The sequence below is a fragment of the Balearica regulorum genome, chromosome 6, assembly GCF_011004875.1.
Source record: "Balearica regulorum gibbericeps isolate bBalReg1 chromosome 6, bBalReg1.pri, whole genome shotgun sequence".
Lineage (NCBI taxonomy): Eukaryota > Metazoa > Chordata > Aves > Gruiformes > Gruidae > Balearica > Balearica regulorum.
Genome location: NC_046189.1, coordinates 18,720,244 through 18,864,422, shown reverse-complemented (window position 1 = coordinate 18,864,422; position 144,179 = coordinate 18,720,244). Strand labels below are relative to the sequence as shown.

The following is a 144,179-nucleotide window of genomic DNA, read 5'->3' as shown; positions in this document are numbered from 1 at the left end:
GAATACCCATAAATACCTGCTTCTGGCAAATTCATAAATAACTCTGGACTGTAAAGTACAATCTGGCCTGAAGTACTTCCGTGCATGCACACTGTGTGGCTTTTGGGACATGGAAGAAGAAAGGGCTACAAAAGAAAGGAGACTAAGAGGTACCCACAGAAACACACAGCAGAGCAGCAACTGAATTGCAGGATGCGGCACTCGCCAGGAGCAGATGCAAAGAGGGAGAATGGTAAGAAAAACTACAATACATGAAAATACATGGGCTGAAGAGAGGTTACTACAAACCTAGGAAAATAATTTCGCAAAGAGAATAGTGGTAAGAAAGCATCTCAGAAGGAAACCCTTGGAGACATGTAAAAACAACAATAGTTTCTCCCTAGAGATAATATTAGCTTAAAACCAGCTCTAGCTTCTAGATATTAAAAGGTACAAGTAAGCTGAGGGCATACCAGCTGGTAATTTTCTACATTTTTCTCCCTTTCACTTGTAGAAATCCATTTAGATTTGGCCTTCCTGGCTTACAGTGTGTCTATCCATGATAGGAAAGTTTTAGACTAATACAAAAGCATTTATATGCCAGTGAGTTAAATTAGGACAGTACAAATATGCTTATATTTCTGCAACAAAATGTGTTGTCCTAGTGCAGACTACAACTTACAATCTGCATCTGAACAAGGCTTCCCATATTCCATGAGTAAAATTGAAAGTTAATTCATTTCAGAAAGTGAATACTTGCAGAAATGATTCTAGTGTTTGTTCAGATCTCCCTCACGGCTCCTCCACAACACATACAGCAGCATCTCCCAGTGCTTAAGAGGTTGGAAGTGCCATGCGAGGCTGGTAGATACGCAGCAGCTTAGTACTTCATCATTGGTTTGTTAATGGTGTTGAAATTTTAAATAACTTGAGCATATCAGGTAGCCAGTTGCTGCATGTAAGCCATCAGGTTAATGAACGCTTTGACAGGCTGAGAGAGTGGGGATTGTTCAGCCTGGAGAAAAGGCAGCTCCGGGGAGATCTAATTGCGGCTTTCCAGTACCTGAAGGGGCCTACAGGAAAGATGGTCAGGGACTGTTTATCAGGGAGTGTAGTGACAGGACAAGGGGTAATGGGTTCAAGCTGAAGGACGGTTGATTTAGATTAGATGTTAGAAAGAAATTCTTTACTGTTGGAGTGGTGAGGCACTGGAACAGGTTGCCCAGAGAGGTTCTGGAGGCCCCATCCCTGGAAGTGTTCAAGGCCAGGTTGGATGGGGCTTTGGGCAACAAGGTCTAGTGGAGGGTGTCCCTGCCCGCAGCAGGGGGTTGGAACTAGATGATCTTTAAGGTCCCTTCCAACCCAAACCATTCTGTGATTCTATGACAGGCTGCACAATACCTCCCTGCATGTCCAGCTCCAGTCAAATCTAACGCCACAGCGACACTTTCATCAGCAACGCAGGAGCGTGATGGAGCACTCCGCGCAGCACTGAAGAACACACAGCCATAGTTAACTGTGCTTCAAACCCCTCAGCCTACATATAAGCTGGTAGTAATTTACACACATGTTTTTGGAAGATTTTTTCCTTTTGTTGAGGGGCAATTCTGCAATGACACACAGGAAAACAGAGCAGATCAAGATCCAGAACCTGGCTGCCCTTATCACTTTCACACCATCCCTACTTCTGTGGAATCCTGTGTTTATCACAGTAGATGAGCCCAGAACAGACCAGTGATGTTTTTTTTATCAAATTTTGCAGAATTTCTTTCAAATTCAGAATGTTGCACATTGATTTATAAGGCAATTACTTTTATTTTAAAACAAAACACTTAAGGCTCTTATTGACTGAGTATTAGCAGTGCATCAGAAGGCAGAATTTGTCCCTTAGGTTTTTCTTCAGGCCACTCTAACATATACTAGTATACTGTACATATGTAAAAAGAGAAATATAATAGTGGCAATAAAAAACTGCAGTAGCTAAGAGTAAACTGAAGAGATGCGCTCTGCAGGAAGGCTTAAGAGGCTCCTCCATTTCAAAGTACTACACAGACTACTTGCTAGATACAGACTTTGCATTCCTATAGATGAATGATAGGAAGTACTGAACAACAGTTCCACATTTTAAGTGCAACATTTGCTCAGCTCCTTCTGTATTTTCACTCAAAATGAGAAAGAGAAGGGATATTCTGGTAGAAATTAAGTATAAAGAAAAATATAAGAAATTCAGACTACCTTTTCCAGCACACACAGAGACTCTTCTGATCATATTTCTTCTATAAGTAACACTAACTCCTCTGGCTCGGAATAAAGGCCTTGTCAATGATTGGTACTATTTTCCCTCCCTTCGCCTTTACTATAGTGCTCTGAATTCATTTCTCTTAGAGGGGACATATGTAACAACTGTAAGATCCTTGGCTTTTGAAGAACCGCTATACTAACACGGTCATTTTAGTTTGCTATCTAAACCCAAGCATTTTTCTACTCATTTCATCTACTATTGCACAGAAACTATTAGAATTTTTTGTTTTAGCTCCCTTCAGTGAGCTTAAGGCAATTATAGATTTTGTATAGTCTCCCTCAGAGTTGCTGTTTGCCAGGCTGATGGTGATTAAATCCTTCAGAGTGCTTCCATGTTGGAATAATGAAACGTCTAAAAAAGTGACCATGCTTGACATCTCTTTCTACTACATTACTTCAAAGGCTGTATCCTGCTTTCCTTCATCCAAGTACCTTTGCCATATCCCATTTGATCCAGTATGCCTTCAAGACACTGACATGAGTGATGTCTCTAGCTTATTCTAGGTTTCCTGTGTGGACTCTCTCTATCCCTTCTATCAGCAGACTCCCAAAAGCGAGCAGTCCCAGTGGAAGAGTTGCCACTGTCACCTGTACAAAATACGTCCAGTGCCCTTACTCACACTCTCTTGCAGTGAATTACTGGGATGCCTGCAGTTGGTTACAGTAACTCGCACTGCCAAATGAGATCACAATAAAGAAGGACACTACTCAAACCTCATGTACAAGTTAGACAAGTTGGCTAGACTTAAGCAGCCTGGTGCTGTAACTTCTCCAGTCCGTCCATATGAAAACACATAGCTTTATTAGAGTTAAGTACAAGTAGCATTCCCTCATACCACTACAAATACTCCCAAGCTGCTCCCCGTTACATAAGGTGAAAAATATCCTTCACAATACACAGCCACATGAACCACCCTGATATTTTAGTAAATACACTCCCCACTAGAATGCACATGACATGCTAAGCTGCTTGGGACATTCTTATATCCATTTTCCAGGTTTCATTTATTTTCCTTGATTTCCTTTTTCTGACACTCCTCGATTTCCAAAATCCTTTGTATGTTTAACTGCATTGCTATTATTCCATCAACTTTAGTCATTGTCTCTCAACACCTCCACTTCTCTCTCTCTTTATTGTGACTCAAGCAATAAAGTCATAGCAGCTACATTTGTAAACCCTCTGAGCAGTCACTTCAAACAGCTGCAACCTGCTGACTGCTCCTTCTCCATTCTCAACCCCTTCCCCCCCCCCAAGAAGTTTGTCTGAAATGCCATTAATGTGTGGAATAAATTCTACTTCGAAGTGTGCAGGTCTTCTCTCACACTTTTGATCCCCACTGAATTTTAATAAGAGGTTTTAAAAAAAAAAAACCACAATGAAATCAGCATACGCCAGCTCCCTCTCCAAGTACTCACATCACTTTTCTACCATCATTTATCCACCTCAGAGCTGATAAATGCACTGTATGTGTTAGCATCTTAGCTCAGAGATGCACCAGCAAATTCTCTGCAAGTCCCATTACAGATTCACGAGGAAGTTATTTCCTTCTGATTTGTATTTGTTGAAGTTGATTTTGTCTATCTGTAACTGCTCCTGGCTGCCCAAGCTACCCATACCCTTCTTACCCCTTAATTCAAAGCAGAATTAGGCCAACCCAATAAGGTCACAGAGTTCAGAGAATGCCCAGGGATTTTCTGTCCCAGCATCATAGTCAAAAGAGAAACAGAGGTAGGACAGCTGAAGATGACTACAAAATGACTACAAAGAGTGCATGATAGGAAAGGGAACCCTCCAAGGCTACATATTCAAGATGCTCTTGATATGCTAATGGAAAGCACTGGTATTTCCTGGCTTTGGGACAGAATTATATTTTGAAACTAAAATCCTTCTAGAGTAGTGTCACTACTGCCTGCACCAGTTCCAGCTCTGATCAAAGCAGACAAAAAGTTCAATTTCTTCTATTTGAGCATATATTAGCAATGCTTTAGCAAAATTCGTAACAAACATATCAGAATTTCTGAGGAAAAAAATAGTATTTGCAGGCTTAATTACAAGGGGTCGTCTATCCATTTTCACTTAGGGCTCTTTTTTTAAATAGCACTCTAACAGTAGCATTAAAGACTGCTGTCAGAAAGACTAGGGAATGTAATGGACCACTAGTCAAACTCATAATAATTGTTCACATGTTCCTGTAACAGTATACGTTTATAACAATTTTATCACCTCAATGCAACTGTTTGACATCAGAGTATTGTGACTGGATATTCTGGGTGATCAGCCAGAAACCTGTTGTCAGTAAAAATAAAAATTGGATGAGAAATACAGCAAGTTGCCAATACAGAATAGAAACTGTTTTCACAGTATTCTCCAGAATGGCAGCTGGACGATAAATCTTGAAAGCATCTTTCACAATACTTGGCTTCTTTTCCTTATTATTTACACACACAAAAGTCCTTCAGGAACTAACTTTTGTCTTCCTCCTCCATCTCTTGATTCCCAAGTAGTACCAAGTGTTTCAGTCTCTGTATTAGCTTGTCCATTTTCTAAGCATTTCTCTTCTACTGATCTTTTTCATGTTTTATAACATCTTTATTAAGAAAGAATAGCATTTCTTAACATTTTCTCCTCCATAGTAATTTATCATCAGGATTAGGAAAAAAAATTGAAAGATTTTTGCTAGCATTCAGGGGGCAATTTAAATTGCAAAAAAAATCCTATTTGTTTCAATAAAATCATAAAACTCATCTCCCAGGGGAGTTTCAGTATACAGGCATATCATCTGGTTAGCTGTGATAGGATGCAGGAATCCAAAAAGCTGGCATTAATTCACTACAGGGTTTTTTTGACATCTTTCACTGGAAGGTATAGCATGAATATAGAACACCAAAGTTATTACAGTAGAAGTAGATGTAACTACGTAGCAGGAGGAAGCTATTAACAAAATCCATGATGCTAAGAGGTTGCAGTGAGAGTTTATTCCTCTTGTATCACAATGTTAAATTAGTTGAAAATTAAGATTAGTATTTTTAATTTAATATTAAACATTTGGCATTGTCCACAAACAATACATCTAACCAGATGAATTACTTGTCTTTTTCAATACGTAATTCCTATTTTCAAGGCTATATAAGAAGCTTAAAAATGAAAGTTACTTGTATCAGAAGTTCTCATTTTGGTGAGGATTGTTTTTGTGAGGATGACAAGCATTGCTGAATAGGCTACAGTGGAATACTGTCACTCGCAAAGGCTTCAAAGACTATTAAAATAAAAAAATGTTTGAGGAAGAATAGAAACATAATGTCGAAAGTATTGGTCTGAATGACATGGATGGTTTTTATTTCACATCTGATTATTATGAAGAAGATACAATAATACTACAAAGATGACCGCAATTTTTGTTGAAAAAGGAAACATTGATTTTCTTGGTTGGAGAACCTGAAAAATCAAAATGCTTCCAACTGATATAAACAGAGTTGTAGAGTTCACATATTTAAACATGGCCAGATCTCCACGATTGTAGGATTTTTTCTTTATTTTGAAACTCAGTGGTAGAGTTTTTTTGCCTTAATAATTAATCTTTGGAAACAAAGCTTTGAGGATGTTCAGAGCAGTAACAGAGGGGAGGGGATCTCCGCAATAGCCTGCTTACTCACAGGTACCAAACACAAATTCTTGTTCCTTTGAAAACAGCAAAGGGGAAAAGCAACAGCATAGTTTCCTATTTAGAAACTGTCAAATTCACCTAATGGCTTTGACACACAAGAAGTCATTCCTCTTTGCTGCTTGCCAGTTTTTGCTCTTGCATAGACACGCTTCTGCCCTTGGCTTTTCTCTCACCAGGTCTGTCCAAGCAGCCCAGCATCCAGCCCTCAGCAGCCCCTCTTCTCAATCATCTTGCTAGAGCAAAAGAGGTTTTTTGTTTCAACCTGAACAAGTCTTTCACATGACTTACAGGTTAATAACCCCATGATCATTTTTGGATCAAAGACCTTCTTGATATCAGACATGGGCACTTTGGAGTGTAATGATATTAAACGCTAAGACTAGTGACAGTTTTCTGCTGGACACCTAACAAAAAGGGTTTCCTTAATATTTTTTTTTTTTTACTATTAAATAGGTCATTCATTGACTATATTTAATCCCCTTCCCAAAAATATGGTGATAATCGCCATACAGCATCAGTTAAAATGTTTAGGCATTTATGGAGTTTACAATTTGTATACTGCTTTCACTAAGCATAAGTTGCCCACAATACACAAATTTCAAACAAATTCTAGACAGGTCACCTCTTTTTGCTATGCTCAACAGAAAGCTCGACGCTGCCATCCTGTAAATCGTATCTACAAAGTGCTTTAAGTGATATTCTCTCTGATCCCTTTCTAAGGATCTATCCTCTGGCTTTAACTAAAAAAGCTTACAAAACTGATTTATTGTCACAATTTGTTTTCGAGAGCTTTATTGCCTAACAATAGATTAACTTGGCTTGCTTTAGGCATTAACAACAGTACATTAGTAGGCCAATTATAACACTCTAAAAGTTTAATTTGTAAACTAGTACAAATCATTATTGTTTCACAAAATGAGGTTTCCATCCTATTACTAACATATATTAGCAATGCCAATTTTAGTCTAATTGTGGGTTTGATTTAAGATGTTTCAGTCAATTTTATTGATAAGCAGTGTCATCTACAATATATTACGGATTACCTGAAAGTTTACAGACACAAAGCTGAAGACACAGCCATCAGTACTTCTTGCTGTTCCCTACACCTTGATTAGTTTCAGGAACCAGACATAAATGGTGCCCGAGAAAACCTGGGGTGGGGGGTGGAATTACTGCCTGGTGATACAATTTATCATTTATTTTAATCCTCTACAAAAGTTTTCTTCTGCCAGCGGAAGGGGATGTAAGTGCTGGCTGTTGTATTCACACAGCTTCCCAGTAAAGCAGTAGAATCAGGGTGGTTCAGTAAAGGATCACTAAACTCAGACTCCAGGGTTTTTGCTTTCTTACATTCAAACCAAGTGACTGCAATGATCTGAAAACAGTATATTTCCAATTTTTCTTCCTTGCTGTATTTAACAGAGCTGTCTGGGTTATGGTTAGACCCCCATGGAAGCACTTGTTCCTGTCAAGCCAGAGGTAAAGATCTGCTTTTATTATGGTAGGAGTTTTACTCCTAGGCTTTTGAAGGGAGGTTTCTACTCTGCTAGAGGCCATGAAAGTGTATCAAGTTTGATTGGTTTAATCTCTGATTACACTTCTAAAGCATGCAGTCAGGCTCTCTTTGGTTTGTGTTTGCAGAGCAGTAAGATGAGATCCTGAGAAGCTACAAGAAGCACTTGAGAAAACAAATAATGTCCCTGTCGCGTTCCTGGGAGAGAGCTGTCAGCTCCATTAGTGGAGAAAGATGTAGGTCAGGCAATACGCAAGATGCTTAGTGCCTTCGTTTTCCATATTATAAAGAGAGCCATTATAGCTGACACACAGGCTTACAAGCAAATCTCAGAATAAGCGGCATAATGCCTGCTATTAACTGTGTGGGAGACACTTTAAATATCTCTATCAATACAAAACCTCATGCTTTCCTGTGGCTACTAGCTCTTCTAGCTTGAGCCCTTCCAAAAATCAGAAGAAAAGCAATGATGAAAGATGGATCAAGTGACAGAGGCAGGGACATGCTACATGTCATCTAAGGCTGCTTCTTTAATGGAAGCAGTATCATCACAAGGAGTTACAGCATTTGAAGGCAAGAGGATGGAACTAGTTTTACCTGTTTTCAAATATTTACAGTGTCATATTTAAGTATTATTATATTTGCATCCCAGTTAAGATATGTGGGAGTAGCTGAAAGATGGTGAAAAATTATGCAGGGCAAAACAGATAAAGGGAGAGGAAAGAGCTGAAGGAAATTCAAACCATAAAAAAAGTATAAGTAGTACTCTGATAAGAAGTAGACTATATATATGACATCTATTTAAGGTATTTAATTTTGGCAAGAGTTGGGGAGGTCATAATCCCTCAGGCAATACAGAAGTCTCCCGTCAGCTAGCAAAAGACACTTATGCTGTTGGTCCATCACATGGAGGCAGAACAGAGGTGGCAGGGGACGAGGCCGTGGCATGGAAGCACTGATACTACCATCGCTTGGTTCACCTGGCCAGGCTTCAGCTTAAGCCAGTGCTATCTGCAGGCCATTATGCTTCACCCATCAAGTGGCTTTGCAAAGTCTTTGCGGTAACTTGAAAATGTTGACAGTATCTTGATGGTACATTTAGACACCCAAGAAGTCAAAGATTTATGTAAGTTATTGTAAGAAGAGGGCTAATCTCTTACATAGGCACTGGAAGTCAGCAGTATCCAAAAAGTGCCTGGAGAACACCACAGCTTGGAGATGGACACACACTGGGGGTTACACATTAATTCAGCATCTTGAACTCAATCCCATGGTAAAATTAAGAAGTGAATTGGCTTGATCACATGCTCCTTTCACCTGAACTTTATCATTCCTTTCCAGGGTCTTGTGAAGCCTGTTGTCACAAAAAGCTGTAATTCATGGCTCCATCTGCCAGCAGTAGCAAGTCCAACTCTTTCAGTTCCCCCCCACACTTTGTTTAAAGAATGCCAATAACTTTAGGTTTTAATCAAGAGTTAAAGCAAGAAACATGTCACGACTGGAGTGGAGACATCTTTAAAGCAAGAAGTTTATTGGTCTAAACAGTACATAGCTTTGAGAAACTTTCTCCCCTTCATTTTAAAGCACCAAAATTGCTAGTGTGCATAGGAGCTTTCTTACCAAAGAAGGTCTCACAAAAATAGAAGTTTGCACTGTGTTTTGCTTATTAAGCAGCCTTATTGTTTTAAGCAGTAGTCAATTAATCATTGAAAAATGTTGCCCTGACTATAATTAATAACTACAGACAAAAGACTATAGGCAAAAAGACAAGGTAGATCTCAAGAAAAGCAAACACATCTCCAAGAATAGATTTTTTGCTCTCTTTATCACTCCTAGAGCTCACAGATCGCTCTAACAGTACCCTGTGGTTAAACTACTGAAAGTAAAAAGATAGAGAAAAAAGGGCTGTTAAAGCACAGTCACTTCTGACCCTTTACATGCAGAAATAGAGAACTGATCAGACAAGAAGGATTGAACAGTAATACTTGATAGATAAAAATGGATACCAAGAATATAAACCCAAGTCCTTTCATCCTTCATACAGAAGCATTAAAATATACAAACTTATAACTATATAAAGATGTGCAAATCTGAAAGCCAAATTTTGCATGAACACACACATTTTCTAATCGCTTTTCATAAACAGGTAATTTGCAGCTCTTGGCAAGCGAGGGTGCAGAGCAGAAGGAAAGAAGGGATAAATACTCAAACCAGTTCTCCAGATGCCATCAAATGTCCCAGCTACTCTAAAGCTGCAGCCTCCAAGACAGCTGAGCTGAGAGCTCCTTGGCACAAAAAGCAGGGAGGAGAACAGCCTCTTCCCTTTTGCTCCTGGCCAGGTGGTCCCGCTCCCTCCCCAGCACCACCCTGCCACTGCCCAGGTCCTTCCGTTCAAATTCCCACCACCCCTGCAGGCTTCAGCACCTCACATGGGGGCTCAGTGCTGCTAGAGCTGCTGCCAGGTGAGCAATACCCATGCCAGCATAAGACTGAAAGAAAGGGGAGGGAATGGAACTAGAACACCCTTGGCAGCAGCAGCGAGGCACGGCTATTTGTTTTCTCACACAACTGCCACCAAAGCCACCACCCACTGGTGTGTGCCAGCTGAGCTGCTCCAAGGGACTCATAAGCCAATAAGCCTTCACTGAATGGCACTGATTTCAAAAGCCTGGTCTACATCTAAGAGGCATGATGTAAGATAATATAATGTATTTGCAAAACCCTATATTGTTCCACAGCACTTTTTCCCCCAACACAGTTTATGACAGATTTTGTTCTGCAAAAGAGATCATAAACAAAAAGGTATGTACTCCTTTAATTCCAACTATATCAACAGAAGTTCTAGTGTAAATACATTGTATTTAAAACATATCACTAGCGAATATTGCTAAGCCTGCAAAAAAATTGTAACATAGAGCTTGCAAATGGATTTTTACGTAAGTAAAGATGACTGGCATAACCGAGACACTTGTTATTCACATTCATCAGGGGCTATCCCCACTACTTTCATTAAATCCAAGATGGTCTTGGTCTTTGAGGTTAAATTGAATACTTTTTTTCCCCCACACACAACATGCTTGCTGACTTAAAGTAGGCACTCTACATATGAAATAACTGACATGTATTTATGGTTTCCATTTTATGTATGAGAACATATACATCATGATATAATATATTCATTCCTAGCTTGTGTATGTACTAAGTAAATATAAAGACTAGGAATGTATGCATTATTCCTTGCTAATTTTGTCTTAAGAGCTATATATTTAACTCTAAACCCAATTTCCATTCTTTCCTTTGCAACAAATTTCATATCTTAAAATTATGAATGTGTAACACAGGATGTCATTTGGATGTCAAAGAAGCAATCAGCTGAAGAATGCTATCATTCAGAAGCCATTTAGAGGCAAACTGAAAACAAAATTTTTTTAACCTTTAAAAATGCTACAGTATATAAGGAATATAAGAATTGCTTCCATTACTGCCTGGAGTGCTGAATTTTTATTCATACTTAGGATTATTGCCTTTACAAAGTACTAAATTCAGCAAGCACATGTCATAATTTATGACAGTGATTTCTATGTAAAGAGACATGCTGCTGAACTCAAGAAGCGCAGAATAGAATACTTGGAGAAATAAAAATCCTTGCAAGCTGCACAACAGAGTCAAAACAGAGTCATCAAAGTCCACCCATCGAGCACAGTTTATATCCCAGACTAGCACCAGAAGCAGCCAGGTTTCTGCTCACTCCCTCTACAGCAACTCAAGATGGATGAGATGCTTCTCCCTCCACCCAAGCTATGACATCACTGTGAGCATGTAGGGGACCCAGTACAAAAATCTTTAACTGAGACCCAGAAAACTGCTCTCTGATGGACAAGGCATCCTTTAACACAAGATGAATGCTTAGAACATGCCCAGCTGCTGCCTCACACAGAGTCCAAGGCAGGTAACGGGAAGGATGACAACACCCACACGCAAAAGGTGTAGAAGGATAGAGGTGGCCCAGGAACAAGCAAGGTGGTGGTTCCAGAGAAGCATGGAAAAAGGCTTTTGCAAACCTCCCTAAGCAGCCAATACAGTGAGATCCAGGCAAAGGTATATACTCAGACATGTATGGACAGATACATCTGTTTCTGATTCTCAAACCCAATTATTCTGAAATTATACTTGGGTCAGTAATAACCATTTGTAGATGCTATGCATCCTGCATATGAAGCTGCCAGTAAGCCTCAGACACACTTATTTGAAACTTTTTTAATCATTAAAGCAGCAATACACAAGATTCAGTTTCAGTCACAGCTTTAGGACTAAGAAGTTACAAATGTAATATTAAAGAGAATAGTAAAATTTAAACTTACTGAGGGACAAGTCATGGTCATACAGGCTAGGAGAGACTGAGGGAAGGCACCAGACCCAGGTGGAGAGCCTGCCACCACTGCAGGGAATGGCAGCTGCCCTGGGCTGCAGCTTCAACAGCACCAAGAAAGGGAGAACAGCTTTACAGAAGTAGGAGGGAGCAGAAAGACAAAGGGAAATGAAGATAAGGGACATTGCAAAAGATTCAGAAAGCACTTTGACACTAAGCTTCTTCAACCACCTATCCAATTTTGACCAAAGTGCTTGAGACACTTATAAAAAGTATTTTTGCATTGCTTGCATTGTGCTGGGCATTTTCCAGCTTAATTCTACAGTTATAGAAATAGCGCTAGTCCTGGGACAGCTAAAGCCCACAACAGGTCTAGCATCTCTAGCAAACATCATCCTGAAATGTTATGAATAAGTTCCACTGAATTTTTAATGAAAACAGACACATAACAGTGGTACAAGGTATAGAGCAGGACCATCCAAAGCCAGAGTGAACACAGAGCTATAATCAGCTAACAATCATTTTCTAACAGGTTTAAACAGAAATTCTATGGATACAAACAGTATCCATAGTACAAAATTAAGTACAAAAGTATCCATAAGTACAAAATTATTTTAAAATTATATGAGCTGCTTCACATGCAGGAGTTTGTACTAAGCACCTCAGTGGCATTCACACAACTACTTTCACAGTCTGGTAAAGCACTGAAGTCTGCCGCATCAGACACTTCCTGCTACTAAAGGCAGATCCCAGTGTCACTGGCAAGTGGTATATTAAAAGCTCAAGGTGCTATAGAGCAAGGAACCGACCCTTCTAGCATTTTTATTTCTTAAATAAAAATATATTTGTTTTGATTAGAATATTGTTGATGCCTTCTTTTTGCATTGCTGTGGCATTCAAATGTGCCATTTGGGATCGTTAAACAAAAGGTTTTCTGAATTAACGTAGATGTTAACTTGCATTGCAGAGGCGCCTGCACACACACACTGCCCCAGCTCTTTCTCCCTGTTCCCCTCCTACTGCAAAGGACAAGCTTCTCCCATACGCACATCTTTGTTTGACAAAGCAAATTCTTACTCCATTTACACAGCTTCTAATTGCTCTCACACAAGCCCAAACATTTTTCTTCCCCTTTTTAAACCTCACCTGATGTACCTATTTTGCTTTCTGATTAGAGGTATAATGCTGGAGGTGAAAGACTGAAATAATCATGAAGATATTTTTGAAGACAAATTCATGGAAAAATCTAGATTTCAATATTCACACTGTGATGGCAGCCACAAGTTATGCTTATTAGAAGCTTTGCAGCATGCATTCGGCATGATTTAATCTCCTTTCACATTTTTGCCTCTTGTCAGTGGTACTCTGACTATTTCCTACAGACACCTATGATGAAGGCAGTATTGTTGATAAGAGCTGTATAAACAGTATATTTTATAGACTTGAGCTCCTCCCTGCCTATTGGATTTCTGTCACTGAGGGGAAAAAGCATTCATTAGAAAACCACACTAGGTGCAAGGAAACGGGGCTTGAGTTATCGGGCACATGGGTGGCAGAGCCACCATCCAGTTCATGGAATTCAGGGTCCATGACAAGTCCATGGCCACAAACCCTCTCCTGGAAGCAGCGATACAGCCAGAAGCAAGCAAGCCTTACACACAGGCACTGGGCACAGCATCTCAAAGGCCTGGGTAGAAGTCAGTATTGCTGTAAGACAGTTGCAATATGACACAGAGTCATGTAGGGGGGGTGTTGTCAAAGGCAAGCATGGGTTCAGGACAGAACAAGAGTTGCTACAAAAGCAATCCTGACCTCGGTAGGGAAGGGTGACACAGCAGAGGGTAACACTGGGAATTTAGACCTTGCAGCTAAAATAAATAGCTGCAACGCATGACACATCAAAACAGTTGATGCAGTTCCAGTGCTTAACAGTTATTGCACTTCCTGGGACAGTTAAGTAACTGCAAACAGAATGTCCAACAGCACTCATATATAGGAATTTCCAATACAAATTCATAGACTTCAGATCTGTACTGAAGCAGTGGACCTTTGGGGGAAGTGGTATTCACAGTATTACTCTGAGTAATAGTATGGGTAAATAAAAACTGTTTGGGAAGGATGGACTTGTATTGTCTGTGACAGTGAATTAACCATCAGGGACCAATTCCTGTCTTTTAGTAAGCATTTTCAGAGGGATGAAGGGAAATCCCATATTTAAGAGTAGAAAGTCTCCCTGCAGCTATTTTTCCGGCCCTAGACTGCAGCACCTGAAACTCATAGAGCTACAGTATCTGGGCACATGAAGAAAGTTTTGCTATTTTACAAGTGCAGGAGTACTTGATTTTAATTTTCTTCCTATAAGCATAAATTTGAACAGGAGAGGAACTATGAAACATTCAGAAAAACATTTGGAAGAACACCTTACTCCACCTTGCAGGTGGATCTGCACACAAACTCATTTCCAGCTGTGAAGCTCAGCCCCAGAACCTTAAGCAGACATTGAGTCAGGCAGCACAGCCAGTAGCTCCCTGCCCTTCTGGAAACAACTGGAAGAATCTGACTTATTCCCTCTAAAACAGGGCTTCAAACATTCAATTGCATGAGTAGTCCAGTGTTTTTCCTAAAGCTTTAGTATGGAAAAGTTTCATGATAAGTTTAACATTGTTGCTGTTATTCTAAACTTGAAACTTCATAATTTGGTTGAAGGGCAAAAAAACCTGACCCAAAAAGCACCTGAAAGACTCGGAAAACACCACCTTCAAGAAACCGAAATAAATTTATTTTTCCATTTCTTGACTAGGAAGACCTCATTTTGATGGTTAAATTCCAAATTGGCAATATTAGACAGGTATTTCTATTCAGTTCTACCATTTCAAAGCTATAATGGCATTAATTGGGGAGGGGGGGTGCAAAATTCTTTCCAATAATAAAAAAAGACAACTAGGCTAATCAAAGTATCCAGTTAACTCATTCTGATATCACAAACTTACATTGGAAAAATACTTAAATCACTGAAAAAAGGGAGGGTTTTGGCATTTAATGAACTACTTCCCTTTGTGAATAATTTGGAATAGTTTACTTCCAAAATCTTATTCAAAGTGGAAACAATAATAGTAATTTTTCCAAATGAGTTCAACATGTAAGTTTGTGGAAAGGTTGAACAACATTATTACCAGTTGAATCTAAAATGAAGGTCAGCATTTAAATTCCCAAAACCAAAAGACCATTGTTCACCTTGGTCTCTTTACAATCTTTTATTATTGAAGCAATAATACCACTTTGATGTCAGAGCCATAAAAGCATCTTAACAGTAAACATTTACTTTCAACCAAATTCAAGTTCAATTACTTTTCTTTAGTGTGGTAGCATTTCACATGTCCACAATTAGATTGGACAGTAATATCTGACACTTAAAGTTCAACCCATAAAGAGGGGTTTTTGCTCGCTATGACTCCAGATAACTGAAAAAAGTACAAAACAAGCATGCTGTTTTGCAAACATTTGCTAATGCCCAATTTTGCCACTTTTTATTTGGCAGGTCATATTTGACCTGCTCAACTTTCAATAACTCAGTAAAGGCACATTGGTCTAAACTAGTGTCTTGAAGATTTAAAATAATACTTTGTGGGGAAATCTCAAAATGACACTTACAAAGATTTTACAGTAATGGTAATGCGTAACACAGAACAGGAGGACTCGAATCACTCTGGATCAGGCCAGATGCAATGAGCACCAAACCAGCGTTCGATACGCCATGCGGTCCCATCACTGGTGCTTTCACTGCCGCCACTGAATTCAAACAGCAATACCACTTAATGCTGTCAGCGCGGTGCAAAGTGTCCCAGTCCTTGTGGAAAGTCATCACTAGGTCATACCCGGGTTGGTACAGAGCTGAACTTCCCAAGTGAGACCTATATACCTTGTGGGACAAACCACCTTGTTCTGCAGAGGGAGGCTGCAGTCATCTCACTCTCCCCAGCTGTAAGGGCCATCAACAGCAGCCAAATGGCCGTCAGAGGTGGGAGGCTGCCTCCTTCCCTTGACCGCATTACAGCACAGTAACCTCAGCCTGGTCCTCCAGCAAGGCTCAGCAGCAGAAAATGGCTTTTGGCCTTGTAAGTTATATCTGAGCCATAGAGCCAGCAGATTATTTTTAACCAGTAATGAGCAATAGCTAAATTCAACTTTAATCAAAACTATCAGTTGGCAAAACTTCTAGAATAGCTATACTGAAAGTCATCTAAACCTCTATTAAAAATTAGATTAATTACTAAGATACCAGAGAGAAATTCTGTTCAAAGCCCTGTTATTCTAATCTTCCCAAATGCACAGAACTCAGAGACAATGCTGAAGTCAGGATCTGTCATGCAGAACCAAGAATAGTACTTTCCCCTAAGTAGTCTATGTTATATGCTGCATTATATTGCTTGAAAACAAACTGTATTGATAGGAGGCAAGAATAATTTTACCTAATCTAAATATGTAGGATTCCAGAAAAAGAAGGGCAGACAGAAGGCCAAAAGCATGAATTATGCATACCGTATCGTCAAACTCCTATCCTACTTTAGAGCTGGAGCAGGTTTTGCATGGAAAAAGAAATTAGGAAGGAACATATATTGAACAATTTTCTCCATAACTGGTTCTTACTCACCTTAAATGTAAAATTTTATTTAGCTTATATCACAGGGAGACATCCTTGTTAAAGTAGCACATTTACATGGGTCCCTTTGAAAGGATTTAATGCAAACAAGTCTGAAATAATTGAAGGGAAGACATTTTCTGACTGTTCTCAAAAGAGCTTAGTGAAGAAGAAGATAGCAGGAAGGAATTACTTTATTATATCGATTTTCTTAGAAAAAAAATCACAGTAAAGTAGGTCAAATAAACCAATTCTCTTTTGTAAAAATCAATAGAAGCATGCAAAACATGAGTGGATTTACATGTCAAAAAGTGTTTGTAACCATTCTGCAAAACAAGATCTGCACATTATTACTCTAATAAGGCAGGTAATAAAAGAGACTAATTTGGTTCATTACTGCACACTGCTATTTTAAAATAGTTTAAAGTGCAATGTATATACATTTTTCCTAATTTAATCAAGCCATTAATCTGAAATATGACTGATTATATATTACATTACAGCTCACTAAAATATGTTGAATCATAGCACACGACTGGCCTGCAGCTCCTTAAAACATATCTATCTAAAACTGAAAAATAGTTCTACACAACATTGCAAAGAAAATTGTCTATTTAAATCTTTACCCAAGTCATGCATTCTTAATCCTTAAGACTTTTCTGCTCTGTGTCAAAAAAGTTTCAGCCATCACCTAAAAGTTAAACACACTGATTTCCAATACACCTTCTCACTATTTCACTGGATGTTCAACTTAAAAGTAGAAATTAATGTCTAGCAGTGTTTCAGTACTTAATAAAACCTAAAACTCTACTGGATTCTTTAATTTAATGTACTTTCAGATCAAATAGCTGAAAAGGAGTCCCTCCTTTACTTGATCAATACCCTCAAGGGGCTACCTGCAGTGCCAGAATGGCGAGTGGTTTGGAGCATTAACCTCAGCTCAGTGTTAGTAATTACTATCGTTAACATCAATCACAGGGAAATTAGCTGCAGGACCAACTCCCAGTTTCCAGGAGGACTCGAGCTGAGGGCATAACAGCTTCTGTTACATCCTGAACATACAACCTGGTATCCAGCTGCAAGACTCAAGGGACCCAGGTGTCCAGCTTGAGCCCCTTCACTGCAAAGATCCAGCCACCCCACTACACCCCCCCCCCCCGATGCACATCACTCCCTACATTTCTTCTATAGCTTCCCTACCTTGTTAAGACAGCAAAAAAACTCTGGATGGAAAAAATGTGTATGCATAAACATCTAAAGGGTTTCAGGCAACATCACCCAAAATACACCAGCAAGTAGTAGATAATCTACTGGAAATGAGGGCCTACAGATCAGTTTTGAAGTTTTGTAAGTGGTAGCACTTTATCGGGGTAGAATTAATGGGAAAGGAGCACAGAGTTTGAGGCATTTCTTGTTGATAAATCCTTTCAAGAAGAACAAAGAATGGGGGATCAAGACGTCTTCCATTTAAAAGCTGTGCATCACTCAGGTTCACACTGAGAACTTGATCCTGTTTTTCTGTCTCTCCCTCCCCTAGTACAGAGTCTAAGATTCAAACCCATTTCTTCACATTATTCAAGCCTCTTCTGAGATTATTCATTAAAGCAAATAAGAAAACCAAACAGCAACCTGCCTTCCTACTGTACAAGTAAACCTAGTACTGCCAGGATAGTCAAACCCTTGAAAAAGCTAACAAAAAATGTTCTAAAAGCAACAATTAAATCCTCTTCCCCCCAAAAAAACCCCAAAAGTAGTCTTAAGAAGTACTAAACATTTTCCTATTTCAAATGGGGAACCATGTGTTTACTTGGTTTCTAATCACATTCTAAAAAAAAGCTTTCCCATAACCAAATAATTTTACACTCCTGACAAACATAGCAATGTAATAACATAAGAACAAAGGTCAAAACAAGGCTGCACTCAGCCATGCACAGTGTCCATTATTTCCAGCAGAAATTAATGCAGTTTCCCCAGGTGTTCTACAAATACTGCCTTCTATTGTTTTCCTCATCTCCACTCTAACACACATCAATTAGCAAGAAGAAAATTTTTGCTTTAGATACACATTGCACAACAAGCTGCTACTTCAATTAAAAAAAAACCAACACCAAGCACTCCAGGCAGAACCTATTCCCACCAGCCAGACAGCACAGAGGGCTCAGAAAGCCTTTCCAAAACCCAACTTCAGTCCCCCTCACTGAGGGCAGAACCCTGCCAGCGCTTTTCATTTCTACCATCACAGTTTACTATGGGAAAAATCCAGACCCTTGCAAACATACTGTAATTCAGCGTTTGTTTATAGCAATAGTTAAGACACCTCTGGCTTTCATTTTCTTTTTGACTTTTATTCACTCTATGACTTCTGAGCCACAAAGGAAGGAAGCCAGGGTAGGGTGAAAGTCTGCTTCGCCTGTTGCTGCCACTACACCTGGCTCTCCAGCAGACATTCATACGAGCATGAACAAAGCACCAGGAGTAGCTGGGGAGGACAGCACGAGAAGGACAAGGCTGCTCAGAGGAGAAGCGCAGAATCAGGCGATGGACAGTCAGGCCACCCCTCCATGTGCACGGCTGGTGGCCTGCAGAGCTCCCGTGCCTGGGCAGCAGGAGGAGAAAAGTGACCACAACTCTTCTTTCTTATTTCCTGCTTTGTGCTCTGCTCTTTAAAGCTTTAACTTCCTGTGGTTACCCTATAAGTGTCCTTTTGAAGGCCATTTCTGTTCATTTCTTTCTCCTTTCCCATTCAGTTAATTTTCTTTTCCTACCTAGCTCTTTATTGCCTGCATATTTTCCCCTCTGCTACCTTCTCCATTTTCAAGTTTTTTCCCATTTGAAAGGGCCAGTTTGTTTTTACTGATGAAATCAAATGCCTCTGCAGGATGGCAGTTTTAACTTGGCTTTTGTTTTTCAAAAGAACACATACATAAACATTTATAGTCAGTGAATAATAAACATCAGAAGAGTTTCCTTGAGACAGTATATTTTTAATTATGCATTCATGCCTGGCAGATATATTTGACTTATTTTTGTATACTTTACTGCAGAAAGTCTTAGTAAATACAAGGTAGAAGAATTCAGACTATGTTACTCACCACATTCGTTTATCCTGGTAACCAGACGTGAGTTTTTTGTCACCCAACAGAGGCACTTCTCATTTTCCTTCTTCATGACTCTGTCTGCCGGATATTAAAAAAATAAATAAATATTCAAAGTAACAGCAGTGTGCAATAGCAGGGGGAAAGGACACACAGGCCTTTCACTTTCTGTGTAAAAGGAACTTCCTTCTTCAAAATAATGGACAAGACTTCAACCTCATCTGCTCAGGGATTTCTCCCCATCGTAACAAGTGGCAGTCAGTTACTGACATAGATAATTCAACACAAACTTGAAGCAAAAACAGAGGAAGCAACCATGGCCTTCAGCAGACTTTACCTCCTGCTCAAAACCACTCTGAGCTTCATGAGGAGAAGCTGCAGTTTCCCCTTGCCTGCAGTGCATGGCACAGGTGCACAGCTACTGACCTGGCAGATGATTCACCACAGACATAACTACAAAGGGAGAGTTTCAGCCCTCAGTAAATTTGAATTGGGCCTAGAGAAGCCAGAGAACTTAAACTGCTAAGAAAGCAGGCAGAGCTTGTTTGATAATGACCACCATTTAGAGCAGCTGTGTTTGTTTCCTCAGAGATAGTCTTATTTCATACAGTTGCATTGAGATTTCTTTACTGAGCTTTGTCAGTCAAACCTTACCCTAATTTCTTTGGCATACAAGCAATGCCTTGAGAGCTGGTCTCTACAATGAGGGTAACAGAATCATGATAGGGTTACACAGAGCAAAACAGAAGTACTGGTTTGATTCTGCAACTTTTCCACTCCCTGGGCAGAGGAGGGGTGGATTACACTAATCCCCCAGCAATGCTGCACTCAGTACCTACCTAACAGCACCCAACAAACATTAAAAACCACACTACAAAGCAACAGTTATGAGGTGCTCAAGACAGAAAACAAAGTGAAATATCTCCTGAGGGAAGAAGCAAAAACTCCTATTCTTCCTGCAGCAGCCCCAGAAAAGACACAGCTCAAGTCCTACAGGGACTAAAGCAGTCTCCACACTAAAACAAAAGTCTTTAGGAAAGCACCCCTCATGACTACCACCATATTGAACCTGTGAACAACGAATCAAATTGGAAGACTTAAAAATAAACAAATACCTGGAAACCAGCATAGAGACACAGCCCCATCACATCCAGAGCAGTGCCATGCCACACCAAGCCTGAGTAAGCTAGCCAGCCCCCCTGCCCCCTCCCCAGCCTTTACATGGCTCCTGATCAGGGTAACCCAATGCACCTGCTCCAACCCACCATGCCACAATCAGCTCCGCTCCTGCCTGCCCTCCGGGCTGCTGAGCCTCCCTGCCTGCACCTGGGGCCGGCCCAGCCTCACCGAGGTGCTGAGGCCTTTGGTTAGCACCGAGCATGGGAGGAGCTGTGCCAGCCACTTTCTCTTCTAGCACACTGCTGTTTGGTGGAGATGAGCAACTTGTTCAGTGTAACAGGGCTTGCACGAAGGTGTATAGGTGTATGTTTGCTTCCAAAGTAATGCTAAAGGGGGCTGAATGGCAAATTTGACCCTATAGCCTACCTGTAGTAATATGAGACCAGTGTTGGCCCAGAGTGTAAAGAAGCATTTCTGTGAGAAGGAAGTCTTGAAATATAGTCCATATTGTGCTGCATCCTCTTTGAGTAAGTCTTTGTCTTTTTACTGAAGTGTTATTGCTTTAGAAATGCAATTATTGCTGATAATCATTTAAATCAAGGACTAAAACAGTTCACTGCAGACCCCGTGAGACCATTGAATACAAAGAAAAAAAGCTTCTTGAATTCTAATAGGAATAGAAATGCTGTAATAAATGCAAGTCCCATTTGCCTGTGGGTATCCAAAGAGTTTTCTTACACATTTATCTGGAAATGTATCTCAATAGACAAATATCAGACACATTTGTGGTAAAATGTATTTATTGACAGGCAGAATTGGTGATATATAATGTAAAATTAGTGGCAAAGGAGAGCAGATGATTTGGTTATACTCCTTGGTACTTACTGAAATATATCTGGATCTTTTTATTTGCCTATTGTTAATGGTTAGAAGAGGTGATCAACATTAGCATGTGGTAATGAGCTGCGACTGGGCAGGACCTGTGCATAAGATTTTTCTTCCAGGAGCTGTCGAGAGCCTTTGGGTTGCAGTGAAGACCACAGGAGCAGAGGACAGCTACCTTGCTGCAGCTGACTTTGCAGCTGGAAGTTTCACGAGGACATCTTGCAGTAGTGTAGCACTCCTGCAGTCTTGCCTACAATCCTGAGGCATAAAGGCCAGCCTTTACCATGCTGGCTAAAGTGTTCCAGCTACCAGACTGGACTGGGAGGCTGGAATGATAGCAAGAAAAAAGGAAAGAAGAGTAGATTTCTTCCTTGTCTGACGTAGTACTACTATCCTTATGAAATACAAAATACAAACCTACTTAACGTGGTCCAAATGTATTTTACGTCTTGAAACTGGCACAGGCTGATGTAGAGGCAGGTATGGTTTTTTATAGCATGGAATTAAAGGGGAAGTTTTCTGTATGTCTACTGTTTCTCTCCTTTTATGACTGAAAATGGAGATAATTGGTTTATAGGGAAAAAAAAAGAAGAAAATAAACCAGGAGTAGTGTTCTGAATAGAAAGCAGGTATGAAAAACTATTTGCCACAAACTGGTAATTATTTGATTTACTTGACATGGCCAAAAAAAAAAAAAAAAAAAAACCACACCCCCCAAAAAAACCCAGGAAAAACCATCAGGACAGACTGTTGTGTTAGTAGTGACAATCATTTGGTTGGCAACTTCTCTTCTGTGATGTACTTTCTTTAGCTAACAGGAAGAGTTTGCTGCTCTCTTGAAGTTCTCCTTTTGAACAGTGAGATTCTGTCTTTAAATAGAATAAGAAAACACTTACCTCATTGCTGAATTATCTCTGGGATACAATACTGAATTCATAATGATTGCTACCTGAGTGGTAAGCTGCCAGAGACTGAATAGTGAAGACGACATTTTGCTCTCTTGACATACTGTCCTGTGATCACAGTAGACATAAAATGTCTTTATAGCTCACCTTGCTACAGCTTGCTCCCAGGAAAGCTTTCTGACCCCAAAGTCCTTATCTCCAAAATTCTCCAACTGTTCTGTTTTGCGTAAAGAGACAGAGTTAGGGCAACCCTACCCAAAACATTCTTTTATAAAAAGGTACTTTTGCAATATGACAGGGTTTAAAATCCCTGTTGTGGACAAAGAAACATTCTTGAGCAAGACAGTTGCACGGAAAATATGAAACTCGGTAGCTCTGTAACACGCTTCTCGGGAACCACGATGAAAAGTCTCCAAATTTGTTTTCATTTTTAATTTGAATTATTAATTTGTAATTATTTTGAATTCATATGCTACTTCCCATATACATAAGCATGTGAAAGAGTGGAAGAAGCAGCAGGGAGTGTTTTGCCACTGACCGTTTTGTAACAACAGAAGATTCCAGCTTTCAGACGCCGTACTGCTCGCACACATTACTGCAGTGCACGAGAGCGCTGCGCCCCCGCGTCCCCTCGGAGAGGTGGCCGGGGTGACTTCTCTCTTGCTTCCGCGAGGCTGTGAGAGATCTTGCACTGCAGAAATATGTCTATCAGTTCCCAGCTGTTACTGGCTTTGGCTACACTGCAGCCGTTTACTGTAATAGCATGGAGCCTCTCATCAAAGGAAATAGCTCTCCTATTGGAAAACTGTGCTGTAGTACATCTGTGAGAAATAAGGAAATCAAGTGTGCAAATAAACACATTAGAGTGAACCCCAACAAAGAAAAATGAACACTATTTAACAGCTTAAAGTATTTTCAATAAATATATCAACTGTCTCATCTTCAAGTATCAATTACATAAAATCAAGGAAATGGATATAAATACACAGTAAATTGTGTGCTGCTTCAGTACACATTTTTTTAAAAAAGAATGTATTGCATCACAGCATAACCTTAATTCTGACCTTAAATAAATACTATTACAAGAGAGCTCTCACATTCTAACCATATCAATGATAACTACTTCTGAAAAAGACAACCATAAAAAAAAAATTATATACACATTAATGACAGTTACTGACAAGCATCAAATGCCGGTCTGTTCCTATATGTTTTCCTAGAATAAGTGTAAAAATACTTTAGTAGACTATCTGGTAGAACTAACAGAAGTCACAGCAATTAAAAATACTTTAAAATTCTTCAGCCTGTTAATATATTAAACTATTAAAAATGTCTGTAAGAGTATCCATTAACACGTTGATTTAAAGAATCCCCAGCGTACTGTCCAGGGTCATGACTGTAGCACTGTCATGAAGTATGTATTTCTTTGTACTTGGATGAAAATGTGTTTATTAAGGGGTTGACAGCCCAGCTGCTATGTCCAGAAGTATTTATTTCTTTTGGTTTAAAAAGCCTGTTTTCTGGTGATTTGTTATTAACATTTGCCCCATGAATTAGATTTTTAGGTTGGGGTTTGGTTTTGGGTTTTTTCCTAGGAATTTCTATGTAATAAAGCTACAGTGTTATAAATCTCAGTGGGAAATGTGCATGTGGATCAGCTCAGCTGGGCTTTCTACAGCCAGAGCAGCCCCTTCGCAATCTCCTTTCAGCAGCACTTATGGACTTGTTACGAGCATCTTTCCAGAAGGCAACATGCAAAGAAGAGTTTGCATATATTTACCTCTATTTGGCACCCTTTTGCCCTGCCCTGGCTACAATTCTCCGTATAGCTCACAGAGAAATTCAGAAAATTGAACCTCAATGAGATTACCTCGATAATGCAGTGCTCCTTTGGAGGCCACCTTTGAGAACAAGGTACGATGCTGCAAATCTCCAAGCTGAGCAGGTGTGATAATGAATTCAAGAGCTGAGAATGTGTCACTGTGAATTCAGTTGTTCTCAAGGCTTAATACGCGCATGTTGCAATTTGATGATGCTTTATGCAATCGCAGGGTTGTTACTGTCAGAAACAATCTGTTTACTTTGCATATTTTCACATTTTTGTGAGCTGCCTAGATTCTATCTTCTGCAATTGGAATGGAGATTTACCAATTTATTTTATTTTTCAAGATGAGTAGCCTTGCAAAGGATCTAAAAAAGTCCCAGCATGCAGAATTTGGGAAAATTCTGGGGCATAATGATATTCATGAGGATTCAGATTCCACATTCATCTGACCTTGACAGCTGGAACAAGGCCGGACAATCTCAAAGACCAAGTTCCGTGGGTCAGAAAAGCCCAGGAACAGAGTAGGGGGGAAACCGCACCCTTGCTTTGCCATTCTAATACTCTGGCATTGGATGGAAAGGCTCTTACTGATGAAAAAAACATATAAACAGCCTGGCAGCAGCAATGATGCCTTTAATGGGTCCAAAATAAAGGGGGGAGGAGTAAAACATTTCTGCTGGTACCCTGTCCATGCAGCCTGCAGGGAGGGCAGGCGTCTGAAGAGAGGGCAGCGAGTCAGCCCTGAGATTGGTCACTGTACAACAGAGCCCAAGCTGCCATCTACCCACCTGCACGGCAGCAGGCTCATGGCCGGAGGACAGGCAAGGAGCAGAGGGTCCCACCTCCCTTCATCGCTTGGAGGAGCCATTTTGAGCTCCTCTGACCAGAAGACAACAATTTGAGTCTTTACCTGCAAGACCCACTCTCACCTACGCTTGTCTGCTGAGACAGAGGATGCTCATAGCTAGGATGCCAGTGGGCAGGTCTCATCATTTCTGCATCTGCTCCAGCGTGGATGCTGTCAGCCTGGTTTGACTCCTCTCTGCTGGCTTCAACGGGGCCCTGACTTGAGGGACTGGGACGAACCCGGCTTTAAAGCATTTGAAAATCCCAGCTGAGCAGCACGGTTGCTAACAACGCCTACCTCCACCTCTGTTCAATTGCTTGTACCCGGCCTCCTCTGTGTGACAGCATATCTTTGCAAACCTTTACTGGTTTTACTTTTTTTTAACATAGAAACTCACATCTAGCTTACTATACTCTTAGAAAACCTGTTCCCATGGAGTCTCTCTCAATAAAGGGATAGATAAAAAACTATGCTAGTAAAAGCTGTGGTTTATAAGTTGCTTATTTCTCTACTAGCATTTCTGTCATTAAAGATATTATATTTAATTTTGTGTAAAGCCTCAAAACCAAAAAAATAACACCAATAATGCTCTTATAGACTACTTCAAAAGTTAAGCTCCTTTTAAGTGACCTTTTACATTGCTAATTGAACCTCAATATCATATTTCACATACATTATATGTCTAACATATATATATATGTATAGACCATTTATTTGCAAATCTGTAAGTCCCACTGATGTCACTGGGAGTGACACAAGCACACCCTCTGGAAGGTGGCCAATGCACAGCATCTGGGTAGGTTCAATTAAAAGTCATTTTCTTGAAGATGTTAAAACTTTCATAGGGAGCTCTGTAAAGCAGAATCCTCCCGTGAGGTATCTGCATTATCAGGCTCCTGCTACAATTTGGATTATATCACATATGCAATATCTGCAGAAAATGCAGGACTTAATTACTTGCATCTAGATTGTGAACAGGATGGAAGTCAGGGTATTGCCTTCTCAATGGGTGGCATCCACCAGCTGGCCTTCAGGAAAAACACATTGGTTCTTCAGTTCACAGGCCAGATTTAACTGTACTAAGAGATTCCAACAAAAACTAAATTTGATTCTGAAGAAGGTGAGTTGCAGAAAATGAGTAAAGACAGTGGTTTATAATATAGTTTTGGAGCCTTAAGTCCAGCTACTGCTACTAATCTGACTGCAATTGCAGTTCTTAACAATTTCCAGACACTGAATATAATCCTTCACTGATATTTAAAGAAGTGCCACAGCTCTGAATTTAATTGATGTCATATAATACACACAGGCTTTTATTACCTGAGTATCTCGACCACCACATGTGCACTTTCCACAGTATTTGCTAAAAACGAAAACATCTTGATATATATTTCCCCCCCAACAGGAAAGCACCAGTACAGCTGGTGACATCCCCTTCTGCAGTTGTCAAGTCCCAGAGGCTTTCGGAAACAATATGTTTTGTTTCCTTTCCGTCATATGCTCATTTGAAAAATGCCTTCTTTGCATTATGAAATCGTAATGATTTCATAAACTTTAACATAAATTCAGTTAAACTTTGCAAGAAGCCCAGGTGGTGGGCATTCAGAGCATGGTACACTTCCAGAGCAGAGGGCTTCATGGACTAAGTATTTAAAGGAGCCAATGACCAATAGGTTTAAAAGTGAAACAAGATTGTGTATTTAAAAGTGGTTTTGCAAACTAGACTTCAAAAGCAAATCACTTTTGAAAATCTTCAGATCCACACTTTTCAAAAGTCTAAGCTTTACATTTGAAACCACCTAGAAAAATAAGCAAAAAATTTAAGTATACTTTTACAATTTGTCTACAGATTTTGTGATAACAAAAAACATTTTCCGGGCTTTTCAAGTGACATATCAATTAGGCAAGATCAACAGTTAGAGTTACAGAAAAGAATTCCAAAATGTCAAAAGACATAAGTTCTATTTAAAAGCAATAAATTAACATCATTTTTTTGCTGAACTAAAACTTTTGTGTTTAATCTACTTTTAGCAATGCTTGATCTGTGTTGTTTTCTGGAGGGAAAAAAAAAAAGCGCAAATATTTGCAGTGGCAAGCTTAAAATCACTTTTTTTTTTTTATTTAAATCCATGAATTGACAGCGAAGTTAGAGGAACATCTAAAAAGTCCCTGCTTTTAAAAGCAGTGAGACTGCTCACCACTTTTTGGGAGGCACCCAGCAGTGTGCAGGATTGGGCCCATAGGTCTTGGAACAGTGAAAAAATTATGAAAGCAATGTATTCCTGAAATGCGAGGTTCTGCTTGCTTTCTTGCTTGCTTTCTTTCCCCTAAGGCTGTCTGGGTTTTTAATCGAAATTTCTGTATTTTATATGATTTCTCTTGTGTTGTTTCTTTCCAAGCTGTTTTTTAGGTGTTGGGGAGAAGTATAACAGGATTGAGAAATTTTATAAACTCGAAGTTAGTATTTTCTCTTTTAAGATGTTAAGCTAAGTGCATTCTTCTTTTCAAAATATAGTCTAATGAAAGTAAAATTAGTCCAGAAAGTCAATTTGGTACTTACTTTCATATCTTTTTCACTCAAAATACATTTAAGATTAAGCTACCAAAAAAATAAAACCAGGCTTGGTCCCTAGAAATCTTAAGAATTGTTCACCCTTGTTTGCTTAATTTATTTTTTTTTTAATGTGGTTAGCATCTAAATAAACCTTATCAAACATTTCTTGCTCCGCTGACAATTTTCTGACCTCCTGGTTGAAGATCTGAGCCCTAACTTGGTTTATGGATGAGTAATCACAGCAGGTCCACAGCAGAACCTATCCTAGAACTACAAATATATCATCTGCAGCATTGTAAATCAAAGCCTCAAAGAGCATCATTTAGCCTGAAGCTAAAATTGCTTGTTTATCAGATGGTGCCTAGCTTAGCATGGAGCAGTTCCTTGTAAATCTCCGGGACCTTTTACAGCATATACTTAAGCAAGCACGCTGGCTCCTGGGAGACTTTCCGAGAGCTTTAATGACTGCAGACTGCTAAAAGATCCAGGCCTTGGTTTAGTTAAGTGGTTACTTGTACAGCTTGGCTCCATTTTGTAAACTCCCAAAGATAAGGTGTCTGCGTTATCTGGGGAAAGAGCAAGCATTAGTTTCTTAGGAAATCTTTATATCCTAAGTGTTAATGTTCTTGTGGCTTTTGGTATTTTGACCTTTGTCTGCTCGCTTTTGATTTACGGTGGGAGCAGAATCTTTTCCCCCTAAGCCCTTCCTATGTTTTATAGCTACTTTGAAAAGCACAGTGAAATACTCGCAGCACAGCTTTTAAAAGTAGGTGTAAGGCTGCACTATTCATAAATACGTTGTACAGCTCAGGGCTCTCTAAGAACAAGGAAGCAAGGAGACCACCCATTCTATTTCCTATTATTACTCGTTATTTTACTTCCTAATAAAATGGGTGGTCACAACAACTCCACGGACCACCGCTCGGTGCAATGCAGGTCAAAGCCCGGGCTCTTCGCCCCAGCTGGCACCGATCCCCCCGCGGAGCCCAGCCGGGCGGTGGCGGCACCAACGGGAAATCACCCACGCAGCAACCCCTGCTTTACCGCTTGGAGAAGCGCTCGCTGCCGTCATGAGTAACACATTGGCCGGATTTACCACTAGGACACCGGTGCCCAGGCAGCTACTTGCTGGTAGATACTTGCATACACTTGATGTAATTCGCTAATTGTAGAGCTTGTTATCTGGGTCTCTCACTTTTTGATTTGAATTAATTAGAGTTCACCTCGATACAGCCACCTGCTGTGCTGTCACACGCAGCATACATTGGTACAACAAAAACAAGGAATTTTTTTAATAGGCTTATTCAAGCAAAATCTGCTCCCACTTAAATGTGTGAAATGGCATCACTACAATGTCATAGACTAAAAAGGGGAACATCATTTATTTCAGCTTGCATGGTAATGATGCAAATGAGAGGAAAAATGGTTCATTGCATTTATAGGCAGAAGACCCAATGTATCTAAGATCTAATTTGGCTATACCAATTATTCAATATCTTTAAGTCTTTGTCACCTTCCGTATTTTTTCCTTGCTCCAAGTTAAGAGCAAGAAGGTCTGAGTTTTGTTGCTGTTGATAGCAGTGTTAATATTTCTTAAACCAAGAATTTTCTCTGGTCTTTTGAGTGCAAACCTCCTCCAGCACCAATGCAAGGATTTGCCTGGATTCCTGTGGGTAAGCACATGCCGCTTATCATAGAACTGAAAATATACTCCCTTGCTGCATGTTTTTCAAACAGAACAAATCATTATAACACACAGCTAAGGAAAAGCCAAATAACTTTAAAGGTGCACAGAAGCAGCTGCCTTTCAAAGCTGCTACTTTCAAACTACACCGAAAAATATGAGTTTCCTTTTCACTCGGTATTTAATGTTGCCAATGGCAGACTTATATTTTAAGAACAGTATTGAAAATCAAATCCTATGGTTTTTATACACAGCCCAGGTAAGTAGGCTTTTGTACAAAAGATGTCAGGACATCTTGAGTACATCTGGAGTTATTTTTTCAGGACAGGATCAGTAACAGGTGACACAGTTACTCCATTACTGTGTAAAGATAGTTGAGCTGGCTTTGAACTACCTGTTGTGGTCTAGATTGGGTTGCCAGGAGCTCAGAGCAAAATAACTCACCCTGGCTGCTATGTCCTGGGGGCACATCGCTCTTTTCCCTAAAACTTAACTTTTGTTCCCCGTTCAGTACCATTCACTGTTCTGCATGTGATCTGGATGTTCATTCAGGGACATCTTCATGTCTGGACACAGGGAAACTTCTTTAAATCTGGCATGTACTCTGTAGGAGATATAACATCAATACTGTTGATAAGAGAAATTGTGATAGCTTCTGATTTTTATTGGGAGGCAAAAGAAAAGTAAAACAGAATGAAAATTACTTCCAGATATCTGGATATATAGATATATCATATAGCTCATATAAATTTTATTTTTAAGTAATTCATACTGAACTGGTAGAGGTGTTTTAACACTACCCACATTTTCACAGGAGCGCTTCTGTGGCCTTATACAAAATGCATCATTTACAGGAAATTAATTTAATCTTTGTAAGAATTGGAGGGTTTTTTACAAATGCAGACTTTTACTACTAGCAATATTTGGCATGGTTTGGCACTTCATAAATCCAGAGCACTGTATCACTTGAATCTTTAACTCCATTCTACCTCTATGATAAAAGTGTCGATATTCTCATTCGCCAAATGGAAAAATTGAAATAGAGCAACAAATTTGGTTACCCAGGATCACAAAGGCTACAGCTATAACGTAGTTAAACATATGGCTGTTGCTTGCACCAGCAAGGGCTGCTCCCAGGAACAGGGCGCTGTGCCGTAGGAGCTGCAGGTTCCATCCAGGACCTCACGTAAATGTTGTTGCCTTAGCTAAGTACTCTGGGTATAATTTCTTGAGTGAGTCTCGCAATTATGCCTTTGGATGCACGTGGCCACAAAGAATTAGTGGCAAAGCTAAAATTAAAAATTGGGATTTCCTTCTTGCAAAAGCAGTGTCATTTCTGCAATTTTGCTGGACATATCCATTTTGGTTTTCCCAGATAAAACACATGCAAGAGATAATGACTGCCAGCACACACACACAAACACACACACACGCAAAACCCCAAAAAACCTGTGCATGCGTGCAAGAGTGCACTACAGACTGGAGTTAGCAGGAGGGCAAATAGAAATACTCTGTGGTAAAGGGTACACTGTGCTCTGAAACCAAAGAACTGCAAGAAGAGAAGGCTTCATTTAGTAGACGCTGTCCAGTTGTAATGCAAGTTGTTTCAGAGACAGCTTAAGGGGGAAAAAAAAGTCAATACAAGGAAAAAACAAGGCATTTGAGCCTTCCAGTCACTGATGCTACAGTCAGATTTAGTGTTTCGTCACTGCCCTCTCCTTTTTTCCCTTGAATATTGTTACCCCAGGTTTAATACCGCCTGAATCTGTCACTTGGGTTCTGTTTAGATTTCAGGTCCAGAGTCTGGGTCTAAATCTTGATTCCATGCAATACAAAATATGAAACATGCAAACAAACTCATAAAAAAGTGAGTTTTCCAACCAATATATTCATCAGAGGAAGAATCGTAACTATCCAGCAAAGGTTTAATCTCCTAATGCCCATGAGCAGAAGAGGATAATCCTGGACCCATTGAAGTTGAGTGCAAAAACTCCACTGAGTCAATTTGCCTCGAGAGCTGTTCATTTCTGCGTGGCTGTATTCTTAAGAGCATCCATTACTTCAAAACATGTTGAAAATCAATATTTTTGTAACTATACAGAATTTATTGTGTTGGTGTTATTAAGAACTAGACAAGAGTTGGAATTTAAAGGCAAACAATTTTAAAACAGACAAATGGTACTAATTTTTAACAGTGAGGATAATGAATCAAACTCCTACCCGCAATAATGGTTTCTCCAGCTCTGGAAACCTCCTAGGTGAAGTCTGAGAACAGCTCTGGAAGTTTCTCAGGTCAAACAAATATTCAGCTCAGTGCTACAATAGTAGCCTAAATTTATCACTACATCGATACTAAAATATAGATGCTAAAATTAGGTGGTCCAGTAATCTCTTCCTGCAGGGGCACTTGGGAATCACAGGAACAGTTTCAAATTCAGAGAAACTGGGAAAGTTACAATGTTCCAGTTTTACTTAGCTACAGAAGTATTTCTAAATGGAAAAAAAAAATGGTCGAATTAATAAATGCTTATTGGGGAAGACTATTTCTAAAATGCTCCTGGTGGTTAGCCGGTGGCCATGGGACTTCAAAGCATTCCCACATCTAGACGTACTTTTTTTGTCTGAGTAGGTTGTCGTCATTGACTTCACTGGGCAAAAATTTTAACCCAAATTTTCCAGAGAATAATGTTTCTAACAGCCTTTAGTGAAGCGTCTTGCAGATGTGAGCTACCTCACAAGTAATAAGTTCGTTACTTACAAGTACAAGTTTATAGATGATGGTTTTTGGAGCAGACACGACTAGCTTCAGCACCAAAACCCAAGCAGGGAACAGAGGGGCAAGCAGGTGAGGCTGCTTTGCTTTTAAGGCTTGCTGGGGAATACTGGGGTTATTTCTGCCCACCTAGAAGCTTCAAGGAGAACACTTTTATGAGGACTACAAGGTCTTTCCATGGCAGACGCGCAGTGCCCACATTTGTTTACAGAACGTGTCATAATTATGGCTGTTAAAATAATACCACTGGAAAGTGTTTTACTGATTTATTTATTTTTTTCCCTGTTTGATTAGCCTTAGGGGATAGCAAAACTTCTATAAACCATGAAGCCTCTTTGCTTTGATAAACCAGCAACGGCCCGGCACCCTGTGAGGAGCCCAGTGATGTGCGCCGAGAGAGGCTGGGTCCCTTACCCACCCAGCCCCCCTGGGGACACCTGCAGGGTCCGTGCCACCGGCACGTCGGTGAAACTGCTGGTGCTGCTAGATGGGGAAATAAAAAGGCAAACATACCTTCTCCTTCTTCTTCCATCTGCAGAAAAATGAGGAGAACTTGTTGCAGAGAAAGTAAACAGTGATTTCCACAAGTGAACCCCTTGGGGTCTGGCGAGACTGCACATCACTCAACATTTCCATACATGTGGAGGGTGGAAAAAATCAGACCCTACCTTAAACTGCGGTAGGATCGCTGCACCTACAAAGTGGGAGGTAGCAGTAATACTAACAACACTTAACTGTCTCTGAATTTCTCCTTAGGAATAAAAGGGGCTTGAGCTTGTGAGAGAAGCACAGCAGGGAACCTGCCATTTCCCTGCCATGTATTAGCACAGGTAACTTCAAGCAAATTTTTTCTTCCTCCATGTTTCCAGTCAGGTCAGTCTAATTAGTGCCATGGAGGCACCAGGAGTAAGGTAGGTGGCTTGCGTTTGCTGCTGGTTATTTATTTACGTACTTTTACATTGATCTGTAAATACATCCGGGAGCACTTGCACCATCTGCTGCACATTTGTCAGTCACTGACTGGAGGGTGGACATCTGGGAATGTCACTGGGTTTTGTTGATTTCCCCCCATTAGAGCTACTGTTTCCTTTTTAAGCGTGATGTGAGCAAAGAGCCTGGCTGACTGTAGTGAAAAGGTGGACGGGTGTCTGTGACAGTACCTCCAAATCCGACGGGTCTGAGTTTTCTCCCAGGTTTCCTGCCATTTGGTAGAGCTCAGAGCACAAAACCAGCATGAAACACAGAAAGATCAATCCTAGTGCTCCTTTGCAGAATGAATGGCAATATTAAGTGGTAATATGACAAAGTGAAGTACCTCCCATGTGTCCAGAACAGCACAAAACCCCAGACTTGGGGAAAAAAACATAATTTAATGTGATCCCCTAAATTCTGTTTTGGCAGCTATTGCACACCCACAGATGGGGAATTCCAAGGCTGCCTGCCTGGACTCCAGAGCCAGAATATTGATTAATACTCTTCAGAAAATCCCCATTTTGTCACAAGTGATTCAGCCTTACCTCCCCTTTGGCCTGTGTATCTACTATCTGCACCCTCACAAATACACAGCTTCTCACAAGTATGGTCTCTGGAATCATCAACACTGTGTTATCAAATATTCATGTTTAAACCGTGACGCGTGGGACAACTAAAAATAATAATAGATTGATTTTAGCATAGGAAGTTCTAGTTTATTTGGAGCTTATTTGGCTTATGGTTCCAAGACAAGCCTCTTTTAGTCTGAAAACTAAAAGTCAGAGATAGTTACCTGATTCCAGCTACTGGTGTGCAAGGAAAAAAAAAAAAAAAGAAAAAAACCACACTGATATCATGAGAAGTAAAACAATCACTGCCAACTCCCAGCATTTTCTGCTTCGAAGATACCCAGCTTTGTGCATCCCGCTCAAGAGAAAAGGCAAATGCTGCCACAAGGACATCCGTGTGCTGGGAGAGGGGCACGCAGGCACGGAGCACAGCCGCTCGAGGCGCAGGGGCGTCTGGTCTGTGGTGCTCAGCCCCTCTGGTTCTGAGGGCACGTGGCCTTCATCCACCAAAAACACGGTTTGTTGAGGCTAGAGCAAACTGACTGCAGCTTCTGAACATAGCTATGGCTGTGCCTGATCATAAAAATTTGAGTCTGTCGGAGCTGAGAAGTTACTTGGGTAGGTTTGTATAGCACACGTGTGTACAAATTTTTCACATTTTTCAAGTGGTTTGCCAGATGGCACCCTGTCATTAAGTTTTTAAAAATCTTTTATTTCCTACCACTCAGAGTTCACAAGATACGTAAGAAAAAGTCATTTCTTTACCATGATACTTGTCAAGCATTTTTCTGAACTAAACGTAACTAAAAAAAATAACATAACCTCGATAACACTGCGGTCCGGCGTCTATTGTAGTAGTCATAGCTCATTGCCTAGCACACGCTACCAAAACACATTACCCAGAAAGTTCTGCTTGCTTTGCTTTTCGCTCTACAACAGCACACCAAAAAGATTTCAGAATTTGCTTGTGGCCTACAAGCTTTGCTAGCCATAAGAAGCTCACAGCTTATTGCAGGCACTGCTCTGCAGCCAGTTGTTACCACCACGCTCTATAAATACGTTAGAATAACCGGGCAGGTTCCAGGGAGTCCCGGTGAGCGCCGTCAGGATCCTCCTCGGGGAGGCTGCGAAAGACGACCTGTTTGCCCGTCTGCCGTAGGGTCCCGTGGCCGCCGGCAACACAAACTGGGAACAGAGCGACTGCGCGCTAATTCAGCACTGTAAATGCTATCGTGCTCAGTTTTCTTTCAGAATTGTCCCTTGCATTTCATCTAGGCTAAACCTAGGGTCAATATTATAAAATGTTCAATTTCAACTGGTTCCCAAGAAACACAAGAATAGCTTTTATTTGTGACACTTTTGTAATGGGAATGCAGATATTCCCCTACCTTCAAATTTTACTTTTCTATTTTCTTCGTGGAATTTTGGTGTCATAAATGAAATAAAAATAAATACTGCTTATCACTTGCTCTCAGCCTATTTTCTTTCTCATTCTGGTGTTCCTCAGTGTAATACGGCATTACTGCCATTTCTGCCTGCATGGGAGTCATGGACCAAATTTCCATTCTAAAATGGCTGTGAATTTCAAATTCATCCTGTATGTGCACAGCAGTTAGGAAAAGGACATTTGTACAATTATCCACAAGTGTTTTTCTCTAATGAATTAGGACCAAAAGAAATGACTTAGTATCATTCCCCTGTCTGGATTATATTCAGTAGGATGTAGGGTGGTGAAATCACGATAGATAATTTCATGTTTTCTTAGGGGTCAGGGTTAGAGAGAGGGGTCATAGTACAAAACCAAAATGCTCAATACTACAGACAGTTTAAAAGCTATGCTTGATTGGATGTACCGATCTTTTAATTCAGTTCTTAAGGTTTCTAATTTTCTATCTGAATTGCAAAATAAGAATACAATAATGGGGTTTGTTGATAACAGTTTCACAAACGACAGAGAATGGAAATTTTTTTTTGTTTGCTCGAGGCAGAACAAGCAGTCCATTCTTTTGCTCGACCTCTGTATATCTGGAGAATATGTAAACATATTGAAACTTTCTTGTGTTCTACAGTGAGGGAATGAAGTGCATCGATTGCTTGCGATTATTAGCTAGAGTGGGATAAGCCTTCTCCTTATTATGCAGATTAGTGAAGCTCTCAGTTCCAACATATTGTACAGATGCAGGAGAGCAGCTGCTCTTACAGATGGCAAGTACACAGCTCCATTAGTATGTATCTATTGTCTGCTCTTGGCTTGCTCAGAGGATGGAGAGGATGGGTAAAGAGGAATTGTTACACAGTGAAATGTAAAGGAGAACTTAAAAATCCATACCCAAGAGACTATTTACACAGCAGGGCAGGCAGCAATCAAATTAAAAATCTACCCTAAATAAGGACTTTCGTATGTCACAATTAAGCTTCTGTATTTTTAAAATAGACTAACCATTAAAACCAAGGAACTGAATTCAAATTTCACAACTAAGCAGTATGAAATAAAAAGAAATCCTGGGAGGTTAATTGAAAATTTGGTCATGTATTTGGCCCATCCAAATCTTTCTTTAGCAGCACCTCCCCCCTCAAAAAACACCTCACCACCCCAAAGAACTAATCCTCACTTATTTTGCATAACATAAAAGACAGAAAAGCAGAACTGTGCTTCATTTATTAAACTTTTCACCATCAGAATATAGCATTTCATGCAATTTTTTGCATTAATGAGCGCTGAAGCAGCTAAATTTAAGTTAGTATAGACAGCATTGATTGTGCATCTATGTCAATTATTCTTTGTGAAAATGCTAAACAGAACATTAGTTAACCATGTGGTAATTTTTAATGTGGTGAACAATTCCTGATGAAAGATATAGCTACAGGCTGACTGCTGAAAATAAAGTCTAGTAAAGGACAATTATTTGTAACACGGTTTGTGGTTGGATGCACAAATTATGGTTGTACCAGCAGGTTTTGTGATATATTTAACATACAATTTATCTTTATTTAATACAGATATGGCTTACAGCAGAAAACGGTGGTAAGGTACAAAGGAAAAGGGTGGTAAACCCTAAATTATGATCTCATTCCAGTCCAGAAGTCTGAGAAGCCAAAGATGCCTAACCAAATGAAGGGGAAAGAAAAAAAGATATATATATACACATATATATGTGTGTGTGTGTATGTATTTGAATTAAACGGACCATCAGGTCTTTTTAACATTTTGGAGGTACTTGTCCTTACTGATAACCTTTCACTCAAGGAAAGCTCAGAAGATGACTTGCCTATGAGTAAAGTCAATTCTGTCTGTTCTCATGACACGCAGGTCTGGAGATCAGCTACGAGCTGCCCTTGCTGTCCCTCCAGTGCTAAGTCTGGGGTCCTCCCCTGCGTTCAGGGAGAAATTACTTGGCTTATTTTGAGTATAGATTTTATAAGTAAAATATTAAAGAGTATCACCAAAGTGCCATTGACTTCCCCCCCACCCCAAGGTGATGGAATTGCAATTAGTCATTTTATTTCATTTTGGCTTGGAGACTGCAGTCTTCACCCAGCTGCTGCATTCTCCATCTGAAATTCATCCATAAAAAACTGTTAAAAACACTGAATGAGCATTCTGTTTCAAAAATGCAGCTGAATTTTTACAAGAATGTAAAAACACAAACATAAGATATGAAAATGATAGGGGAAGAAGCCTATTTTGGGCTGGCCAAGAGCAGAATATTTTTGTCCCAGAAAACCAGAAAGTATAGTTTAATTTCCTTAGTGGTTTGGTCTTTTTATGCGAATATAAGTGGTGCCAGGCAATCCGAATGTGCATCTACTCTTCTAAGCTTGATCCCATCAAACCGCATGTTCAGGGAGAGGTTGTTCTGCTTCCCTTCAAGCCTTACTTCCTAACTAGCTATAGATTTACTTAAGGAAGTTGGAGGGTTTGGTTGATAAGAAGAAAATTTTCAGAAAGTTGAATAACAGATCTTTCCTTCTGACAGCAATGATTTTGATTTCTGCCTAACAGAAGAGAGTAACTACTCCAGGACACAAGGGTGGCTTTCCTGCTCTGTCTGCTCACAGGCAATCCAAAGATAAAAGTTGAAAATATGTCCAAGCTCTCATGCTGTGCGCTCTGAGTCTAAAATAAATTTAAAGCAGTTTTGAGCCTCTGGGCGAGGCAGATACGCAGAGCGTGGATGCTCAAGTCTCTTCAGACGACGAGCTGTGTGAGCATCACCATGTCAGGCAGCATCTCAGGCAGCCCCTGTGGGAAACTCCGGTGTCTGGAGATCTATAGATTAGCAGTACATTCAAATTAATCTTGTATCTGGTCTCACAGATTAAGTGGATACACTTGAAGGATTTTGTTTTGAATGAGTCTTACAGGATTTGGGCTTAAATGAGAGCAGAATTTTTACTTTCCTCCCAAACGTATCCTGTGCATCTGAGTCCGCAGCACACAGCTCGGTCTGAGGACGACCGTGCAATCCCATCAGTCCCCCTCTTCCTGAAGGCAATTGTTTCTACGTTAATCCAGTCAAAAATAAATCCCCAAGTATCAGGAATTCCAATTTTGTTCCTGTAGTTTTGTTTTCATTATTAATCATGAAGATACATAAAGATATGATCATCATACAAAGGTACTACATTGTCTGGAGAGAAAAAAACCTATGGTGGGCTGCTTGGCTCCAAATGTTTCCTAGGTCAATCATTTTCTTCTTCCCACCCAATCAATTTTTCTTTAATCTTTGCTAGACTGTTTTTTCATGTTAATAGCACCTAAAAGTCTGTGCTTTCTTCACAACACGTAACCATAAATTCCAGTACAATGTCCTGAGACCATTGCTTAATATAAAGAGCAATGATATTTCTCCTTCTGTTACAGATAAACTGCCAAATAGAAAATTAACAGAACGTACAGATTACCTAAAACACATGGAAAAGAGCAATACACTCCAAATTGTAAATTTGAGGATTTTCCAACACTATTTGGGATGAAGAAAATTTTATCAAAACCCACAGCCAACTTCCTGGGTCTTACAGTTTTCCAGAAGAGACCTTCATGCTTGAAAGCACGGATAAAACAAAATGTGATGACAAGTAGTTCAAGCTTTCTGAATTAAACCTGTTGGATTTTAAATGCTTGATATGTCCCCTACCAGAAAAATAAAATAAAATAAATAAAATAAAATAAAATCAGGGCTACATTCCATTATGAGATTGTGTTTTTATAAAAACTAAAGCAAAGTACTTTCAAACCAACTTTTAATACAGGGAAGTCATGCAGTACAAATGGTCATTATTTCCAGCGTCACATGCAGCTTCTAGGCTACTCTGAGGTTGGATGGGCTTTACAGACATTTGTGCTCCACAATGCAAGAATATAAAATCTTAAAGAGAAAGACCACAGTGTACTGTATTTTTTTTTCCATATTGAACTACTTTATACAGTAAAAACATGTTTAATATGAAAAAAATTGAAGGGGAAAAGCATCCTTGTCTTCCCATTGGCCACCTTCAGACAAGAGCTGTTCTTTCAGAGTTTATTCCAGCCTATCTGTTATATTCAGTCAATTAGGGCAAATTTTCTGGTCTGGGCTTTAATTTCAAACAGCATCCATCTAGCTTAGAAATTCACTGTCACAGGTATCATAATGGCCAATAATTTAGGGTTCATAGGAAGATAGAAATCTGACCCACATAATACACTCATCCATTTTCGGCACAATTAGTAGAGCTGACTGTAAATACTTTTCTCACACTTCAAAGCTTTTCCAAATTTCAGATTTTTTCCTGCTTCACACTAGAGAAAATTTCTCAAATTCCTTTTCAAAGGAGACAGCCATTTCCTTGGCTTTTCAAAAACCTTGTTACCAGGGGATTCACATGAGATGGGGTAGAAGACGACTGAAGATTGTGTGAGGACAAAAATTTTCAAAAAAAACCCAAAACTGAATATATATTTTCCAAACTACTCGCTACCAAAAAGTAACTTTTTGGGGCTGTGCGTGATGAAGAGAACGTGTCCTTCCAGAGCATTTCAGAAGAGGTTTAGTCAGAACTGATCTGGAAGAACAAGGAGACTTCAGATCTTCCAGCACAAGGTTCTGGTGCTTCTGCTTTTAGCAGACCTGAAGACCAAAAGAGACTTCTCTGTGCTAACGTAACTCACTTCTACTGATAGAAACAATTCACATCATTCAAGGAAACTGGAAAACAAAAAAGTACACCTAACAGCTGGGCCAAATTCTTCTACTGAAATCAAAACCTCCCCCGGCTCTTCAAACAATAGTCCTAATGTACCAAAACGTGTTGTATCTTGCATGATTTTTGGTCCAGTGTTTCCATCCTGTATAAACTTTATATTTCCACAATTCTTTCCCTGATGAGGTTCGTAAAATAATTTATGCGAAATAAATGAGAAAACAGAAAGGTCAATCAGGGTACACAAACTACAGGAGGGGGTTGCTGGTTTTGTTTTGTTTTCTTCCTCCAGATTACTGTTTAAATCTCCAGATATCAAGAATGCTTAAGAGAGAGAGATAACAGACAACAACTGAGCTGGTTAGATGCCCCTAAGATTTCAGAACTCCTCTATTTTAAACAAATTACTTTCAAGACAAATCCTGTCTAAATAAATAGAAGTTTAGGATTACAAAAAAATTTACTGCATGTCATCAGATGTCTTCAAATATTCCATGTAAAGAAAGAAAAAAAGGATTAAAATTCAGCTGTTCAGAATGGGAGTTTTTTTCTCTTTAATATTAAGAAATTACGACTAAGAGGGAAGAACCTAGCGCAGAACAGCCAAGATTTAGTAAATTCAGCTAATTTTGTGTTTAAACAGCAATATTTGTAATAATGACAGTCACAGCTGAAAGAAAATAACAAATTATATGAAGCATGTAAATGCTCTGTAGTAGGCTTTGCATCTTTGATTATTTACCTTTTATCTATGGAACTTAACAGAGACACTTCTGCTTGGAAAACAAGCTCTTCTAAAGCCTGAATATGATCATTTTTCATGGTATCCCCATGATGGTTCTATTTTGCATCAACCAGAATTTCAAAATTTAAGTAGCAACATGTATGACTCTAAGCTGATAAGCATCCCACAGTACATATTGGCTACAAAAACTGGAAGTACAAGTTCCTGCTTTGCATGAGTGAAGCTTGAGCAAATAGATAAGCCGTAAAATATCTTACTCATGAGGTAAAAAGTGGCCATTACTGGCTGGAACACTTAGCTGAGATGTTTTCTTATGATTCCCACTGTTCCCACTCCTCAGTGTAAAACAGAAAATGAAGATGATTCTAAGTGGGGAGATCATTCTTTAAAGTCACAGCTTTCATTCTCAATTTGCTGTAAATATAAAAAAAAAGTCACCACATTAATTATAGTAGAAAAACAATATTATAGGTGATATGCATGCCCATTAAACATTGCTTAAGTGTACATATTTTTAAAATACTGTAGGAAGTTTTTGAAGTATTTAGGAGAACAGTCTGTAGCTAAGACTCGGGGCTGGGGCTCAGGAGATGGGAAGGTGAACAAAGCCTGCCTCAGTCACTGCCTCTCCTTGCTTCTGCTTCCAGCGGTGAAGTGGAAACATCTCTTTCCGCCTTGTTGCTTTAGCTTTTTGACTCTTTGGGACAGGTATTTTCACCACAATATGGTACCACAGTCTCCTCTGGGGCCCCTAGGTATTGTTCTATTGCAAATAAGCAATGCAGTATTGAAAATCGGTCATAACAAGTGGAGGCAATTTGTCCTTGTGCCTGCAATGATTCCCTGTTAGCCCAGGTGAGCCCCTGCACACTTGTGGCTGCCAAGCATCAGGCTGCCAAGCAGAAGTCAAGACACCTCCACATGGCACCACCTGCCAAACTGCAAGCCCAGCAAGGTCTGTGGCACCCTAGAAAGGGAGCTACTGAACAAGAGGTCAGTCAGAAAAGTGAGGAAAATAAGCATTTATGATCCCTGCCACCCATATTTGTTAGAAGCTGAGTGGTTTCCACAAGGCACACTCAAGTTGGCTGGAGAGGGACGGACGAGCCGGTGAGGAGGGGGAAGGTGGCACCAGACACCACCCAACTCTCCCTTCCCGGCCTGTGATTCTCCTATATTGCCATGTACCACCTGCCCTCATCTGAGGCACATCCCACGCAGGGTAATGCATAGCTGCTGGTCCAACCCTACAGGCAGTGACCTGTCTTCTCCCACATCTTGCAGGCTCTCTGCGTTTTCCTCTCTCTGAATAGAGGGGTTCAGCTTCCAGCAAAATTTCCCTTGACAAGTAAAGCATTGCTAAGCATGAAACACTTCTTTCCCTCCTGTCAGTCAGCACTGCAGGTTCTCAGCGGTCAGACACCTGAATCCTACAAAAAAAGATGTGCCAGGAGCATGTTCTCTTTCCCAAATATTGTTTTTAAGACATCTGAAACAGCATACCTCTCATCTTGTCACCAGAATTGAGCTCTCAGCTACGGAGAGCCTGCGTTTTCCCTTAACTTTAGAACATAGGTCATATAATAAAGAAAGCTCTGCACAAACATTTCCTGCTCCGAACAGTTTTAACTTATATTGGATCATACCAGCAGAAATTCAGTGGTATGAGTTCCAAGAGCCAGACCATGTCCAAATTAGACAGTCCATCAACCTGATCTTGGTGCTGCATATGGTACTGACTGAACAAATCCGGGATCAGTGACACCTGCTGATTTTACACCCAGGAAAGGAGAGATAGATAGATAGAAAGAATGATAAAGTAATGATACATAGGTATATATAATGATGTGGCCCTTAACAAGAGGTGGTTTTTCCACCTCCATCAGGACAATCCTCTACAGAGACTTGCAGCACTTCCCTGAGCCAGCAGTCACAGATGTTTCTTCTGGGCTTGATAATGAGGCCTCGGCTCTCTTTGCATCAATGTGTCTTCTTCAGTCATGATAGCATTCCCATTGATGTCACATCGATATTAGTGGGGACTGCAGTTGCCTTAGAAATACCCAGAGTAAAGCTGTATCAGAGCTTCGCCCTCACTAACTCCTTACCCAGTCACACACATGCAGGTGCTTGGGCAGGACAGGGGGAGAAGCATGGGGAGCATAGATTATCACCAGCCCTACTAAAAAGGATTTCTGACCATTTCAGTGAAAAAGAGAGACAATCACTTATAGCAATAGTGTGATAAAACTACTTACAAGGTACTGCACTCTGAACAAGGCTCCTCTAACCTCGCCCGTCAGAAGAGTTCAACTCAAAGTTTTAAGCTCACTTTTTAAATTGTCCCCTAAAATCTAGGGCTGTTACCCTTCTATATAAAGTTTATTTAAAATGCTGCTTCTAAGTGAAGTTCTTCCACCTTGCTTGCATGTGCTTTGCCTGCTCCATGCTTGCAATGAAGGTGACATTCCCGATATCATAAAAATCAGCACAGAAATGTAGACCCTTTACTATGTCAGAAAAGCTCCTTTACTTCTTTGTCCACCCTCATATGTATTAATTTTGACCCTCATATCATATCACATCATGTTTATATTCAGAGAGTCAGTAATAGTAGGCACACAAATACTTCAGTGCCCATCGTTGTTTGCTTATTTATTTCCTAAAAGAGACAAAAGGCGGGGGGGGGGGGGGGGGGGGGGGGAGGAGGGGGGGGAGTTATTTGTAGTGGGAGCAACACTTGAAGTAACAGAATTGCTCAGCATATGTTCCTCTACGTAAAATATTAGGGAGCTTTATACACAAGCATAACTTAAAAATCTTGAAAACCACACCCAAATTAACTTTTACAGTTTAGCTCTTGCTACGAAGGACTGACACAAAGCCCAACTGCGAGATCAGTAACCACCAGGGTATCATTAGTGTCTTGAAATGACCGAAAAGAATTGATGATTTTGTGAGTATCATGCAAAAAGGAAGAATCCTGTTTGAATTACTCACATAACAGATGTTTCCTAGGATCCACCATGCAGCCTGCATACACAGTTATGCTAATTTGGCAGTGTTTCCCTTCAAGTTAGCTCTGAGTCATTAGAGCACGCAGCTAGTAGGTCCTTCTGTCTAACTAATAATTGCCTATTATTGATATTAATTAACATTTTTTGCACCTTCCTTCGGTTTTGACCTAGTATCTGTTGGTAGTCTAATCACAGTGGCCTATTAAAAGTCAAAATACGGAGGCCTATAGCAGTCACGAGCCATTTATCAAAAAGCAAACAAGGCCAATTAAACAGGCAGCCAGACAGTTGTCTTGATTTGCCGCTGACTGTTTCTTGATCACCATTATAAATTGCTAATCGGGCAGAAAGTGCTAAGCAGTGCATCTGCAGGGGGTGGTTATTGCTCATTCCCTGCCCGGTGACAGGTGAGGGAGGCTAGTGATGGTCTTATTGATGTGAACTGCCCGTCAGTTGGTAGTTATTGTTAAAGTTCATGATGCTACAGCTGATCCTCTCCTGCTGAGAGTCAATCAAATTAATTAGTGCTAGAAATTCTTCTGTATTATTCTAACACAGAAATACAGAAGGAACTACTGTAATTTAGTTCTAGAGGCACTGAGAAAAAAAAAAATTCTCCATGTATTAGAGAGTGGGGGGATAAAAAAAAAAAAGAAAAAATCAAATATTGCTTCTTCCATTATTTTATAATAAGGGCTGCGGCTAAAGGTTTTTATAGCCACAGATCAAGAGATCATAATAGAAGCATATTGACAGATTTTTTTTCTGCAATACTCCAAGGAACTGGCTGTAGCAGGAAAATATATCAAAACCTTATCATCAGAGCTGAGATCTTCTGTGAAAAATCAATAAAGAGTTATACATGGTTTGAGTTTAAACAGTTCTCTGTAGTCATTTAAACATAGTGCATCTGTGCAGCTTTTTACCTCTGGAGACTGGTGTAGCCTAGCAACTGCAAGGCTTAAACCGATTAACTACAAATGAAGTACTGTACGCCTATCAAAGCAATTGCTCACGGTTGCCTTTGTTGCAGGGGCTGAGCTAATTGAACATGATACAGTATGAAGATAATTAACACCCATGAGTTTGTTAATTGCCTGTTAGCATTACAACACAGTCTCTGCGTTTCTTTTTAACTTGTTCTTCTGCAGCATCTTCCTCCCTTAAAAGGGTGCAGGACTCATTTAGTTGGCAATGATATCTTATAGTTTATTAACCCTTTTCAAAGGGAAAAAAAAATAACCCACATGTAGTAATGAAGCAAATGTATGCCTTGTCAAACACAAACTCCCACTTAGTCCAAGCAATTTACAGGGACAAGAAATTTGGTTTACATAGACTGTACAAAATATGTTTATTTTCAGGGCTAATTTATTTCAAGCAATTTAGCCATTATAAATGCTTTAAAATATCTTTTGTGGGCTGTTTTTATGACTCAGCTGCTCTGCCTTCTAAACTGAACGATAAATGTCTTTTAGGGTTGGAATATTAATTGAAGGCAGCATCTGGTCAGCAGCTGACCTCCCATACTTGTCTTTGTTGGCTACCCAGTTAAAACTAACAGCTTATTTGCTTTATTTACCAGCTTCTCTTTCCATTCTGGGGGTGGAGGGCTAAGCTCAATTTTATTTACGCCAAAAGGTAGTGCCAACCAATATAAAATAAAATTGATTTTCTACAATCTATTAATCCGAAATAGATTTAATCTGAGCAAATTCCTTTTAAAGGGGTCATTGTGCTAGGGGAAATATTTCCTTTATTACACTATCTTCTGAATTTTTGAAGAATGCATATGAAAGCTCATAAAGACAATGTAATGCATGCAATAAAATTATATAGGACATTTCCTTATAAGGAGGCAATGCTTAAAGTGAAGCAAAATATAAGCACAATTGACAATAATAGTAGCATTTGGTTGCCATAGGCAAGTCTATGATGTTTAAGCTCTACTTTTCCAACACTGAGTGTGAATGCCTTGGCTGCATCACAGTTGTTTAGAGTAGATTTTCCTAAATGATCTTGGGTTTCTGAGCTGTTACTGTCATAGTTAATACTTGCAGAGAAGCTGTTCCCTTGAGGAACACTACTAGTGCCCAATTACAAGTTCCATCATCAATCATAAGTATTATTTATTCAGCAAAATGAATTGCTAATTAATAACTGATGAGCATTATGGCCTTGAAGTCTGTAACACTATTAATTACCTTGGCAATCGGCGTTCTGCCGGTGAAGGACTACCAAGCACATTTTCTCAACAATTAGTAGGGAGAGATTACAAGGTGCATACCTGCTACGATAACAAGGGGGTGATGATCTCTAAGGCTTTTAGAGAGCCATGTAGCGTCTGCAAAGAATAAACAAGATTACAGCCCTACTGCGCCGGACTGTATCCTTAAAAGTGTTCAGTGACAAAGAGGAAACTATTTTGTACAGTGTGTCAACTGGAAGATTTGGCATCGCATCCCAAAGTGAGTGTTCCTGCGTAGAAGCAATGTGGTAGCGGTATGCTGAGGGTAACGCTGCTGCCTTGTGCTCGGTACGGCGTGCTGTGATTAGTACACTGACCTGCGACTTTAGACCTCTAGCAACTGCTGCCTACGTGGTCTCACAGTGGTTAGGCATTAACATCACTGTAAAAGTGAATATTTAATGAGAAAAGAACCACACGATTTACAAAAAGAGCAGGTTTTTTTGGTATTCACGATGCTGATGCTACTGTTGCCCCAGTCCTCCTCCCAGCCACCTTCTGCTTTCTCCCCCGCTCCTGTGCCACCTTGCGTTTTCAGTGTAAACTCCTTGGGGCAGAGACTGGATTTATATTTGTCTGTAAAGCATCCAGAATATCTGTGCAGCTGTACAAGCACTTGACTATTGCCCAATAAACTGCAAGACTAAGATCAACTCCTGCCACAACACCCAGATTTGTTTTCTGATTGTCGATAAAAAAGTTAAGCTATTGCAAGAGCTCAGTTAAGCTCCTAGACTAGGCGATAGCTGCGCAGTGATAAAGACCAAAATTATTACTGTGGAACACAGAGGACTCTAATGTGGTGCACGCATTATAACAACACAGTTTCCAGCTGCAATACAAAAGCAAAGCCCTATATGAAAGCCATCGTATTTGCATCCATTTTCTTTATAGCGCTAAAGCAGGCTGGAGGATGTTGGAAACATGTGCTAAGTCTCTCTCTTCTGTACTGCTTTGATGGCAGGCTGGTGGCCAGTCCCTATTGTCATTTTAACTCCTTACCCCAAGGCTAAGTTTTGCCTTCATCAAACAATAAAACCAACAGCAGTTTTTGTACTATGCAGCAAAGAGATACCTTCCATCCCATCAAGAGGAAGATATTTGCTGCCGTTATCCAGCATGAAGCTGGTAATGTACACTCATAACGGCTGGTAATCAGCTTTGTTGGAAACCTCAGTGTACTGGACGATTTTCAAATAGCAAAGCAAAAGCCCGCTAATTTGGTATTGTTCATCACTGCAACTATCTTTATGGGAAACTTTCCACAGTTTGAGCCTAGACAATACGTTTCTGATTTGTGTATGTGAAGTGGAAAAGAATAGATATGCTGTTTCCTGAGAAATTACGTAGTGACTGCGAGGATCTCCCTGATCTTGGTAAAGAGAAATCTCCTTGTCTGCCGTGGATGGCTTACACATAGACAATTTTATTTGGAGACAGGGGACTTCTTTACCTTTCCATCCTAAACCAAATGGTTTCTACTGGATGTCGAACTACTTTTTGTCTCTTTATTGACTAACTCTAAAAATAAAACAAAATCCTTTGCCTAAGGATTTCGTGTTTTCATATTTTTAAAAAAATATTTTAAAAAAAAATTTTTTATTATCATTTATTATTATCATTTTAAAAAAATATGAAAGGTAGAATATGGAGAAAATGTTTCTTGCTCATGACAGTTGCCTGCATGTGAAATGCAGTACATTGCACTTAACTGTAAACGCTATCATTTTTCCTTTGGTCCTACTAATCGTAAAATCTGCTTGGATCCATTTTTCTTACCTTTGATTTTGTGAGCCAAAGGGAAGGGAGTGCCCTGTGCTCCAGAATAAGCACGGGCATTCCTCACAGACCACCACCGTTCCCAACCCAACAGTTTGGGAATCAACTGATTTAGAAAAGCTTCGCTAGAGGAAATCTTTGATCATTGTACCTTCATTTTCTCTTGTGCCGCGATGTAAAACGACCCAAGTATAGAACAGAGAGTTCCCTGATAGAGGGTATGAACACAATCCGTGCCAGGCTTTGCTCCCCCCACCCAGAACGGCCCTCCACTGCTTTTTTGGCAGGCCCTATGCTGTCTGACACCCTGACATATCCTCACATCACGACAGCATACCGTAAAAACAAGTCTGGAAGCAAAACACGTTTAACAATATTTGGCCATCTGGCTTCATTTGTTTTAACTTGGGATCCACAGAGAGCAAGAAGCTGTGATCTCCTGAGATCCGGCCCAAACCTGGGACCACCGCCGGGAAGTTTCCCCAGCCGAGTCCCAGGCTCTGGACACCTCTGTGCCTGCAGGTCCTGAGGACTCCTCAAAGGGCCAGGTCCCTTCTGCTAGCAGTAGCGTGCCTATCTCAGAGGAGATAAAAATACATGCGTATATATACACACACACGCATGTATAAATATACCTGTGTGTATAAACATATACGCGTGTGTGTGTTTTGGAGTGTGCCACCAACTCCTGAACAGCAGGAGCAGATGATGAGCAGGAGCATCACAGCACACATCAAACAGCAACCGTGTTGTTTGCTGCGTGGGAGCACACGGGGTCATTGCTGGGGGGGGCAGACGTGTGGCTTGCGGCAGGGCACGCTGGAGAGGCTGGCTCTGTGAAATCTGTGGGGAAGGAGCTGCACCAGGGCCCCAGCCTTGAGCAATAAAACAAACCAGCCCCCACCAGTTAGCTGGTGGGCCGAGGCTCACTGCACAGACCACAAAGACCAGGTACGCAGTCTTCTGCTCCTAAAACAAAGTGCACGCCTTTGCTAGCGGAGAGCCCTGAAATGCACCGAGAGAGCTACCACAGAGTTGGCTCAGGCAAAGCTGTCCTGAAGCCAAATCACTCTAAAGCATCGTTATCTTTTCGGAAAACTGTGTTTGAGTGGTGCCGACAGGAACCCTGGAACCCATAAATTCACTCAAGAATTTATACATTTTAGCTGATCACAATTTTTTTTTTTTTTTTTTTTTACACTCATTAGTAAATATTGTAGGAATCTAAGTTGGCAATGTTTGCTAGAAAATGCTGTACAATACTCTGGGATAATATTGCTTGAAAAGATGAAGTGGTTTTGCTCTGTCTGTAGTTGTACTTCCTTTGGATAAAGGGAAGGAATTATTTAAGATGTGGGCTACATTATTTGTAAAGCATAATCCTGGATATATTTACGTTTGGAGAAGAAGCCTGTGTTGAGTTTTGCATTTCATTTTGAGAAACTTTTGTAGACAGCTCAAACCCCAGGAAGCATGTAAAGTTCACAATCAGGATTGCAGAATAAAGGATCCCATTTTACGAATAATTCCTAGTGCAAATGTTAAAGCTGATAGGGCTTATATTTTGTTTGTTTCAATTCCTGGCCAGTGCAGCATGTAAACTAACCATGAGGTGTTCAGATTAATACCTATTCCATATTTCATAAAACATAAGATAGCAGACTTTCTATTCCCTGATTGAAATCAAAATAAGACAGACAAAACAGCAGAATTGCCTCCCAGTAAAATCACTCATTTGTTCAATTTCAGCAAGCTCGTATTTGGTCCTCCAGAAATGTGTTAATCTCTAGAGAGTTCTTTTAAGAAGTTACCAAGGAAGTTAATGGAAGACCGAAGCTAATGGCACACTCCAGGGAAAAGAAACTGGAATACCGTCTTCTAAAAAGCAGCATGAGCTGTTTGAGACATGCGTTGCGGAAACCTTCCACTCCTCTGTACAACAAGCAAACACGTTTCACTGTGAATTTTCATTCCCTTTTTCAATCAACTTTCTTCTTGCCAAATTCCTCTTCATTTTAAGCTATCATCTGCAGCAATGTGTTTATCGGGATTCAACAGCGTGTCTACTTAGCACTGTTTACGAGAAAGATCTGGTTTAAAAATCATTTGTATTATATTATAGACACCAGGGCAGTTTGCAGTACTAGTCTAATGTACGGGCTTGGTGTGGTTTATTCCCCAGCCAGCAACTAAGCACCACCATAACTCTTGCCAAAAAGGAACATAAAGTTAAATAGACTACAAAAGTGAATTTCCCATTTCCACTTGTGGTTTTTGCAACTCGGGATTTTGTATAAAATAATTTTGATGAATTAAGCACGCAACTTGAAGCTTTTGGGGAAGCGAGACTACATCTTCCATTGCGAGGAGCAGCAAACCTAGATCGGAATACACCTTTCTGAAAAGGGAAGGTGATGCAAACAGCCTACAGTTTGTCGAGCCCCGTACTGAACTGCTGAAGAGAAAAATTAGGAGAACGTAAAGGAAGTAAGATGGAGTGCTATCCAAAAAATGAGTAAAACTTACTTTATAACTAAAACTCAGTGTAGAACAATAGCATGTAATGGAGACAGTAATAGAGAAAATGACAAAAGAATCCAGAACTCCAACAATTAATTGCACAAAACAGTTACTAAAATAGAAGCACTTTTCAGAGTAGAGGAGGGTGGGGAAAATATTTCATAGAGGAATACACAATCCTGAAGGGAACAGAAATGAGATTTTACAAGGCTGTTTGAGCTTATGTCAAACACAAGAACAAAGGAGCATAAACTAAAGTTAAGGGAAGGGTCAGACCCTCAAGGAATTTAGGCCGAATTTCTTTAGATAGGGAGTAGTGAATATATAGAATAAAAGGCAAAGGGCAGCAATAGAGGAAAAAAATACCTCAAAGCTGTTTCAAATGGTTATAAAGCAGAACTCTAAAAACAGTAAGAAGCATTTTGGAGCAGAATTGCTAACAGAGGCAAGAGAGGTAAACGGTCAGGCTTGTTTCCTTCAAGGCTTATTTTCTAGTTTTCTCCCTCAGAAACACAAGGTGAGTGCTGCAGAAGCCCCACGTGACAAAGAAATACAGCATCTCATCACCAGCAGGACTTCTGGCCACCCAGACCCTGGTGACTTTGCGTTCTTACTCAAGTACTTGCTTATCCCACCTTTATTGGAAATTGAAGTCCTCAGACCCCCTTCAAGCTGCCAGCTATCTCCAAAGCCACCCAAAATCCATAGATGTCTTCCATTTTTCAACACTGATTTTTGAGAGCAAGCACAACAGACACTGAGCTTTCACAAAAGGAGACACCATCACCTTGCTCAGGCGCACCCGGGGAGGAAGGCTTTCCTGCTTTCCTTCCGCCTGGCTCAAGAACAAGAGCGGCTGTTCCCTGGAAAGCTTTTAGGTGTCCAAAGCAAAATACAAGCATCTGACATTTGCATCTAAGACACACTGCTGTTCCGGTTCTCACTCCTAATGAGGATCTAACCCTTCAGACAAAAATATCCGTTAGATGTTTACGCATCTCATTCGCGCCAATTTCAACAGGGCTGAGTGGTCAAAGCTGCGTTAATGCTCTAGGTTTAAGCAAATAAACCTGTTTTTTGCCTATAAACAATACCCATGAAACAGTAAAACCACTGATAAAGGCAGCTACTCCAGTCTCCTGCTTTTGGAGCTTCCTCGGCTGCATGCCTGAAAACATTTTGCCCAGGCTAAACAATCTACAGGCAGCAGTTTGCACTGCTCCCCATGGACAATCACTCAGCAGCCTAATATATTTCAGTAATGATTTTTTCCTAAGATTCAGCTTAAATTTTCTCTTGCTTAATTTCACCCCATCACTCTTAGTTATACCTTCCTGTACTGTCTTAACTATCCTCTCTCTCTCTTTTTTTGGAGTTCAGGCTCCCTTCAAACTTACCTGTGTTTCCCATCAATCATCTTCTAGCAAAGTCATAGATATGGCAGTTAGGTTTTTTTTAATCTTTCCTCATCATTTGGTCCCTTCTGCCCTGATTGCTTTGTTGCTCCTCTCACCTTCTCAACAGTTTGTCAATATTTTCGTAACGATGCGTTTTCCAGGATTTCATGCAATGTTGCAGGTGTGGCTGGAGACTGACGCCTACCAAGCCTATTGCCACTCTAACAGAGCATCTCTATACATAAAAGCCCAAACTGTATCAATATCGCCTTTATTTCTGCCCTCGCATTCCCAATTCACTAAAGACATAGAACATCAGCAACAAATACTGTGGGTTGTAGGACCCACTTTTCAGGAGGTCCCTGCTTCAAACGCAACACCATCTTGCAAAAAACCCAGCACCAAGCTCTTTCCAAATCTGGTCTTTGTCTGCAAGCCTGCTGAGAGCATGGTCCCAAATGAAAGCAATAAATGCTTAAGAAAAACAAATAAATTGGTTTTGAGCTTTTTCACAAAATTGTCTGGAGCATCACCCCAGTCAAATTCAATCGTACAGTCCTGAGCAACCCAGTGCAGCCCCAAAGACCCTTCAGCCATGGCACACGAAGCGGTGACATTTTCACATAGGGAACCTTGTGCAAAAACGAGGGAAGGTCCACTTGAAAAACTTCAGGGGTTGCTGTGGATTTTGTTTTTTCACTCGGGAGGTTGGAGCTGGAGTACGCAAAGGGCAAGCCTGTCATCTATTACACAAAGGGCCTAGGGAAAGCCAAGCCAAGCCTCTGAATCACAGCGATGCCAACAGCCGCCCTGCTCCACAGAGCGCTGCCAGCTCACCCACAGCCCTAGCACACCGACAAGCAGGGGGACACTGCCAACCCTGCTCCTTATCACAGGGACCAAGAATTGTATTCCTATCAACACAACTTTAACAAACTTACCCCCTTTTATGCACTGGAACATAATAAATCATATTTTCAGTAAGTTCTGTCAAATCTCTCTTTATATTGATAGCTTCTTCCAGAAATTAATTCTCTGTCTCTCTTTTCTCCATGTGTAGCTTAAAAAATAACATGCTTACCAGGTAACCACATAACACGCAGCGTGCCTCCTGGGAGGTAGCGCTCATATAATTCAACTGAAAAGCGCAAAGATACACTTTAGTGCTTACCACAGTTCAGGCAGTAAAGCGCTAACCCTCAGCTCACCAAGTATTCATGTGAGCCAGAAACTTCATTGAGAAATACTACATTCAGTAATTGGTCAGAGAAGGAAAAGGAGTACTTAACCTCCCTATCCTTAAATTAGCCCAGAACTGAGGAGTTGCACCTGAAATGAGTGAGCAGGTAATCCTGACTCCTCCCTGCAAAAGGGAAAGAAGCAAGTGAGCACCCAGCCACGGTTCCCTGACGCAGCTTTTGGAGCTACCTATGATTGTTTGCTTCTTCATGTTTTGGTTCTTCCCTAAAGACTTATGCCTCAGAGCCTGAGCATCTTAACTAAAATCTCTCCAGGTGCATTTGCTATTCACTTCAGCAATGCCCAGTGATCAAAATCAGGCCTATGGACTTCTCTTCATGCTGAATGAAAGAAGAGGCAGTGTATATTAGCACCGACTTAGTGGAAGACATTACGAAGAAAAATCTCCTTTCGCACCTTTACTTCATTTAGTTTGTTTAAGCTTTACCCACATGCAAAGCCCTGGTAAGACAGAGCATGGGTGTATAGAGCTGCGGAGAGTGAATTTCCATGCCTAAACTAGTTACTGCTCATTAGCTGAGCAGCATTACTTCTACCTGCTCTTAATCTATAGTAATTACAAAATTGAGCATGTGAACTTAAACCGTTTGTTTCAGTTCACCCAAGGGACAGTGCCAGGCCACATAAATTCCTGAGACACAAGGTACTAAAACCAAAAAAGACTCGGTGAGCATCCCTTCCTCCAGCCTGCCTGTCATTTGCAATTGTTTGTGCAAATCCCCAGGCAGTTACAAATTTCAGAGATTAGCTGTTCTCCTAAAAAACGCTAGGGAAAAGAAGTAACCTGCAGTGAAGTATGGTCGGGGCTGGCGTAGAGGTGAGACAGGACAACTGCTCTCAGCTAGCCAGGAATAATGTAACACTCTGTGGGTGTCTGGGTCAAACCTAGATATTGCACGTATCGTTGGTTTGGGTTACAACGCGGAAAAGTAAAAACATTTATAAGCCAAATTTGTAGAAGATAATTGCCTCACCATTTCAAAATAATGGTCCATCTAACACAGCGGAGGGGGCGTTCCTACCAAAGCTTCAGGGTTTTTAGAGGAAACGCAAGCAGCCCGTGGCAGGCAAACAGAATAAATGCATGTAGGGGAGACTCCTTCTTGGAGCCTCTTGATTATTTGTTTGCTTCGACCCTGAAGCCTGAGAGCTGAGTTCCCCCTAAAGCCACGCACAATTTATCTAAGGTAACTCAGAAGAGACTATGTAAATGTCTAACTCTTTTTCAAGATTCACTAGCTACTTGGCTTGGCCTGCACCTCATCGCAATAAGCCTTTTAAGATGAGTTCGAATATCTCCTTTTTTAGGCTGAAATGTGCATTTTATCCATTTAATTGATTGTCCTTTTATTTGGGTGTCATGAGAAGAGGCAAAGTGGTTCTGGATTTACCTTCTCCATAGCATTTGTTACCCGTTGTACCTCTGTCATGTCCCTTCTTGTTTATTTTCATCTAAATTAAATAGTACCAATCTTTTCACTCTCTCTTCATTCACAAGTCTTTTCACATCTCCACAAATTTCCATCATCCCAGTACAAGCTCTGCTATTCCTGCTATTTCCTTTTTGAGTCAGAGTAATGAGAACTGAACACAAAGAAAGGTTTTTATAATAACACCATTCTAATATTCTCACTCTTACTTTGCTCTCCAGACTGATACCGTTCATTTGATTTTTAACCGCTGGAAGGCACGGAGGGGAGCCCTTCGCTGGGCTGCCCAGGGTGACGCCCGTGTCTCTTGCACAAGTGGTTATGGTGAATTGGGAATGAGTAATGTGAACCAGATCTTCCCTCGTAATCTCTGCCATCTCTGCTGATGCCGAGTACCCCGGAGCCTCTGTTTATTCATTCTGTCAGACCAAAGAAGCTGATTGCATTTACTACTCTCCTAAGGCCAAGCCCCAAGGATTTTAGTCCTTATATTAAATCAAACTTGTCCTGAAGGCAGTGGGAGTTTGCCAGAGCACAAAGACTGAGTCAAACTCAGTCCTTCAAACTCAGAGCAGCTCAGACCTTGTTCATAACGAGCACTGTGGGGCCAGAAGGTCAGCGGAGTGGGAGAAGCTGTAATTGCAGAACATTTATTGTCAAATCATCAGCCTGGTGTCTCCGTACCTTGCAAATCCTCCCCCCGCAAGCCCTTCACTTCTGTTCTGCTGGATTTGAAAAGTGAGACTGCAGAAAGCTTCAGACACAGCAAAAGCCCTCCCCCGTGCCGGTCCCCTTGGCCGAGCTGGCAAGCAGCACGGCTCCGGCCCCACGCGCTGACTCGGTAACGCAGCCTGGGGTGGCTTCGCGGGGGTCTCGCTCCTTGCCCTAGCGCCCTTCACAAGTGCTGTGTTCTGTTTCCCATTACCTAAAATCAGTCACAGGTTTGCTATCCATCACAAGCAACCTACGGCTTATTGCATGAGAGAACACAAAACCTTCGCAAGCTTTTCCAGCAACCGCAGCCTCTCCTGGTCAGGCTGGTAAGCAGCACACCTCTGGCCAGATGTGCTGAGGGGCTGCACGGTCTAGAGGCACCAGGGCAGAGAGCAGGTCATGCTGGCAGGATTTAGCCCCAGAAACAGCCCCAGCAGTGCCTCCTCAGTCAGGGCAGCACTGATGACACACGGCAGCAGAAGTCAGTCCCGATGACCACGGGAACGTCCCGCTGAGGCAGTGGGGTTTGGTACAATTAAAATTGCCTTCCCAGCTGGTGACGAACCCCCAGGTGCAACATCTGCGACGAGTCACTGCATTCGTCCACTCAACCTGCCTGGCCCAGAGATCCGCACTGGCACGTGCTGACCACCTCAAATTGGTGAGGAAACACATTTTCAATGACCCACCAAAAATTTGTTCGGTTCTCCTAATTTTATATACTTTTAGGTGCATATAGACTCATATATCAGCTTCTTGTTGTAACCTAAGAGAAACAATCAGATTTTATTGACTGTTACAAAAATATATTTCATGTGTTTATGTAGCAGATACTTGTATGCAGTTAGGCACTGAGCCGTTTGTCACTACCTGTTATTAAGATAAAATTTAATAATCTGTATCCATCAACTGTAGCCACCATTGACCAACAGGGACCATCTCTTAGTCATCACGCATTTCTAGCATAATGAATATATTTGTACAAAATACACAATGGGCATTTCAATTCCTAATACCACTGTCCCTGCGCCATTTGCATTTGTTACTTGTATTCATGACTATTTCCTGAACTAGGGGAGAAAATAAAATACTTTTCTTCAGGAATTTGAGTTGTCAGACAGCCGATGGCAGGATATCTTCATGATCCAGCCTTGCACAACATCTAATAATAATAATAGCAAAAAAACCCTAGACCAAAAGATAAAAGGAATAAGACAGTGCAGGCATCCTGCCGCTCTTTCTGTTAGGCAAAGCCTGACGGGCTGAAACATGTTGCTGAGTTAGTATTATAACATCAGTTTAAAAATCATCTCATATTAGGCCTGACTTCTGAAAAAGGAAACATGAGAAGAATAGAAAAAGACAGAAAACCAATATTCTAACTTTGCCAGTTTAGGTATCTTGGTTTTTTGGATTGTCTTGTTCTCCTGATGTTTTTACTTGGCTTTTCTTTTGATATACTTGTTCTTCTGCACAGCCATGAGGAGAAGACGAAGCATCTTCTGAAACAGGATGCCATTGTCAGGGTGACTCAGTGGTGTCTCAGGCCCTACAAGTACTTAATTCATGCATTTTTAAAATTCCATTTCAAGCTGATGGTCATATACTGTGCACAAAAGTTGTAGGGAACTACACTGTGCACAACATGCTGAAGAATAGCAGCATCTATTAATTCAGATGCTTTATGATTTTATGTAATAGAATAGGACATCAGAGTAATTTAAGTACCAACCCATAGCAACCTTGCTTGGATTTTGGGGTCAGTACAGAAGAAAATCCCACCTGAATGACAAACATGGATTTTTTTAAAGGTGTCTCAGATTACACAGATCTATCATCTATTTTGCCAAGCAAAATGCAGCATTAGTCTCAGTTACCGGCAAGGTTATCTCACTCACTTTTTGTTAGCTTGAGGTGCTACTTGGTGCAACTCTGTGTTCTGGGGAACTCTCATGTTGCACAAACACCACACACACACACACAAAGCTCCTTGTCAGCTACACTGGAGAAAACTACCCAAAGGCAATTCTATACGTGAGAATCAAAACAATCGGTAGAAGCAACGAATTAGATCTTAACCCAAACACACAGCACAAGACCACAGTTAGGATGGGGCAGAGGAGACAAAGATTTCCTCGAGATCTTGGGCACAGGCAGTCCCTGCACCAATTTATCTTCCCCCCACTGCCCTCAGCTGAGCCTGTTAGAAGCAGCGTAAGATCTTGTGAGATAAGGAACAGCTAAATGAGACTGAGATCTGGCCTTAAGAAATCCATTCTGGGCACAGATCCATTCTTCCCCAAAGTATTTTGACTACTGGCAGGGCTCTAGGAGTGCCCTATATGATGTGCGATCGCCTGTATTTCTCTCTTCTCGCTCACAGATGTGGGCTGTGGCCCCCTGAATACAGCAGCAGACAGCAAAGAGTTAAACTCATGTGCTTTATGTGAGATTAAGGTTACAAATTGTTGAACTGCTAAGAGTTATTTTTTTACCAAGTCTTTTTGTGTTGTGCAAGAAGAGGGAGTTTGGGAAACAACTGAAATCGTTCTGCTAAAGGCTAGCAGAGAAAGGATACAAAAATGAGGTTGAAAGTAATAGGCCTATAAATCTGACATCCAGTGCCCTGGTCTTACAATCCGACCTGCACCTGCACCGAGACGAATTGATTTCAGCAGGTCCCGTACCCACCCAAGCGCCTGTCACGCACGGTCCCTGGCAGGGCCGGGGCTTGCGCGGCTGCAACAGCAACGCAGTGCTCTTCGGAGCAACTTAACCACGTGCTGTGTAAGGGGGAGCGTGTATTTCCAAAGTACTTTTTGCAAGAAAACATTTCCATGAACCATTTAGATTTCCTAGGTTTTTATAATGTATTCGCTGTTGCCTCACCACCGTCGTTTCCGCTGGACCATCTGTTTATGCACTGCACGATGAACGGGTCTTGCACAAACGCAGGAGCACACTCCTGTCTCTCGACAAAGTTGCCAAAAACATTTTTTGAAGTTTATTGAATAACATTTCTAAATAACATTTACTAGTCATCTGAATAACTGAATCAGATCGCTTCCACAACTGGCTGCTTCAATAGTAAAATAGCAGATTATATATTTGATTTTTTCTTTTTTTCTAAAATTATGCAAAATACTATGATGAGCTGCAGTTTTCTAATAGCATCAATAGGTGGTGCTATCAATTTCCATAATGGTACATTGTAACCTCAGTTGGGAAAGAAAAGATGAGTTAATAGCGTGATATTTAAGTTTTCAAAAGCTGCAATATGCCCATCAATAAATGCTGCAGTTCTTTGTTATGGCAAGTTAGCAAATATTCTCAGCAAGATCTAAAATTAATGTGTCAAAAAAAAAAAAAAAAAGAGTCATCGCTCCTTTTACTCTCCCCAAAGTCTCAGCAATTCTTCAAGGTTTTCGTGCCAAACTTGGACCAAATGTTTTCAGCATGTTGTGCAACAAACTCTTGAAAACGTTGCCAAATTGTCACAGAGGTACTGAGATTTGGACAAGCAACCACGTCCGTATGCTGGACACAAGAGAACTTCACCTTTCATAAGTAAAACTGGGAAGTGCATAATTTGAAAATACTACGTCCAAATGACAGTCAAAGAAAAATTACGCTTCAAATTGACTTTTAAATGCATTTATTTTCAAACAGATTTTATAACACATTGTGGATGGATTGTATTCTAAAAGGAAATACGTAAGTGAAGCGTTGTCCTGGTGGATATATCCAAGCTGCTATTAGAACTACATCCAGAAAAAACCTGGGCATCCGTAGTGTATTTTCCCAAATACAGGCACTCCATGCGTTGAGGAGTTCACTTACAAACCATGCCCTTCTGAAATCATTACCTTTCTGCTGTGCTATATATTTACATCTACTGACTTAAATATTCTAAATATAGTAAGCAAGCCATTATGACCTTCTAATTGAACGAGACAGCCGAGAGCGCGTGTGACGGTACATCTATATCTGGGGGAGAGAGAGAGAGAATGCGCGCACAAGACAGCGTGGGTAATGAGATCCTCTCTGCTATTACAAGCGACCTATGGCTCTGGGGCGCCCGGCTCTCAGGGCTACTTACAGAATTCAAAACCAGCTCAGCTGAGTTTCCCGTCAGTCTTTATCGGAGAAGCGACCCGTGATGTCCCGATGGCCAGCGCCATTTGGTTCCAAGCGTTAGCCAGCTCGCAGCAGAGCCGAGCTGCGGCACCCTTCCCAGCCTTCAGCCCCAGCCAAGATGGAAACACCCATTTGGTCAGGCCCAGCTATGACCCAGTTTATGGCCGTTCCTTTGTTCCCAATGCTCAAGTGAAGAGGGTTAATTACTGCCCTTTGTTACAATTAATGATGCTAAACGCCAGGGAAAGGGCAGAGCTGAAGAGCATGAATTATTGTCCCAAGCAACATTCTGGCATTAAAAAAGCACTCTTCTGGCAAGACAAAAAAATTGAAATTTCCTGTGGAAAAAAAAAAAAGATTATTTGGAATTGCCATATTTCATCTTGACAGTGCTGCAACCCTTTGTTTTAATAACAGCATTTTATTTCAATTCTTGTCAATTAGAACATTATATGTACATACCATCCCTGATTACCTATTTCAGTGCTCCCCAAACAACACATCCCAACCTTTTTCCCCATCAGAAAACATCACTGAAATGGGAAATGCTACTGTGAAACATTTTGATGAGGGCTAAAAGGCTACTCTTTCAGTAAAAATGTTTTAGCATCTCTGGCTTTTTGACTGGCACAGCCACTGAATTTTGCCCTCTTTAATGGAAAATGTGCAAATGAATGGTTTTGAAAAGGATGTCTGGTTGGGCAGGCTACACTCCCGCGGGACCCAAGGCCCAGGCTGTAACGGGCTCCCGGGACACACAGGCAGCCCTGCCGAAAGCAAGGGGTCCCTGCCTGGAGGGGGCTGTCCCCATGCCACCAGTGCTCACAGCATCACACTCTGCTCCAGCCAGGGCTGAATTACACCGTTTGTGTCTGCACGAAGACTCTGCTAGCTTCTCCCTGACAGCCCCGCACCGCCTCGGAAAGTTGTTCATTTTGGAGGCTCTATCTCCCACCCTTCCAGCCAGGATGGGGCACGTTGCCCGTACCAGGTTCTTCTCGGCCATCTCACAGAAGTGTCCCAGTATAAACTTGTCTTCTCCCCTGTGTGCCAGTAACTTTCATGGGAAGGTCTGCAAGCCACAGGGATGGGATGGGCAGGGACCTACCCTTCCTCTTGCACACGTAGCACAAGCCCTGGAGCTGCGCGGTGAAAACATCCAATCCTTAACACACGTGCTCTTTGGGACTTCCTGCGTCATCTTCACATAAATAAACATAGCAAACTGTTTGTTGCCAGTATGCTAATGAAGGCTAACGAGCCCTTGCCCAGCTCTGCAGGACAGGTAGGACAGCTGTCCTCTACCACAAGGATGGCATCAAAGCCGCTCTGCAGGAGGCAGAGGCTGCTTCAGGAGTCCCGGACAGGTTTTCATGCCCAGGAGGGCTGTAGGGTTCCCACAGGTGTATTCCCCTCCCTGTCGCTCCATGTGGATCATATGGGGGTAGCACATGGGTCCAAGAGGGACACTACGAATATTCCAGCAAGAGGGGAAAAAAAAAAAAAATATGTAACCATGGAGTAGTAGTCATGTTTCACATTATCATCATTCTAAAGCCCAGCCAAAATATTTCCCTTTTATAAGGCTAAATGTCTCTTGACTCCCATTGAACCCCCAGTATAAATATCCTCTCTGCACCACGTACATCTATGTAAGATGCTGTAGAGAGGATATAAGCTGTATAAAACCTTGATAGAACAAAATAAAATGTGCACCAATGTGCATCTGATAGATGCAGCAATTGATTTGTGGATTAGGTTTTTATTTTCAGCCCATTGAAAAGAAATAATGTATGGAGGCAATCTAGTACTAAGCATTTTAGAAAATCTATTTGAGATCATTTCAGCAGAAGCTCTGGCAGTTTGTCATAAGAGGGGAGGAGAGCAAAGGATAATTGTCTGCAGTCTAGTAAAACACAGAATAACTGCCATCACACTTGAGTGAGCTTATAGCCAGCCTGTCCCAGGGCCTCTAGAAGATAGAGCAGTTAATGTTCCCTTTTATTTCAGAGGTTATGTCACTTGTATCACAGATTTATACCATGATACAGCAATTTCATCCAAACAGATGGATAATGATGTCAAAGGCAGAAACCCTGTTTTTATTGAGTTTTGCAAAGATTGCTCAGATAGCTGCTTCAATTGAAAAGCCCCAGCAGTACTTCAGCTCTTAATCTTTGTAATCTCAGTGGTATTAAATTTCATCATTTTTGTTTGAAGGAGGAAAATTCTGCAGTAATGGCTTCCTAATAGGAAACACTGAGGATACAAAGCTGGGGGCTCTCTATGCAGTTGTTCCATAAGCACTGCTGATTTATAGGGCTGTTTATGACAGAAAGGAAAATTATCTTCTGCAGGTATAAATCAGGTAAAGAGTAGGAAATTGAACTTAGATATCATCTTGTCAGATGCTTAATGTTCTTCCTCCTGTCACTTTGGATAGGCCCAATTTGTAGAATACTGCAGAGGTAAAAGAAGACAATTAACAGTGACAGTAAAGTAATAGATGAAGCTATAAAACCAACCTGCTGGTGCTAGATGCTATGTATGATTTTTAAGATGAAGTAGTGCCAAAAGTATATATTAGCTCAAACCAACCATTTCCTGTGTTCAGCAATACCCACTGTGGCACTTGTTTGTCACTTTCATTGAGATCTACATACTACCCTTTACATATTAATGAACCTATAACATCTCACCTTTCCTGAAAGTCAAAGGAGTTTCTCACCAGCTTATTTGTTGTTTACTTATCAAAACCACATGGATTATTTGCTTAAAAAGCTTTCTCATTACCGCAATCACATTACTGGCAGGCACACGCCGACTAGATGGAGACATAAGTTACCTTCGTTTCCTGAAGGAGGAAATAATGGAGGACCGAGTGTCATAGCCAGGCTTAAAATGCTGCTAACCTTTTTTTTTTTTTTTTTTATCTCAGTGTTAGGCCAAAGCAGACACTAAAAAGGCAAAAAAAGAACGAACCCAAGGGCCTGCGGAAATGAACTCTGCATTCCATGGCAGGGGGAGGCTCAGAAGAAGATATTTCTGGCTGCAGTTATTTGCAGGAACTGCGCTTCTAATAGGACACAAACTGAAGAGTTGAGAACACTGTGTGCCTGCACGGCTTTTTCTCTGTGTAAACTCAAAGGTCGTATTGTAGGACTTGAGTTAAAACAATTTGAATCTACAGAAATGGAAAAGGTGGAAGTATTTCATCTTTTAGAGATTAGAAAGTATGGGCAGCTACAATTGTATACAGCAGGAATACTGGAGCCAGATAAAACCCAGACTAAATATCAGGGATCTAGCTGAAGGTCCAGTGCTTCAAGGGAAAGGGAAAAGCTTCAAGTATGAAAAGTATTTAAAGTTGGAGCAGGCATAACATTCATTAAATGCTTTGTGAGAAACAATCTTGCCCAGTCACTAAAGCAGACTCAAAAATGCCTCCTCGTAGCCTGCCTAACAACTCCAGCCCACATTTACTTTCTGCAATAGGAACTGCAACTGGGATTAACAAAAAGTGGAGAAGTTTGACTAGCACAACAGAGAAGACGGGAGTGAAGTTGCTTCAGTGGAATGGCCGTAGCTGATCATGGATGCCCGTTTTATCCGTGCTAGTTATTTTTTACCTTGTTGTAGGACTTCCCATTTCCTGGTACGCACCGCATGGCTCTCATCTCTCCCATCACGTTGCAGTTGGATTCCACTCCCAACGCATTTGTTACTCAAGGCTGGGGCGAGCAGAAGGGAGGCATCAATTTATTTAGGCACTCTCTCTGTTTATCCCAGCCCCAAACCAAGGGAAACCTAAGGGAACAAGCCTTCGGCGTTGACCCAAAGGACACTTGCTCAACACCAGACTTAGCCACCTGCTCCCGAAAAGCAGAGGACTCCCAGACGGTAGGGGGTGGGCTGCCTCTGCTGCAAACAGGGCGCAAGGAAAGTCTGCGTGTGTCCTTACAGCTCCCAGCTGTCTGCTCTTAAGAGCTAAAGACAGCTCATGCTATTTCATGGCACTATTTATAAGTACTCCTGCACTGTAGTTCACGAAGGCCCACGCACGGCAGCATAATACTGCCAACAGCGGTGGCCTGACAGCCTGGAACCGGGCACCAGCCGAGCATCGGGAGTCACAACTGGCACACCCTCCTCTTGGGGGGTTTTCATTTCGTGCTACTGAGGCAAGGCTGCCAGCAGTAGCTGCTGCTGGTAGCTCCCAGGCTCCTCAGACCTGCTCCACCTTGCCCAGTCACGCCTGGCCGTGCTGGCCCAGGCACTGGAGGTCTCTGTGGTGCAGGGGAGCCCAAGCCTGGCACAGCATTGATTTTGCTGTTAACAGTGTTCGGAGATTTTCTTGCTCGCTTGTTTTTGTTTAAACATTCCAACAAAAAGCAGTAATTTCGTTATGAGTAGTGCAGAACAAGAGCCAAGCCCCGCATTTTCCCACTGCAAGATAAGCAAGAAACTTATCTTTGTTCAGTGCAAACACTTTCTCATACCAGAATAACCACCACAAATACCATGTAATTGTTGACATGAGAGCTTCTTTCTCCAGTAACTGCGTTTCCCAGAGCTTCCTGTGATTTCTTGGCTAAGATATTCTCTGCAGTAACTTTTACACAGATTATATTTTTTCTCCTAATAGAAGTTTGCCAGCTGAACTTGAAACTATGGGAAGCAACCAACCTTCTCCGGTCAGATGCTGTCTGCATATTTAACCTCTTAAGAGTATCCAAATTAATTCAAAACTGTCTGTATAGGGTCTGGCAGGGATGGGGTTACCTATTTTCATAGCAGCCCCTCTGGTGCCGTGTTCTGGATTTGTGGCTAACCCAGCACTGATAACGCAGCGGTGTTTTGGCTGTTGGTGAACAGCGTTTGCCCAGCCTCAAGGCTTTCTCTTTCCCACTCTGCTCCCCCAGCGAGTAGGCTAAGGGTGAGCAAGAATAAATCTTCTGGAAGATTTAATTACTTTTGACAGAGTACTAGCAAATGGGAACCACCAAAACCCTTTGCAGATTCCCAACCGGCACTCAGCTTTTTAACCATTAGTAGTTCCTCTGCATGTTCCTTAAGCCACCAAGGAGATCTGGGATTAAGTATAGGTCAGACTGTGCATAAGAATTTCTAAGTATTATTGACAGACACTTTAAGTTAATCAAGTCTTAGTAGTGGTTTTGGCTACAGAGTTAGTACTTCTATTGCTTCTAAGAGCGCATATCACTTGCAAGTATAATTTCTAACAGATATCTTATTAACTCTTTATTAATCATAACTGGAACTTGACTATTGAGTACAGCCAAGCTCCCGCCTGTGATGGAAGAGTGACATGTTCTGCAACAGTCAGTTCAAATCCCAGAGGACAGGCAGCCTGCCCCAGCACGAAGTGCTTCCAGGAGAACCACCGCAGACCTCTGTATTTGCTGCGGGGGGAAGCAGCCCAAAGACTGCTTGGGGTTTTCTTGGTGCTTTGTTCTTTTTTTCCAGTTCCCTCCTCCAATAGTTTTCCCCTCCATGAAAACAGATTCGTTCAATTAAGTTCTCTAGAGACACCCCTTGGAACTCCAGTGAGTAATAATTTTAAAATAGTTTACCTACAGTCCTAGCATACTTTCAGCATGAGAGACAGTAAGCAAACAACTGAAAAGTGCCTTTTCTCTCAAAGATCTCCTGGCCTCCTTACATGGAAATTTTCCTCACATGGAAAATGACACCCATTGCCCATGACCAAGGAACTTTCTACTAAACATTACAGAAATCATTAACTGTTTTATCAAAAATGCTAAACAAGTAATTCAATTCATAATTACTTGGACAAATACCTCATTAGAACAAGATTTCTGAGGAAATAAATGATGCAATAAAGTCAGGTTCAATAAAATCGTGGTGATATCCCATCATGGCTATATATAATGTCCCTGCCATTAAGAAATGAAAAATTACTGGTAGACAAATCATGCTGTATTGAAGCACTTGAGCCTTTTGCCAAAGAGAAACCTGAAATGAATCTTGGGTGGATTAGTAACGCTTGAGGTTTTTAGGACTTAGTATTATCACGTTCATCCCTTCTTATATTTGCTGTACAGAAGTATCTATTCGGATTATTCAGAGTGTCCATACTCTCAGTTATCATTACCATCATTATATATGAGTGAACACACATAACCATAACACAAAAATTAACTTTTCTAGAATTCTAGCCCTGACCCTGACAAAAACTCCCTACCCAAGACTTTTTCTTCAATGCAACGAAGAGAGATCTACTCAAGTAAATGCTATTAATGTAGTAAACCCCATTTTTTGCTCAGGTGTTAAAATAAAATACCAGGTAGTACTCCAGTGTTGCATAAGCTCAGAGGGAAGAGTTTATTGAATCATTATTTTGGTAAAGGCTGAAAAATAAACACATTCGTAGAGCCGTGACATGAGATTTGTCAACCCTGCTGCCCGGGGAATTTTTTTTTCTGCCCAAGGAATTTCTTTCCATCGGTCAGTAAAGGAAATTAAGAGTGGTATCAGCATCCCCACACCGAAGAGCGCGCTTCTGGAAGCCACGAGACTTGGAGGAACTTCCCTTCGTCCTCCGCGCCAGCCTTTGGCAGGAGCCGCAGAAAGCGACAGCCAGGCTTATGTCCGCTTACGTCCTTTACGTACCCCCAACCCCAGGTGTGTCACCTGTGGAAGGCTCCTGTAACCCTTCAGCTTAGTTTTCAGTGGGAACTCTCCTGGCTTTACCCCAGATACGCTGTTCCAAAAGGGTAGCTGGATGCCCTGCTATCAACGTGAGCGTTCAGCTATTTAACACCTTAAACACATCCGTGTTTGGTAACTGAGCTTTTTGATATTCGATAATTTTATCGAGCCACCTTCTGAAGCAAAGATAATGGAGAATCAGCATTAGTTTCTTTGTGGGAAGGCAAAAGGAGAGCAGGATACATTCTTGTACGTGTTATGCGTATTTTTGGGAGTTATACAACTTCAGTTTTGCAAAGCAATTTTCTGACTTTCACTGACAAACAAATCTGATCTGAAAAAATCTTACATCAGCAGGGTTGGTTTGCAGATGTTATTTGCACCATTTATTTATCAAAAATAACTAGAAAACGTTTTTAAAACATCATTCCAGACTGTACAAATAGGAATGTGACATGGGCTGTCTGTTTTACTTACACTGTTTTACTGCTTCATATTCTGAGCGAACGGAGAGGCTATTTTCCCCAGGGGTTCAGGAGGGCATACTATTTCATTTCTTCAGAAAATTGTTTCTCTGGATTTCAATCTTTTTAGCTAGATATGACAAAACATAATATCAAGAACACTTATGCTTTTTATCAGCTCTATTTTCAAAGCATAAATAATAGATCAGTATACAGTTAAGTCAGGTGACTTAAATCTTATTTCAGAAATCAAATAAGCATTTTGCAATTTTTAAATGATGCTGTACATTTTCACAACAGTATCATTATGCCTTTAAAATGCTTTCAAAAGACCAATTTATAAGCATGGAGCGATTTTGAAGATATTTCACTAGTGTTAATAATACCTCACTCAGGTGGCATTCAATTTTCTGAATCCTTGGGTTAATGAGGAAAATAAATCAAAATTAAATTGGCCTTGGAAAAAAAAATTCAAACAAAATTGCATCTATCACATTATACACCCTGAGACTCCTTCAGTACTGCTCACAATGGCTAACAATATTCCAGCTCTCAGAACCATTACACTTACTCATAACGCAATCTGAGATTTTAAAAATCACATAGATCAGACTACATGACTAGATGAACATAACGCCTTAGCGTAATATATCAGGACTATCCGCATCAGTTCCACGCGCTCTTAGCCAAGTACTTTCCATTTAGTGTCCCTACATTTCAGCTGTTCACCATTCAATAATCTAACAATCGCCTTCCAGGAGGATTTCACCACTGCAAACTAGTAAGATAAGTTTTAAGATAAGCCTTAAAAAGAAAATACATTCTGCAACCAGGCTGTCATTCGCCATCTCTTTAAAAAGCCCCAGCAACACACAGCTGTGGCCAAGGAGCTGAAACAAAAATCCTAGCATTTTTGAAAAACACCTATTTCTAGTCATATTGCCATATTAGGAATGGTGGGAAAAAAATATTACCTTCACTCTTTTCTCTAAAAAGAGAGAAAGGAAATGTTTTCCAGACACTGTGAGAGGGATTCTATTGTTGGGGAATACTGGCGTTGTCATTCTTTTAAAAAAACTGGTTACAAATATACAATACAGAGAACTAAAGATGCCTGAGTTGTTACCAGAAGTAATAAATTCAGTGTGAGCAAACAACGATCAACAACCACCGGCTTGCAATGACACAGCGGTTGCCATTGTTTTGCTGTTGTTTCTCTACCCATGGAGTCGCCGACCTGCACAAGGGCATCCTTTCACCATAAGGAACTTCCCACGAACGCAGAGCCCCAGCTGAAAAACAAACTTCTGCACTGAGCTGCTGCAGCCACTTCATCTGCAAGTCAGCAGCAGAGACTCAAGATTACCAACTACACGCTGTTTACGTTTTTTAATGCAAAACACTGCACAAAAGTTGGGTAGTTTTTTTCCAAAATAAGTTAGTACTATTAACATTTAAAATTTAATGCAAGCATGCAAAAAAGTGTGAGGGTTTTTTTATTTTGTAGTAGTTAAGGGTGCAAGGGCCCTTACATGGCCCAGGTTGAAAGCAACAAGGAACAGCACAGAAAGGCGTTTGCACAATTTCCAAAGGCAGCGCCTTCCTTGTGGCTTTGCAAAATAGTTTGTATGGCCAAGAGCTTGATCAGGAGTAATTTATGTGATGATCTAATGTATTCGTTTTGCTTTTCCTCCCAGGGAACAAACGATACCACAGATAGTCACAAATTTTCTAACTGTTGCTAGAAAAGTAGCAAGAAAATCTGTTGGAGAGGCTCTGCCATTTTGATAAAATTTTCATTAGAAAAGTTTTTAGGTTTATTAGCAATATATGACTAGTGCGTATGTACAGCAAGCGAGCGATCTCCACAGCCAGGAGTTCGAGAGGGAAAGCTACTCCAGAGAAAGCACTCACCCTTCTGCTGACGTGGGATGTGGGAGAGACGTGCTGCCTTCAGCCCCCGTCCCACGTCAGCAGCTGCCTCCGGTGCCGGGGTCCCAGTATGGCCAAACGTGACTGGGGACTAGGGGTTCAGATTTTTGACAGCTTAAAGAAAAGCATTCCAAATGGTGTTGATTTCACCTCAATACAGAACAAAATAAGCCTTTTCCCAGCTCCTGGATTAAAGTTTGGTGTCTAACTCCACCACACCGACACTGCTCAGTGCTCGGCTGCTGAGGAAGCAGAAATTTTAGAAGAACAAGTAGTTCTACTTCAAGTTATTCCTTCGAGTTTTGGTGGTGACAGACAGCATTGATAGAAAGTCACCATTCAATGGTTACTCGATCGCCTGCTCAGAATGACACAGTAATTTTATTCTGGTTTTTAGTCCACAGACCAGAAGCCGCAACTGCTCTCAGTCCTCTCGAGGCTTTATGCTCTTTGGCAAGGAGTATTGATTTGGGTTTTTATTGCGCCTACCAGGTGGTGGTTGTGCACTATCATTACCCAAATAATTTATAACAACAGGTGAGGAAGAAGACTTGAAACTAAAACAAATGTAGCTTGATCTGCTCAGGAAAAAGATGAAACATTGCTGGAGCAGCTAAAACAACCTTTTAAATCAATACGTGGTGCGGGTCTGAGATGCTCTCCTATGTTCTGAAAGGCACTTAAAAGCATGTAAACTTGCATTATTATCATGCACGTAACCAGCTCTTACAAGTATTATCATGGGAGCAACGTGAACAGAGTGACATGTCAACTGCTTGCAGTTTATGGCTTTAGCCATAAATCAGAATATGAAACTTAGATTACATTAGAACACAACAAAAAGGGTTAAAGAAACTCTCCCAGAGAAAAGTATTGTGAAAGAAGCCAATGGCACAAGCCTCCTTTCTGCTGCTGAACCAATGTTAATTTAAAAGCCAAGATTCATTTGAAAACATTCACCTGTAAATCAAAAAGTCCCCAAAGATTAATTTCTGCATTTACACTATTTGCAAAATATATTTAACTTAGAGGCATCCTTTTTTTCCTGAAATAATTGCTTACAAGATGAGAACTAAAACACAATCTCAAGTGTAGTAAAGGTAATTGCTGCACTTACTGCTCATGTCATGTTGATGTATTACTACGTATCAAAGGTCACAGTTCTGTACTCATACATTATCAAATTTGAAAGAGCAATATTCAATTCCGACCAACCTTTAAACTGCCCAGAATGTGTGTGAAAATGGATGTCGGGCTAACTTGGGTTTTAAAAAAATGAACCCATGTTTTGGAAGCTGAGGGGTCAATCAAGCCAGACTGACAGGGTTAGGTGTCACTTCTGTGCGTCTAATACTCCCTTAGATTATCAATGAGGTGCAGTAGACTGATCACAAGCTAAAGCAGCTGTACTAATGAAAATGAAACAGTCTGAAAAAATTAGGTAATACAGGCCTGTGACACAGGGCAGTACCTTGTGGACAATAATGCAGGAATAAGGACATAAATCACCATTTAGATACAATAAAAGCTGTAATACCCACCCCGAAATGTCTATGGGATCGCAGACCAAAGTCAGCATCTTCACAACTCCACAGTCCCCTCTGAAGTTCCCGCACAGGTTTTTTATACTGAGTCAAGGCAGGTTTTCCATGCCTCTACTTCAGTGCACGCACAGAGCGTTGCAGTTGTATGCCAGCCTGACCTTTGAGGGTGGGTAGCTGGCTGGTCTCACAATTGGTTGTAGCACTGATAAATGGGTCTTATCAGAACCCACTCAAGCCTGAACAACTTTCTTTTCCTACTTATGCCAGTCCAGCTGGGGGGGTGGGGGCTGCACTGAAGAAGCTGGGGCACCCTCATCCTTGTTTTGGTAGCATATGAGGTCCTCTAGAAAAAGAAAATTCTATGAAATCCAAGTTGATTGAGTACAGCCAGCACAGAATGAATTACTGAAAAGAATCATCACCTTAACACCGTAAATCACTACTATGCAAAGAGCAACCTGACTCTTGTTCCAGCCATCATCATAATCCAGATGAGGTGAATGAATCAATAGCTTTTTCAGAATCATGTTTTTCCTCAAGTTACAAATGCAGCAAAGGCAACATATATTCCAACAACCACCTATATAATTTAATTTCATACTCTTTAAAATTTGCTTAATTTGGTAAAATACCAGATTTCAAAAGGGGAGCACAAGTTTAATTATCATCTCAATTACAGGCAGAAAAGCTAAGATAGAAATATCATTAAGTCTATTAGACCCTAGGAATTCACACTAATTAACGTCTTTGCCATTGATTTTAATGGCGTTTCAACTGCAGATGATGTAACTACTGGTCAAGGCCATAGCTAGGATTAAAGTGATACTTCTGGTTAAAGATACTATTTATAGTACATAAACACACATAACCTTTACTAATGCAGCAGCAAGGCGATCAAAACAATAAGAACTTAAACTATAAATACACAGGATCTCCTGTTTAAATAAAAGTTCAATATACAAAAAATACAAGATGCACATACAAACATTCCGTAAGAAATACCAACTTTCACATTTCTTCTAAAACATCATTTAAAATAGTTTTCTTAAAATTAATTTTCTTGGTGTTTTTGTGAAAGGCTTTTCTCTGTGTGCCGAACAAGTCAAAAATTAAGTTTCATCAGCTGAGTAGAACTCCTTGAAGCGATGCAAGGAATTAGAGGGCAGACCACTTCAGGAGAGCTGCAAGGACTTTGTTGCTTGAGTTTTCTACAAATCCAGCACCTCTATTTTCATTTAGGCAGCAAAATGGAGAGAGAAAGAGAGAAAGAATTATTTCAATATAAGTTACAAATTTAGAGTTGAATTTGAATCTACAAATTGAACACCCAAAATTGCCAAATCTCCAGTATCTGCACCCCTTGTTTTCTCCTATATCTGATTATTTCAGGATTTTGCTGCATGTATTTCTCTCTGGCAGTTGCAACCTCCCTTTTGCAAATTATTCTTGTCACACAATAAAAGGAGAATACGTGATTTCACAGTGGCAAAGGCTTATGAAGCCCTCCTGAAATTAGTAATCGTTTACTGAGAGTTCTAGCAGTGCAATGCTAGATGCACACAGAAGCAGTCCTGAAGTAGGTTTGTTCCCACAGTGACTACAGTGAGAAATAACGAGTATTACGAGAATCCGTCAGGACCCTCCCTTCTATGTAAAAATTAAGTCATGATCAAATTGATTTTATGCAACCTTGAAAGGGTTGTATTATGATTCAGTGCTTTAGATTTTGCACTGTTGCCAAGTTAGATAATCTATCAAGAATCTTAGAAGTGTTTGCTTTAATCTCAAAACCTCATGGTTTGGGAGCAAATTATTGTATAATCAATACATTTCATTTTAAAACCCTTCTCTCTATCCTGCCCATCATACACCTCTCTAGGTCTTACTCTTGCAGAGAAAAGATTGAATGTGACCTGACAAGACCCCAGAGAGGTTCACAAATCAAAAGCAATGGTGGAGAGAAGTCAAATTCCTTGAGACTCACGATCTTAAGGGACATCTCTATTTATTTTTTTTGAATGCTGGAGGGCAGCAGTTCCTATTGTTAAATGTTATTATAACTTATTCTATTTGTTGTATAAACAAACCCCTAGTAAAAACCAAGTGCTTAGAAATTCCCGTCTACTCAAGATGCCATCTTTTTCCTCCAAAAAGCCAGAATTCAGAGCATGAAGTACACTTAGTTGCAGATGCAATCTCAAGGATGGCACACTTCTGACGGAAGTTTACAGTTTGTCCTCTGACAGAAGCTGCGATGCCTTACTACGCACCACAACCTGGAAGCCAAGAGGGCTATGCCAATCAGTTCCACGTGAACATTAGCATTAGAAGAGTTAGTTTTACCTCCTCACCTTCATCACTTTCCACAAACCTGAGACCTGTGAACTCCACCTAAATACCCCAGGCTGGAAGAGAAGAGCAGTGCCACAGATCAGCAATCACCAGTTTCACACACACTTTCCTTTCAGTGAATCAAAGCTTTTGGATAACAGCCAGGAAGACTCTTCCACCAACTACCACAAAGATCCTGTCAGTTGATACATTCTTAATCAACCAGGAAAGGCACATGCCATTAGAAAGAATCCACTGCTCACCCAGCAATCTCCTGTTGCCCTCTCATTCCCAAACTTCATTTTAAACCTAATGCCTCCTGCAAGGATATTTGTCCAAATCATTAGAAGCTTCCAAACTTTCAGTCTGAGTTTATCCATTCAAAATTTACTCTCTTCCTACTGTTTATGCACTTGATGTATTTGTAGACTTCTTTTAAATTATTTTTTATTAGAAGACTGTATATAAAACACATCCCTATACACTACAAACAAGTGAAACTTCAGAGGCTCACTACGCCAGAAATCTGGACAGGTTTGCATTTATCAATTCAAGAAGGTGAATCATAAGATGCTGAGATCTGAGGCACTAACTTTTAACCACATGACTGGATATGAAAGAACATCTTACAGATATTAGGCAAAAAAACCAATCCGCAAGACATGGAATGAAATGAGAGCCTGAAGATTTTGCTTAAGAATACTCAGTGAACAGGTCAAATGATAACTTGCCAACAAATATGCAAAATGAATCTTTAAGGTTATTGTTCTAGTGAAACATTCAGAGTCCATTCCTTACCCTGTAGATAGTCTTCCTCACTGTGGGAGACAGAACAAACCTCACTCCAGAAGCAGCTTATTTAGCAGAACTTTCGTTACATCCAGTACTCTTGAAGTAAAGTTTTTAATAGCAAACTTAACTATTGAGTAATGAACAGTTTCCTCTAGCCTACTTGTTGATCACCACAGATCCACAGGTGCAGAAATATTGCTAAGTTCAGAACCATACACCAGAGAAGCGTTTCTCCTAGCCCTTTTTAAAGGTTAACAACATTATAAAAATTAGTTAAATAAAAAGGATAAAAGCAACTTTGCTACCATCATCTCTAGTAACAGCTAATTCATGTTATTCTACCAAGTTATTGTCATCCACTTATTCTATAACTTATTCTAAAAGGCAAGCATGTTTCTCCAGTATGATTCATTGTCAATTGCATCCTCATTTCTGATACAAGAACATTATATTAACCTGGGGGATGTACTGCCATGTAGTAATAGCCAAACCCTGCTCCATTTCCTGAAAAATAATTTCAAGCTCTTTTCTTTATCTCTTGATTAAGACCTTATTCTGACAGACAAAACCACTCTCATCCCCCCTCCCCAATCTGTTTCACTGTCATTCTTTTCTTTAAATCCTTCCATTGCCTTCAATCCATGCACCACATGAGGTTCACACTTTTTGTTCTTGACCTCAAGGCAAACACACATGCTCCTAGTTATATGCTTTTGATAGCCTCTAGACCAGTCCATAAATTAAGTCAGCTTCTGCATCATCTTCGGTCACTTTTCTTTGTGAGCTTCTGCTTTTCCCATGTGTAGGCTAAACAGCTTTCTCAAGACAAAGGATCTTCATACCAAGATTCCACTATTTCTGTCAAAATGTCCAAGGGTCATGAATTGTGTTCTCCTTTAGAATAAGTGTTAGAATTTGAAGGAGCATTCCCTCATTTCCCTGTTCTACAGGCTTCTTAGCAAAACTTAAGTTTGACCAACCAACTCATTTCAATTTATTTTGAACTAGAACACTCATTTGTCTTCCATGGCAGATTTTACATAGTCCAGATAATTCCTCCCTAATATATAAACTACATTTGGATAAAAGGAGACCTCTGCAATTACTCACAATATTTCAGAAACAATATAAACTTTACTACCCCACTCAATTTTGCTTTTCATCCAGGCCACAGGAAGAAATGGGGCTTGTATAACATTTCTGAGAAGTAAGATTTTCACAGGACCGGGCTTTTAAGTAGTTTTGAAAAAGATTCAAGTACATACTAGGAAGTCAGAAGACAACAAAACATGGCATTTGTTATGTTTCCCCCCCACCTTCTTCCACCTCGTCATCTTTTGAGAGTCAGTCTGCAATTGGATGAAACCTCACTGATAACTGTTGCACCTTTTTGCTGTATATATTCCTACTTCAAGTGTTTTGGGGTTACAAAGACATGATTAAGCATGGCTGCTGCTGTTCACTGACAGGTATTTTTGGATTTTGATCCAACTCCTGTTGGACAGGCGCCTTTTACTATTGCCATACTTGCAGTAGACAGAAGCCAAGAAGCAACTGCTGTAGAAACAGATTCCTCTTCTCACATTCATATCAGGACTGGGGCATGAATACTTGGCAGGAGTAACATGTGAATGCTTACTGTAAACTGAGGAAAGCCCAGAGTCTATCATTATCATGTGTATCTCCCTGAGCCTGAATTAATTTACAGATTAATTAACTATTTACCTTCATTTACTATAGCTCCTTTAAAACTCTAAAAACATGAGAAAGTTAAAAATAGATCTCTACCAAAATACCAGGACATCCTTAACATCTTTTTCAAGCCTTCTGAAGCAGTTAATGGAACGACTGCGTGGACACTTTTTTTAGTATGAAAGCCTTTCAGGAAAACTGTCATTTGCTTATTCTCAATTATTCTTCCCCTCCTCAAAAATTCTAGCTAGTCTTACATCTCAAAGCTAGGCTTTCATATTTTTAAAAAGTATTTGTTTTCACATCAGGTTGACCATGTCTCTACTTGATCCTTCAGTGACATATTAAACAGAAAGTATCAATCATTCCTGTGGCAAGTTGCTAATGTCACATTTAAGAATGTTGTGAGAAATAACACTTTCCTGTCCCCACACCCCATTACCAGACACTGAGTTTCCTCTTTCAAAAGAATTTCTGCTTCCCAACAACCTAAGAAGCATCAGTTTCCTTGACAAAAGCAGGACACCTGAAAACAGACACCTTCCAGGCAAATGAAAAAATATTAGCTCCAATATGAACAGATTTTTCTCAGCCAATTATTTTCTCAGCACAATATTATGTGCATTACAGCTCAGTGGTTGCTTGTCATGGGAAGGACCTAGAACTACTCTACAAGAAGCCTGACACTTAAGACACAAATTTTTAAAAGGAAATACACGGGCCTAGAGTAATCTTAACTTCTGAAGTGACAGTAATTGATGCATTCATATCTCATATGAGGGATCATAACATCAAATTTTACTTGGTTTTAGTGCTTATAATGTCCAACAACTTACTGTGCTGGATTACTGAAGTATTCTGTGATTATTATTCTCCAAAGAAATCAGCCTTTAAACAGGTGAATTAGTGAGGTACAAAATGCAATGCAGAGATTAACATCTGAAAGTCTTACAAAATAATGAGTAAGCTTTGTCACCTTTCAGGCAAAATTATTTCTATTTTAAAGAAATTCTGGAATATAAAATACATTCTCTTAAAACAGGAAGGAATGCATTCCCCTATCACTTTGTATGCTGTACTTTTCTCATACTCTAAGACACATTTGGAAAAGGGACTGTTTTCTTTGTACTCTCAACTAAGACACTCACACACAAGATGGTTACCAGTTTTTACTAACTGTTGTTTATACAAACATAGCCAAACACTACAAGTACTCCTTTAATCACCAGCCTACATTCTATCTATTAAGATCACTAACTAAAATATGAATTGCAATTTAGTTAGTGAACCAGAAAAAAATTCTCATTTATCTAAATACAGACCCAACTTGATTCTTACTGATGTAAGGGTTGAGCTTTTACACTAACCCCAAAGAATCAGCAAATAAAGCTTATATTTGGAAAAGAAAATTAATCATTGCTGTTCACGTGATAGTTGTCTCCTATAAAGACATGGATACTACAGTCACATCTAGAAGTACATTTTTATCATAGAGGGCTTTTGAGCTACTAAGATTTAGCTTTTTGCTGCCTTTACACTGTAAAACCAGTTCACTTTGAGACCAAGACAATGGATAAAACCTGTTTTTCAAGTTTCTCTTTCCCTCCATATAGTGAGGTACACAGAGAACATCACACACGATAAAACTTTTTATCACAACTACTACACTAAAGCAACCAAGTTACACATGGTCAGCATTTATTTCTAAAAAAATTTGGTTGGATTAGGTACCTCACTTTCAGGCACCAGAAAAATTCTAGTCCAGGTTCCCAACTGCTATATTTAACAGAAAATGTATAACAAGTGTCCTTAGCTTGAAACACTATACAATAAAAAAAGTACAGTTTCAGTAATCCAGCAGCAAATATTCATTGTAACTTTAACAATAAATAGTATCGGCAGACTTTAGGCAAGTCTTTTGGCAAATGGACATGCGCTTCCCGTATTCATCAGGGATCCATTTCTATTCTACCAAAGCCACCTTTAGCTACATACAGCTATGCTCTTTCTAAGGTCATGTTCCTTCTGAACTTCCACAAAGTAAGCGTGGAATAGCTACACACAAAACAACAGAAATTCCCTTCAGTTTTAGGAATCACAAAGCAAGTATTGCTGCTAGACATCTTTATTTTCCTTTAACAAAATACACAAAGGCACAAAATTCACTTATATCTTGTCATTATTGTACAGGTATAAATAGTGCTTTGTATTCAAGTACAATCAAGTGCAGAGACTTTCTATTTTTTATGTAAACACAAAACAGTTTTGTATGTACATGCCTCTGGTTCATCTGCAATGCAAATACCAAAGGAGACGCCATTTATCTGAGTGCCATTTAACTGAATTCTGTCAAAAAAGTTAGACAATGAATAACATTAACACCACTGTAATGACACTTTCCATATGCTTAAGTCAAATGTCAGATGACACTTTAGCTTGTAAACACCTGTGTATTTAAAATGTACCCAATTCATTTTAACAGGGAAGCATTAAAAAGTATCTTAAGTTCACTAGACCAAACTTACTAGGTCAGTTGCTGCCAGTAATTGCTCTTTGTATGTGACAGCTGAAGAGATGTCAAATTATAGGTCACCCTTAGCAAAGTTTATACTTTTAAGTTTTCAAATATGCAAACTGAACAATGGCTACAACTGTTAGACTTCAACCAACTATACATTCTCTGTGTTAACTTATTTAAAGACACATGCTTAATTTACAATACCCACTTTTACACATAGCTTTGACATACTGCGGCATTTGAGGCAGTTTAAGCTCAAGCAAGATTTTTAAGTTGTACCATTAAAAAAAGCTCACCTGAATAGTAACAACAGCTAAAAACTAGCTACAGAAGGCACTTGAAGTACTTTATTCTGCTTTCATTACAGATTCTTCACTTTGTTCAGCTGAAATAGACTCTGAAATAGAGTCTTCAGTTGTTGAAATGTTTTCTGTTTCTTCTTTTTCAACTTCTTCAGCTAACTTATCATTTAGCTGCTCAGGACTCAGTGCTTTATCATGTGCCTCATTTGTCTCCATGACCTGGGCCGTGTCTTCTTCAGATTCTGTGAAAAGAAAAATTATGAAATAAACATTTCTAGAAATGAAGAGGTAGCTAATGTTCTTAAAAAGCAAATGAAACAGCATTTTGCAATCATAAAGAGGTTTTGACTAGTCATTGCATGAAGTTCTCAACTGCCAAAAACTTTTTTCTAACAAGACTCATAGGTAAAATCTGTAAAATTAAAAAAAAACCAGAAAATACCATGGAAAAGAGTTCAGACCCCCCACTATGAATATATAACATGTTATTTGTATATATTCACTCTGAAGATAATCTTTCTAAGCTTGTTCATTAATGTGAGACAGTGTCAGAAATAAGATGATGGGAATTTGGGTTCTTTGTGCTTCGTAATAGAAGTTTTACCAACTTTTTCTGTAAGAGTTCAATCTGTACACAGACCCTAACTCTAATTCTATTTGGTGGAAACAGCTTTAAACTTAAGGAGCCAGGTAACTAAATTATTCTACTTTTTTTTTTCTGGTTAAACTCTCAAAACAGCCAATGAAAATTACTGTGTATTCTCAATCTTCCCACAGGAAGTGTAAGGATACACAGTAGTATCTTTACTCTCAATCTGGGATGGGAGTTTCTTTGGTAACAGGCATATTGTGAAGATCAAAAATATTTATCCTAAGTACCACTTCTAAAGAAGTGAATTCTAGCTTCACAAAAGTATTTCAGTAGCATATGAGAAAGAGACATTTTGAATTAAGCATGAGCACTGAAACCGAACATAGTGTTGCACTAGATGCCACAAAGGTACTGCAGAATGATACTATTGATGGGAGTTTATTTATTGACTACTCAATACTAGACAGCATTAATGCATACTGTGAAGGCAAACAGTTTGCAAAAGCTGATGCAAAGTTACAGCTCAAAAGCGCTAACCTTATCAAATGTTTGTAGCTTCGTATTTATCAAAACATGTTGGGTGTCTAATTGAACTGCTTCAGGCTGATATTCACAGAATTCACAAGCAAGGTTGACAGTTTTAGAACCATTGCTCTGGCTTCTTGGGTCACAACTGACAAGAGCAGCTGCTGCACACCCTTGTCCAGCAGATCTGGTACAACTGCCGTCTCACCAAGAACAGGAAACCCCTCTTCCCACACACAGATCCACATTCAATACCTTCTTCCTCATCTGGCTAGTTCCAGGCTCCACTTCAGATTGCTCAGTGCAACCAAGCTTCTCCATTTCTTCCTCTGACTTGATCTTCCATCTTAACAAGTTTGCAGCCAACTTACCTCCTGATTCAGCTTCCTTCCCTGCTTTCTAAATCACAGGGTCCTCAACATCTGCCCTGGTTTCTTGTTCCAAAATTTCTCTGGACCCATCTGTCAGACAGTCAATCCTCCTATTTCTGCCCAAGCAAATTAATGTTCCTAGTTTCTTTCCAGACTATCCCTGCTCTTCAATTTCCTTCTTGATCCCACCCTAGCCTGCACTCAATCTTTATCTCCCAACTGTCAGTTTTCTTTGTCTCATCTCTGCATTTTTCTTCAGCCTCAAATTCTATGAATAAGTTTGTGCCTTTTCCTGCTACACTCCCTCCACACTTCACTTACTTTCTTTGACTCAGGCCTGAACATCAGCAGTAAAGAAGAAATGTATAGGATGTGAGGAAGAGACAACTCCATGCCCTCTCAACTTCGTAGCATAGCCCAATCATTACTTGTTTACAGAGTTTCCTCAACTGAATGATGCTTAGCACTCTGCAGAATTGACTCGTTCTCAGTCTGATCAAGGTAGAGACTATTCATTCAGCCTGATCAGGAGGATGCTGAGCATCTACAACATGTTTGAAGACAGCCCCAGTGACAATCAGCAACTGGTAGAAGCAAGCAGAAGGTTCTAATAAAAGGAGAAAACTTGACCGAGTACACGGTCTATCTATATTCAAAGGAACACAAGAAGGATGCTGCTTTCATTTTTATATTCCACTAAAAGTTATGGAGACACTGCTCCTCTAAGAAAAAAAATCATCAGGTATATGACTTTCCCCTTCACCTTGCTCTTGATTAAACTTAGTGAAACTCTTGAAACTCTCCAGAACATACATTTAAAACAAACCAACTGCCATGGAAAATTTTGGTCTAATAATTAAGTCTGACAAAGTTATAAGGAACTAAAGAATAGGTCCTTTAAATCAGAAGTCAGGGCAATCATAGTAAGTGGTGCTAACTCCAACTATAAACATGACCAATCTTCATTAAACATATACAGTGATTCCATTTTAAATAGACCAATTAATTGAAAGTTTGCCTAAAGTCAACTTGATTTCAATACTGCATGATTTAAGTTATTGGAAAAGCAGTAGCTAAGAAGAGAAAGGTCTGACCGTAAACTTAAAGATAACAAAATTAGTGTCCTTGATGATTAATACTTAATCTATGATTTAACTGAAGAACATAGCTACACAAAGAAGATTCTCAACAGCAAACAGCTCTATGCTGGCCCAAGCCTGTATAAATGGCCCTGAGCTGTATAAATGAAACTTTAAAAAAACCTGCTCCTCCTACAAGCGGTTCTTTTTCCCCCAACACTTGTGCTTCATGCTTAGTGCTTAGAAAGTATATGTACTTCACAATGGAAGTAGTCAGCTACCCATCCTCTTGTTGCAGAGAATATTTCAACGCATAACCAGTGAAATCACAATACTGCATAACTATTAAGTAGAAGATGTACAACTGTTATGCAGGAATTCACAAAAAGTGGTATAAAGTAATTACACTGTAACTACTTTACTTTTACTTAGTGTAGAAAAAACACAACCTTAGCATCATTAAAGTCTGAAGGGCATTACACTTCCACACCATTTTCAAGACCTTTGGGACAAGCTTTCTTCACTACTGCAGCTCCCCATTAGGACAGACCTTCGCGCAGTGCGATGTGTCTGAAGTATCTTTAAGGAATATGTGCTTCACAGTAGTTGTGTTCATGGCTTTGATATCACAGAAAGCTATTCTGAAGCCTTTGAAAGAGGCCAAATAATGGCATAGCATTTGATTCTCTGTACCCTTTATGTTCTACCAAAAAGGCAAGCTAGGTCGTTCAGCAGCATTCAACTGTGGTAGGCTAGAAACATAATACATTTCTAAACCAAAAGAACTTGTTTACAAGTCATTAAACTCAAGGTGAGATGACCCATATGTGCTTGAGAAATCACTGAATTCTAGACATATTAGCTGAACTACGGAAAGAGCACAGCACGCAGAAACTCGCATCTTTGAAAAGAAACAATGGCTTACAAAAAAATATAGCGGGTTCATGCTGTCCTATGAAAGCAAAGCATATTTGGTAAAAAGGCAAGCCAAATCTCAAACAGAAAATGCCTCCAGTCCAGTCTGGTTTAAAAAAAAAAAAACAACCAAAACCAAACCACACACACACACAAACCAAACAAAACCCACCCCCCTAAACTCAGACCATTCTGACCAGAACAGATACTCATGCTTATTTTTGTTCTCAAACAGTTTTATTCCTAGATAAAGTTTCTGCTCCACTATAACAATTGCCCAAAGTCAAGCTCTACTTTTGGAAGAACTTATAAATAAGCATGCACTTGAAGCAGTATTATTCCTGGAGGACAGCATCACTATGAATCCTTCTGTTGGACAAACCAAGTTTCTGCATCAGCCCTTTAAATGGAAGTTCTTTCAATTATACTAGCAGTTGCTATATTCCAACAATCCTTAAGAGTGACAGAGCATTAAATCATCATAAAATATTTTGTCAAGATAGTCAAGGAATTCCATAAAAATCTGGAGATAACACCAGAAGCTGTCTCCATGAAGTGGTGACCACAGTGGTGAAATCTGAAGTTCAAAGGCATCTAATGAACACCTCTGAACATCAGCACCAGATATTCACCACAAAACACTGAAGCAGTCACATTTTGTTTCAACCTTCAAAATGCTGGTAAATGCTAAACCCGAATCAAGAATGCAGTGTAACAGTACCAAATATAGGCAAGGCAAAATTAATCAAGAGGATAAAAGTGGTTCCTGCTGGCATTTTCAATATGCTTCAAACATACTTCTAAGAGAAGTACCTAAGAGAACAGACTAGCCTTTAATTAAAAGAATTCAAGATCAAGCCATTTAAGAAAAAGGTAAGAAAAGAACTGAAGTACGTTGCTTCATTTCCCAAGTTACACTGCTGAACAGGGAAGCATGTTGTTTGTGCCAGTAATCTGCATGAGATTGACAGCTGATGACTCCATATTTCCAGAAGATTAAAAAAAAAATTCAAGGTTCAGTGCCAACAGCACTCCCCATAACCATCCTTCAGATCTCTTATCCACAGGAATTGCATGTAACACACTCATCACTGCATGAGCACACAACTGAACAGAGCTTCAGCTTCATGCTCTACTCATTAGTAAAAGTAGCTGACTTGTAAAAAAATATTTATAGCACTTCTGTATCACATTAGCTTGCAGTTTCTTTCAGCTATACAGCTATGGTTTAAATGAGTTACAGATAAGAGATGGATCTCCCTCTGTTGTCAACATTGTGGTGAAGTTGGTTTCCTTATATTAGTGGTTGTTTACATCTGTAAGTGAAGATATTCTCTATTCTTGCTATGACAGCAGCTGTAGTGAACAAAAGCCTTCCCCAGAGCTATACCTCAATGATAGCTTCATACCTTAAACTTACAATCAAGGAATATGTTCATTAGTAAAGCCTGACTGCCTGTAAGCAGTTAAGTTTCAAATTAGGGTTCTGAGGGAAAAAGTGATTTACTGAAAATAGTATTTTCTCATTCATAAGAGATTACTGTGTGGCACGTTGCAGGCAGTGACAAACTGATAGGATAGCACTGGCCTCTTCTATATCAACAAGGCATTTCTCAGATATTAGTTATGTAAAATATTAACACCTACTCTATTTCTGGTTGCTTAGTAATTATCAAAACAGAATGGTTTAGATGATCTTGGAGGTGAAATATTCAGAAGAGATCAGATATTGAAGCTAGATAAATCCCAAAGTCAGTATACCAGTTACTTATTTCTTAGGCCTCTTCTGAAAAATTTCACCATACACTTCCCAGCAGAAAAAGAGAACTGGGGAACGAACCCCACAGTGGTTTCCTTTGGTGTTTTTAAATAAAGCAACACATTAATATAAGACCACATCAACAAAAAACAAGTAATTTTCAGTGTTAAAGGTAAACTGGTAAAATCATATTTACTGCAATAAAACCATGTTATATTTTATCCTGAAACACTTGATAAAATTCTGCTTTCAAAAAAAGAAAATTTTTAACAGACTTTTCACTCCCTACATCTCAAGTGCCTAACAAAAATCTCACACTAATTCTTAAGGTTTTACATATTTTTTACAACATCTATAAACTGACTCAGTAGCTCAGACCCATTAAAGGCACAGTTTGGTAAACAATTCCTTCAGTGATAATATCAGCTTAAGTAGCACCCCTCTCTCCCAAAACCTCTAAGAACCTGCAGTTACAGATAATACTCAGAAGCCCAAGACACACACCTCCAAGAGCTGAATACCCACTTTTAAGGGCTTCCCCATTTGATTCACACAGAGAAAAATCAGCAGAGTTCTGAAGAGCCCAGCAACATTGTCACTTCTCTAAGAATCTTCCAGCTGTAAAAGTAGCCAAGAAGCTACCAACCTACCCTCCACACACCAAAAAGATGACTTGATCGTTTGAGGGCAAAGATGACATCTGCATCATCTTAGCTCCATGCATTTGATTTCAGTCTTTCTTTCATGCTAGTAATAGTACTTTCAGTGAAGTAAGAGTGCACTATGGCACAGGAAAAGAAACCAGCCAAGTTTTCCCTATAATGTGTCCGCATCAGACCACACTTGCAGACGGCTACAGTAAGATATGACTTCCCTACCAGTCTCATGCAGCCTTCTCATGCCAGGCATGTACCCCCTGTTAAAGATAATCAAACAGAAACATTCTTTCTGTTACACACTGACAGTTTCCCACAGTTGGTGTGTTTCTAGCCTGAATCTTGGGGTAGTACACTATTCAATAGCTTGCCCCCATGATCCCCGTTTAAACTAATGTAAAATCCCATCAAGTACTCAATAGCACATCTAAGTGGAGATTCTCTGGTTTGAAATTATAATTTCTGGAGTTTTTTTGAAGCACTGCATCTTCCTGTTGGCTGTACACCAGATGCCTACTGTATCTGCAGACTATAAAACGTCTCAAAAGGAACTACGTTAAATTAAAATTGACAATTTGTCTTTGAACTCCCTGAGTTTAAACAAGGCAGTTTTACTAGATTTTCCTGCCCTGAGGAAAACAGCAAAAGGAACAAAGGCAGAAATTCCAACACACCTCAATCAAATGACCTGCTGAACACAGTGAAAGTTAACCACTTCAGGACATATTCCCTTCTTAACTATTTCTGTAATTTACAATGCTGTTTTCTATCTGTTTATCAGTAACATTACAGTGAAAAGTTTTGTTATGCCATCATTTGCATGAGACATTGCCTAATATGAAGAAATTTTAGAGTACAGGACAGAAGACTACAGTATCAACAAGCTAAGCTAGAAGCAGAGACAAGAAGAATTAAAAAAAAAAATTGCACTCACTGTAAGTTAGAAAAGAACAGACTATTTCAGTTGGAAGGGACCAACAACTGCCTAATTCAGGGCTGACCAAAAGTTAAAGTATGTTATTAATGGTATTGTCCAAATGCCACACTGACAGGTTTGGGGCATCGACCACATCTCTAGGAAGCTTGTTCCAGTGTTTGAGTTCTTCAGTTGTCCTTATTCTTATTAGAAACTCATCTAGACAGACAGCTAGATGACAGGGAGACTTGATTAGACATTAAAAAGAGCACACTTCATGAGATTAGCACATACCTTCTGTCTGTTGAGTCTCCTGGGGCTTTCTCTCTCTAGGTTCTAGAGGCTCAGTTTCAGATCGCAATTCTGTAGATTGCTTTTTTTCAAAACTGAAGTCTGGAAGTCGTGGAGCCTGAGGTCTGGTTTTTCTTGCAGGATTCAGGAAAAAGCAGTAGGCACACCTAAATGCTACACAAAAACATATCTAATAAGTAGCCTCACTAATTAATTTCACATTTCACTTTTATTCCTACACTATATTCTGACTGTCCAAAACACTAAAAACAGAGAATTAAATAAGTAACTATTAGTACCTGAGAGTACCTCCATCAAATTTACACATGTTGTTCTATACAGCTCCATTCTTAACTTCAGCATATACTTGCTTCTTAAAAAACTGTTTGCTTTCAGCTCTGCCGCACTTATGAGTACTGCCCACCACTGTGAAAGATTTTACCACAATGAACAAAATAATGCAATTCAGTACCACAAGATGTTTTGCCACATGGTGTTCTTCTATTCTTTCCTATAAAAGAATTAAGCTGGCAGATGGATCTTTTTTCCTCCCATAAGATGCTACTTTCCTCACCCTTTGAGTAAGGAGATGCTAAGGATTCTGCAAGGTTATGTCTCACTTCACTTTTGGGGAGCATTCTGCTCCAGTGGTGCTTAATTAAAAAAAGACAATTTAATTAATTGTTAAATGCATATTTCCCACCCACCCCAAGACAAGGTGGGAAGTGGCAATTTCTTGCACAGTTGAATTGTGAACTCACTTGAGCTAAGATGACACAGACTACATATCTTTGGTTCCACAGGAAACACTCAGCTTATTCTTACAATGCTGTTTATTTACTCATAAAATTAAGTGAAACAAAATGAAAAAGAAGATTTATCTAACATTCCCTCATTTCTTAAGCATCAGGCTTCCACTTCTGGTAGAAAGGAGGCAAAATAAAACATCTGTGTTCAATAAAGGGCTGTGTCTGTCTTAAGTTATTGTCAGCCATAAATTCACATATAGCCCCCTAGGGCTTGTTCCCACTCCTTTTCCGATACCTCCCCAAGATCTTCTTGCCAAAGCAAAATTTTGTTTAAGTTCTGGTAAAAGAGGCACACTTTAATGTCAGATAGTTTCTCAATATAAAACCCTTCTGAGAACCATTCATAGCCAGTAGCAATTCTCAGGGATGTATTGGAGGAGACTTATTTCTACTGAATAGTTTTCTACACATAAAATCCTTGGCCTGAAGGTTGCAATAAAGTACTTCTCTAAGTCTTGAAGTGAATCTTAAGATACAGAGTAATAAGTTACCATGAAACTGTTCCTGTATGAAGTGGCATTTCACAATGTCAGTTAAGTACTTAACTGCAACCAAAACGAAGTATGATGCATGTTAGTTATGAAACATAAGCCAACCACTAGAGTCTACCACAGATTAGCTCTTACCTATGTATTCAAACTCCTCCTTCAAAGCCATACCATTGTGAGAAAAACACTGCTGACATATAAGGGCATACCTAGAAAACATATTATATAGTTATATACCTTTAAGTAATAACACACTGAAGTGAGATGCATTTTACCTTAGATATTGACTAATAGCTTAGGTATTTACTCTTAAAAGGTAATTTCCACAGTGAATTATCCTTTAAAGTAACCAAATCTATATATTAAGTAATAGCTTTTAAAGTTAGTTTAAACAGTGAAATATTCTTAGCTACAATTTAAATCTCATTGGTTAACATATTTTTAATATAATCATTGTCAGAAAATAACATTCAAATTAAGTTTATATTTCATTAGAATACAGTCAATATGAAAAATAATATGGAAGTCTTGACATATTTGGACAGTTCTGAAGGCAATCTAAAAGCATTTATAATGGTAACAAAGCTTAAGTGCTAAGATAATTTCTTTTTAGTTCAAAATATAAATTAATTCATCTACTTCAACATAGATTTTTCTCTTCGTATCATATGCCTGATACAACCCAAAGTGGAGGTTAATTTTGTCAAAATGTTACCATTTTTCCTACAAAGATATTTCAGGTGAAGCCATATCATTATGAAGCCATATCATCATATCAGACAAATTAATTTGCAATTCTTTTAACCTTGACACATCTGGCTTAAAGAGAAAGGTTAAGAAGCTTCCTATATCTTAAGTGTTTAGGTATTTCCTTTAGCAATGTTTTACCTGTTCTGAGGACCATCGCCAACCAAATATTCGATAACTCTATCCACAACTCCTCTTTCTCGAGGAAGAATAGGTCTTGCTAAAGGAGGGCCTGGAGGATGAAGGCCTAGGAAGACAAGAACTATGTCAAAATTATTTCAAACTATATTATTATATATAATCTGATATTTCACTTAATATACATGGCCATATTTCTTAATCCACTAGGAAAGCTGTAAGATTTTTAAACCCACAATAGTTGAAAGTTCCTCCTCTTCTTTAGCTTAGAATCTTATCAAATCACTCTACTTTTACACCATGGATATGTAATTAAATTTATAATTTCTAAAGAACTTAAGGCATCAATGGTATCTAATGATTACTCACAAACAGAGACTTTTTAAGCAAAGGAAAACTCCTTATTTGAGTTTTCTTCATATAGACTCAACTCTGCATATTCAACAATTCAGGTTTACACCAATAAATGTGGTAAAATCAATTACAGCAGTAGAACTAAAGATGTTACCAAAGAAGCATCTACTGGTTTCTGTGTAACTACTATACCACAGGAGCATGTCCTCAGTGTTCATTCCGTCTACACATTAAACCTCTCCAATCATTTGGCATTTTGGTAATCTCATGTTTAATGGAAAGTTGGATACTTTCAGATTTACACTTAGTCTAAGAAGCCAGAAGGCCATACCCCCACGTATTTAACAAACTACTATCAAAATAAAACTCCATTAAGAGCCAGTAACAGCAATAGTTGGGTTTTTACCTCTGTGTACATATGGCAGTTAAAGTAGACCAGTGGCACCAACTTGTACAATAGACCAAATGTTTTAAAACACTGTGGAAAGACAAGACCACTGCAAGCTACCCAGTTCCATTTATTCAGCTTTGAGTTCTTCTGTCTGCCTTCCTTTTCAACCTTGAAACCGAAGCTGCTAGGCACAATGAGCAAAACACGATTTGGTAAGAAGCTACACCCAAATAATTAAGTATCTGAAACACCTTCCCAAGGCCACACTCCTGGCAAAAAGACATTTTACACAAGCACAAGAAGTATTATGTTACAGTATTTTCAACAAATAGATACCAGACAGTCTGGAATGCGAGATAATTAAGTCAGCACTAGTGTGGGGGAGGAAGACTTAAAATGTATTTCCATATATTTTATGAATTACATTCAAAAGCCACGAAAAAGGATGGTTGAGTAGGATAACAAATCAGTCCTTTCAGAACTCTGAAACTGGGACAAAATGGTCAACTTCAAGCTGCCTGAAGGCAAAATTACGAAACCTGACAGGTAAGACTCAGTTTAACCCAACAACAAAATTACTTGTCATAATGCAAAAGTCAGTATCCAAGCTCAAGATAGTTAAGACCGTTAGACAGAAAAAAAAATCAATTAAGATCAGCAGGGTTTGTACCAAGATAAGCGTATGGTAATTTGAAACAGTGCAAGAGAACTAAGTAAATTTAATTCATAGAAGTAAAATTCAAGGCACAAAAAGTGACCAGTGTTTTCTCAGGGAAAAGCTCTGGCTTGTAGCTATTCTCACTATATCCAGTAAAAAGATACACAAAAGGCATGGCTTAGAAGAAAGGCTTTTAGTGATCACAGATTCAGCCTTCAATCCTCTTTTGAATTTGCTGTATGCTTACAGTATTTTTCTTGGGAAGATGTGTTTCACAGAATCCCCCTTAATGCCCAATAAACAAAGAGGAAGCTAAAGGGTAAAACAAACTAAATCCACTGTCTGAAGATGCAAAAAGGATTTTTTAAAAAAAATCCAAATAAAGGACTACTAGGATAGTAGAGTTTCTTAGCAAGTTGAAATAATTCAGAAGGCCATTTAATTGAAACATACAATGGAAAAAAAAAAACAAACAGCAGACTTCAAGTTTTTCAGAAGACAGATTTAGCTTTCTTGTAGCACCTTAGCTGAGGACAGCACCAGGACATGCTTCACAAAGTCATTGCTTCCAACGCAACTGCTTCTCTTTCATAAACAAATGCACGGAAGTAACATGTACCCCTTTGCCTTAAAGGCAAAGACAACACAGCAAGTCATACTATTTGATAAACTGATGCAAGATGGGCTTTAAGTTTAAATACAGCATTAAATGTAACTGCCAGCAATTACCATCTCAAGCCTTCTACATTTTAACCTTCACAGACTGCAGCAACAAAGGAAAGGGTTAACTTAGGCAGAATGTGCTAACTTGAGGTAAACGTCAAGTTGAATGCCATGTACACCCAACCTCCATCCTGTACAGCAAGTGTCAGAAACATTGTAGGATTCAAACGTTTTCAGCAGCGCTCTCTCCAACTGCTACACATAGAATGAAACTAATCTTGCTCTTCAGGTCGTGTATTTCTAATGGCAAAGCCTTTCAGAACACCTCTCATCAATAGTGGATAATTGACCTAAATGGACTGTCCTAATCTTTACAAGCACAATAAAATTTGATCAGAAAATACCACGATTTACAATCCTTCAATAAGCACAAAAGTTTCAGGCTCAACACAAATGTTTTTAAAATAATCCTCATTTCCACAAATAAGAACTGAATTCAGGAGATATCAGCGAATGCATGCCCAAATTATTCCTGCATTCTGTCAACAAGTAGGAACCCAGACTAAGAAAGCTCTCACAGCAGCAAGGCAGAACAAATTCAAAGCAACATAAACTGGACCTAATGCTTCATTTTATAAATTCTAAAAAAGCTGTCCAGAGAAGAGTTCATGCAAAATGCATTTCCTAAAGCTTCACAAAAAACTTTAAGACCCAATACTTCCATTAAAACCATTAAAAAAGTGAATGGACAGTGTCTGACATAGGTGTGAACTGGAGCACTGATATTATAAAATTAAAACTCTAGCATAATTTTGTTAATACCTGGCTAACACTCAAACATATATTTAGCCTTTTATTCAGAAGACCAAATTTTCATATGACCTGTGTATCACCAGTGATATGAAAAGTTTCTAGAAGTTAATAAACAAGGTAAAAATTAAATTAAGTTACCTAGAATGAAACATCACAACACATTCCAAGAACAACTTCAATTACCTGCCTACTAATAACTCAAACCAACCACCTTACTTCTCATGCTGTTATGGACACCAGTAATTAATATAAACATCAAAAGCAATCATTGTAGAAAGACTGGTCATTTCTGCAAAGCTTGGCAAACTCTCAACTACCTGCTGGTTATTAATTTTCAAACATATGGGAGCTCTGTGGTAATGCACATTAAATTGATTCTCCTCTAGAAAATATAGTATAATGAAAATGAATTATTAATCTTCTGTAAAGTAGAGGTAATTAAGGCTATTCATATTTGTTGCAAGCCATGTATAAACTTAGATGCAATGATATTACTCTTATAGATGCATACATGAATTTACATACGTTTCACTACAGCTACATGACTGAGATTTTATATGCCTAGAAGGTTTGGGGAAATTCAAGAGAAAACAGGGTTTCCACATTAACTGACAATTGCAGTGGCTTCCATTGCTATCTACAACAAGCTAACACATATAGTTAAAATAAGAGTTATTAGTGGGGAAAAAATATATGCCTATAAAGCATTATCACAAAAAACTACATTAAATAAATTTAATTAACAGGCTTGGGAACTGTCCTTTCAAACAAGTCCATTATTTTTTTTTCCTTCTTCCTCGAAACCATTTTTAGAGTAAAGACTGAATTTCATCCAGCTTATTCAATGTGCCTGAATCATCCCCTAAGAATAAAACTGTTATACAGCTAATATTATTTTATTATATAGCCAGCTTCTTAAACAAGGAGCATGTGATTTTAAACTCATTAAGGAATTTTCAGTAAGCGGGTTTCAGTAAACGTTGTTTGTAACCAAATGACCAATTTCCTGGTGCAAGGAGCTGATTTCTGGTACTTCAAGATAATCAAGACTTACTAATAACTTGCCTTTACAGTTCACTTCAGGGATAAAAACAAATTTAGGAGTTTCATAATACAGGTAAACAATTACTAACAAAAAATAAGGCTTAATGGACTCTGCAGAGAAGCAAGAGATCACAACTTTCAATGACAAGTTTATTCCACTACACTAAACAATACAAACAGGCATTTTAACATTCAGTTCCCCAAGATCTTACATCAGGAGACCAAGTGTCAATATATTGTGTATAGTCCTAGTTTTAGATTGTATCATCCAAGCTGGTAAGCAAGGACATACAGTTTGTAAGACTTAAGTTAAAAATCAGGAACACAGGGCAGAGAAAAATATTTTTTATCACTGTATAAAGAGCAAAGAACTACTCCACATTACAGTGGTGCTCAGAAGATTCTTGGCAAGTTGCATCCCTTCTATTTTCAAGACAGCATTTCATCTCCTTTCTTGCCTTGTGATCCAACTTGCCAGGCATCCTGCAACAAATGAAAGGCCTGGCACTAACCCATACACAGCTTCTCCACCCATGAGGAGAATGAGAACGCCTCCCCCCAAAACTCCCAAATTTTGCTATCCCTCTTATGGAATTTTGCTCATGATCATCATCTGAACACCAAGACAGAAATCAAGGGAAAAGCATTTTCAGGATATGAAACCAAGTTTTAAGGAACACTCATTCTATCAGATCTCAACCTGTTGCTAAACTTTTGACTCTTGTAGCTGAATTCTAAAATCTCATTGTTGTTTTGATACAACACGGACAACTTTTCTGGTGTATTTGGTATTTTACACTTTAATCTATGGGTATGGATTGCATGACTATACCTCCTAGAGTAAAAATTTAAATAAATGTCAAGATGCATGTTAAAAAATATGTGCAGGGTTTAGTAAGAAACATGAATGTATTCTGAAAGTGTTCTCCTCTGTACCTGATTTATATAAGTGTAGAGCTCTTCTAAACTAAGAACATAAAAAGGTATGCTATATTGTTGACTACAGAATACTGCAAAGTTTTATTGCCATTTAAACAAAGAAGCCATAACAGTTAAATGAGCTCAGGCAATAGGTTTCAGCATCAAAAGGTGCCAGCTGTAAAGAGTTATGGCTAATTGAATATGGAACTCCTGCTTAATCAGATAACTGCTCTGCTATTTCCAAATGAAATGCCATTTCCATACTCTCTGAAAATGGCCTATTTTATTGGTAACCAGAGAAAACAATATAAACTGTAAATAACATTAAGTGCTCTGTTTACCCATTCCAGGCACTGAAGTAGCAGGGGATCCGGGGCGCCTTGGTAAAACATTTGACTGCAAGGATGGCACAGTAGTTCTTTCTGGGGGTCCACTCAGAGCTGGTGCATCTCTCTGCAGATTAGGAGATGCTGAAACGGGTGATTTTGGAGAGCCCTGTTTAGGAGTCACAGGTGGGGGCGTAGCAGCATTTCTTTGAGCAGCAGTCCTCTGTCGAATTTCTGACAAGAACACATGCATAATGAATTTAACATCTAGCATTATAAGCAAGAGATTAGTAAGAATACATTAATATTGTTATTCCAATCAACAAATTACAGAGTCAAAACCACATAGCTCTATAACTGAAGATCACCACCTGCCTGACAGAGCATGCCATGGAAATAAACCCCACACAGAATACTATGTTTTAATAGTCATTAACTGCTAAATACTTAGGAGAAAATTCTTCTAGAAGAAAATTAGCAGATGCCTACTTTATGATTCTGTTCCTATTAAGGCAGAACGTGGGAGATACGAACAGATTCAAACCACAATGTTCAGACAGAAGTGACCACTGTTTCTACTCTATGGTTTAAACATGCTCCCAAGTATTTAGCTTTCCATAGGACCAAAAACCATTTGGTCAATGTCTAAAATATCCAGGCTAGTGCTCAGAGTTATTAAAAAAATTTACAGTTTGGATAAGTGAAACAATTCTAAAGCCAGAAGAAAACTTAATGCTTCATTCAGATTACATAGTTTTGTTCACTTTTTTCAGCAACACTACCAACAAGCCACATGCTTGGACTGACACGAAGCAAGAACAGGCTCTGCTGGAATACATCCTTACTTTCACCACTTCTCAGTCCACTACCAGACCTACTGTTAATTCCTTATTATGAAAAACTTAATAGGTTTCTTCAGTTATTCTTACCTGAAGCCAGAGTTCTCATTAACACCAATGGGAATATCCCAGTAATATATTATGGTTTGGATATTATATTACCCACGCAAATCTGAAGTTCCATTCCCCAAAACAAGCAAGGAACAGTGCTCAGGAACAGCAGTCACTATCATCTATTTCTCATCTGTACCTAATCATCCCTAGGGAGCCTCTGAGATACACTATTGCAACAAATCAAACTGAAATGTAACCCTCACTTTAGGGCTGCGGACATTAACACGGTTAACATGTGACAGCCTAGTCTCCAAAAGGTACACCCCAAGAACACCTACACCTAAGGCGGTAGTACCCTATAGAGTTAGTGTCTAGCACCCACAAGAGTTTGAACAAGCTTGCTTGATTTCCTTCACAAGTGGACTTTAACATTAGAATTGGACTTTAAGTTCACCTCCCTGAGTTTCAAGATTAGAGAGGTTTTTATCTGCTGACTTTGTGTCAGGCTGGAAGAGTTTAAATCCTGGTTGCAGTTCACAGGTCCACTGGACCCAGCCACAGCAAGACAGGTGTGCTGAAGTCTGAAGGAGTGATCCATGTCCCTGAAAGTGCAGCATGATCACGCCAAGCTTCTGTATGGGCTGGGGGAGGCAGGGAGTGCGCGACATCAGCTTACACTAGCTAAGAAGGAGTTGCTATCACTAGAGTACTAGGTCAAACACAAAAGTTCTGTTGGAAAATCCCCAACATCTAGCACCATGAAATTGCAACATACGTAGGCTATGTTCTTGCCTGCTTATCCTCACATATAAATAAGGATTATCATACACCAGAAGAAAATAAAAAACTCTTTGGTATCACCAGTTAGAAGACTACAACTCCACAAAGTCTTACTAAAAATCCACCTAGTTCAGTTTCCTACAAAGAACAAATTACTAATTTTCCCCACCACACTTTCATGTGCATGATTCTTCATGTGCATGTACTTCACACAACTTTATCATCCAAGTTAGATCACCCAATAAATATGAAGATTCTGTGTTTTAACTTGATTTTAGCAAACAAAGTTTTTCCCCCCCTCACTATTTAAACTGTTCAGAATCTGGAAACCAGGACAAATTGGTGAGGTAGTTGCAGAAATTCCTTTAAGGTTTCACTGGTGACTTGTTTCTATTTTGAGAACTGCTCCTGTGTTGAAAATTGCATTTTAATCAAGAATTCATTTACAATGAAACCCACCAGTGACATTTCTTTGAGAGCTTTTTGTGAGAGACCTTAGTAGTAAACTTTCAAGTCTAACTACACTAGAATAATTGCATCATTCTCTCCGTACCATCTGACCAAAAGGCATGACTCATCTACAAACAATATATTGATTCTGACTCGTGATTTATCTATCCATATTTTATTTATCCATATTTTCAAGTTTGTGTTATAGTTTCCACTCATGTACTAGTTCCAAAAAAATCAAAGTAAAGGTATGCAATTTCTCAACTCAGCTTCACAGATCTTTAAAAAATAAGTGATAAACATGAAGCCTACTCTACTTGTTCCAAGATTACTTTAAATATCTAAAGACATTTTAAATCCACTGTTAAGATTTTCGTCATTCTTTTTCATTACAAAGCCTGCTTTATTATGGTTTTACATATTAAAATGTCAAAGATCATGACTATAATTTCTACCTATATCATGTGGTTTAAGCATGTCAATTTTGGTTGCTTAACAGCTCAGAGTCTGTTTTGATGGGCCATGGATAGATCCATGTTTATTCTGAGCCCATAATACACTATTCCTAAGCAATTTCCATGCCACCTGCAAGAGCTTTGCCCATTTGTCTGTTCTTTCTGAAGAGTCATTTTTGGCAAGCCGCCTTTAAAAAGACTTCCCATTTTTTAAACAGTTACTGCTACTTTAATTACTCTTTTCCCATATTTTTGCCTCTACAAAGATGTTGAGCCTAAGTACTTTACAGTCAGTATTAGAGAGATGTGCTTCAGTAGTTTTAGTCTCATTACGGAGATAAGAATGCAAGATTCATCACTAGTTTCCACAAAATGATATCAGGTTATTCACAAGGCGCTTTTTTTCCTCCCCCTCCACTCAGAAGTTCACTTGGCTTTTATCCTATTCTTATTTCATACTTAAAAAAAACTTGCCAACACTCTGCTGCTCCCCAAGTAAAAGAAGTTACCAGAAGAATTTACATTATGAGAAAGAGAAATGCTCTCCTTGGCAAGCCCGACAGCCCATCCATCCCAGTATTTCATGTCTTAGAGTGGTTGTAGATGTTATTTAATGACAACACACAAATCTGAATGCTTTCTGTTGCCTACATCTCTGATACCATCCCCAGGATCCATAAACACGTTGTCAGGGACGTTAGAAAGTACAGGCCTGTCTAATCATTTTAGCATCACATATGGATGCTAAAACCCTGTTGCCCATGAACAACTCTAATGCCTTTTAAACCTGCTGTCTGCTTCCACAATAGCAGCCCTAATATTCTCTGCAGTAACTGGATATGATCTATATACTTCTCAAATTGTCTATTTTGAGATGCAATGCATTAAGAATGAGCCTCTTGCAGAGTTCCAGACTTCCATTCAAGTTCCACAAGTTAACCGAGTAACATGTCCATCAAGTCTCAATGCTAACACAATATACAGCTACTGCTGATGTAGTTTGAATGAAGTTTTGCAGTCTTCCAAGGTTTTTTCTTCCCTGAATGACTTTTGTGCATCTGCAAACCAACTATATGAAGATAAATAATTTAAAAATAGAACATTTTTTTTCTTCAAGCACACTGGAGTACAAATTCTACAGTTACCAGCACTGAACAGTACAGATACGTAAGCAGACACATTACTTAACAGGGCTACTACTCACAACTGATGATTCAGTATGATCTCTTAAAGAATATCAAGATATTGCCAGTGGTGAGACAGCTGTATCTTTCATGTTTACAAGCATAACTATTTTATTTCTCCCTCACTTCAAAATCCCTTGATTTTTATAGAGAAGAATTCATCATTTTTAAAGAGCTAGAGCACAATGCAGGTCAAAATATAGTTCACATAACTTGTTGGCTTTAGTGGCAAAGACCAACCAAGAGTTTTCTTTCTTCCTCCTCATGCCCATCTCACAACTTGCATCCATCTGTTATTGCATGATTTTTAATTCAGGTCATGGAGTGACCTGCTAACAGTTGTATTAGCAAAATGAAGGGAGCAGGTATCAACAACATATCATCAACAGGATATTGTTGATAAATATTTATTCCACTGACAAAGCAGCAAAGACAGCCAACAGGATACTGGGTTGTATCAACAAGGGAGATAAAGTCATTATCCCACTCTACTCAGCACTTGCCAAGCCATGCTTGGAATGCTGTGCTCAGTTTTGGTCCCCACTATACAAAAGAGATGCGGATAGGCTAGAGAGGGTACAGATGAGGGCCACCATGATGATCAAAAGATGGTAAGCCTGCCATATGAGGAAACACTGAGACAATTGGTTTTGTTTAGTCTTGAGAAAAGGCGGCTATGGAGTGACCTCATCACCATGTTCTAGTACTTAAAGGGTGGCTACAAAGAAGATGAAGACTCCCTTTTTACAAGGGGTCACATGGAAAAAACATGGGGTAATGGGTGCAAGTTACCCTGGGGAGCTTCCAACTGGACTCTAGAGGAAAGTTTTTCACAATGAGAACAATCAGCCATTGGAATAATCTCCCCAGGGAAGCGGTGGATTCCCCAACATTGGACACTTAAGATTCAGCTGGACAGGCTGCTGGGCCATCTTGTCTAGACAATGCTATTGTCTAGACGGAGCTCTTGCCAAGAAAGGTTGGAACAGATGATCCTTGAGGTCCCTTCCAACCTGGTATTTTATTATTCTACGATTACCTTTTTTTTTCCTCACATAGCCAAAGTACTGATTAACTATATGTTCATTAACTCTACCCCTCAAAACATTTCTGAATAGATAAAATTGCACTTCAGTTTTTAAATTCCTTTCCTTCTGGATTTCCAGATGTTTTTTATGCCAAACTCCAGATTCATTTAAGTCATCTGTTAGAACTACAATTACTTAAGAAGTGTGTGTCCAAATCACAAAAAGTGGAAAAAGAGCTAAATACATATGAAAATTTGGGTGCTACCAGTTGCTTTTCTGAGCAATGTAATGCTGATTGAATCTACTAATTAGCATGATGTAGAAATTCCCATTTTAACTGGTAAGTCAAAAACATACCAACTTACTAACTAACCTTTCATCAGCTGCCTCATATGCAACATTGTGTAATCAGATTGGACATTGGTCGTTATTTACCCTCTTAAAGACTCAATTACAGAGCTCAAGATAATGAGTTCTGCTGCCTGGCTAGTTTGTGTCCAAAGTGAGCAAAAAAACCAAGGAAGCTTTAATGTTAACTTGTTAACAGATATTTTATTATTCCCAATCACTATAATTCTACCACTTATTGCATACACCAAATTACACCACAACCATGTTAAGGTATCATCTAGTTACAGTAAGTTATATACTGCACAGAAGCTGGTATTTGTTTTGGGCAGATATTATTTAGCATGAGCAGCAATAAGCTAGTATTTCTGATAGCTAAAGTTTGAAATAATTACTGCACATACGAAGTACAGGTTATTTAGAAAGTCTCCACAATTTCACAAACTGAAGTCAAACACAGTATGTTCCTCCTGAACTATAAGGCATCTACAAAATACAATAGTCTGAATATCTACTTTTACATGGACAAAAAAGCAGCACCGATTCTAAATTCTATGTGTTAGAGACCAGATTGGAAAAGGAAAAAAAGGAAGTTGTGCTGTATATGAACAAAATCACATAGAATCATAAAATCATTTATGCTGGAAAAGACCCTTAAGATTATCAAATCCAAGTGTAAAGCATGATAACTTACAAAGGTTTTTTCCAAAATTCTTGCCAAGACTAAACTGCACTTTTATTCAGGATAAAGTAAATTGCTTACTTTAATGTGGATGCACCCAAAAAAGTTGAATAATGTTTGAATCAGAAGTGTCCTTTACATTCTCTCAATTGTGTCCCCACATAGAGATCTCTGGTTCACCCGACACCACAGTCTTGGAGAGCAGCTCTTACATTCTTCTCAAATGAAACTAAACTGAAATATGCCCTCCACCAGGTTCACGAGTCCAGTTTATAGCTAGCCCTAAATGAAAACCCCTAAACATACATCGCATGGGCAAACTCCTCAGCAACAACTCTTTAATCTACTCCTAGGCGCTCAGAAATACTTCTCACTCTCAACCTCTCCCTCACAGCCCTTCTATTAATTTTCAAGTCAAAATCAACATGACACACCATATGCTGGATCCAACTAACCTACTTTTGACTAACTCAGGAACCTGGATCAAAAGCACACACATTTGGGTAAACCCAAACACACATGAGACTAGTTAACTAATAGAGACTGAGCAACTCACTTGTCACCATTACTACTTACACAGCCTGGGCAGAGGGGAAGAGAACAATCCTATAACTCCTAAGGAGTTTAAAAAATGCTGGTGATCTCTCTTAATAAACCCAGGGTGACTAAAGACTTCTCATTGTCTATTTAATTTATAGCTAGTTATCTCTACACAGAAACACACATTTCCAGGCACTTTCATTTCCTGGTCAGCATTACTTGCATTCTACAAACAGATCTGTCACCCTACTTCTGGGGTGATTTCCAACACATCTCAAGGAGAAGGATAAGTAGAGTTAAAAACAAACAAACACAAAATCACCAAAAAACCAGACTACCTAAACATTACAGGTATAACAGAAAATTCTTGGTAACCACCCATGAGTCATATGAAGACAGAGAACAGAATAGGGTATCAGAATGGCCCTTCAACCTTAAAAATTAACACCCTATGAATGCAGTAGAAATGGAATGATAGGAGAGACAGGTAAGGAGCAAATTGAGAAAAAGCTGTTGTGCCTAGGATACCAGAAGAGATAAAAGCTTTACTGCTAACGTCCTGCACTGCAACTACTCACTGTCAACATCAACATGTAAGGATAGGCTAAAAATGTTTTTATGGCAATCTGAAGCTAGGCAAAAACAAAACAGTGGATTTGACCATGCACCTTATAACACCTTTGTTAGTAAATCCAGATTCTCTGCACCCATCAAAGTCAGAACCCCAAGAGCAGAAAATAAGCCAAATAAAAGTTTGGTTACTTGCAAGAATTAGACACAAAGTTGACAACGCTAATATATGTTCTAAAGCAATCTGTTTATTTTAGGGAAAGTTATGCACATCAGATTCTGCAGTTCGTTTTGAGCACCAGCCCCTACAGGTCTAAAGTGGTTATAACAGCAAATTAGTACTTTCTTTGTGGGTATCTTCAGTATTGTAATACAAAGTGGCCTTTATACTGTGTTAATATTAGCATTTGCAGTTTAACTACAGCTTTTTATACTTGAGTTTAAGAAAAGTTTAAGAAAGACTTAACAGTAGTTTGCTTGTACACAGTCCACATTTTTAATGCAAACAATCTACTGGGAGAGTGTGGGGGTGAGATCTTTTCAGTCTTGAAACCTGCGTGTGCAATCTCAAAACAAGGCTTCCTTGAAACACATGCAAGTTTTTTCTATTTCTTTTCTTATTTTATTCAATAGCACCTTTAAATGGAACATCATTAGTGAAGAACTGTCTGTTCTTTGCATCTAGAAAATATCTGATTTCTGCACTAGCTTTGCGGAATCTCTCTATCCACCATATAAAAGTAGTTTAAGAACTGAATTAGGAAAGGTTTAACTAGCCAGAAATAGAAACAGAATTGAAAAGCTAAGTCAATGAACATTACGTAAGATTTGAAAGCACCTTAGCATCCTAGAAAAATTGCAAGTATGCCACAAGTTAATTTTCTTTCTGCTTTAGCATCAGGCAGCATTAAACATGCTGCTGTTGAGAAGAGCATCAGGTTTTAGCAATACATCTCGTCTGAAAAATACAGAACAGTAATGGGCATAGTCTAATAAACAGTCTATTAACCCTAAATAAAGGTCAATTGATCTACAAATTTTATCATAGAGAGACTTCTAGAGTGGAAATTGCTATGAAAGACGAGTACCTATGCTAAAGAGCAGCCATTTTACAGGGCTATTACCTTGTCCGGGTCTTGGGGTTGCAGGTGTTCCAGCAGATGGCAGTTCAGCCTCCTGCCAATTAATTATAAATAACATTATCCGAATGTTTGGCTCCATAGTACCTTTCATATTACATCAGTATCAATACCAAGATTCTTACCTTTGCACTTGATTCTGGATCAAACCTTTCAAGGATTAATTTAGCAGTCTTGTATGTTTCCTTCTCCATTACTTCCTCAAGCTGGAAAGAAAAAGTTCCACACATCAATACAGAATTCTTCAAAGAATTTTCCCCCCATATCCTCCCATTTACAAGCAGCTTATTAATGTTACCAAAAGGTGATGCTCTGTCCAATGAACCAGTAGCAAGTTCAGATACCTGCGAATTTGCTGTATTCAATGGAAATTAAATTTTGCTTTCAAAAATAGTTTCTAAACTCTAATGGGCTACTTGTATTTAACAGCTTTATTGCAAGGAAACACCAAATATTGCTAATTGTTTACATATAATGAGGAGAATAATTACATGCACCAACTTCAATAATGGAATGTGCAAAAATCTATCAGCCATCATTATTGGAAGTTATTAGACATGACAAGCGAATGACAGGCAATTCCTTAGATTTATTTCCTCATAGCACTTAATGCTATTAATTTAAGGAAGGTCGTTAGCCAAGTGCTTTACAGAATAAAGTCTCTGTGCCAATTAACTGCTGTCAGCATCGATTTTAGATTATTTATTAGCAGAAGCAATTAGCTTGCTGCAAATGCTGTGAAAACTCACTAACTAGAGAATAACCATGGAATTTGCTCAAATGACTTTAAAGGCTGGATCTCCATCTTTACAGCTATTCAAACTGCTTTTCAGAAAAAAGGGAACACGGTAAGAATTTAAATAAAAAATTTACTGAGAACTATGCATACTTTAGGGAGTGTAATTAAAGCACTTCATTATTACAGCGTTTTATTTACAATGCACTCAAGTGGCTTTATAGCTAATACATGGGCTTAATTAAAAAAGTAATCACTAGTAAAGTATCATTTTAGTGGTTAACAGCCAACATCAGAAGCTTAACTTTAAAACGAAGATAGCTGAAGTTATGACAAACAGCTAATATGTAAAGAAATTAGAATGCATTTTACAGTATCTTAAGCAGACCTTTTCTCCTAGATATGCTGACTAATGGCCACGTTCAGCTACAAGTGGGGGCTTTGTTTGTTCTTAAGTTTGCTGTTGGCATAAACTGCAAAACTGAAAAGGTTAGTGGTCAAAAAATTAAGTTCTCTCAAACTCATTTATCACTGCTAAAATAGTAAGTGGTGCACATTAACATGATTTTAGACCGTTATTTAGCTAGCAAGAATTCTGCATATACAGACCTTGTAGGGGTTTTACGTTTAGACAGACCTCAGAATTAGGAATAGACCTCAGAAGCTAAATAAAATTCACTCATTTTAATGGATGCACAGTATTCATTTAACAGCTCACTCCTACACACACTACCAGAAGTTTAAGGCAAGGAATACTACCCAGGCTGTTAATTAAGGACTGTTGAAACAAAAGGGAGTGAAAAGGGAAGTAAAAATCAATTTACTAAACTTGTATTTCAACAGGACTTTGGAGTTAACCCACTAACTTTGTAAAACAAACGCCACACAGTGCAGCAAGATCAGAAATAAGGGTCTAATAGGAAAAACAAAGTATTTATTGCTTATAAAAGTGAAAACCATAAGGCAGACCTTTACATGAAGGGGAAAGGCTAGTCAGGTGAAGCTGCAGAGTGGGGAAGTATTAACAGTCAGTGTCAGTATCTGGCCACCAAATCAAAATAAAAAACCCCAGTCACTTTACATCAATGAACACATAACGCAGGCAATTGTCTTTAAAGCCACACAGAAAAATGAGAAATACTCTTCTGCAGGACAAAGTGACCTTTAGGAAGAGGAAAAAAAAAACAGAATGCTCCACCATCACTTGACACTTTCCTTATCTAACACAGTTCTGGCTATAGCAGTATTAGATAGGGTGGTAGTTATTTGTGGATATGTAAGTTTTGCAAAAACAATAACATTCTTTTGAAATGGAAAAATTTAGTTCTCATCACAAGTTATTCTTCACATTTTACAGTTACTGGATAATTACTCTTATTTTGAAATTCATCTATAGCTTTATAATTCTAGTAAAGCTGAATCTGAACAAGAATTCAGTTCCACAACTGACTCTTTACAAATTTCTTTAAAATGTATAGAAATTGTCAAGATTTCTATAAGCACACTCACAGTTCTCATGATTTTTAGAGAAATGTATTCTAGAAGCGAAACCAATTTAAATTTGGCTGACAATACCAGATAAGGAATCAAACAGGTCAAAGTTTACTTACTCTTTGAGCAAAATTAGTACAATTACCAGAAGCAAATAAGGGCCTGTGTAAAAATTAAATATTATCTCTACATTTGCATAGCAGAAGAAACCAGCTTGTGCACTGCCACACCAAACTAATTTATAAATGCACATCATACTGGACTTCTGAATCACTTGCATCCTGAAGCATAACCTTGGAAAGGTTAACCTAGTGCTGAGCACTGGGCTTGCTAAGGCAGCATATTGCTCAACATCTCCTGCTCTTTTTCCATAATATACTCTTCTCGGATCCAAAACTTTTCCCACAAAAACATTTTCTACTTTCTGCCAAGTGCTTATTCATAGTCTATTATTATCGAGGTTAAATGCTGAGTAACCAGGATCACAAGTGAAGTCTCCAAGAAAGTTAATACCAGCCTAATCGTGGCTTTTTCAAACTTATTTCATGGAATTAACCACATCTTAATAAAGAAGCATGGTCATGTACCACATTCTCTCCTATGAATAATTGCACGGATGGCCTCCTTTCCAACTGGCAACCAAACAGAATTCCTGTGGCAACATCATCAGTTGCCTGTACTCAAAAGTATTATGAGTAATGTATTTTAAGCTTCTTGTAAATGCAAGTTAGCAACTGGAAGTCTGAAGTATTGGCACAGTGCAAACTACTTATTCACCATACTACCACATGAGTTCTTAAATTTAATTACTTAGTACGTCAAAGACAACTATGAAGAGGTATTTCTTTACGTTCACACAAAGTCACAAGATTCATTTCAGTCTACAAGATATGCAAATACACATAGCAAAAATTCCTTAAAATAGGAAATAAATAATTTAAGCCACAACACTAAAGTGTACTCTGGACAGACCCATGCAAACAGTAAAACAACTAAAGTAACAGTTTTGTGTGAACACTGCATGAAAAAAATACCTCATTCAATCATGATTTTCAACCATATTTTGAGCTTCTAATTGCATGCCTGCAGTACTCTAGCATATATTTGCTAGACAAGACTGGGCTTATACAGCAATCAACTCCTAGTAGAGTTCTTGGTCACACAGTGAAGGTTATCGAAATACCTACAGTTTTCTACACCTGGAAGGCTGAAGGTATAAAGTTCACTAAACAGTCATTTTAAATAACAAAATTCACATGCTGCATTTTTTTTTCCATTAACAACATAACTCCAAGGCAGCCTTGAGATGAGACTTCTTTTTTTTCTTGGAAAATTAACAGATGCACTTTTCTAAATTCTTAGCCAAAATGGCTAGAAAGTATGATTGAGTCTAATACTACACTTAGCCTACTATAACAGAATAGCTGAGCAAATTTCAGCAAAGTTTAATTCTAACATTAGCAAAGTGATTACTATACTATCTTCACAACTCTGTCCTCAGGCTAAGAATTATCCCATCTTTAAGACTGCTGCTCCAGGTAAAGTCTCCACTAATTCCCACTTGTAGCAGCTTAATACATGTCCTGTGCCCTTGCTTTAATATGCTTAACCCTCTGAACTTGCCCATCTATATACATTCAGGCTTAAGGGCTGACATCCTCATTAACTGAGAGCTCTTAAGGCCAAAATTACAGTAACACAGTCACAAATACAACCACAGTATGCCTTATGATCAAGGAGGGGAAAAAAGTTCTATCTTGGAAGTAGTGCCTTAATTATAGTTAATGAACTTAATCCCTACCCCCAATCCATAAAGAAACACTCAACATGTTTTAAAGCATTCACTAGGAAAAAAGTAGCACAGAGAGTCTGTTTTGTGGAAAGTATTACACAAACTTTGAGTCAAAGTACAGGATAGACAACATTAGTGGGCATTTCCAGATGAAGTATCTATATTTGTGTTTGTCAGGTATTTTACCCACATGAATATACATGTGATTATGCCACCAAAGACTGAAGCCTTTTGAACAGAACCAAAGTTCTAGTGAGTAGCTTGTTGCACAGCTACCAGGGCATTAGATCTAGTAGATGAGGAGCTTACTCCATTATAGGTACCCTTCAGCACGTAAGTAACATCATCGGGGGGAAAAGGAGGACCACATGTCTGTAAAACACAAGTACTGTAACATTTTTCAAAAGGACAATTGTCTTCAATATATGATTTCTCCCGCAATCGGGTAGCTGAGCTGCAATAAGTGAAAAAACATAGCTGCTGTGGCAGGCTGACAGTGCCTAGACAACAATTTGCATTACAAATAGACAGGAAATACATAATTTACTTATTCCAGCTACTTTGAGGATCACAATGTAAATATCTCAGTAACTAATCCTATTTGCAAACTTAGTAACAAATCAGAATCCAACACAAAAAAAACCTCTCCCTCTCCCTCCCCCCTTCCCATTATTTTACTTGGTAAAGGTTTTTGTTTTGTTTTACTAAAAAGTAGGCATTGCTACAGTTATTCACAACCTCAGATAGTCCTCAGGAAGTTAATCCCAAACAAAACCAAATCTGAATGTTATCAAAACCAAATTATTACAGAATGCAATTTTATGAGTGTTTTTATCTAAAATACAGGTTACATTGTCTCATTACCTGCATCCACTTTCAGCTCATTTCAAAATGCTGTTTTATGTATTACAATCTAATTTTAACGCTTAATTGAATACCTTTAAATTATGATGAAACTCCTGAGTCAATCTTCAGAGTAAAAAATACCAACACCACACTGATTCAGGAGGTTGTAAGAAGTCTTGCTAGGAACCAGGCACCCACAAGATCAGGAGGTAATCATGGACTTTTTATTCCCCTCAGATTGAAAAATAGCTGAGTTATAGGTTATTGGACTTCCCAAAACTCTGTTTTACTAATCCTATTTAAAAGTTTGTCTTTAATCATTAAAGCTTGATATGCATATATACTAATGGTAATTTATACGTCTAGGTTTAAACTCTTCATAGTTACGCTATAATTTCTATATAGTTCGCAAAGCATTTGTGCAGTTGTTTAAGTACTGCCTACTCTTCTACGATGTTGTTTTGATTTTTTGCATATGCAAAATACATTTACGTCTTGTTTCAACAGCATCAATTCCCAAAGTAAAAAAACCTCTCCCCTTTATAAACCAGCTTTTTCTTGACTAATCTTTTATTCAAAGCCTTTTCTCTAAAGAAGTGTTTCTCGCACACAAAAAAATTCAGCATTACTAGTTCTTCTAGAATAAATACGAAGATTTTCACGATTACAGAAATGTAAACTTAACTGAAATGAAGGCTTTGCATTTAAGACCCCAAAAGCTGGGTTGCTCTCCATTGTGCTTTTTCTGTTCTAAGAACTTTCCCTCCAAAGCTACTCAATGACTATGTGAATTAGGAGATTAACTAATTTCAGTTAAGCAATTTTCATTAGATAAAATTTAAAAAGTTATACTCATTTATTTCCTTCTCAGAAAACATAAGCCTCTCCAACCAAAGGTCACTTCCATTTAATAGATTCCTTAATATAAAGATTAGCAGATATAAATATTAGCAAATCCTCTTTACCAAAGGACAATGACATAACTATGTTACAGGTTACCATTTTTACATCTACACTTTAAAACTGATAAAAAACAGCGTGGAAAAATCAGTGAGATCTGTTTCCCCTACAAAGCCCACATAATATTACACTCTTACCTGACTCCTTTTTGGTAGTTTTGTTGTGGGTTTTTTTATTAATTTAGCTACCATGGCAAAATCCAGAAGGCATGAGGTGAACAATTCCAGAAACTCATTAACAATAAAGCTTCATAATAAAACTTTTGGAGTTTTTTGGGGGAAGAAAGGCTGTTTTGTTGTGAGGGGAAGGAAGCGTGTGTTTTTTGGTTGACTGGGGTTTTGTTTTGGTGGTTTTTAAGTTTTGCCTTGCAAGCCAGGAGATGAAGCCAACAACATAAGTAAATAGAGAACTTCCTTATGGAATGATTCGGTAGAGAGGTAACAGCTTTTAGTGTTACAAACTTCACAAAGAACGTAACTTATCCAAGACTTGGGATCTTTTCCACCCCAAATTTGTCTTACTGAGATTAAGTGTTGATCCAGTTGAAGCAAATACTTGGCATACACCAGTTTTATACTGTTAACCACACATCTTACAAAACTGATGACCTCAGACAACTTGATAGAATTGATACATGACAAATTATTTTTTTTTTAGAGGAAAGAATATAATGGAAGAAATATGTAGTACAAAAGTAAGATGGAGGAGGATGGGAAATAAGTGGTGATGCATTTAAGATACAAACAATAATCTGTTACTTGATGAAAAAGTGAATCCGGACAAGATCGAAGTCCTTTTTGCTATTTATGAACAAAACATTAAGAGAGAGTAACTATTATAGTTACACTCTATGTTCTTAAATCAGTGTGATATCTAATGCTTTTTATAATCACAAAGTAAAGTAGTCAGCAATGAGTAGGTTAAAGCATACATTTTCATTTTCTGGCAAAACAGAATCACTTTACATAGTATCTAGCAACACTAAAACAGTAGGTTTAACTACAAAGAGAATTTATTTTCATATGCAAGCAGCACTTTGTAATTGTGGAGTAAGGAAAACCTTGTGCAGTACTAGAAAATGTATGAAAACAGAGGAATGGTAAGAGTTTCACCTCCCTCTCTCCACTCTTCATCTACATATTACCATCAAACTCAACTTGTAGAGATGCAAAAACACTGTAGTGAACCATAACAACCAGCTTTTCTTGAAGTTTTACTTACTATTTTTTTCTTTTGAGATTTTAAATCTTCCAGCGCATCATCTAAAAGAAGGACATCATACATTAGTTTTCAAATATAAATAAGAGAATTTCAGCACACACTAAACATTGACGTCATCCTGTAAGATCAGGAAAAATTATACACTGACCACTACGAACCTGACAACATTAGTAAACTTTGCATAAAGTAACTAAAGTTTTTATGTGAAAAATAAATCATTTTAAATCCTGAAACTGCTCGTAAGTTATAGCCCACTGTTATCACTTTACTGTTGTAACTATTAAAAAGTTTTATGTACCATTTCCTCATTAAGCAAACCAATTCTAGCCAGTGCCCTGCTTTGACCTACATTAAAACTGGTACAACAATGGACCAAATACACTTAATCTCATGAGTCAAACTACAGAAAAAAGCCTGCGGTCTAAGTATTAATATATCTATTTGAGTACCAGATTTACTAGCTTCATTATTTCACATAAGCCTCTTAGCACATGCTAGTTTCAAATGCCAGGTCAATTCTGAGCTTCAAATCTCAATTTATTTCACCATTTCAATACTTTCAGACTACAGTAAAACCCCCAGTTTGGTAAGAAAAGCTACCAGAAGATCATTTTAGAACTAAATGTTAAGAGACTGTGTTACAACTAGTAGGCACAGCACCTAACCTCTCTAAAAGAAAGGAGAAAAAGAAAGGTCAAATGCACATGGGATTTTCCTTTAAGTTAATGCTTGTGGCTTGGCACTCACAGGAAACTCACTGTAATAAACTATCACCTAATATAGAAGATATTATCTTGATAAATCCATTTGCTAATATCTCCTTCAGAGCAAGGAGAGTTTAAAAAAAAAACAACTTTTGTCCCTTTCTCAGCTCTTCTGGACACCAGCAATTCACTTCCTGTAAGACATAGCTATTTTGACCCATTTTTCAGTTTTTTTAAAAAAAGAAAAGGCTTCATAGAACTACAAGAAAAAAATCAAAACCTAAACTAAATAAATATATTTAAATAAAGATACAAAAAAGTATATAAGTATGCTATACACACTTTTTAAAGTTACTTCAGAAACACTACTGTTACTTGGAATTAAGGGAACACAATTACTCAAACTCTTCCAGAATGTAGAAACCCATTTTCATAGAATAAACCACTTTATTATATGTGCTAAATACTAAAACTGGGTGTGTACATATTTGAGAGTTTACACAATGAAAGACTAACTACAATATTCCCTTATTAGTTAAGATAAATAGGACATGGAACAAGACCATATTTAGCACTGGGCTGGACCACACAAGATAGCGCATCTTCAAATTCATATGGTACCTTCTCTCTACCAAATTTTACATTTATATTAGAACGGGGCCTCTCACATAGCCCCACATAGATTAACACCTTGAAATGCACTGCAATGCAGCGTGGTGTCACGCAGCCACACAAATAGCACAATAAAGTCAGCTGTTAACAGTTACTTAAGAAACAGAAGCTGCTTTTGGTACAGAAATGCCTAGAACATCTTCAAGCATAGCCTCCCACAAAGCCATGCAACCAATTTAAAGTGTGCACATTTGTTTCTGATCACTTTACCTCCTGTGTTCAACAAGAGCCTCATGAAACACCTGCCCCTTCCAACGTGGCCAAATGGCAATTACTCCAAAGTACTCTCAAGAAACCAATATATCTCATCTTCATTAAACCCACAGAAAAAAAAAGAATTCATACTAGAGAAGTCAATACCTGCAACATACCTCATTTATTTCCCCCACACTTTGGGACAGATTAGCCTAAATCTTCCTCAACAGTCGTCTGCCTGACCAGTCTTAAGAACTGAAATTCCATAAGCTCTCTGTATCACCTTTTCTACTGTTTCACTAGGAATTTTCCTCATTCAGTCCATGGTTCCCAAAAACCAGTGTATGCTGCTTATCCAGCCCAGAGCTTTATAGTATTAAGTAATCATCTCCAGTGACTCAATGTGTTATATTAACTCATCCTGGAATAGAAGGCCAGCCTTAAGCCACTCCGTTGCCAGTTTGCTCTCAGTTACATCTTCTCTTGCTTTACTGCTGTAACTCTTGCACTATGTATTTGATTTCTCTTTTCCAGATACAGGACTTGTATCTTTGAGGTTAAACATTTCCTTTTTACCCAATCTCTGGAATAATGCAGAAATAATTCCTTTTGCCATGTTCTAACATCTACTAAAACCTTTTACACTCAGATTCAACAAAAGCACCAGGATTGCCTGTATGCTAAAAACAGCAATAAAGACATTTAAGCAAACTAGAAAAACATACACACTTTTTTTTATACAGCCATGAAATGCAAATATATATTCGCCTTAGAAATGAATCACACAGCACCACAGAATATATGGACAATTTTATTTCTACATAAAAATGTATGTCCTATGCTTGCATATCAAATGCAAACATTAAGTTTAAGAAAAATTCCAAAAGTGATGTTTAACTCGTAAGCTGTCGCAAATTAAATACATCATGTTGTTCTGCAAGTCATAAAACATAGTGCAACATTGAGGTTTGCCTGTATTACTGCTCACATCACCATGAGATACTGTTACAGGCTGGACTGCTTTCAGAGAAAGTCTCAAATGAATTCTAACTACTGCAGACCAGTGCCAAAGATGCAGTTCTTAAATTTTGCATTAGAATGAATCTGCATGTTCTTTAACAACTTTTTATATATCTTTGAACACTTGCATTACTTTTTTTTTTTTAAGTTACATGACTCCCAGCTTTCCTTAGCTCTCAAAACAGCACAAAGCCACCTGCTTATCCCTTTTCCACTCAGGAAAATGTAAGTATGCTTTGGAGAACTTGGAAGAGAAAAAGCTATCTTGACAAATAAATTAAACACATCTGCTATACATCTCTTATACATAAAGATAACAGATTAAGACTGCTGGAATACTTGCAAGATGCAAGTATTAAGGGAACTACTACTATTGTTTATATTTCCTTTCCTTTGCTCCTACTTCTACACTACATTTTATTCTACTACACTTTGACACATGCAAAGACAAGAGAAAGTTACCACAATTTTGTAAGTGAAGTGAAAGATTAAGCACTTTCCTTCCTTTTCTTTCAAGAACTGTGTGGCAGAAACAGCAGTTTAGCAAATGCTACCCATTTCAGCATCAACCCAAAGGCTACTCTGCCTTTCCTGGAAGCCGAATTATCCAAAATATTTACATTTTCATAGCAAGCATCATTCCCAACTAGTTCCACATTCTAAAAAAAGACAGAAAAAATACTTACTATTCCTTTCTGTCCTTCTGGAAAAGAAAAAAATGAGCAGTGTTCTTATAAACCAGATTCTTTAAAACAGAAAGAAGAATTATATTAATCAAAATATATTGCAGTAACCATTTTTGAAGTTATTTAGCAAACAGGATAGTTAATGCAGAAGATTTACCAGATGAAGTTTTAACTTTGCAAATACAAAGAACAGAAATCTTCAAAAACACTGTTTATATAGAAAACTAAAAATTAAATTAGTATCTTGTCAACAAGACATGAATGTTGACTTAAATAAAATCCTCCTATATTAAAATTTAACTAAGTATTACTACACACAGAAATCCTAAGGAAGCAGCAGCAGCAAGTAACATCGTCACTTGCTAAAATGTTCAGTGGGAACTTTTTAAAATTGAGGTATGTGCAGCTAGCTGAAAAATACTTAGTCATCACTTCTTATTCGATAGGTTTATGATGCATGTCATCCAGAAAACCAAGCTTACCAGTTAAGGCCCAAAATTAAGACCCGGGAGATTTGTGGGAAGAATCCAATACCAATGAAAACCATGAGATACTGCTATTGTACAAATGTTCTCCCAAGTAGAGTTAACTGACCTGATTCCTGGCGATTTTACAGAGCTCTGAATCCACTCAGTTTCCGTAGGGTTTCAGCTGACTTAGCTCAAACAATGGAGCAGTTTATCTGTGCTCAAGATAAAGTTAAACTGATCTATGACCATTTTACATTTGAAAGGTCTCTCTGCAATCATCAGGAGTTCATTTGTTTTAAAGCTTAGAATTGCTTATAATTATTAAGTTGACACTTCTGGCAAGTTATTTGGGCTAAGCCAAGTGGCAAATCTCACACTTCCAAGTTCTTCCAAGCATCTTATCCAAAACCCTCCTAGTGCCAAGCACTATATAATAAAGCCTAAAGTTGCAATGTTTCATTTAAGAAGAAAAAAAAAAAGGCTAGAAAGTTTCTCTGAATTACAACCAGCTTAAAGCAGGCAAAAGGCTACCAGATTTCAAATAGAGTTTTGACTTAATTCGTAAGAACATCTTTTGCATTTATATAAGGGCTTCCCAGCCCAAAATGCTTGCAAGTATTAACACAGCATGAGTTAAGTTAGACAACTGGAACATGAGAGTAACCTATCCAAAGTCAGAGAAAGAGAGAAAGAAGTTTAACTCTATTCCACATTCAAAGGTGTGCTGTAATAACTACTTTAAGAATACAGATGGCTTTGCCTGCTTACACAATGCAAGATGCATCTTTTCATAAAGTATCAAAAGAAATAAATGTTTTACAGGGTTTGAATTGCCTTAAAGACCATGTTACACAGGCAAAAGCATTATTTCTTTTTTATTATATGCTTAATAAAGAGTCTTCTACCTGAAGCTGTAATCTAAGCTAATAGATATATGATAGGACTTCATGAAATAAAAAACATTTCCTCTTTAGGAACTTTGATGTGAAAGTTTAACGGACTATTTCAGACTAATTTTACAAAATAAAAACATTTCTCTGAAAATCAGAACATACAAGATGAAACAGAATCTAATTAAAATGAAAGTCATTTCAAGAGCAGCATTCTTCTAACATGCTAATTATTTCTTCAACTTTTCAGATATTTCAATATAAATTTAAAATTAATGTTATATATTCCTAGAACTTAACTCACTCTACCAGCATCAGTAACTTGCTGAGACCCTGAGGGAATGACCTAAGGCAGAAATAAGTTGGTGACTGACTGCAAGCTTGAAAAGGCAGACATATTCCAGTTTGATTAGGGCTGAAAAATCTCTAGAGCTATTACTGGGTGGCACCAGGCATTCAGCATGGAGTCACCTCTTGACCGAGAGCAAAGACAAGCTGGCAGTTGCTTGCCATTCATATCTGCCAAAAAAAGCTGAAGGGGAATAGCTTAAGAGAAAAAAAACAGATAAACAGTTGCAAGTCATAAGAGAACAACAGCCTAATTCTAAACATTGTTAAAACAATATCTAATTCAGAATTTTATAACCCACTACTAAAAAAACCCCACAGAATTGGAGGACAAACTAGAGAATAAAAATCCAATGTGAAAATTCACACCTCAGCACTAGAAGCCATCACCTTCAGTAATGTTTAAGTTTTCATTTCTACACTAATCCTAATACACCGAAGTGAAGGGAGGCTGGTAATACTTCCTCTTCTACAAGCCTTCCCTGTTAGCGTGAGCAAGCCTCTCTTACTAACAAAGTCTTTCAAATCCTTGTCCTTAAGAGCAAAATCAATTCATGTTGCTGCCAAAGATTAATTTGAGCTTTAATTTCTATATTAATCCTTTCCAGTCAAGATATTGCTGCCCATGTATCTTCTCCACAGGATTCCATAACAGCAGCATATTAGTACATTATGCATAACAGTATGACATACTAAAAGCATCTTCAAGTATTTTTTTTGCATGTTATGTTATGCTGACCCACACTAATCAATCTTGCAAAGCCTTAAATATTTACATTTGACTTTGCCTTTCAAGCCTAAAGCTAGGGAACTGACAAGTCATGTTTTCATACAAAGATGCTGTACAAACGTTGATAGTATTTATGACATTCGTTTCGGCAAATTAGTAAATGCACTGTGCTCCCCATTGGTAGGAAAGATGCTCAGTAGGCTGCTTCTCCTCCTTGATGGTCTACAAGAAGAGGAGGCAGAGAAGCAGCTGTTTAGTGAGGTGGGAGCCCATTTTGTTATCTTTAGAAAAGTTTTCATAGAGAACAAAAGCCACTCATGAGGATAAGCAACAAATCAGCTCAGTGGAACAAAAAAGTAGATTAACACCTTCTCCTATTGACATCCAATGATGTTAGGATATTTTCGGGTAGAAGAAATCAATCAATGATTTTCCAGAAAAACAGCTAATTATGTAGAACTAGTCCTCAACGTATTTAGGCTGATGACCTTTCAAGTCACTTCTATGTTAACAGTCACCTAATATATAAAAGTAAGTTTCTCCATTTCCAGTTTTATACACTGCATTTCACACACACAGACAACATACCTTAGGTCACTTTCATATAGTAGTGTAACTCTTCCAAATAGCAATAGAAATAAAACCCAAGATAATGCTCTTCTGCTCATATTACATGACCTTGCAGCTGTTCAGATACAGGTGTCTCTCTAGCCCTAGTATAATTTTGATAACCCAAGTAACTTTAGATGCTAACAACTTTTGATGGTAAGACTTAGTTCTACAGTAAACCCAGACCCCCATGAGAGACATTTCCCTCAAAGAAAGTGTCTGCCTAACTACTTGGATTTATTTTAAAAGAAAAAATTCAGCAAGTTATGACAACTCAAGGATTGTCAAAAGCAAACCCAAACCCCTGCTGAGATATATTTTCCATCTCCTTTTATCAGAGACAGCAGTTACAGAAAAAAAAAAGGTGTATTTACTTACATCAATGGAAATGCAAAAAATGGAAGTGTCATAATCAACCTTGCTGTCCATTCATCAGGAAGACACCAAAAATATACAACTAAGCAGGTGATAAGGTAAAGAAGAGAAGAGTAGAGAAGTAGCCTTCCAACCCATAGTTTCTGTTGCCTCTGATTTTTTTCTCTAAATTCTTCTAATGTCTGTATTTCCTGTAAATAAACAGGGTTCAACTTTATTAGTGAAATTTGTTGGTGGTTTTACTAATCCACCTTTAAGTGTTTGCTAAAATTAGCCATATCAATTTGATACTTGATTAGAAGAGTCAAGCAGCTTTTTGATAAGTGATAACATTTGCCCAAAGATAACTGTCATAGCACAAATAAAAATCACACTATTAAAGTTATGATATGGGCCACTTGCACTGTATTAGCAGTAACACATCACTATTGGGAAGAAATACTACAAATCAGCCCTTTTCCCTATTTGTTAGTATATTTGGGACACAGAGAAAATGCCAGTATCTTATGAATGGCAGTCTTTACAATCACATAAATAACTACCAACCGTACTTCACATCCTAAAACTTTCATCAGGCACCTGATGAATTTCAAATGCTTCTAATACTTTTCCACTAACACTGGAAACAGCTTAAACCTCTCCATCATTTCATATGCTTTCATTTCAGTATTTTCTCTACATTAAGAGTGAAATCCCAAACATTAATATGCCAAAAAGCATCATTCATAAGTGATCAAGCAATGCTCTGCTATGTTACCATTTTGACCACATTTCAAGTGACAACAGGAGTACTCACACTTTCATTAAAAGGAAAACAAAAATATCAACACCATATTTCAAAACAGTTAATTTCCCCATAGAGTACAGACTTCTGTCACAAACTCTGGCTAAAAATCACAGTTGATTACTGAACCATCTATTCAGTTATTCTGCCCCTGACCTTACTTACTACCACTACAGTTACAATTCTTATACTTAAAACCATATATTGAAGCTTTTCTAATGAGCCTGATGAATGGAACTTCCCATTAGTGACATTTTCCATTACGTGTGAGTTTAACCATTAGTTATAATTGTGTAATCAAGCCAACTTCACATTCATTCCCATTTCAGGCTCTCTAAATAAATATTTAAACTGTAATTTCTCACTCTCCATTATACAGTATTTTTAAAGTGACTAATAGTAAGGGGAAAAAAAGGTGGCAGTCCATCTGAAACTCAGAATCTCTAGTACATCCAACTGGAATAATTATTGAGATAATTGCCATAGTTTAACCCCAGCAGGTAACTAAGCACCACAGAGTCACTTACTCACCCCTCCACCCCACAGCGTGGGATGGGGAGGAGAACAGGGTAAAAAAAACCTCACGGGTTGAGATAAAGACAGTGTAATAGGATAACTAATAAGTAATAATAATACAAGTGATGCACAAATGCAATTGCTTGCCACCTGCAAAACACTCGATGCCCAGCCTGTTTCCAAGCAGCGATCCTGGCTAGCTTCCCTAGTTCATACACCGAACATGACATTATACGGCAGGGAACATCCCTTTGGCCAGGCTGGGTCAGCTGTCCTGGCTGTGCTCTCCTGGCTTCTTGTGCACCTGGCAGAGCGTGGGAAGCTGGAAAGTCCTTGACTTCATGTAAACACTAAACTACCTGGCAACAACTAAAAACATCAGCATGTTATCAACATTATTCTCATACTAAATCCAAAACACAGCACTATATCAGCTACTAGAAAGAAAATTAACTCTATCCCAGCCAAAACCAGGACAATAATTTAAAATTCCATGACAGTACTTTACATGACATGGAAGAAATACATGACCAGCAAAAAGGATGCATATTTCTAAACAAAAATCAAACAAACACCAAAAAGCAAATACGTACCTTATCAATTTTCTCTAACACTTCTACAGTGGAAGGCTTTGCCTGCTTACAAGGGAAAGAACAAAGATGTTAATCTCACTTTTAAAAAGTCAGTATTTTGAGGATTACTGTACATTAACAGTTTCCTAACAAAAAGGCAGATAAAATATGAATCTATTATGAATATATTTTACATAAAGGTAAGAAGTTTTCCTACTTTAATATTGACAAATAGAAGGGACTAATGAATCATTATTTTACATTTGGTATTACTATTAACTGAAGGTTTCTCTCCTACGCCACAAAAGATTAAAACCTATAATGCATGCACAGCAATAATGGATGTGTGGGTGGGATGTAAAACAAGGAGAGAATTGATGAGTCGAGGGAATAAACAAAACAAAGATAATATATACAGGAAGCCCTAACCTGAGAACTTCAGCCTTTTATTATTATTTATTCCACAAAGACACATGCTCTAAAATAAATTATAAGAAACTGCAAATAAGCGTTACCATCTCCAGTAAAATTCCCCTTAAGAGCAACTTGGAAGCCACCTTCTAGGAATCCTTCCTAATTTCTGAGCATAAAGCCACTGTCTTTGCCCATCTTCAGGCCACAAATTCAAAAAAAACATAGCCCACACTGCATCACCATGAAAGTAAGTTTGTTTCTATTAAACAAAACTGGCATTTCACCTAAACTTTTCCCTTTAAAGGAGTTTTGTATGGGAGGCTCTGAAATCAACTGATAATATGCAAAGGCAAACCTAGACTCAAACAACTCACACCTGCCAGAAGAGTAGTCAAAAACCTTGTGCCTCTTCCTCAAACTCAGTACATTATTCAATAATATACAAGCCAATAAAAACAGTTAGGAAGAAAGACTTGTATAAGTAGCTACCAAAATATTTGTTAAATCAGACATAGAATGAATGTATTCATTTTGACCTAAAATAGCTACCAATCTTTCAAGTCACAAATGCTGCTGTATTTATCCCAATGAAGCAACACAGAACTATTCTGGTTTACAGAAAGAGTTAAAACCGTATTTTTATAAGTTAACCAAACCAGTCCCAGGCCTGGAACTGCAAATGAAATAAAGGACAGCTGCACAACTTCACAGTTTAGGGATTTGGCAGAGAATATTTTTGGTTATTATGTCTCGCTACTGGACTTTAAGTGACATATTAAATGAGAAAAGTTTAGCACTAACGTTCAACCAGCATTAACAGTCAAGCAATAGGCATTAAGAAACATGTCCTGTGTACTCCCATCTTCTAGACTAAAGATTACTATATTGTTACATGATTTTACTTACCCTCCATCTTGAAATTAATCCACCCATCTTCTATTGTGGACAAATGTTGGCAGAGCTATCAATCTTCTATAAGAATTCACAGCTAGAAGTAAAGCATTAAGCACTTAGGAGCAATCTAACAGCATAGTCCAAATTTATTCCAATATCTAAAGGAATCAAAATACCATATAAAGCCATTGCCTGGTTATCTACCTATATGTTATTTTAAAATCCAGTCTGCTGTTTCATAGGCCATCTTGTAAGTCAGTTCATCAGCCTCGATGCAGCCAAACTTTTTACTTTGGAAATACTTAACTAGAGGGGACTCTTCAAAAATAGAGGTACAAAATAACTGTTAAAAAGCCACCAAAATCCTCCAGCAGAAAAACAACTTTAATAACTTATTATTAATCCAGATTATTTAAGAAACTAATTTCCAATTATTTCCTCTGCTGCTCATAAGCATAACTCTCAATGCTCTTTTTCAGCTGTCACTCCAGGCATCCAGCATTAATATCCTACTATTCGTGAGAAAGTTAATCTCCAATAAATCTACTTCCTTTTCATGCTGTCATCAACAGGAACATATTGGATAGCACTATTGTTTTTTCCTTTGTATGATCAGTTTTAAGTTCAAATAATCAGTTTCAAAGAGATCTCACTTGCTCTAGGAAAGCACTACATCAGTAGGTGTTCCCTGCACACAACGCACAGCGCTGTCACCAGCACAAATGGCCCTAAAGCAATTCCAAAGGTGCAAAGGCAGCTCACCCTACACAAACCTGGAACCCATGAACAGCACTAATTTGATGATCTGGGTCTAGGTTCCTGAAACAAAAGTGTAGCAACTTTCCATCAGCAGGTAGTTGGAATCAATTGACTTTGAACCTTAGGATGGCAGAATTTCTCTCCAGTCACTTGATTTGCAAGCTTTTACCCAGTGAATGAAAGAGTGATCAGTTCATAGTAAAACCCAACAATAAACTAATGCTCAGTCTCAACCAGAACTCAAACCTTTTAACTCCAGAATGAAACAGTAAGACTAATTTTTAAAAAAGCACTGATCCAGTTAAGCAGGAATATAAGTGATTAATACCTTGTTTATTAAGCTACCTTTGGCCAAAAATTGGAAGATAAAGAAACCTAATCTCAATCCAAATTTGTTCCCAAACTTTCTGAGGCTGTCAAAGCAAATTAATGTAAGATACACACTGCTCACTAGCATGAACACTACTGTAGTATGGTAACCTTTTAAGAAAGCCAAGGACTTGAGAATCCAGAACTATACACCCTGTGATTTCAAAACCCAATCTTTAAAGATAAGGAAATCTGTATTTGAAATGCCGCCAAAATGAAGCTAGAACAGATGGACAAGTTAGCTCTGCTGCTGCTAAATTACTAGCACAAAGGGGTGAGCTACAAAAAAAAAAAGCACTATTGCCCCTTGGAATCTTGCGTAAATTCTCAAAATATTTACTACTACAGCAACTCACCTCAGTAAAACAGCAGCAGCATTTTTATTTTTCAAACATGCAATACTACTGTTCACTAACACTGAGAATTTTATACAATTGTTACTTCGCAGTTACAGGCAAATTTTTGCATGACAAGTATTGCAGTAGATCTGAGCAGAGACTTTCTTCACAAACATTTCTACAGAGACAGATGGTATCTTTATTGCAAAAAAATACAAAAGCATGTCAAATAGCCAATCAAGAATTTTGGAACCTTAGCACAAGGTTCCCAAATGTATTTTGCTTCCCTAGCATTGCCACTGCTGTTAGGAGCAACAGCAGCTCTCAATTCTGGACATACAGAGACAAAGAGATGCTCACGCGGCCTTTTTGTGTGCCATTTGCCTTCAGGCCATAGAGTTTGAGAACCTCTGCAGGAGAAGTGCTAGAGGATCTTTTGGGCATAGGTTATCTGCAAGCCATTCACGACACCGACCTTTGTCAATAACACATTCACAGTGCTATCTCTACATATGTTTTTTAAAACATCTGGCAAACACCTGAAAGAGAAACAGGTTTGACAAGTGTCACCACACGCATAATTTTACATGAACTATGACGCTGACAGGCTTCACGTATGCTGCTCTGCAAGTCAGTAATAACACCAAAACCCTTCCCCAAAGAGGTATTAAGGGATTAGGGCCACTAGATTCACGTTTACAGTTCAGTCACTGAATCCTTAGTTAGGAGAGGGATAGTTTTCTATGGTTTTTCTGGAGTACTCAAGTATTTTCCTTCTTCCTTCCTCTTCTTTTTGACATGACAACACAAATTGTCTTCAACTGCTTCAAATTCTCTTTATTCCTCCTCACCTGTCACTCCACATACCTACCACTAATATCCTACTGTTCATGGTAAGAGTCCTCCTTCCTTCCCATGTTCTAACAATCAAATGATTGCACAGCACTTTTTCCTTCTAAAGACTGCATTTCTTTAGCACAGAGCTGTCCTTTCCACTCACTACATGTTGCTGCAATTGGACTTACTTTCACAAACATTACCACAATTTAATACACTATAAGATAGCTGCAACATTTGCTAGCCCTAGCCTTAAAATAAACAAGAGGTGTTAATAAACATCTAACATAGAAGCTTAAGAAAACACTATTACCAATTTTACTACCTCTCAAAAAATTATGAATTTGCTGATAGCATCTCCTCTACCCCAAAACCACACAATTTCCTTAGTAAAAAGCAAACCAAGAGGGCCACAGCAAGAGTACCAGAGCAGAAAAAGTTCCTCTTTTGAAAAAGTGATGAATCATGCATGATCACAAAAGTCATCCACCAACTCTTTATCCAGATGGAGAAAATAGTTTGATGATCTCATGAGACTTTTAGCAAGTCAGTCTCAAATTTCTTTAAGCTTCTTCTTGATGTTTTAAGATTCAAAGCTCTCAAAAAAAATCAAAGTATCTCAAATAAATTTTAATAACTGACTTGCTTAAATTCAAGACTGAATAACATCAAGTCAAGTCATATTAAAAGAAGAAAGGAAGTTAGAAACTTGAAATCAAGGCTTTACACACAGACATAGAGAACTTTCCCCTAAAGGAAGGGGAAATGCTCTTTAAATGAAGTATTTTGTAAACTTAATAACTTCACCTTATGTAAATATTTTCAGATATTTACCACTACAAAGAACACAAGATCTACCTTTCAAAATTAATCTCCAGTTCTGCTCACTAAGTTTCCACGCAAAATCCCTATTCTCCCACAATTTACTGACCTCAGAAACTTCCAGAGTGACCATAAAAAGTTTCCCCAGCTGTGAGCGCCATGGACGAGGAAACAAGCCAAAAAAACAAAACCAGGCGCATCACCCACCACCCACTGCCAGCCCGCCCCACCACCTCTCAGGTAAAACAGGACAGTGAATTTTGTTCATTTTAAACGTCGTTTTCAGCTCTTTCTGTTCGGAAGCATCCTATGGAGGACCTCCGCTTTGTAAAGCCTTAATTCAAAAGGCGAACCAGTTCCCACACCGGCTCCAAAGCGATGGAGCAAGGAGGGGGTGGGTCAGGCGGTACTTTTGAAGCCCAGGCTTTTCGGAGCCTGCGATAGCGGCCACCAGTAAGCCCGGGGAGCGAGCCCCAGGGCCCGCGGAGGGGGGAAGGCGGCGGCAGAGGTCAGCTCCGGCGCCCGGCACTGCCTTTCCGACCAGCCGCCCGGTCAGCCGAGAACAGCCCGCGGCTCCGCCGCCCCCCTGCTCCCGGGCGGGTGGGGAAGGCGCCTGCTGCCCCCTCCCCGCAGCCGGGGGTCTCCTCTTCCGAGGCTGCGCCCCGCCGCCGCCTCGCTTCCCCGGGGCCACCCGGCTGCCCGCGGTGAGGCGGAGCGGGGGCACCGGCCGCCCGCCCTGGTTTGCTGTGGCCCCCAGAGACGCGGGCCCCGAGCCGAATCACAGGCAGCGCCGGGAGCCCTCCTCCCGCCGCCTCGCCCACGGCGGAGCCAGTCCCTACCGCGGAGTCGCTCGGGGCCGGGCCGGGCCGCTCCTCCCCCGCCAGCACGTACCTGCCGCGGGCCGGGCCGCGCATCCCGCCGCCACCGCCCGCCGAAGGAGGGACCCAGCACTGCAGCGGCGCTCCCATCAAGCCCCGCGCGGCGCCGGCAGCCAATCAGCGCCTGGGTGCCGCTGAGCGCGCCGGAACGGGGGCGGGGCCGGGGGTTGTGTGGGGCGCGGGCCGCGGCTGAGGCGCGGCCGGTGCGGTCGGTGCTGGGGGCCCGGGCGGGGGGGGGGGCTGTTCCCAGCCGAGTCGAGGCGGACAGGTGTCGGAGGCGGTCACCGCCGTCCAGCCGCCGGCGGGGCTGGGGAGGCCGAGCCTGTCCTCCTCCGGCTCTGGTACTTCCTTACAGAAAAAAGAGTGTTTAAGCACTAAAGCCTAGGGACACGGAGTCGCACTGCCGTGTGGGGGTTTGCAGCAGCCTCCTGGCAGGCCCGTGTGCCGGCAAAGGACCCCTGTGGCCGGTGCGTTTCCCCCGCGGCTGGGTCCCAGAAGAAGGCTGCTCTGCTGCCTGTCCCCTTGGTCCGGCAGGCAGCCACTGAGCTGGCTTGGAGAGAAGCAGCGCTTTGTGTTCCCTTAATTTACATTGCTGTCATAACGGTGCCCTCTCTGCTGGTGCTCTGCCAGTTTTCTTCTGTGGTGTCCACCCTTGGCTGACACCCGTCATCACTTCTCCCATGCCGAGAGAACTGAGGAACAGAGAATACTTGCTCTGTTTGCACTTTCTCACAAGGTCTCAGTGCCCTGCTCAGGATCTTACCACTATGGCTACGCAAGTGGGAGCACGTGCACATGTGTGGCAGAGTCCTTCAGGGCACACTGAAGTAGAAATCGCTATGCAGGAGCTGTATGCCTCCAGCTGACCCTGCACTGTTGAACTCGAATGTAAGAGTGCATCGTAACGCAGCCCGTAAGCGTTGTGGGTTTCCCGGTTGTGGTGGCTTGACCATGGCTGGCAGCTAAACGCCCACACGGCCTCCTACTCGCTCCCCCTCAGCGGGATCGGGGAGAGAACAGGAAGAATGCTCATGGGTTGGGTTAAAAGGAGTTTAGTAAGTGAAGGAAAGAAAAAAAAAGTGGTGCAAAGGAAATAACCCACCACCTCCCACAAGCAGATTGATGCCCAGCCAGTCTCCAAGAAATTGTCCACCCTAGAAGGCAAACCCCACCTTCTTGTTCTGCTACCCCGGTTTTGTTGCTGAGCATGATGTCAGATGGTATGGAATATCCCTTTGGACAATTCAGGTCCACTGTCCTGGCTGCTTCTGCTCCCCAGCTCCTTGCCCACCTTCCACTCACTAAGGGAGCATAGCGTGAAAAAGAGAAAGCCTTGACACTGTGGAAGTACTGTTCAGCAGTGGCCAAAATATTGCTGTGTTATCGGTGCTGGTTTAGGCACAAAATCTAAAACACGGCAGCATACAGGCTGCTATGAAGAAAGTCAACTCCATCCCAGCCAGACCCAATACATCAATTTTAAAATAACTTAAATCCAAACAGAATAGGCAAGGCTTTTAGGGCAGGCAAGGACAAACAACATATCCCACCACCTTTTCAGGAACACAATCAGCTTCAAGCTTTAAGTAGTAGAACTGCTGAGTCTGATCATACGCCAGGAGTTCATTCTTAGTTTTGACATCGGGAAATAAAATATTTTCAGTTTCTGCCAGTGTTCAGAGTGAACTTTGCTGTTCTACATTATTAGCTAGTTCCAATATCAGCTAAGTAACAACTTTAGATGCAAATCATGGTCTAGAATGGGCTTCAAGTAAGTTCATTCAAGGCAAAAGCAAAGTAATAGCACTCAGTACAGAGCCACTGACTATACTAGAAATACTCTACTATCAGTTACAGAGGTCAAAGCTGTAACCTAGATCTACAGCTTTATTTTTCTCGTTGAGACCTAGGCTGTTCCTTCCTTTCCAAGTGGAAGAAGACTCGGTGACTGAGCCTTTCCTTCACTTCAGCTGGCACTCTAGAGCCACATCTGCTTAAATCCTTGTAGCCATGACTATCCCTCTGCTGAGAGGGTGTCTCCCTGTTTGGTTTCAGATGAAATACAGCTATAGTCCACTCCTGATTTTGATATTTCAATGTGGTGTGTTGCTGGAGAAAAGCTGATTTAAATCTTCATCTTCAAGCTAGCATTTTCAAGCAGACCAACATCTTTTTTTGGTGGTCTAGCATAGTATCCACTTAAAATAAACCCAAATAACGACAATACCATATTTAAAGGTTTTTTGAAATGCTATAGCCAATGCCGGCATCTCCAAGATCTTCTCCCCTTTTTTTTTCCAGAATTGTCATAAACTTTTTCAAGTTACCATAAAATCCATCCCTGATTCACGGCTGAACCAGAATTGTGAGGGAGATCCCTTGGGTGCTGTTATAGAACTGATTTTTATGCAGGCCTCCTCTATGAAGTTCTAATCACTGCTATACAATTATGAATCTATTCAACTGGTAGTTTTAAAAAGGTATTATTAGCTACCGCTATCAAACTTTACATGCAGATAAGTCTCTCAGCTTTCTGATGATAGCATGCAGCTACCTGTTTGCTTGAGAGCCAAGATCTACCTAAAAGAAGAAATGGTGCCCATGTAGCTGGTGAGGATAAAACCATAACTTCAATCAGCCTAAATTTTTCGTTAACCTGGTTCAAAACTGCCCCCTACAGAATATTTAAAATTCTAAATAAATTACTTTCAAAATCCTTATTAGTGGGATTGGTGTTTAACTTGATTCTGCATAACCACTCTAACAGCAGAGTACCTCTCCAGAATTTTCCCCATCATCATAGATAGCGTTTAGCAGTTTCGGTACCTCTATATGCAGAACACTGAACAATTACTAATCTACTTTTTTTTAAACTGTTTTGGTCTCACACACTAATACTGTTTTGCCTTCAACAAGAGTTTTCCCATGGCAACATTCATAACGCTCATATATGTTATGTATATATGTAGCCTAGTAGTCTGATTTATTTTTCTAAATAAATATATGATCCTATACATCCTTAGGAAAAAGCTATCCGGTTAGGAGAAGCTTAGCTTTGCTAATTTGTGTTTACTTGAGGTTTTTAATTAGGTTTCCAAAGTGTGGTCAGCATTCTCTTAAAGTAGACCCTTTTGGACTTCGCTGGCTAGTGAGGCCATGTAGTTTAACTCATTTAGATGCTGGGAAAATTTAGATGTTGAAACAGAGTCATTGTCTATATCGCAAATGGAGATGTGATTGCAGCAAACATGGAGGGTGCGTAGACAGCTTTACAAACACAAGCTCCGTCACCCATACCACTATTGACTATGGTCTGCATGTGCTGCCGTCTCACCATTTTTTTCACCGCACTGTTAGTCAATGCAGTTTGAGAATGAGGTGCTGCTGTATGCTGCATTGCTCAGACCAAAACTGGGGTACTCTGCCCCGGTTACTCTGGTTTGGTTAGCCGTTCTGTGCTCACTGCTGTACACCGCGGGGGATTCCGCAAGAGCACAGCTTCACTTCGGGCCCTGTGGGCATCGGTGATTACAGCAAGCCCGAGCTGTTAGGGACGCAGTCCAGGCGCTCCTCGCTGCGGCTCTGCTCTCCGCCTGCAAAGTTGCTCCATCGCCGCTGGTGGAATGGACTTGGTGTCGGCGTTGGGATTGCTGCAGCGTCCTTACATCCCATCCTGAGCTGAACGTACCGCAGCCGGTGTTGTTAGCGAAAGCCAAAACTACATCAAGCCAACGATGGATCGTGTTTCTCGGGGCATGGGCTCTGTTTCCTCTGCCTCTTGAACAGAATGAGTGTGTGCTGGCACTTAGTAAATGACGCATACATAGTAATTAACACACATTTGTGAATGTCCTGTGTAATTCAGCTTTGCTTAAAAAAAAAAAGTTAATAATATATTTGATAAAGCAATATAGGAACTTTTTTTTACCAATACAGGAAAATACGTATGTAATTAATAACCTCCTTGTGTGAGCGTATCTGTAGTAAAAGTTACATCAAACCTACACTTTACTCTTAACAGAAATTACTGCAATGACTCCAGACTACTTTCTTGTCTTGGTTATTTGCAAGTTTCAGTTAGGACTGAGACTGGGAAAAATCTAGAGAAAACTTTCCAGATTCCAAGGGACTGATGGAGCCCTCGTAGGGGGAACTGGTGAGCTAGAAAGAGTTCTGGCCTGAAGCCGTGAGGCTGATATAACATGAAGCTGCAAGAAAGGCTTAAAAATGAATTAACCAAATAAACTGTGTTTAATTCATGACATTTTAATCATTTCAGAGCATACAAAAAGGGTGGCATTCCCAAGGCGGGGTGATTTTAATGCTATGTTTTGGCATGATGTGCTTTGGAAATGTGCTCTGAAACAGCAGCACTGAGGAAGATATCATAGCTTTGATTTATTTTTTATATGCGATAGCATATGCTTCTTTTGATGTTCTGATCCCACTGTAGTATTTGCAGTGTCAGATGTCTGTATTCTTACAGCTGACTCTTGCTACCTGAGCTGTTTGGCATTTCATCATGTAGGGCATTTCAGTGCTCCAGCATTTTCAGGAAGTCCTTTGCAGCTGACTCTTCCTGATAAATGATTACCTGAAAAAGAAATACATAATCCATCAGGTCAAAAGATATATATATAAAAATATAAAAAGATATAAAATATATATATATAAATATATATATAAAAAATATAAAAAGATATATATATAAAAATCTTTTAACAGTCGCATAAAATCATCAGAAAAAGCCAAGATCAACTTCTATATTCCATAAATTATTCTTGTTGTGATTAAGACATTTGCTTTTGATTATTATTATTAATACTATTATTATTACTTACTATTATTTACTGTTGCTTTTGCTATCACTATCACTGTCACTGTTGTTATTGCTATTACTATGTAGCTATGACTATTACTTAGTAGTAGTACGATTATTACTATCATTGTTTTGCTGATTATTATTCTGTGGCAAAAATGTAAACATGTAAAAAAACCCCAAACCTTTTAGTGTCTTAAAGCTTTTTGTTGATACCCTAGAGTGTGAACTTTTCCATACTTGAAAGACCAAGTTTAAAGCAGGAATGGCAGCCTCATCTTCATTTGAGTGCTATAAATCTCTGACAGTATGTTTAGGCACATGCTTAAACTTTGGATTATTTTTGTGGCACAGTGAATCGGGAAAGTGATTTCTCATAAAACACTGGAATGGATGTGTTTGTCCTATCATTAAGATCTCATGAACAAACAGAAGAAGCCTAGTGTGAAATCGTCACATGAGAAGCGGAAAGATGGTTCCGCCTCTATTTGAGATAAGTTGTGCTTCAAATCATGTATGAAGTTTTAGAAGCAGTTATTATACACATGTAAGTACATTCCCTTCCCTGATGGTCATGACTTCAAGCTTCTGACTCTTTAATGTTTATAATGAGCAATATATGTTTATAGTTAGAAAAATGACTGTATAAACAATAACTCAATGTTCTGTAAAAAACCATACTAAATCAATTTTCCCTAGTCTCCAAATGAAAGCATGATTATTCTCACTAAAAGTATTTGAGCTGTACTAATACCTAAGTCAGCTATATTATTTTTGCTTCCTGGAGCAGTTTGCTCTTTAAACAAATTAGGGTTCTGATTCAACAGGATTCCTCCTCTTTAATAAACACATAAGTACATCCTTAAATTTTATTAACATCTATTTCCTCAAAGCTAAATAAAATAAAGAATGTTTTCCAATAGCCTTTTTAATATGGTTGTGCCTACTGGGCAAAGTGGGAACTAACCCAACAAAACGAGGGCCAAATTATGAAGTAATTTGAATGAAACTCCCGTTGACCTTAAGAGGATTTTTACTTGATTAAGAATAATGGAATTTGGAACCAAGTAAATGTGATTCAAGGGGCGAATGAGAACGTGCTGTTCTTACTGCAGCGAGCCTCCCTTCCCGGGCGCCGCGTGTGTGTGCGGAGCACAGGGAAGTGCGGGAAGGGTACCCCGGTTCTGTTCAACCTGACTGCGTTTTAGTGCTTTCTTATTAGTCAAGCTGGAGGAGACAGGCAATGAGAAGGAAAGTTCTAATTAGCACATATATTTTGCTTTTGATAACCGCTCAGAGTGGTAGATAGAACATTACCTACGTTAAATGCATTTCATACATACTCCTGATTGTTACAAGAGCTTACTTTAATGAAGTATTAAATTTACGTATAAAATTGTTTTTAGCAAAGTACCAAGAATTGGGTCTGCTAATAAGCTTTGTTCTGGTTGGAAACCAAACGGAACCGTGGAGTCCCAGAATGCCAGAAATAGGACAATAAATATTTTTGGCACAGTTTCAAAGGTGCATAATGCCAGACATAGACATGTAAAAATAATGGCAAGCTCTACAAAGATTATAAAAGAAATAAAATCACAGTTCGTAATTCATATAATCATGTTAAATAGCAGGCTTATAAACCAATTCATATAATAAAATCCACATGTAAAAGTATCTGTGATTTCATTCAGTTAAAGATGACAAATATTAGAGCTCCCCTTGAAAGCAAATACATCTTGCAAGCTGAAGGACAATGAACAGTTGCTTTGTGTTCATGTTTAGTGGTAGAACCTCTGTTAGTCTTTTCACACACATGATTTTCAAATAACTCTTCAAAGAATGTGAAATTCAAAAGCATTCAGAATTTCAGAACATATTTCAGCTACTGAGTATCCTTTACTACAACTATTACTGCTTCAAGTTTTGATAATTTAAGATAATTTAAGATCTGAATGTACAGTCCCTTCACATGCAAGACTCCCAGTCAACGTGATTTTCTCATAGTATGTCATATTAGTAAACGTCTGAAACAGAGCTTGAATGAATTCTATTAGAAGGATGCAAAAAAATACTCCCTTTCTTAAAATAAAGCTATTTCATTAAATACTTATAGAGGGTGGACAAAAACCAGAATTTCTGCTGTAAGCACGCTGATGACTTCAAACGATAGGATTCAAGATCATTCCAAGCCTGCTTTGGCTACATAGAGGTGCTTAGGTAAAATTAATGTGTCTTGAATTCTAAAAGCACATTTGAGAACTGCTATTTCGGAGCAGTGAGTTGGGTTTCTATTGCACATTTTTGGGGTACTCTCCATGTTCCAGTCATAAACTGACCCATAATCAAGCAATCAACCAGTGAAAAGCAAGGCCAATTATGAAGCTGTAATAAGTCAAAGGTAAAGTGCAGATGGATTGGGGGGGGAGAGAAAAATTTGAAATAAAACTTCATTTTTTTGAGGCAAAATAAGAATAAAATGTGCTAGAAACGCTTAATTTCCAGCACAGGTAGCAGATCCAACTGAGTCCTATTGAGAATAAAGGAGGTTACCGGGAAATAGAAATAGCATGTAGTGAAGTCTAGGAGTTTTGCTTTAGGGTAAAATATATATTTTTGTTATGTCTGAGTTATTTTATTAAGTAATATACATTTATCAATACTAGATCAGTTCTTTCATGCCAGAAAAGCAGAAAAAAATACTATAACACATTTTATGCCTGTTGGTGATTTTAGTTCTTTATGAAGGATTGTTGTTTTACATATTCATTTAATTATCTTCACTTTACGACAGATGGATGCTAATCCCAAACAAGGTAACCTAATGTACAATGAAAACTTACTTATTCTCATTTTGCTAACTGCCTGTCTTAGCAATTTGTTCTTCGAAACATCACAACCTCTCTTATTTTTCATGAAAGATCTATCACCGTAGTGCACTGAGAAGATCAGTGAAAAATAACGATATTTGGCACGTTGCTAGTAAGCCAGTATTGCCTTATTGATGGCCCACCTGCCGTTTGTTTCTTTCCCTCTATTTAAGATGTAAACAGTTTGGTGCTGTCTCCATTTTACGCTTGATTGACTCGTGGCTAGCAAATTGGGTCCTGGGATTCCTGGAAACTTCCACAGTGCAACTGTGCATCTCCTGTTCTGTAGTGTACGAAATGGTACCTCTCTGACACATGTTTTGACAAAGCATAAGCTTTCCTGTTTGGTTTGTTTGCTTACTCTTTGATTTACCAAGAAAACTTACAGAACGGTTTTGTGGGTGCAGGTGAGATACTGCGGGGGATCTGGTTTTCAGAAAGTACTGATTGTCTGAACTTTGAAAATCAAGTCTCTTTAAAATGTCTTGGGCTTGGCATCCAAGAGCAGAGGAATCCATCCAAACTTGTTAGGGATTTTTTTAATCTTGACCTATGCATCATCCTATTTTTTCAGAAAATAACTTCTGACGTATGCAAATTACTTTCCCTTTTTGTTGTAATATAACTAAAAATTAACAGTAAAAATAAATCAGTACGTTATTGCTGAGAAAAGTGCAGGCACCACACATATTTCTAACAATCTATAAATGCATTCCTACAAACTTGTTTATTGGATAAGTCTGGCCATAAATTGGCCAGGACACAGAACTTTATATAAAAAGAGCAGAACATTGAACAAAAACATTATAAATCTGCAGTATTAGTTTTAAAGTAAAGTAACCACAAACTCCTAAACATGTATCCCAAAACTCACAATCTTTATAATGAAAGGAAAAGACCACATCATATAACTGTCTTAGCCAGGCAATTCGGCATTTAACTTGTTTATTTTTCAGTTAAACAAAATCCAAATATCTCTGGGGAAGACAATGCTAATAACAAACATAACCACATAAGCTTTGTATATGAAATTCAATTTTAGCTTTAGTAGGGCCTGTCAAATTGGAAATTGTAGTAAAAAGCCAATAAACCTTAATCAAATTCTATCACACAGAGAGATTGGGCATTTTGTTTTTACCCAGTTTGCTCCAGAATTTCTGGTCTGATCCTGAGTCCCGAAATACTTACATATTCCTTTGATATTATTCTTAGCTTTGCAAGTAATTTACCATACTTTTTAATAAGGAAATTCCATCTTAATAGAAGAAATCCTGCTTAATGAGCACATTTGAGAAAGCGAAGAGTATTTGCCTTTTGATTTTCTGGTGATGTTAAGAATTTTCTTGAGTAGATGATTCCCTCCTGGTAGAACTGCTGTGGATTTCCCTAAGAGCAGGAACAGCCTGCTCATGGAGCAGCCACCTGCAACCTGCTGATTTTAATGCTCTCCTGAAGACACTTCTTTAGCATTGCTTTCAAAAGTATGTGCGTTGACATCTATTTGTTAAAATTAATTCATACAGATCTAAAATAGTTCCTTGCTTCTTCACACTGTGCTAAACTGCTTTTATTCCACTGACGTCATCTTTTGTTCTTTAACATATGCTTTCCTTAATGTAGAATTTACATCTTCTCTATTCATTGAGCGTTGGATGAAATTAGACCCTAATCCTTCATCAGAGTCTAAGTGGGATATTTTAGCTGCATGATCCCCCAAAACTTTATTAGGGTTCTGCACAGTTGTAGAACGTACATAATGCAGGACTGAGACCTGATTCCCTTCTGTGACACAAATCTCCTTCATTACGTGGCAATTTTAATCTGTTCTTTCTACTCTTGCTCGTCCCAAAGTTTGCAGACTAGCAGAGTTGCAAGACAGCGTGGTTTTTTATTTATCATTGCTGCTGTATTACCTGAGCAGGTCCAGGAGATTGTTCTGTTCCTCTAATTTTATAACACCCATACCTTCGAAAGTGTCAGCTTGTGTTGGGTGCCATAGTGGTGAAATCCCACAGATTCTGACTTTTAAGGATGAGTGGGCTACATAAAGCATTGAGGGGAGGCAGTTAGAACTGAAAATGTTAAGCATGTAAAAAATGGTAGTCTTGTCTGCTCTGAAGTCTTCCCTGGGCACTCAAATGTCTCCTCACTATCTCATTGCTTTACTAAAAGGCTTTTTCAGTTATTAACTTGAGTCACACTACACTACGTACATTTGCACGTTTTGAGCTAAATTCTGTCTTCAGATGAACTCTTTGGCTTCAGCGGAATTTTGCACAAGGCCATCTACATCCTCTGTGCTAGAGAAAGCTTCTGTCTTGATTAAAATCATGGAAAAAGCCTTCATAAGGTTCCAAAAAGTCCGTGAAGGCAAGAGCTAGCAGCGCCCTCATGCTTTGCCCCAGATCTCAAAGAGGAGAAAGGGCACTTCACTGGTGCTCGTGACTGTGACAGCACTCATGGCACACGTATAAAATATTTTCATTTGCTAAAGGGTCTGTGTCTCGACCACTTGCAGATCCACCAACCAACAGTTCCTTCAGCTCATATCGCATGACCCAGAAAGTCATTTCACCTGACCATGAAAGCAGACAGCAGAATAGGAGGAACAGAGGTGGGAACCCCTCCATCCACAGCCTCAAAAGCACCCCGGTGCCATCGGACCCGTGCCACTTATCACCCACTTTGGGCCTGAGCTGGACTTGCCCTGTTGTGATCAAACAGTATGAGGGAGACGTTCATCCCCTGTACACGGCCAAAACCACACGTCTCCATTTCAGAAGCGGGTGTGTTATGAGGGGTTGATATCTGGCTCATCGTATTTTTAAAATCTTTGTCTCTGAAATGAGAATTCAACGATCCGCCCAGCTGCATGCAATTAGGAGCAGCAGCTCGGCATAACAGGGCGAGGAACTTTTAATGGGTGTTTACAGGTTGAAAGCATCAACCTCTCTTTTAAATGAAAGAAGCCGTAGAAGGAATAGTAAGCGCTAAAAGATAATTCAGAGTGCGCTGGAAGAAGAGTGTTCATTATCCTTGAAGCTTCAAAATGCCAGGCCTTCAGAAGACCTCTGTGTTCCAGTATCACCAATAAGGAAAGTGGGAAACTACTTTTAAAAATCTTACTCTGAGGGGGAAAAAAAAGACAAAAAAAAAAAAGGAAAGGAAAAAAAGATGCATTAGCATGTTTTAGCTGCTTGGAAGGTTAAAAACATTCCAGCAAAAGGGTCTAGATTGAGGTATGCGAGGCAAAAACAAATATTTCTCCATAAAATGTCAACACTAGCATAAAGAGAAATACTTAGTAGGCTTAAGGTGGGAATTTAGGGAATAGTATTTTTGCTTTTTTTAACAGGAAATACTGTTTAGGCGTTTTATATAGGGGGTTCTGCATTTGTGAAGGGATAATTTGCTCTAAAATATGTGGGCAACCAGCCTAAATTCTCTAATTGAGTAGTTTGCTTATAACCCCAGGCCATTAGGTGAATGTAAACTATTACAGGCTTAGTAAGAAAAGAGTCCCATTAGGATTTTTGTATTTGTATGTGGTTGTGGGTTAGTGTGACTGTTTCCAAAATGATGGATTAATGAAAAGGTCTTTTTTTCTGAGTTTTCAAATACCTGCTTTGAAATAGCCAAACTCAAATTAAGCTGAAGAGTTCTTTTTTTCTATCAAAAAAATACCAGATCAGGGCTTAACTGTTAGTTCCAGCGCGAGTTATCTAGGATAAATCACAGGTATGTTTGCAATCTTTACAAAATAAATATTCCTGCAGAAATACCTAATTGAGTTTTTCTCCTTAATTTTAAGTGCCGGCTATTAGTGCAATAAGAAGCGTCCTCCATCCTATGAGAAAACGACAGTCTTTTTGGAAGTGTAAGTATTTAGCCTTCATGCTTTGTACACATACTTCAATTGCTAATGATAAGATGTCACACAGGCTGCTTGTAGACTCCTCTTTTTACAAGGAAGGAGACAACTTTATGCGCAGCTTCTTTTCTGCTGCTAGTATTAAATCTTGTACTTTTCACTACGTAATACATCTCTCAGTTGAATGGTCTATTGCTTGTCCTGTTCCCAGGCAAACTTTAGCCTATCACATTTTATTTTACATGGACACTGTATGTACATAATATGGTCTTATATTAAGAAGAGAAAACATAGCTTTAATTAAAAGTGATGGGAATAAATGACCTTCATTAGAACACATTAGAAGTCAGCCCTAAATTCACTGATCACTTCTAGCATCCAGCCTCCTTCCCACAAAACCTGAGAACCAAAAGTTATGAGGAAATCCAAAGTCTACGAAATGAGAAAAGTCCTGTAACAGCTTTGGTGCAGAAGGTGGTAAAGAACAAGCACTTGTGTCAACGGTGCCTAAACTCCAAGGGAGAAGTGTGACCGCAGAGGCAAGCGGTTCTCCAGACGAAGTGAGGGAGGGGTGCAAGCGTAGCTCAGCATCCCTTGGACCCTGGAAAATATTCACCTGGCGAAAGAAATGCCAGATCTGAAGGCTAAGACAGTTTTTACGTGAATTGACAAGTTTATCAATATAATAAGGACTGGAAGGATTAAGAGAAGCAGAGACCAGAACATTTTGCATCCATGCCAAATAAAACTGAAGCAAAACATTGGAAGCTACAAACTTGCAACATACAAATAATCTAGTTGCTCAGGGAATTAGAGGGAATAACCCCAAGAGCAGCTTCCTATATAATTAAGAAACTATGCAGAGGGAATTTATTAAAAATAGAATGGTCACATGGCTTATTCTGTTTCTCTTATAATGTCAAAAGATTGTAAGTTGTCAATGTTTTCCCATTATATCAGCAATATAAGGGATTTTGTTCATTAAGTAATAGATCCCTATTTTGAGGATTTAGCAAAGTTAAAAGCATTGCAAATCCAACAAAATAAAGCACAAATAAGAAGAAGAACATGAACACAGAATAAGCATAGAAATGCAGTCAGGAAGGAGCACTATGTACAATAGTAAATTGCTCTGGCTGTACCTAGAAGATCTGATGTATATGGAAAGGAAAACCAGTAAAAGTCAAAAATTTAGTGTAACAATCTGAACAGGTTATCAGGACAACCAAACATGCAGATTTCAGATTTTTTTTGAAAACTTAATCTTCTTGGCATCACAAACAAACCTACTTCCAACTCTCCTTCTCCCACCCAAAGTCCTCCATAGACATTCCCATGTCCTCATCCTTTCTGTCCCCTACTGCCTGCACAGAGACTGGGAACCTGGGAATTCAAGAGGAACATTGTCCCAGGTCTCAGTCCCATGGCCTGGACCCACATGATTCACAATTACAGCTACAGGCAATTGCAATAAAAGGGAAAAGAATATTCAAACCCCCTCTAAAAATTTATAGATGCAGTGCAGCGAGCACGGCTGCCATGCGGAGGTGGAACACCTTCACTGCAGATGGATCTTTAGAGAATTTGTTTACTAAGCCCTTACATATTGCCACGCAGGATGTGTGAAATAAGAGGCTTATTTATTGGACAAATTGGAAAAAAGCACATCCCTAACTTAAGGACAACTCCTCTTAAGTCGTTCGTCCAACAAGAAGCTTTAAGATTTGGGATTTATTTTTTACTTTGGGGAAAACAACATATTTTTCATTAATGTACTAGCTTAACTTCTGGTGCTAAGATTTTCAAACATTGGTCAAAGGCAGATACACAAGCATTTGGTGTGAACAGTGTAAGTCTGAATATGAGGGACAATGGACAATGAGGTCTTCTAGGAGGTGTTAGAAACCTTAGCTGTACAGAGTACTATTTGCAGTACTTAAAATGAAGATTAAAACTCATATGCAGACAGTTTGATGGCTGTAACTGTGCAAATGTAGGTGTTTTCCTGGAGTCATGAATTAATTTTCAGTTGTTCATTCGTGTTTCCTCTTCTGCCATCAGGTTCCCGGCAAGCTTAGCCTTCAGCACCACTGTAGGCTCCAGCTTTTGCCGTAGACCGATAGAGCTGGTGCTGTGGGTTGTATCTCCAAAGGAAATTAGAAACCAGCCCTGAACATGGAATATAAACTGAACATTGAACCCTGAACATAAAAACAAATGAAAGTTTTACTAACTTCATCAAACACTCTTGAATTTCCTGCAGTACAAAGAGGCCGTGCTGGTGCTGATAAAGGTTCTCTGCAAGAAGGCTGCTGCTCTGAGGAGTCTGAGATCCTCCTTAAGAGCCCTCACACTTTTCCCAGAAGAAAAAGCAGACTATGAACACTCAGCATTTTGCCTCCGGTGGTGTTTCTGAATTCCCCAGCTTCTGGTTCTTGCCACCCATCCGACCAACCGAGAAAAACAAGCTCTACAATGATAGAGAAATGTCTCCGTTTCCATACATGTGACGCAAATGTCTCTCTTACTCAGTTTCACTGCCATCACCTTTCCTATTCCCCACCTTGCCATACACAGCCTGGCTGTCTCTAAGGTCAGAAGTAAGACACTGCGGCCTTGAAAATATGGGACAGGAGGGGGATTTTGCAGATGTTCCAGTACCTGGGCAAATTCTCCTTGGCAGCATTCACATCCTCTCTTCTGTTTGCTCTCTTGACTGTCCTACTAGGAATGTTTGCAAAACAGGGGATTTGGAGTAAATATTGCAAAATACCTGCAGTCAGTGTACGTGTGAGGATCAGGTTTCATATGCAGATACCTGAAAATTTTCTAAGTGACATTAATTGCTCAAGAAGTGTGAATCAAATAGTTATAATCAATCAGCCTCGGAAAGTAAATATTACGAAGCAAAATATAATAGAGGCACCAGAGACTAAATTTTGTCAAGAAAATAAATGGATATTTATTACCTTCAGAAGTTTTATGAAGGAACTCCAGATGCTGAATACTTCTGAAAACTGAACCACTTCTCACTGTGGAAAGATGGAGTTAGTTGCCTTCAATCAAAATTGTTCTAATTTGCCCCATAGAATTTCTCAGTCAAGAGATTACTCACGACAAGCTAAAACCAAAAGAAGTGTCAGCTGTTAATAATTTTTCAGTCTAAGAAGAATTTGGCAAAGCAATGACATGGAAGGCGTGAAGATTCATGAACAAATTATTTTTTAATGAACCCTCCATTCTATTTCTACGGAATTCCAATTTATTTTTCCCCTGTTCAGCTTTTCCATACCGTCACAGGGGATGAGCTTCACCTCTTGTGCCAGTGGAGGAGCTCCTGGAGCAAAGCCGGTTTGCTGGTTCGGAATAGGCAGCCCAGCCTGGCTCTGCAGGAACATGCCCCGTGGTACGCACAGCCTTTTAGCAACTTGAGCTGCTCTTTAAGATGTGTCCCATCTGCCGCTGTCCATCCACGATCATGTTCCACTCTTAATCTCTTCTTAGACCTTTTGACTTTAAATCTTAATGTTATTGTAGCTTTAAACTGTTCTTTGCGATTATGTTTAGAGAACGATGAATTCACAAGAGGCTTGATTTTAAAAGTACAGGCTGGACATAAACCTTACCTACTATGTAGTTGTATCATGGATACAGGAACTGTATCTAGCTTAAACCCAGGGAAGAAAGCCCCAGGATCAAAGCCAGACTTTGTAGACATATTTAATTATGTATTACTGGTAAAGCAATAAAAGCTTACAATATGGGCTTTATTCACAAAAAGGACATTGTTTTGTCATGTTCTTCTTGTAAATTCCTTATGCATGACTCAAAGTGTCATTTTACATGAGATTCATAAAGACAAATGTCAGTTCTACATGGGTGTACCGATGTGTTACAGAGTTTAATCAAAAGCAAATGTGTATGTTGAAATCGTATGTGTCATTAAGAGCATTTCTGCCCATAAATTGGAACTCCTATTATGGTCAACAGCCTGAGCTCCCATGCAATAAAGCTGCGCTAGGCCTTCTGCATTTCCTGAAAAAGTATACCAAACCACTTCAAAATGCAGTTATTAAACACAATGTTCTCTAAGGGAACTATTATCTCAGGGAAGTACTTTGGGAAGAGTCTCCATACTTTGCATTCGTACTTCCATTTCAAGTACTGTCGGAGAAAAAGTCTTGAACAACATATGGCACTAGAGACCATCCTAAGAGAGTTCAGGTTTAGTCTTTATAAGAAAAATAAAGTTAAATCAGCTGGTGGGTCAGAAACTTCTGCTGAGAGAATTAGGAGGTATGCTATTGGGGAAAGAGTTGAAAGCCAGCAAGACGAGGACAGGGAGATGTTGAAGTGTTGTGAAGTAGAAGGCTGACAACATGCTGAATGGTCATTTTCGTAGCTATCGCAGCAAGGCATCGATGCATCACAACTGTGTTGGAAAAAATAACAGCAAGCTTGCTTTTAAGTGCTGCCCTATGGCAGTAGAAAATGCAAATAAACCAGAATCTTTAAAAAATATTAATTACGGTAACACTAATGGTCAAAGATGAACTTACAGGAAATAGAGATGCTGCAATAATTCTTCCTGTGGCATATTTAGTCTCCCAGCCTATTGTGACTTTGAACCATACATCACCTAATTTCAGTTAGCAATTAAACTCCCATGACCCAGAATTTACTGTTAAAGGGATAAGAGTAAGTAAATAATAATCAGATGAAGATTACCAGGAAGAAATCAGCACCTGAAAGACAAAAGGACCCACTACTTGTCTAGATTTGTAATGGATAGTTAGAAAATCTAAAAATATCACACAGAGAGCCAGGAAGCAAGCTGAACACATACATTCAGAAAGAAAAGGCAAGCACACATCACTGCTATTGTGTAAAATACTGTTTTGAACGTGCGCTCCACATGTGTCACTGGCATATGTTGACTCTGCAAATGAAACCAAGAGAAGTTCATCTGCTGTGAAAGAGATACCCGGGAAAAATCAACTAGTTTTAAAATGTTATTAATACTAACGAGCTGCATTTGATTCTTGGAAAGCAAAAAGCATTCAGACTTAGATTCTTAATTCTGATATACATCTTGGTTGATTCCACTATAAAATCTTTTATTGCAAAACTGAGCCTAAGTCAGGTTCTTGGTTTTCACTTGTTATTTCTGTTCATCTGTCTTTCGGTTGCTCAGGGGAATTTGAAATTGAAATTCTCTTCCCCATCAGCTTTCCCACACACAGGCGTGTTCTGCTGGGGTGAAATGCTTGTCCTACAGGAAAATACCATAGGGCTCAGACTGCCTTTGTGTACCATCACCTTCCTTTCCCCGCCATGCCATCTCCCTCTTCTCCCCCCATGTGCATTTCCCCAGACAATATATAGAACTAGATAGTTGCTAGCAGCTAAATTAGAGAGTGAGCAAAAGCCATGAGAGCAAGCAGCGCTCAGAAGAAACCCGTGGTCCATCCTGTCGAGCCTGATCAGGTTACGTACGGAGAAACCCAAGCAGAGGTGTCAGCCCCATAATCAACAGATGGGGTGGAAGTGCTCATGATAATGCAGAGAAATTGGGTTTATTTAATATGGAAGAGGAAGAATTAGATGATGCATTCATGCCACAGTACAATGAGACATTTTGTATTGCAACACAAATTAAAATAAACTAATAAATAGAGATTATTAATGCCAAACTTTTTAAAAATCAGCAAGATCTGGAGCAATTGAATCAAAGAGGTTTTAAAAAGCTGGCCAAAGAGTTATTTCTGGATATTTTTTTTAATTATTATTATTATTTTTTTGCTTTTTAAGTCCTGCAAAGGTGCAAGGCAGCATCCAAGGATAGCTTGCACTGGGGACCAGCTGGGTGAGGCTCTCATGGCCCAGAGGATTGGACAGGTCTGCACAATGCATCTTCCCTGACTTAAAGCCCTTTACATAGGTAGGATAGTTTTGATGTAACTGGGAGTTGTTCCTGCTCAAAGTATAAAGCGCCCATTCTGAGGGAAAACTTATCGCTTGTTTTAGATATCACTGACACCAACTCTGATTTGTTGACCTTTTCTACATAGTGTAGGGACAGATATTCTTGTATCTGCACAGAGCAGTGTTTTCTTTACCTTTTTGTTTAGAAAAATTTTGTATGCAAATCACATTAGGGGTTTTTTTTAGTATTTTTCTTTTTCCCTCTAACGTGAGTTAGAATTCAGTTCAGGTATATGTAAATTATCCCACAGAAAACTAAATATAGCAATGACCAAGAGAGATTAGATCAGATTGTGTGATGTTTTTGTGAGCTGCAATTAGACAGCCAGCAGCTTCACTTGTAAATACCAGACTTTAAAGGATAAAAGGCCAGTGAATGCTTCCTTCAGTAAAGCACCTTGGGAAAAAAAATACACTTTGTTTGCCAGTTGTGCTCGAAAATAATTTCAGATGGCTCATTCCAATTTCATCATAATTTTTGCCGGTATAAGAATGCAATTTTTTTTAGGAAATGCTAAGAAGTTTGTGCTTTTCCCTTGAATTAGAAAGAATTATCAAAATAGTAGGATTCTCCTTGGAGTGAAATTGCCTCCTTTAGCGAGGGACTCACCTAGGACTGTGCCTTGCTTACACCTGCTAAAGCTTTATTTTGATGCTTCAAGTTGTGCTTATCCCTTGAGCTAGCGTTCTGCAAAGGACTATATGTAACTGAGATTCCTGCTGACCTCATCAGGCTTTAGCTCAGGTCCTGGGCGAGAGGTGTGCCAGCTCTGTCATGACTGACTTCTGCTGGTACAACATCGCCGTGATCTCACCGGCTGGTTCCACTGTAGAGAGAGCTTACAGCGGAGAAGAGCTCCCAGACAAGTGAGATGGATAAATAAAATTAGTAAGTACTAATGTCCAGTCATAGGGAGAGAAATAAAATTAACAAATATTCACGTTTGATCATAGTTTTGCCTTGCTACATTTTTCTTGGTTTCTAGGTAGTTAAGGGAAACAGATCGTGTCATAAACAAATGAAACCTCCAACAAGATTCTGCACAAAATGTTGAACATTTTATTAGCAGCATGCACACCTTGTCCCCTACTTTTTTCCACTAGGATTATTTGGCAGAAAACAGGTTTAAGATGTTTAATGGGAGAATGTACAGCCCCCGTGGGATTCAAAAGTTGTTTCTGGTTTTGCTGTGAAATCCCTGTCTTGGGCTACTCACCCAGGACGTGTCGCTGTTTTCCATTTTTCAGATAAGGATAATACAACTTATCTATTTTACAGCATTAGTGTGAAAATTTCTAATTTTCCAGAATTAGTTTTGCATAATTGGCTGAAGAGTTGTGTAAAAGAGGAAGAGAATATGATTTAAAAAAAAAAAATCTGCCTTTTCTGCTTATTTCACTGAAATTAGTCCATTTAGGAGGCTTCAGAAGAGTGATACTGTAATTGAAATGTAACAAATAATGCATTTCATAACTTAAATTCTTCACAAGAGAAATAGGAAGAAATATAGACATCATGGTTTTGTACAAATATTTTGATAATAAATATAATAAAAGAAAAAATACTCCTGAATTATATTATATACATGGAGAATTATTTGCATATGTGAGGAAGAGCTACTGACTTTTTAAAAAGCAAAAGAAAGGATGATTCTCATACCCAACTTCACAGAATAACTGAGTTCTTAATTTCCCTGTAATATTTTGTGGGTTTTAAGGTTAGATTTGACTTTCTTGTTCTGCACGGTTATTCTTTTGTGCTGTAGGCACATTATACGAACCACAATGTGTCTTCAAAATGGTGAATATGCTGAATTTCTCTTCTGACAGAAGTAGTAATCCCCCCAAAAGCTGGAATTGTCCAAAACCTCACAGACAGCCCAGGCAGCCTTTTAGCAACACAACCGGTGCTTTGCTTTTCAACTGGGGAGTCATGAACTCACGTCAGGGCATCTCAGGCACCTGCTGTTTCCATACTGCTGAACGGGAAAAGGCCTTCAGGGGCTACTAATGGAAGAGGAGGGGGGGTTGATGCAGAAATCCTCAGACTTACTAGTTCAATAATAAGAGAAAAGCATTCTAACAAGCAAAATTCAAAATATCAGGCTGCATCCTTTAAGTTTTTCGAGACTGTGCCAAGGCGAAGCGTGGTGGCCTGTGGTCTTGCTTCAGCCAGCAAGGCGGTTTGATTTGGCCTCTAGAAGGACCAGCTAACGAGAAGGCCAGCCTGTCTTGGGGGGTGAAGGGACAGAGACAGAAGCGGTTACGTGGTCCCTTGCAGTGCACTATTGCTGTCTCCTTCCCCAGATTCTCCTTCGAATAACAGTGGCTGCTGAAAATGCATAAATTGGCCACCCTTTTAATGGTGGGTTACATTTTAATATAAATTATAGGAAATGCAAATTCTAGTCAGGGTGTTGCATTATCATTTGGACTTAATTTGACCTTTTTAACAGCCAGATTTTATAGGATGAAGTTATGAAATGACAGAAAGACATACACATACAATAGCGGTGGGACTAGAGTTATCTTATCAAATGGTAACAAAACAAAACAATCATGTCCTTGTGACAGTATGAAGTCTGATACTGAAACGTTTCAGGTTTACATAATAAGAGAATGACAAACCTAAACAACAAAAATCCAAACAGACCATGAAATACATAGGTCAAAATAAATGCAAAATAGTTTCATTTTCATAAAAGGTCCTATATTACTAATAGAAATATTACTTATTAAGACATCTTTCCACAAAAAAAAAAAAAAAAAAACAAAAAAAACACCGCAACAAATGAAGGCTCTTGCAGCAACTATAAACCAGATCATTTTGCAACATCTGCTAGCCCGGAGCCACAAGTGTGTTTGACACTCCTCGATGAGGATAGAGTACTGTTTCAATCCACAAAATACCTTTCCTTAACCCATTTTTCCATTATACCTGATGTATCTACATCTAAGGCTACAAAGAACATCCTGTTGGAAGGCGATGCGTTTGTAACACCGCAGAGCACCTGCACGCCATCCCCCAGGCAGGTTGCACCTTTTTGTAAAGCCTTATCATGCTGAGCACTGAAGGCTTTGTGCTGCTTGCTTCAACACTGCTCTCTTCAAAACCAGCTCTGACTGAACCGTTCCCTTGTGCTTGCCCCAGGACTGAGGATATACCAATCGGAAACCCGAAGAACACGACGCTTGCAAGAGCGACCAAGCTACACAACACCAGCAAGAAACACATTGGAGTTTTGTTAACACAGTTATCATGGCTTCCCTGCAGATCTCTTCTGGGCATCATTAATTTCTCTCATTTACTGTACAGGTAATTCCATGAACTCTCAGCTGGGGGACTCAGTATCACCCAAACAGTAAATGGGAGAAGTTTATAATACACAAAAGAGACAGGCTGGGGAGCAGTTATAAATGTATACTAGCAGTGTGAGAACCTGGTGGAAGAAACTGTAAACTCCTTTCCAACCTGCTTTAATATTGGTTTAACAGTCAGAAGAAAAAACCTTTATTATTTAAGCAAAGTTTAACACAAAGTTTATATTAAAGCTCTGTTTAAATAATAAAACTTTTTTTTTCTGATTGTTAAAACTGTATGAAAGATGACTGAGAAATGTTTTCATGCTCTTACGTTGGCCTCCCACCTGCCAGTGTCACAGATGACTTTACTTTCCAGCAGGATTAACACGCAGCTGAGAAGTACCAACTGTAATGAAAAATGTGTGCTAGAATCCCAGAACATGCAATAGTTTGTACCACTGACAAAATACTTTTTTTTTTCCCATTAATTATTTAAATACTGATTTAGCTGTGTTGATTTTGAGACCGTTTCTAACTTACTTTGAACCTTGAGTTGGATGACTGGACTGGCAGAATATCACCGTTTCTTTTCCAAGGAGGTGGAGGCTCATGCAGGGAGCAACATGCTATCCTGACGATATCGTAATATATCCCCTTAATTTCCTTAAGAAAAATATTTCACTTAAGTAAACAGAGAAGGTGTTTTCAATAAGAGAGCAAGAGAGAAAAGTCAGAGCAGCTTTGAATAACCCCAGAAGCATCTCCTCCTGCCTGCCCACCAGCAAGAGTCACAGGTTATGCCTCCGTTAGCAAGTAGTGCAAGGACCTGACAGCTGCATCCTACGTATTTCAGGGGCTTTCTACTTCTGCTAGCTCCAGCTCAGTCCCGTGGGCTGAATGCCCGTTTGTGGCTGGTGCGCAGGGAGATGCTGTCCAGGTTAGTTCATCTGAAATGAATCCAGGTGTGCTCTGAGGTTAGCCTACTGTGTGAAGCAAAGCAGAGAAAGGTAGACGACCGGAATATTCTCTGCAGAAGCATACTAAACTACAACTCTATGGTAGACACACCCACACTACTTAATCCAATTAATTTTCTCCTCCATCAAATGAATCTCAACATGTGTCCACCACCTCATGTAGAAACCTGGGTTTTAAATGACTGTCAGCCTGTAGCCCTCTGACCACCCAGATGAGCTTCTTCACCTCCATGAATGGCCCTGGTCAGGCACCCAGCCTACCTCTCAGAGAGAGAGTGGAGCCAGCTTATGTCCCAAATCCTTGCTTATCCACCCACAACCTCAGCTCACATGTACCTGAGACTTAGGTAATACAGAAGCATTTATTTGCATATTGATATACTACTGCCTACTCTCTCTTAGATATGATGAGAGGAAGCAGGGACTTGATTTCACGTCTGTTCACAGCATCAGTGAGATCAGCACTCAAACAGTCCAGTCCTAGTAGCTCTGCTCTTCACTGAGATAAGTAGCTCTTCATCCACACTGAAGTAAGTGCTGAAAATATGCATCAGGGCTGACCGAAAATTAATCAAAAACTAATAGAAACCATGTACCTTAGGAAACTCAGTGAATTGATTTGTCTAGTTTGTCAGACAAGATGCAACTCAATTACCTTATTTAAAGTAGCCGTATGGGAAATAATAAAGACTACTGCAGAATACTTCACCCGACAGAGGAACACAAAGCAAGATCTGAAAGCCTAGGCAATTTCAAGGATATGTCTAAAATGCAATCAAATGGAGGCACTCTTGAGCTAGCTTTAAACTCATTAGGCTTGGATGTTGTTGGCAGCATAGCCAGGGTAGCAGGGTGCTGAGCGTGGAGTAACATCAACTCCATCGATAGATGGTGTATTTACCCAGGTTTTTGGATGGGTTATGTAATTCCCACTTGGCGCTGAGCTGTTAGAGCTACACCCCTAGTTTGTTTAAAGGTCATTTGAGTGTGACTGTACGAGCTGCAGACAGGGCAGCGTAGATACTGCTTGACTCCAAGGAGGGTGAGGAGTGGGAGGATGCTGTTTGTGTTTGCATTGATGCCATGTAGCTCTAATGAGTCACTCTGATTGTCCAGCGAGAGATACATTGCAACATGTTGTCTCAGGGCCAGTTATAATGAGGCTGTAGAAGGCTACAATCAGAGGATTTGCTAATGGACCTGGGTTATTTTGTCCCTGACAGACCTTTTTGTAGGTCATGTGCTAATACTGTTGGCAAGTCAAATATAAATCAAAATATTTTTTTCTATAATTAATATCTAGGGCCAGGGTATTACCTCAGTCACCTGCTTTTCTGGTGAATCCTTGTTTCCTTGTTTCTTTACATGTAGAAGGGCAGCTGTAATAGATTCAGAGAAACATAGTTTTATTCATTTTGTTAGTGTGACCGATGAGTGTGTTAATATGTTACAAGGGGTGCAAGAAAAGCGAGGGAGTTCAAGCCCAAACGCAGCATGCGATCCGAGCAAACG

General features: G+C 39.3%; 1 protein-coding gene and 1 long non-coding RNA gene across 10 annotated transcripts; both read right to left on the bottom strand.

Annotated features, from left to right (window-relative positions):
- Positions 1-76,679: 76,679 nt before the first annotated feature.
- LNPK (lunapark, ER junction formation factor) lies at positions 76,680-120,987 on the bottom strand. Of its 9 annotated transcripts, none has more exons than XM_075756580.1 (13): positions 120,863-120,987; positions 116,855-116,936; positions 115,556-115,600; positions 113,666-113,853; positions 110,241-110,257; positions 106,964-107,004; positions 100,043-100,123; positions 99,903-99,954; positions 91,864-92,082; positions 86,682-86,787; positions 85,932-86,002; positions 84,500-84,670; positions 76,680-77,634 (listed from the first exon to the last, which is right to left on the bottom strand). In XM_075756580.1, exons 2-13 carry the CDS (start codon positions 116,879-116,881, stop codon positions 77,438-77,440), a joined length of 1,215 nt encoding a protein of 404 aa, XP_075612695.1. In that variant the 5' UTR covers positions 116,882-116,936; positions 120,863-120,987; the 3' UTR covers positions 76,680-77,437. The 9 variants fall into 9 exon arrangements, with proteins under 9 accessions (XP_075612695.1, XP_075612687.1, XP_075612694.1 ...); XM_075756572.1 differs by having other exon boundaries at positions 110,241-110,299; positions 120,859-120,968; XM_075756579.1 differs by having other exon boundaries at positions 120,859-120,968.
- A 4,114-nt stretch (positions 120,988-125,101) lies between these two features.
- LOC142602348 (uncharacterized) lies at positions 125,102-135,850 on the bottom strand. The gene is made up of 3 exons (XR_012836076.1): positions 135,695-135,850; positions 135,372-135,434; positions 125,102-125,439 (listed from the first exon to the last, which is right to left on the bottom strand). It is a non-coding gene; the product is annotated as an uncharacterized LOC142602348 (long non-coding RNA).
- Between the last annotated feature and the right edge of the window lie 8,329 nt (positions 135,851-144,179).

Coding starts and splice junctions, on each gene's coding strand:
- LNPK (XM_075756572.1), bottom strand. CDS start 116,881: ATGGGTGGATTAATTTCAAGATGGAGG. Junction 99,955..100,042: donor ATCCAGAATCAAGTGCAAAG/GTAAGAATCTTG, acceptor ATTAATTGGCAG/GAGGCTGAACTGCCATCTGC. Junction 86,788..91,863: donor TACTTCAGTGCCTGGAATGG/GTAAACAGAGCA, acceptor TTGTCTTCCTAG/GCCTTCATCCTCCAGGCCCT.